This window comes from Momordica charantia, assembly GCF_013281855.1.
Source record: "Momordica charantia cultivar OHB3-1 chromosome 9 unlocalized genomic scaffold, Mcharantia_2.0 BLBB01000009.1, whole genome shotgun sequence".
Taxonomy (NCBI): domain Eukaryota; kingdom Viridiplantae; phylum Streptophyta; class Magnoliopsida; order Cucurbitales; family Cucurbitaceae; genus Momordica; species Momordica charantia.
This window is the reverse complement of record NW_028275167.1, coordinates 31,184,899-31,294,726: the sequence shown is the minus strand read 5'-3', so window position 1 is coordinate 31,294,726 and position 109,828 is coordinate 31,184,899. Positions and strand designations below refer to the sequence as shown.

The following is a 109,828-nucleotide window of genomic DNA, read 5'->3' as shown; positions in this document are numbered from 1 at the left end:
ATTTTGGATTTGTTTTTGTCTGTTTCCCAGAAAAATAGGATTTCTCCCAGCCTTTTCATAATTAGAATTGGAGAAAAATAAATAAATAAAAGGAAGTAGAAAAGGATATGTTCACTTAAAAAAATAAAGATATATAAGATAGGTATTTGTGGCGTCACAATTTTCTTGAAAATTTTACCTTAATTTTTGTTAAATTACTATTGGATCTAAAAAGTGATTTATATGTTATTCCTCAAAAAGAAAAACACCGATTTATTGTTTTGATTATTTATTTATTTATTTATTAAAATTCATTGTATAGATAAACAACTATGACCAAATAAATTTGGTAAAAAAAAAAAAAAAACCTATGACCAAAAGAAGAAACTATCTTTCTTTGAAAAATGAATGGAATGGGGAGATCAACCATTCAGTTGAAAGGAAATGCAAAAAGTATGGATTTTTTAGAAACACAATGAATTGTTAAAGAATAAATTATTTTTCATAATCAGTATTTTCTTTCCCATGAACAATGTTGAAATTTACAAAAAAAAAAAAAAAAAAAGAGAAAAAAAGGCAGACAATAGGAACAAGAATTATTGAGTTAAAAAAGAAAGAGAAGAGAAATGGGCAAAGGGTGGAAATTTGAGTACGGCCCGTAAAGTTGGTAAACCAAGACGAAGTTGCTACGACTCTTCTCGAGAAAGTGGAGGAGATGTTCATATGAGAGTTATTTAAGTTATTTTAGATGTTTTTTTAAAATACGAGTTTTTGAGATTTTCACACCGAAGCATCATTTCTTTTTTTTTTCATTCATTTTTTATTTTTATAATTTAAATAAATTAACGTACTCATTAATAATTAACTTGATGCAATTAAGTATGTTTATATATTACATTTGTATATAAAATAAATTTCAATTAAATTATATAATGTATGTATTTATATTTAATATTTAGAAGGAATTATTATCAATAATATTTATTATCTTAAATATATAATTTTAAACCAACCTTTGATATTTTTCTTCTTATTATAATTAAATAAATTTCACCTCAAATAACATTAATTATATATTGTATTTTTTTGAAGCAAATATTAAAGTTCAAAATAAATTTATATTTAATATTAATTATTTTTTTAAAAGAAATTTTATATTATTACGAATTCTACAAAATAACATATAAAAATTAATAATACACGGATATAATATAAAGAAAATAAAAATATTAAGTTAATTAAAACGAATAAATTATGTAAATGCAAATACGTATAAATCATATAAAATATTATCGGATATCTTTATAAATTTTTCTACAAAACCAATGTGGCTATCCAAAGATAACTAAATATCTAAAATTTCAAGCATAGAAAATTCTAAGTACTTGTCTGCATTAGAAAAAAAAAAACAGCCGGCCACTACAACTAAAGAGGAGGGAGAAGAAGAAAAAAAAAGAGATAAGTCTTTGTCATATAATAATTATTTTGTTTATAGAAATTATTATTCTATTTAATTTCTCATTTCTAAATGTTTTTACGTATAAAACTTATTTCGTATAATGAATAAAATGTGAATGATAAATACTCTTAGTTGTTTAGGATGCGTTTAGTTAGTAATCTGAAAACAAAAATTTAAGAAGAAAATTTATATTAATATGTGACGTTTGTTGAAAAATGCTTTGATAATATGTTAGGATTTCTTTTCAAGAGTGCTTACAAAATAGACGTTTGATTCAAAAAAAAAAAAAAAAAAACTTTTCCGTTCAAATAGAAAATACTTGGTCAGCTTTGAGAAGAGTGATCGTTTAAAAGTATTACTTCTTTTTTACCATATTTGTAAAAAAAGAAACGTATGTTACAAATTCCATCATCCGTAAGAGTCTGAAATAGAGGTCTTCTGACTTCTACTTTAGGCATGCACAACTCATATTATATTCAATTTTATCTTCTCTCGACGGAATATCAATAGCATTCAACATCGATATTTAGATATTGACTTTACTTCGATCATCATTGAAAAATTGACAACTCATTATTATTTTTAAATAATAAATTTTTATATTTCTATCTCTTATTTATGAATAATTTAATGGTGGTTAGCACCTAAATATTTTCTATATAATGTATCAACTTCTGACACATCAAGTACTTATTTCGAAATTATTTTAGAACGAGTCATTTTAGCCGAAGAGAATTGATTATGTGAGTGGTGATTTTTATATACTTATTTTAACGTTTTGTTACACACCTTTACAAGAGATTTTTATACAAACGATTTTGAATGATTAACATTTGAAGTTTAAAGGGAGAATTTGACAAAAGTTTTAAAGAGAAAAAAGTTAGAGAAAGAACTTTATAAGTAGAAATTTTAAAGGGCGAGGGATAAAAATTTTAGACAGAAAAATAAATTTATAATTAAATGGTTGGGAACTACAAATTTAGAGATAGATTAGTACAATTTTAGAGAAAAATTAGAGTGAATAAAGATAAATGGGGTGGGAGGAGGGACAAAAATTTTAGAAATGAAAAAACATGGACATTTTTAAATTTTATAGCGAAAATAAGGTAAAATAGAAATAGAAATTTGAATTTTAAAAACTAATTCCATATTAATTTTTTTTTACCAAAAATTATTTGAAAATTACCTTTGGAGTGATTGACCGATAATCATTTAAAGTGATTATAAAATCACTTGAAAATTATTGTCAAAATGTCAGTTAAAAAGAGCAATGATTTTAATATGAGTAAAAGATAATTCTAAACATACTAAAATCACTCCAAAACATGTACCCGGAGGAGTTCAGAATCACCCGTGACCAGTCCAGCAACTGACCTATATATATACCGCATAAAATTTTCCAACTTTATTCCACGGCCTACTGAAGGTCTATAATATCTGATCTCTTACAGCTGGAAACCCTCCATCAACAAAAATGGTTAGCCTTGAACAGATCATGTCAGCCTGATAAGAGCGGTAGATAAGATCAATTTAAATAAACGTGTCGATGTCTCAATTTTATAAAAACGTCGATTGAAATATCAACAAAATCTCGATGTCGATAAATATTTATAAAAAAGTTATAAAAATAAAAACTTCGTAAAGACTATTTTAATTAACAAATAATCATTTCATCATTTCTAAAAATAACTGACATTAATATTATGTCCATATTAGTGAGATTTTGTTGACATTTTTCATATTTTATCTTTTCGTAATATTTTGGAAATGTAGATTTACCTCTAATGTCGATGCGATATATAGAAATGTCGACATGTCGATAGATATTTAATACCCGTAGAGATTTTTGTTCTTTTTATTTGAAACTAAATAGTTTTTACCATATCTTTTTGGAGCGTACAGAGTATGTTGATCATCGCCGTTCAACAAACACAGAAGTCTTCTCTTCCCCTTTCTTTTGAGTTCCTCTAGACGGAGAAGTCATTATGATTATTGTCAAACTTTCTCTCCTCTACAACGCATTCAACATAGAAATTTCAACAAATATAGTATGGTAAAATCCGACACGTTGCTACCTGTTCTTCAAAATCATCTCTAAGCCACAATCTCCACAGGATACATTGAAGCTCTATAAATATATAATATCCTTACAGCAAACCCTCCATCAAAGAAAAGAAAAGAAAAGAAAAAATGGTTAGCCTTGATCAGATAATGCTGCTAATGCCCAGCATTTTAACGTGGGCAATTCCACTAATCTTCATCTTCTCTTTCACGCTCATTAAAACCGCAACACACAACAAAAAACAACACCCTCCAGGCCCTCCAAAGTTCCCTTTTCTGGGCCACTTGCACCTCCTCGGCCCCCTCCCCCACCGCTCCTTATGGAAGCTCTCAAACAAATACGGCCCCATCATGAGCCTCAAACTCGGCTCCGTCCCGACCATCGTAATCTCCTCCGCCGCGGCCGCAAGAGAGGTCCTGAAAGTGCACGACCTGGCCTGCTGCAGCCGCCCTCGCTTGACCGCGAGCAGAAGATTCTCCTACAACTTCCAAGACATTGGGCTGTCTCCATACAGCGACCACTGGAGGGAAGTGCGGAAAATCAGCGTGCTCGAGCTGTTCAGCGCCAAGCGGGTGCAGTCGTTTCACCAGACTAGAGAAGAAGAGATTGGCGTGTGGTTGAAGTCCATCTCTCAGTGCTTATATTCTGAAGTCGACGTGAGTGAGAAATCGTATTCTCTGACCGCGAGTATAATAACGCGGATTGCGTTTGGGAGGAGTTTTCGAGGGGGGGAGCTGGACGATGAGAATTTTCAAGGGGTTGTGCGTAGAGCAGTGGAGGCCATGGGGAGATTCCCGGCGAGTGACTTCTTTCCCGGCGTGGGGTGGATTGCCGATCGGGTGAGTGGCGTTCATGGGCGGCTGGAGAAAAGCTTTGCTGAGTTGGATGCGTTTTTCCAACGTGTAGTTGACGATCGTATCAACCGTAATTCCAACAATAATGAAGAAAATATCGTTGATGTTTTGTTGAAGATGGAGAGAGACCGCACTCAATCTGATGTTCTGCAACTTACTATAGATTGCATCAAGGCACTTATCATGGTAATAATTACCTCACATTCTCCAAAACTTACCGCTAATTTTAACCACTAAAAATTTAACAGTTATTTCATCAAAGTCTAGAAAATATAAAATCAAAATTTGCCTCTCTTATTGTTGAAAAATTGACAAATCATTAATTTTTATAAACTGTTTCTATCTTTACATTTTTTTATTTTAGTTGTTAAATATTTATGGTAAAAACAAAAGGAAAAAACTTACCTCCTGAACTTTCAAGACCACCGTCCTCTTGATTATGACATGACCCAATAAAAAATTGATATTGTTTGCTTTCATATTTTTCTATTATTTTATTAAAATTCAAATCTCATGCATATCTCCTCAATATCTCTTTTACTTTTTTCTTTCTTCAAAACGTATTTGAGGTTTCTCCTCCCTCTTCTCCCTCCCTAAAATCTCTCACCTTCCACTTTTTTCTCTCTTTGAATGCATCTCCTTCACTCTTCTTGAAGCACCATCTTGATTTGTTTTCTATTTTTCTTTTATGGTTTTTTCTCATCTTTAAAATGACATACTACATATGTTTTCAGCAATTTGATTACATTGGGAGGTCATAGCAACAATATGAGAAACGAATCAACAAGTTCTAATAATTGAGAATAAATAAAAATTTTAAACAAATGAGTTAGTTTTTATGGTCTCTTTATTTTTTTAATATATTTTTTTGTAAATATTTTCATTATTTATTTTTCTCCTCTTAAATATTTTCATTTATTCTTCATTTTTAGTTTCCTTAATCATAATTTATAAATTTATAAATTTTTTTTTAATCTAAGTAATAAAATTATTAATTTGTTATTGTAACATGTTTTGGTGTACATGAGATGTGATTTTCAATTTTACTGTTAAAAAGTTTGTAACCTTTTTTTTAAAGTGGGAGGTGGCAGATTTTAAGGAGGGAGTAGATGGGAGAAATGTCAAATACGTTTTGAAAAAAGAAAAAGTAAAAGAGATACTCAAGAGATATTGAAGAGACATGCATGAGATTTGCTGAAGAGATATTGAGGAGATATGCATGAAATTTGAATTTTAATAAAATAATAGAAAAAAATGAAAGCAACAAATGTCAATTTTTCCGAAACAAAATTGCTCCTTGTTGTTAAGGAGGCAACTATTTTTGCTTTTTCTTTTTCTTGTTTCTTATATCATTGCTTTTTGAAAAGAAAAATAAAATTGTGTTTATAACTATTTATTTATTGTATTATTAAAACTTAAAAGTAAAAATTGACTTATCTCATTGCTTTTTAAAAAGAAAAATAAAATTGTGTTGTTAACTATTTATTTATTTTATTATTAAAAACTTAAAAGTAAAAATTGACTTAAATATAAGGATACCACTAAAAGAGATAAGAGATCTAACAAATAATGTTTATAACAGAGATGACTACTTATATTATTATCAATCGGTTTTGAGATAAAACTTGATACGGTATCATAACTCAACAAGTTCAAACGAGCACCCGAGCTACAAATGTAATATTAAAAGGATTCCATCTTGAAAGAAAAAAGAACCAAACAGAGGTTTTACTCTCTGTTATGAATTGGTTTTAATGTATAACCTATGAATATTGATACTTAAGCTTTATTGTTTTGTTGGGATGTTCGTGGTTTTTCAGAATATATTTCTAGCTGGAGTGGAAACTGGAGCCGGAACAATTGTTTGGGCCATGACAGAGCTGATTAAGAATCCAAGAGTGATGAAGAAGCTACAAGACGAGATCAGAAGCTCCATAAAAGAAGATCAAGTAGTGAAGGAGAGCCACCTCGAAAAGCTTGAATATCTAAAAATGGTGGTCAAAGAAGTTCTGAGGCTTCATCCGCCGGCCCCACTTCTCCTTCCAAGAGAAACCATCTCCCATTTCAAGCTCAGCGGATACGACATCCACCCCAAAACTCATATCCACGTCAATGTTTGGGCCATCGGGCGAGACCCGGAATCGTGGACCGCTCCGGATGAGTTCTTGCCGGAGAGATTCGTGGGAAGTGGCGTCGACTACAAAGGCCAGAATTTCGAGTTTTTGCCGTTCGGAGCTGGCCGGAGAATCTGTCCGGGGATGAATATGGCCACCGTCACGGTGGAACTGGCGCTGGCTAATTTGCTGATGTGTTTTGATTGGAAATTGCCGGACGGATTGAAAGAAGAACACGTGGACGTGGAAGAGGAAGCTGGTCTAACAGTTGCCAAGAAGTCGCTTCTTAAACTTGTTCCTCTCCCTTACTTTCAGATTTGATGATATATATTTTTCTGGAACATAGGATTCGATGTAATATATAGTTTATCGTTATCTTTTTTATATCAACTTTTTTGTATATGTAAATTATATTTTATTTAATACGCATGTATGAGAGTATTGTGTTTTCTTAAATTTTAATGAGTCAATTTGAGCGTAAGGAAAGGAGAAATTAAGAATTTAACTATCTTTCAACTTATTTACAAACTATTAACTAATATTATAAAGTCAACATGAATTTTGTTCAACGATATTGTCTAGGAAAGAGATTGATCTATGGTATATAAGAGAGAGAAGAGTTAGCTCAAATTCTAGAAAGTGTATTTTTCCGACTAAATAATAATAAGTAATATGGATTTATTTGATAAATGAGTCGCTAAAATATTTTATCTTGAGTTTGAAATTTGAAAAGTTGATGTGGGTTAAATAGCCACAGCCATCCATGTGTTAAACACGTACATAAAACCAAAATGCGAAGATGAATGTATCAGACAAGAAAGGAAGGTTATTTCCAAAAAGAAAAAAAAGGCGACATTTGACCAAATATATTTATAGTTGTTAAACTCTGTTTTCAAATCCATATATATAATCAGAGACACAGAATATATTTATTGTTCCATATAACAATCTCTATTTGTTAGGGCTTTGTGTTGCACAGGGTGGAGGGAGTACGTTAAGAAACATGCATAAGATATTAAAGGTCGTTAAATTTTAATATATTATTCAACTTTAATACTTTTATGACATGCTAATTATATCATTATTATATTATTCTTGTATCTTGTGTGACTAATATACTTTAAGTATCGCAATTATGTCGGTGATATATATTTTTTTCTTTTCATATTTGTACAACCAAAAAATAGTTGCTATGTTTGCAGATATGACTGCTAAATTTTGGAGGAGAGAAAATAGGTAAAATAACCATACAATTTTATTAATTCAAATCCTCAAATTGGATGCGATCCTACCCACGCATACCTTAATATAAAATCTTGATAAATGATCAATAATATTTTCACAAAAATACTATTAGATATCCTATAAATGATTGATTTAATCATGTTTAACAAATACAAACTCTTATAAAGAACAATAAATATACTCCCACCAAATTTTGTACTAAAAAATAATATAATCACTCAATAATTTCTCTCTCACAATATCAGAACTAAACTTTTTGGAGAGGGATTTGTAAGTGGTAGCACTTTTTTTGCAGCAAAGCTAATAGTGAAAGAATTTGGGCGAGTAGGGTACAAAAATTGGGTTTCAAGATTATGGAGAAGTTTTATAGGTGTTTAAAGTTAAAGGCAAGGAGCTATTAGATTTAGGACGTTATTTAATTCAATGTTAAAGTTTAAATGTGGAGAAAATAGGACAATAAATTGGATTAACAAGGAGGATTAAAGTTTGGAAAATATGGAGCACAAAGGCCCACGTAGGTGCCTCACATATCTGACATCTGTCACATAGGATTTTGTCTTCTAATATAATTGAAGCTCGTGAAGCGAACAAAACCGATCAGGTGACGTTGTTTCTATGGGCTCCAGCGTGTTGGAGCCATTTGGATTGGACTGGCCTAAAAGATAGTTGGATCAACTCATTTACTTGGTCCGTTTGCTGTCGTACTTCTTTTGGAGTCTTGAGGAAGTGGAGAGATTGTTTTGCATTAGAAAATTGAAATCTATCATTTAAAAGATGATAGAAACGATTGCACACCATACACCACTTTCTGTGGGTGAAAATTGCTCAATCATCCCATCACTATGTCGTATCAATTTTCAACTCTTTTTTTGGGTAATAGCGCATGATAGAGCTGATTTGTTATAACCAAAATTGAAATTTGAAGAGACATAACTATTAAAAGTTATATAAAATTACTTTTAAAACATTTTTTGAATAATAAGCTACGGGGACATGCATGTCAATCCCCAATTTGAGAGTCCGATAGGTTAAAAATCACATCAGTTGTAGCGTTGTGGGGACAGTGCCTAAATGCTGCAGCCTTTGGCTCTTAGTCTTCTTTTATCTTTATTAAAAAATTTAAACAAATACTCCTTCATTGATTATTCTAAAATAAAGACCATAAAATTCAAGAACATGTATGGAAGAAAATCAAAATCTATAAAAATATTAGAATTTCTTGAAACCATTAAATTGACGACCATAATATATAAGTTGTAGTTCGTGGTCTTCCTCAGCTATGCAACCTGGACTTAACATGGACAATTATATTCTCTCCGTCTAATGAGGAATATGAAGCTAAAGAAATTTAGTGTAGTGAGGACCATAACTATTTATTTATAAGTTAATTCTCACGCTATACAACTCTTGTTTTCTCCATGTTTTGTTCCATTATTATTCCAACAACATATTGGATGAAAAGTTTATAACCCACGTGAAATAATTGTCAATTTTTAACCATTTCTATTGTCTTTTTGGAGGAAGTCTTTGTCAATAATTCTAAAACCGTGAAAGGGATAGAACGCACCCAACCAGTTTCTAGCTAGAGAGCTTAGCCCAAAGCTTACAATTAGTCGACCTACAAACTTCAACAAAACATAGGAAACTTGAATCCAACTTCCTTTTTAATAATTATTTAATTTCAAAACAATTGCATGAGAAGTACTTGTGTCTAAATTTTAAAAAACAACATCTAATAATACATCCAATTTTTAAGTTATTCAACTTTTAATTTTGTGTCCAATCCATCTTTAAACTTTAAAACAATAATCCGTTAACAATCTATTAGACATAGAATTTAATAGATTGTTAACAAAGTAAGCTTAATAGATATACAAACTATTAATTAGATATTTTTCTATAATTCACATAGGTATTAGAAAAGCAATCATACTTCCCTATATTAGAACTTTATATAAACTTTGGCAACTCCCTTATCTCTCTCCCCCACACAGTAAGTAGTAGAAAAATGGTGAGCCTTGATCAGAGAATGATGCAATATTTGCAAAGCTTAAGCCTTTCCATCTGGGATTTTGTTTCTCTGCTCTTGCTCTTGTCTTCTTCTCTAATCCTTTTTAACACTATAATAATGAAATTGGTTGCAACACACAAGAAGAAGAAGCAGCCTCCTCCGGGCCCTCCAAAGCTTCCATTATTGGGTCACTTGCACCTCCCCCACCGCTCTCTCAGGGATCTTTCGGCAAAATATGGCCCCGTCATGCTCCTCAAACTCGGCTCGGTCCCGACCATGGTCGTCTCCTCCGCCGCCGCCGCAAGAGACTTGTTTAAACTACACGACCTCGCTTCCTGCAGCCGCCCTCGCCTCGCCGCCAGCGGGAGGTTTTCGTACAACTTTCTAGACCTGAATCTATCCCCATATGGGGAGCGTTGGAGGGAGCTTCGGAAGATTTGCATGGTGGAGCTGTTCAGCGCCAGGAGGGTGCAGTCGTTTGAGAAGATAAGAGAAGAGGAGGTGGGGGTGCTGATAAACTCCATCTCTCAATCCGCAGCTTGGGGAAGTAGTCCAATTGATGTGAACGAGAAATCGTATTCTTTGACCGCGAGTATAACGACGCGGGTTGCGTTTGGGAAGACGTTCAGAGGGGGCGAGCTGGATGATGAGAATTTCCAACAGGTGATCCGCAGAGCGGTTGCTGCGTTGGGAAGCTTTTCGGCGAGTGACTTCTTTCCCGGCGTGGGGTGGATTGTTGATCGGGTGAGTGGCGTTCATGGGCGGCTGGAGAAAAGCTTTGCTGAGTTGGATGAATTTTTTCAACGTGTGGTGGATGATCGCGTCAACTTCAGGGAGACTCGTCGAAATCATGAAGAGAATATTGTTGATGTTTTGTTGAAAATGGAGAGGGATTGCTCCCAATCTGATACACTCAAATTCACCACAGATTGCATTAAGGCACTCATCATGGTAAGCCTAATCTTTCTAAGAAAAAATACTTAAAATCTCACTCACTCTTGACAAATAAGAGAGGAATTTAAAAGCAAATAATTTTTTTAAAAAAATAATGAGCCGTCAATTTTTCAATTTATGGTCCATGTGAAATAGCGATTCTCACCCATCAACACTTAAATATTAGGAAAATATTTTACTCATTACTCCTGTCCTTACCATAATTAAACATTTGACAAATAAGAGAAAAAAATGAAAAAATAGAGATTTTTTTTTTAAAAAAATAGGATAAAACTTAACTCAACACTGTTAAGGAGCCACATTGTCCTTACTACTATTAAATATTTGACAATTATAGAAAAATACAAAAATAATTTTTTTTTTACAAAATGATGAGTTGTCAAGTATTTAATAATAATAAAGACAAAATTGTCTTTACCAATGAGGAGTCCAGTTTTATCTAAAAAAAAATTTGTTAAATTTTCAAGGGTGTCGATGCAAAATTTGGTTGTAAATATGCTAAGTATTTTCCTAAATATTATTCATTTTTAAGTAGATGGTTGCAACCGAACAATACATAAAGTACTATGGTCAGTATCATTTATTAGACCGATAGCTACAAACAAACAACACTTAGTGTGTACTTTTAACTGTCCGTATCAATTTTTTTTAAAATCAAGGAGCTTTCAAGTTTTTATTGGTCGTAAGCCCATAAAACTAATTTGCTAGTTTTTTTATAACTATTTCATTTTTTACTTTTGAAAATTAAATTTATAATAAACATCATTTCCCGTTTCTGGATTTTTTTTTTAATTTCAGAAAACAAATATAATTTTTTAAAACAGAAAACTAAAAAGGAAAAATGAGATTTCAAATTTCCAATTTTGCATAAGCTGGTTGTTTAAGGTGTACTGTGGTTTAGGATATATTTCTAGCGGGAGTAGAAACGGGAGCAGGCATAATTGTTTGGGCTATGGCAGAGCTTGTGAGAAATCCAAGGGTGATGAAGAAGCTACAACATGAGATCAGAAGCTCCATAAAAGGAGATCAAGTGAAGGAGAGCGAGCTCGAAAAGCTCGAGTATCTAAAAATGGTGGTGAAAGAGGTTTTGAGGCTGCATCCACCGGCCACGCTTCTGCTTCCAAGAGAAACCATGTCCCATTTCGAGCTCAACGGATACGACATCGACCCCAAAGCCCATCTTCACGTGAACGTATGGGCCATTGGGCGAGACCCCGAGTGGTGGATTAACCCGGAGGAGTTCTCACCGGAGAGATTTATTGGAAGCAACGTTGATTACAGAGGGCAGAATTTCGAGTTATTGCCGTTCGGAGCTGGCCGGAGAATTTGTCCCGGGATGAATATGGGGACTCTTACGGTGGAGCTAGCGCTGGCTAATATGTTGCTGTGTTTTGATTGGAAACTGGCACAAGGAATGAAAGAAGAAGATGTAGACATGGAAGAGGATGCTGGTCTAACCACTGCAAAAAAATCACTTCTTAAACTTGTTCCACACCCACCTTAATTACATCAGCTCCTAGTTTAACATGTAAAACATTGGTGTTGGTGGGAAAAATTATTCAATAAGCTCGTCATTATAACAATTTTATATTTGTTCAAGTATAATTTTTAGATTATCTCGTACATCCAATGTTGCATGAGGTGTCATAAAATTTATTATGGCTAATAGTGGATACAATGCTAAAAGATTGTGTTGTGTGTGATTATACTATAATAAAATTGGTCTTTGATGTTAGTTTACAACCGACATCGAATTATATCATCGTAGTCTGTCATGCCAGTTTTTGAACGATATACCGACATCAAATTAATCGACATTGTAGGTCTTCAATATTGATTTTCAACCACATGTAATCTCGTGTTATGGTAACCTATGATGTGAGTTACTTTACGAGATGTTGGTTCCCAGCATAGTGGATACAGTGCTAAAAGATTATGCTGTGTGTAATTATAGTTTCTTTAGTTATTAGTTTATTTGCTATCTTGTGTGGTCATGGGTTAACTTCTTCTGTATTTGAATTTGAGGTAGTAAAGAGTGTGTTTATGGTGCATTTTTGTCCTTCAAACAGGCAAAAACGAGAAGCTGAGTATGGAGACCAGTTAGAATAACTCTCTACTCAAGTCGTGGATTGAACTTTTAGTATTTTATCAATTACCACCAACTTAGATATTTTTTTACTAAAAAAAAAGGGAAAAAATATATCTTTTCTCTCCGTATTTATAAAAAATTTAACAACGGTAGTAAAAGATGCTAACGAATGAGTAAAATTAGTATTTTTTATTAAAAAATAAAACAATACTTAAGTGTTAATTAATAAAAAAATACTTTTAAATGTCTCATCATCTATCTTTTTACCGATATAAATTTGTTAAAAATAAGAGAGAGAAATATAGATATTTCTATATTTTTGAGAAAAATATCTAGAAACAGTTCCTTTTAATTTGCATATGTAGCAAAGAGATAATTCTATGCTTTATAGAAAAAATATCTAAAGACAGTTCCCTTTTAATTCAAAGAGACGTCAATTGCCAAAACGAGCATATATCTCTAATCGAGGTCTCGATCTCGATCTCAACCTATCGTACTAAAAAACGAGAAGCAAAGTCATTTGTCACAATTCGCCCACGTGCCGTGTTGTCTGCCGACGCAAGTTTTGGGAAATTGAGATTTTTGACCCCTTTCAATAACCACTCTAGATTTTTGACCCCCTTTTGTTTTTAACTTATTCATGACCCCTTCACCTCAGATTTCTAACCCCTCCCCTTATTTTATCATGTAAATTGACGAAATTGCCCTCATTTCATAATAAATGCATTTATGATATAATAAATTTCCAACCAACCCACCAACCACCAACTTAACAATTCTCATTTTGTTTTTTCAACTCCAAATCACCACACACAGGCAAGTCACGTTTTTTTTTTCCAATACTCAAGATTTTCTCCACGTGATTGTTGGCCCACATTATCCAATCGATCGATCCCCACATAATCCGTTATCTCGAATCCATTGTTTTCACAATATAGGTATGTCCATTTCATCATTTTAGAATATTGTACTTCTTCAAACTTGTAATGATACGAAATTTTATCATTTTTCTAGAAAAAAACGTTATTTTACGGAAAACAGAAATGAAGTCTAGAATTTATCTTGGACCGGGATTGGTACCGGGATGAAATTTAGAATCGGGTTTGAGACCGAGATAGAAGGTAAACTCAAGCCCGGTCCTTCATGTCCAGATACGACCGGGACCGGGACCGAGATGGGGATAAACAGGGGTAGACCGGGATAGGGATTGTCTCGCTCTCGTTGTCTCAATCTCGCTGTATCGCTCTCCTTGACTTGTTCTCACTGACTCGATCTCGCTGTCTTGCTCTCGATGCTTCGCTCTCGATGTCTCGCTCTCGTTGTCTCGCTCTCGATGTCTCGCTCTCGATGTTATGCTCTCGATCTCATTCGCTATCCTTCTTTTTTTCGTTCTTCTCCATGTATGTATATGTTATGCCTCGTCCCGGTCCATTTCGAACCGGGATGAGTCCCAAGATGGATTCCAGAAGGATGGTCTTTCTGGATACCATCTCGGTCTTCATCCCGGTCTTTTTCGAACCGGGATGAGGCCCGAGATGGAATCCAGAAAGTCCATCCTTCTGGAATGGACTTTCAGGGTTTCATCCCGGTCCTAAATCCATCGGGCTTAAAGCCGAGATGGAACCCTGAAAGTCAAAAATTAAAACAAAACAATGGAAGCAACAATAAATCAAACTTCATAATAACCTTGGCTACTTCAGATAGAGCCGAATGTTGAAATCATTCACACCCACGCAAAGAACGAAGAAAAAAAAGGTAGAAAATCATTCACAATAAGATCGCGAGTTTGAAAGAAAAATTACCTCAATTAGGGAAGAGGGAAAGCTCTGATAGAGACGAAGTGAGGGAGACGAAGAAGAAACGACGGAGATGAACTTTCTGGTTGTGAGGGAGAGACCAGGATGAAAACTGGGATGGACAACGAGATAGTGAATGAGGGAGGGGAAGGACCGAGACAAGGAGGGAAAGGAGGGGAGGGCTGAGTTTGATTTCTTTTTTTAAATTGAGGGTAACTTGGTAATTTTACAAAGCAAAATAAGGGGAGGGGTCAGAAATCTGAGGTGGAGGGATCATAAATAGGTAAAAATCAAAAAGGGGTCAAAAGTCCAAAGTGGTTATTGAAAGGGGTCAAAAATCCCAATTTCCCCCAAGTTTTGTTCCAAGAGATAATTCATATACAAACCTCCACTTTCTGTCCATACATATATAGTATATATCAACTTCATCTCTAAAATTCAATAACAATTACAGTAAACCCAAAATGCATAGCCTTGATCAATTGATGCACACCATTTTGTTGACCTTGGCCATTCCCCTGTTCTTGCTCCTCCTCCTCAAAACAAAGACAAAATTTTCAACACAGAAAAATAAGAACCAACTTCCTCCAAGCCCTCCAAAGCTCCCTTTGTTGGGCCACTTGCATCTCATCGGCTCCCTCCCCCATCGCTCCTTATGGAAGCTTTCAACAAAATACGGCCCCGTCATGCGCCTCCACCTCGGCTCCGTCCCGACCATCATAATCTCCTCCGCCGCTGCCGCACGAGACATGTTTAAGCTCCACGACCTCGCTTCTTGCAGCCGCCCTCCCTTATCCGGCAGCGGAAGATTGTCGTACAATTTCCTCGACATAAGTTTCTCCCCATACGGCGACCACTGGAGGGAGGTTCGAAAAATCTGCGTGCTTGAGCTGTTCAGCGTCAGGCGGGTGCAGTCGTTTCGGGGGGTCAGAGAACAAGAGGTGGGTCTGCTTATAAACTCCATCGCTCAATCCTCAACTTCCGGAGCTCTGGTGGATGTGAGCGAAAAATCGTATTCTCTGACCGCGAGTATAATTACGCGGGTTGCTTTTGGGAAGAGCTTCAGAGGGGGTGAATTAGATAATGAGAAGTTTGAAGAGGTTATCCGTAGAGCTTTGGTGGTAATGGGAAGCTTCTCGGCGACTGACTTTTTCCCAAGTTTTGGTTGGATTATTGATTGGATGAGTGGCGTTCGTGGGAGGTTGGAGAAGAGTTTTTTGGAGTTGGATTCTTTTTTTCAACATGTAATTGACCACCGCCTCAAATTTGGGGCGACTTGTGATGATGACAACAATATTTTGGATGTGTTGTTGAAGATGGAGAGAGAGCGCTCTGAATTTGATGCTCTGCAACTCACTAGAGACTGCATCAAGGCACTTACCATGGTAAAAAGCTTCATTTTATAGCATATATGAGATTTATTAGATTGCTCTCTCTTCTTAGTGGTTAAATATATTTATTAGATTGCTCCTCCCTGTTCAAAATCTGTCGAAACCAATTCACTGCATCTATGTTTTTCCTACGTACATGTTTTAATTCATGTTTTAAATTTTTTTAATACGAGTGGAGATGGAACTCACAATCTAATTATGTCAATTACCATTTAGTATATATTCGTTTTGGCAAATATATGTTTTAATTAATCAAACAATTTGGATGTTTTTTATATACGTGCTTTAGTTTAAATTTTTTTTAATGTTTTTCAATTTATATCATTTTTATCGGTAGATATTTGATGTGATTGTTGGGTAATTAAGTTTATGCGGCATATAATAATACTTGATAGAAATTTAGAGGAAAATTAAAAATCTCAATTTCTGTCCACGTTTAGGGAAGGAATTAGAAATTTCCCTCCAATTAACTCACCTAATTCCCTCTATTGAAAAATCTTAAGACTAAAATGAATCTTTGAAAGAATAAAAACTAAAACATATATATAACTTTTTGTATTTTTTATATTTATTAGTTTTTGTGTGCGTCTTAATTAGGATATATTTATAGCCGGAGTGGACACGGGAGCCGGAACAATTGTTTGGGCCATGACAGAGCTGGCGAGGAATCCAAGGGTTATGAAAAAGCTACAAGACGAGATCCGAAGCTCCATAAAAGAAGAAGATCGAGTAGTGAAGGAGAGCCACCTCGAAAAGCTTGAATATCTAAAAATGGTGGTCAAAGAAGTTCTGAGGCTTCATCCGCCGGCCCCACTTCTCCTTCCACGAGAAACAATGTCCCATTTCAAGCTCGGCGGCTACGACATCGAACCCAAAGCCCATCTCCACGTCAATATTTGGGCCATCGGGCGGGACCCGGAATCGTGGACAGACCCGGATGAGTTCCTGCCGGAGAGATTCGTGGGAAGCAACATCGATTTCAGAGGGCAGAATTTTGAGCTGTTACCGTTCGGAGCTGGCCGGAGGAGCTGCCCGGGGATGCACATGGCCACCGTTGCGGTGGAGCTGGCGCTGGCTAATATGCTGCTGTGCTTTGATTGGAAATTGCCGCAAGGGATGAAAGAAGAAGATTTGGACATGGAAGAGGATGCTGGTCTGACGGTCACCAAGAAATCGCCTCTTCATCTTATTCCTGTCGAATACTTCAAATAAAAAAGTAGGTCAAATTTGTACAATTTGAGGGGGTAAAATGTTGATGCTCTAGTACGTTTTCGGTTAAATTTCCCCATTTGTTAACGTTCTGTTTCTTGTTATATTATGCTAATCATATTTGGTACCATGTTTCTTGGTTCCATTTTTAATTTTTTTTAGTACGGAGTCAAACTCGAATCCACGACCTTTTGTTTGAGAACCAGGTTACCAAAGGGGTCTAAATTTTCTATTTTAGTTCTAATGTCATGGTTGTGAAACGTTATACTAACTAACGGAAGAAGACCAAATAAAAATTCAATGAAGCGCATGATAAATACATTTTAAATTGAATAATTATATAATCCACTTACTCTTATTTTATGTAACTACTGACTAGTAAAGTGCCATATATGGTGCCAAATTACTTATAAATCCTTTGGCACCTAATCAATCCAATCAACATACTATATCTAACTCATGATCTTAATAATAAATACTTATTAACACTTCATATAATAAGTACAATCATTTCTAGGAAAAAAATAATCTGTGATATTAATGTATCAATGCATTTAAATCAAGGAGAGTTTGAGATTTAAATTAATCAAGGAGAGTTTGAGATATAAAAAGTGCGATTTCATCGTCCACTCCTCCACTTATACGTCAACAAAATCTTTTCTCAAATTAAGGGGTCGTGAGTTCGATCCCCATCTCATATGTTGTACTAGAAAAAAAAAACTTTTCATATTCTTACTTCCTCAAGCTCATATAAAATTAGTCCATGCAATAATAATACTTCAAAATTTGCGGTATTTTCTACAAATAGATACTCTTGTGTAGCTGTCTTTTTGTCTCCATCTTTTTGACAACGTTGCTATTTTGGTTTCCACAGGGTTGTAATTTCATCGGGTCGGATCAGTTTCGAGCAAAACCGAATCAACCCTAAAATTTTCGGTTTCCTTCGGGTCGGGTCCTGATCGAGTTGGGTGGGGCTTTGTTTTTTTGTTTTTTTATTTTTTTTGGAGAGAGAGGGAGTGGGCGAATTTATTTGTAATTTCTCATATATTTCCTTCAAAATTGGAGAAATTATTGGAGAGGAGAGGTTTGAAAGTGAAGAGAGATCCACGAAATTTTCTAATTTCCATACTAAAATTGAATAGAAAATTAAAAGATCTTTGATCTTGAAATTATAATTGAATCTAGAAATTTCTCATCGAAAATTGAGAATTTCTTATTCAGATTGGGGAGAGAATTGAAATTTGCTTTTTCAAATGGGGGAGAGAATTGAAATTTCCTTTGTGAGAGAGAGAAGATTTAGTCGTACGTTATCGTCGTGCCGTCGGTGCCGATTACTGCCATTTAAGGTTGCTGTCGCGCTGGTTGCTGTCGTTTGGGGTCGCCACCGCGTGCTGCCGTTGTGGCGGTGCCGCCTGCTGCTATTTGGGCCACCGCTTGGGGTTCTTCTGTTGTTTGCTTAATTTCTGCCGCCCGCTGCTTTTCTGCTATCCGAGTCACTGTCACCGACTGCCTTGGAGGTTGGCGTCGCCTGCGGCCGTGGAGGTCGTTGTCATCTGCTGTTTGGAGGTCGTCGCCGCATGCCGCCGTCTCATGTCGCCTGAATCGTCGTTCCTTTGTTCCTTCGTTTCTTCGTTCCTTCATTCCTTCGGGTAACGGCGGCTTATCAAGGGAGAGCAGAGAGCAACAAAGAATATAAGATTTAGAATTTAAGCTAGATTCAATTTCTAGACACATACATAAATTTCTAGATATAAAAAGCATTCTTGTAAAAGCATTTCAATCAAGAAAGAAAAGAGAACAATATTCTTTTCTAGTATGTTCTTCAGTTTACAAATTTCTTCTCTTCAAGGTTGGTGAGATTGAGAGTGAATTTTAACAAGTGCTTATCAAGGTTTCCAACAGAAATTTCTAATCAAAACGATCCGTAAGATTTGCAAGTGTGAGCTCAATCGAATTTTATGCTCATATTCATCCTACTACATTCTTCTTCCAGTCCTGCAAATCGCCCATAGCTTAAAGTTTTGGAAGCGCCATAGCATAAAGTTTTGGAAGTTGACAGAGCTGTAGAAAAACCTCCTCGGAAGAACTTTGCTTCTCCGTGAAAACCTCTTCCAAATTTGTCACTTAATTTGGACCTCGTTCAATTGCCCCAATGTTAATGTGTAGATGGTTTAGAGGTGATTTCATAGCCGTTGAGCTTCAAGTGATGACTGATGACATGGGATTCCTCTTGAAGGTAGAAATTGGTAGGGGACTGGTAAGCACAAACTGCGATGAAAGTAAAAGAACGCAAGAAAAATATATAATCACCCAAAAGACTCCTTATGGATTAAAAATGGTGGTGAAAGAGGTTCTGAGGCTGCATCCACCGGCCACGCTTCTGCTTCCAAGAGAAACCATGTCCCACTTCGAGCTCAACGGATACCACATCGATCCCAAAGCCCATCTTCACGTGAACGTATGGGCCATCGGGCGAGACCCCGAGTGGTGGACTAACCCGGAGGAGTTCTAGAGCGTTGATTACAGAGGGCAGAACTTCGAGTTCTTGCCGTTCGGAGCTGGCAGGAGAATTTGTCCTGGGATGAATATGGGGAGGACTCTTACGGTGGAGCTGGCGCTGGCTAATATGTTGCTGTGTTTTGATTGGAAACTGCCGCAAGGAATGAAAGAAGAAGATGTAGAGACATGGCGAAGAGGATGCTGGTCTAACCACTGAAAAAAAATCACTGCTTAAACTTGTTCCACACCCTCTTTAATTATTTCTTATTTTAACATGTAAGCATGGGTTGGTGGGAAAAATTATTCAATAAGCTCGTCATAACTGTTCTCTCTTGTAACAATTTTATCTGTTCAAAGTATTTTTTTAGATTATCTCATACATCCAATGTTATATGAGGTATCATAAAATTTATTATAGCCGTTGTGGGTATTAAAGCATTGTGTTGTGTGTCATTATACTATCACAAAATAGTATAATAAAATTGATGTTTGATGTTAGTTTAGAACCGACATCGAAATGTGTGTCATCGTAGTCTACCATGTTAGTTTTTGAATGATGTACCGACATCAAATTAACCGATATTGTAGGTCTTCAATCGATTTTCAACCACATGGAATCTCGTATCATCGTAGCTTACGATATCGGTTACTTTACGATGTTGGTTCCCAAATGACGATAGTGGATGCAATGCTAAAAAATTGTGCTCTGTGTAATTATAGTTTCTTTAGTTATTAGTTTTATTTGTTATCTTGTGTTAACTTCTTTTGTATTTGAATTTTAGGTACTAAAGAGTGTGTTATGGTGTGTTTTTGTCCTTCAAACAGGCAAAAAATGAGAAGCTCATTATAGAGACCAGTTAGAACCGTTTACACAAGTGTTCTTCCAAGATCTTATATATTCCTTCCATCATGAACTCTAAGCCCAATTATGATCTACCAAATAAGGACTGTCGAAGTCCAGGACCATAGCTACCAAAGATTTGAATTGATGACTAAAATCTTGTATTTAGAAGACCAAGAATTAACTGTATGATGAGTCTTTCATCTATATACATGAGAGTGGTTGATGGTTGTGAAGATCGTGAAACAACTCATGTATTTAATTGACATCTAAAAAATCTATTGAGTTGGGAGGTTACAGAGTGTTACATTATTTGAAACTATTAAAAAAGACCTATAGTTAAAAAGGTTGTTAAATGACTTTGAGATTATTTGTTGAAATATAACACTAACTATCTAGAAATTAAATAAATATATAAAAAGATGCTCTAGAAATATCTTAGACTTTTCCCTTAAGTTCCAAAGAATTCTAGAGAGATCTTTTGGATAAGAATAGGTAAAGAAAGATCTAGAATAGGTAAGAATGAGAGGTGCCTAAAAAGTTCTTTTTACTTGGATTACAGATCTCTTTTCTATAAATAGGAGAGATGAAGCATGAATCAAGTGAAGTGAGTGAAGAAAGGGAGGAAAGTTAAAAAGTGCGAGAAATCTTCCATCAAATAGTATCCAGTATTTGAAATAAGGTTTTTCTTGAAGTTTAAAAACATGAGAAGGAACCTTAAAAATATCGGGAGTAATTTTCTCCGACGAAATATATGGGTTGGAAAAAATATTAGGAAGAGTGGATCGGCAAAGGTCACTCCCGACGTATGAGCTTTAATACTAATTGATTTCTATTACTGCATGTGCTTTTGTCCTCCAACCTCAAACAAGAATTAGGCGTAAGTTGATTTCTATTGCTGCATCTTGTTTTGTCGTCCATCTAAAACAAGAATTAGGTGCAGGTACAATACGTTAACACGTGGATTGCACTTTTAGTATTTTATCAATTACCATTAACTTAGACAATTTTTTGCACTTTCAGTATTTTATCGATTACTATTAACTTGGACGATTTTTTACTTAAAAAGGAGGGAAAAAATTATATCTTTTCTCCTCTTATTTATAAAAAATTTAATAATAATTAGCCAAAGATGCTAACATATAAGTAAAACTAGTATTTTTTTTTATTAAAAAATCAAACAATACTTAAAGTGTTAATTAATAAAAAAAATACTTTTAAATGTCTCATCATTTATCTTTTTATCCATATAATTGACATATACTAGATTGTGAATTCGATCCCAAACTCCATGTATTATATAAAAAAAAAAAAAAAGGAGATGCAAAGTCATTTGTCACCATTCGGCCACGCGCCGTCTTGTCCACCGGCCGCGAAGTTTGCTCTTAAAAGATAATTCATATACAGAACCTACCCCTTCTGTCCATAGATAAATAGTATATATAGCAACTTCATCTCTAAAACTCAATACCAATTACAGTAAACCCAAAATGCATAGCCTTGATCAGTTGATCATGCACACCATTTTCTTGGTCTTTGCCATTCCCCTAATCTTTCTCCTCCTCCTCAAAACAAAGACAAAATTTTCAACACAGAAAAATAAGAACCAACTTCCACCAAGCCCTCCAAAGCTCCCTTTGTTGGGTCACTTGCACCTCATCGGCTCCCTCCCCCATCGCTCCTTATGGAAGCTTTCAACAAAATACGGCCCCGTCATGCGCCTCCACCTCGGCTCCGTCCCGACCATCGTAATCTCCTCCGCCGCTGCCGCCCGAGACCTGTTTAAGCTCCACGACCTCGCGTCTTGCAGCCGCCCTCCCTTATCCGGCAGCGGAAGATTGTCCTACAATTTCCTCGACATAAGTTTCTCCCCGTATGGCGACCACTGGAGGGAGGTTCGAAAAATCTGCGTGCTTGAGCTGTTCAGCGTCAGGCGGGTGCAGTCGTTTCGGGGGGTTAGAGAACATGAGGTGGGTCTGCTTATAAACTCCATCGCTCAATCCTCAACCGCCGGAGCTCCGGTGGACGTGAGTGAGAAATCGTATTGTCTGACGGCGAGTATAATTACGCGGGTTGCTTTTGGGAAGAGCTTCAGAGGGGGTGAATTAGATAATGAGAAATTTGAAGAGGTTATCCGTAGAGGTTTGGTGGTAGTGGGAAGCTTCTCGGCGACTGACTTCTTCCCAAGCTTTGGTTGGATTATTGATTGGATGAATGGAGTTCGTGGGAGGTTGGAGAAGAGTTTTTCGGAGTTGGATTCTTTTTTTCAACATGTAATTGACCACCGCCTCAAATTTGGGGCGACTTGTGATGATGACAACAATATTTTGGATGTGTTGTTGAAGATGGAGAGAGAGCGCTCTGAATTTGATGCTCTGCAACTCTCTAGAGATTGCATCAAGGCACTTACCATGGTAAAAAGCTTCACTTTATAGCATACATGAGTTTTAGAACAGCTTTTTGTGCTCGGTTTGAAAATCAGATCAAAAGTTGAGAAATCCTTATTTTTCTTTAAAAAAAAAATTTAATTTTTGCATTTGTTTGACAAGGACAAGATTCATCTTTACCACCGAGGAATTTATCCCAACACTATGAAAACAACTCAGAGAAGTAGGAGAGAAAAAATAGAATAAATAGATGATAGTTTTCAAAGGGTAGTTAGGAGGATGATACTTGCAGGCACCTAAATGTTATGTTTAAAAATTTATACTCATTTTATATAAATACCTCAAAATTCAATCGGTCAAGACCAACTCACTACATCTTCTGTTCTTTACTAAATATATGTTTTTTTTTTTTTTTACTATAATATGCCGAGGTGGAGGATGAAAATTATCCTCTCTTTGAGGTATCAATAAAAACTAAAACATATATATAATTTTTTTATATATATTTATTAGTTTCGATGTGCGTCTTAATTAGGATATATTTCTAGCTGGAGTGGACACGGGAGCCGGAACAATTGTTTGGGCGATGGCAGAGCTGATTAAGAATCCAAGGGTTATGAAAAAGCTACAAGACGAGATCAGAAGCTCCATAAAAGAAGAAGATGGAATAGTGAAGGAGAGCCACCTCGAAAAACTCGAATATCTAAAAATGGTGGTCAAAGAAGTTCTGAGGCTTCATCCCCCGGGCCCACTCCTCCTTCCAAGAGAAACAATGTCCCATTTCAAGCTCGGCGGCTACGACATCGAACCCAAAGCCCATCTCCACGTCAATGTTTGGGCCATCGGGCGGGACCCGGAATCGTGGACCGACCCGGATGAGTTCCTGCCGGAGAGATTCGTGGGAAGCAACATCGATTTCAGAGGGCAGAATTTTGAGCTGTTGCCGTTCGGAGCTGGCCGGAGGAGCTGCCCGGGGATGCACATGGCCACCGTTGCGGTGGAGCTGGCGCTGGCTAATATGCTGCTGTGCTTTGATTGGAAATTGCCGCAAGGGATGAAAGAAGAAGATTTGGACGTGGAAGAGGATGCTGGTCTGACGGTCACCAAGAAATCGCCTCTTCATCTTATTCCTGTCGAATACTTCAAATAAAAAAGTGGGTCAAATTTGTACAATTTGAGGGGGTAGAATGTTGATGCTCTAGTACGTTTTCGGTTAAATTTCTCCATTTGTTAACGTTCTGTTTCCCGGTATATGTATGCTAATCATATTTGGTACCAGCTATTTCGTGTTTCTATACCAAATTGATCCATGGACTTGATACAAGAGGATGGAATCAAAGATACACGGCCACCACTAGGTCATTGTTTATTTTTATCCAGATATTTTATTTAACTTCAAACATCGTCCAATCACAAAATTGGTTTCTCTTTTAAGAACGTTTCTCAAAAGTTTTAGAAACGAGAAACATGATTCGTTATCAAACACATCTATTTTTTCAAAAAATGAGAAACAAGAGATGAAAACATTAACAAAACTCTAAATTTTATATTTTAGTTCTAGTGTCATTGCTGTGAAAGGTTGATTTGGAGGACTAGCCAATGGTAAAAGACTAAATAAAAGTTCAATGAAAAGATGGATACATTTTAAATTGAATAATTATATAATCCACTTACTCTTAACTAGGACTAGTGTATTCACTTCTGCATATACGGTGCCAAATCAACTTATTAATCCTTTGGCACCTTATTAATCCAATCAATATACTATATCTAACTAATGATCTTAATAATAAGACTTATTAAAACTTCATATAATATAACTAATGATCTTAATAATAAGACTTATTAAAACTTCATATAATATAATAAGTACAATCATAGGAAAGGGAAATCATGCATTTAGTTTAAGGAGTTTGAGATATAAAAAGTGTGATTTGATCCTCCACTCCTCCACTATCAACAAAATTTTTCCTATTCTTACTTTTTTATCCATCAAACTCATATAATATTAGTTCAGACAATGATAATACTTCAAAATTTGTCATATTTTCTCAAATATACTTTGTTTTTTTTTTAATATGTCGGGATGGAGATTCAAACTTCCAAACAAAAGTTAAAGAAGTATATCTTAATCAATTCAACTATGTTTAAGTTGGTAAACACTTAGATTTCAATTTATATTATAATTATACCCTTTAAATTATCGCATTAAAAACAAGAAAAAAAACATTTGAATTGACTAGTAAGTCTCTCTATAGTTTTTCGTTTTTTTTGGTTAGTCTAGAAAGATTTGAATTTACTTTGTCAATGAAAAAAAAAAGAAATATTTGAATTTACTCGTTTATTGAAACTTTCCATAACTAGAAATAAAGAAAGAAACAAAACAAAAATAAAAAGGACTGGAAATAAAGATGGAATTTGGAAACTTGGTAGAGTGGTGGAGATGTCTTCTTTGTCTCCATCTTTGATAATGTTGCTATTTTGGTTTCCATCTCATATATTTTTTAGATGTCAAATATTCAGTGACGGTCAGAAGAACAAGACAAAATTCTCAATTCTCACACTCGGAACTTAAATTATTTTTAATTTGTATTTGTGAAGACGAACACAGGCTCGTCTCTCAGCTATCAGCGGCGGCCCAATTTGGGAGCCCTAAATAATTGCATTATTGGGCCTGTTCCTCATTTGTCATATCACCATCGTCCAAGAAAACGACGCTTGGTCCTGCGCACTGCAAAATTTCCTCACGTCTTCAAGGTTCGTAAAATCTCCTTCACATTCCATCTGTTATTGAGTTTCCGGTGAATCATAATAAAATTTCACAACAATTAGAAAGGTTGAACTCCATGTTTTCGGTTAATCATTCAACAAACTTTTCGTAATTTCGCTTTCTATATTATTAACTAGTTAGAATTTGCCAATGATGTTCTGTTGCTTCTCCTATTCTTCTAATATAAATGTTTGTTCATATGATTGGATCAGATGAATAATATTTCTACCTTCTGTGATATTTTCTGCAAGCAAATCCTTGAAATTTCAATTGTGATGACAGTGAACTCAATACAATGTTAGTTCCTTTCTATATATGAGATTCTCTTATTTCTGCAGATATCTAGAATTTCCAAATTAATCAGACTTAGGTTCATGTGGCTTTCTAAATTAGACAAAAACCTCAAGTTGCTTTGATCGCTGCTGGTATTTGACTGGAATAAGTTTTAGAGCTGCTTTCTTGGGAATCTTAGACCAACTTCCCATTTGACAACATTCTATTAGGAAATTTCTAATCCAAACGATCCGTAAGATTTGCAAATGTGAGCTCAATCGAATTTTATGCTCATATTCATCCCAAATCGCCATAGCTTAAAGTTTTGGAAGTTGACAGAGCTGTAGAAAAACCTCTCTCGGAAGAACTTTTCTTCTCCGTGAAAACCTCTTCCAGATTTGTCACTTAATTTGGACCTCGTTCAATTGCCCCAATGTTAATGTGTAGATGGTTTAGAGGTGATTTCATAGCCATTGAGCTTTAAGTGATGACATGGGATTCCTCTTGAAGGTAGAAATTGGAATGGGACTGGTAAGCAGAAACTGCGATGAAAGTAAAAGAACGCAAGAAAAATATATAATCACCCAAAAGACTCCTTATGGATTATAACTAAATCTCTCAACTACCACGGCCATACCAGAAAATTCACTTTAAAAGTCCCAAACTATATGTTGGTAATCCTAGAAGGCCTTTTTGACACATACCCCACTATCTGACAGAGACTATATTAAATTAGGATATGTTTAATTTGAGGAGTTTTCAAGTTATGGACAAAAATAACTTTTCAATTATACAAACCATGTTATACACAAACTATAGCAACCCAAATTAAAGCTTTTCTCAGTATTAGGATCAAATTGAAACTATTTCCAACCAGGAGATAGGAGCAAGCACCATGTTTGGGCTATGGCAGAGCTAGATAGAAAGATGAAGAAGCTTCTAGATGAGATCAAAAGTTGCGTAAAAGAAGATTGATCACATAGCCAAGAAATTTTGCCATTGAAATCCTCATTTTCGCATCTACAACCTACCAAAATTGGGATTAATCACATCACATGTTTAATGACCAAAAAGTCAATAAAGATATGTATAATCATCCATTATTAAGAGAGATTTCAATATTATTACAGTTAACTATAGTTTGTTAACTAAAGTTCAATTAATCTTGATATGGTAGTTAGATAGTTTGTTATGATACAAACTTAATTGTTTTTACACTGACTAACTGTACCATATTTTTTATGAGAGATGATTACTCACAATAATACATTTTCGTTTCTCTCCAACTCTGTTATCCAGTAATAAATACTGCAATAAATCAAATAAAAAAAAAGATCAATATATGAAACCTACAATAAGCTTCTCTCTGTCTCCGTGGACTTTGAAAGTTGCAGCCTTTATCAATCAAGTCGCTAAATTTCAATACCAACAAATCCAAAATGTTTAACTTAGATCAGATGATGCATAGCCTTTCCATCTGGGTCTCTCTGCTCTTGCTGTTGGCTTCCCTACTGTTGGGTCACTTGCACCTCATCGGCTCCATCCCCCATCGCTCTTTGTGGAAACTTTCAAGAAAATATGGCTCCGTAATGCTCCTCAAACTGGGCTCTATTCCAACCATCGTAATCTCCTCTGCTGCTGCTGCAAGAGAGGTGTTACAAGTGCATGATCTTGCTTGTTGCAGCCGGCCTCGCTTAGCCGCCAGTGCAAGATTTTCATACAACTTTTTAGACATAGGTTTATCGCCATATAGTGATCATTGGAGGGAAGTTCGAAAGATTAGTGTGCTTGAGCTTTTCAGTGCTAGGCGGGTACAGTCGTTTCAGCTTATTAGAGAAGAAGAAGTCGGTTTGCTGTTAAAGTCCCTCTTTGAATCGTCATCTTCTGCTGCTCCAGTTGATCTGAGCGAGAAATCTTATACTCTCACTGCAAACATAATGACCCGGATTGCATTTGGCAAGAGCTTTAGAGGGGGTGAGCTAGATAATGGAAATTTTCACGAGGTTATCCGTAGAGCAATAGCAGCATTGGCAAGCTTCTCAGTGACTGACTTCTTTCCCACAGTGGGTTGGATTATTGATCGGGTCAGTGGTGTTCATGGGAGGTTGGAGAAGAGCTTTGCTGAGCTGGATGCTTTTCTCCAACATGTAGTTGATGATCGCATCAACTTCATGGCGACTTCTGAAAATGAAAACATTATTGATGTTTTGTTGAGAATGGAGAGAGAGCGCTCTGAATCTGATGCTCTGCAACTCACTAGAGATTGCATCAAGGCAATTATCATGGTAAGCTCAAGATAATAAGGCAGACATAGCTTCAAACCGATTCTGATCATCATTATGGTTTTTTATTTTTCTATTTTCTGTTTTTGTTTTTTAGACCCTTGATCATCATTTTGGTTACCGAATCCCCTGTTCTTCAAAAAAGAAAGTCCAATAACTAAATATAAGAAAATTAAATGGTTATTAAAGAGCACCTCTTGTTTTAGTTTTCCAACTAATATTGAAGCTGAGGATGTGTGCGGTTTAATTAGGATATATTTATAGCTGGAGTGAACCCAGGAGCGGGCACCATAATTTGGGCAATGGCAGAGCTGATTAGGAATCCACGGGTAATGAAGAAGCTACAATATGAGATTAGAAGTTGCATAAAAGAAGATCAAGTGAAGGAGAGCGACCTGGAAAAGCTTCAATATCTAAGAATGGTAGTGAAGGAGGTTTTGAGGTTGCATGCGCCTGCCCCACTTCTCCTTCCAAGAGAAACCATGTCTCATTTCAAGCTCAATGGTTACGATATTGCTCCAATGGTTCATCTTCATGTCAACGTTTGGGCGATCGGACGAGACCCGGATTCTTGGAGTAACCCAGAAGAGTTCTTGCCAGAGAGATTTATGGAAAGCTGTGTGGATTTCAGAGGGCAGAATTTTGAGTTATTACCGTTTGGAGCTGGTCGGAGGAGCTGTCCTGGTGTGAACATGGGGGCCATTACGGTGGAGTTGATATTGGCTAATCTGTTACTTTGTTTTGATTGGAAATTGCCTGATGGAATGAAAGAAGATGTGGACATGGAAGAGGATGCTGGTCTAACAGTTGCAAAGAAATCACCTCTTAAACTTGTTCCAGTCTGCTACGGATTTGGCTCCACTCATGATCATGAATGCCAAGTACCATGAAGTTATACTATAAAAATAAAGGGTAGAATTTTTATAGTTGTGTAATTTAGTTTTTTAAGTTCAAAAGGTTTTAGATATGGCTGCTCAAAATGATGATTGCCTTCGTGCAGTCTTGGACTTGCTGAGCGTCAAAACTAAGCCATTTGTCCAGCTCATGGATGCAAGATTATGTTATACAAATGCTCAAAACTCCATGATCTTGCAAGCTCTCGTGCTTGAAATACCAATCAAAATATTTGTAAATTTGAGTTGTGTACTATGTTGACGTTTTCTTTTTCCTTGCTTGAAATACATTGTGAAGCGTGGAGGAGACATTGCCAGCGATCTGCCTACAAGAAAGAATCAAGCGTGTTCTTGGTATGCCAAGTCTTGCCCCCTGGAGACTGAATACAAAATATCATAGCTAGAATTCAGCTGCTATTTGTCCCAAGAAACTTATGTGAAATAAAATTAAAAAAAAAAAAAAAAAAATCACTCAACGACCAAATTTCACAAGATAAGATGATAATCAGACGCAGAGCGTTATAGTGCGTTTAGATGAGATAAGGGTCCTCATCAATGTTTTGTTCTACATTTAGTTCTGATTAGAACCCCAGTAGGAGGGCCACCAACAATCAAACTGCAATAACTGTGTAACCAATAGGAGTAGCGCAGCAGAGAACCAAAATTAGACCTGGCCCTGAAAGTCCCCTTCAAATCAAGCTTGATCCCATGCAGCTCAATCTGCTTCTGGAGCCTCTGCCTTTCTAATATAGGGAGCCTCACCTGACTGGACACCATATGAACATTTACCAACATTGATTCCTGTTTGGATGCCGAGAATGGTGGCATGAATTGGGTAGCAACAAGTGTGTTCCCATAGTAAAGATAGAGGACCATGGAGCTGAAATCCACGCTCACTTTCTTGTTTGGGTTCGTGAGATTTGCTAGTAAATTCAGATCCGCGTTTAGTAGATACCCCATGTCCAAATAGGCTGCATTTAGGGTGGCAGTGGACACATCGAACCGTGGGCTTTTTGGACGGAAAATGAGGTACACGATGAGGACAGCCAAGCCTCCAACAATTACAAGCACCCAAAAGATTGCACAGAACACTGCCCCGAACCACATTAGTGGGTTGGTTTGACGGGGCATTGGCATAAGCAGGTTATTGTTGTGGTGATTTCGTCTGTTATCATCATCATGATCCCGTCGCGAAACTGGGTCCAGAATTTGCACTCTAGGACGTGACGACGGCTGCACATTTTGATTTTGGTCCGGTGATTTTGCCGCTTCCGCAGATGGAACGTGACCGTACCTGTTCAAACGTGGTGGTGGTGGCCTCTCAGATTGTGATCCTTGGCCGTGGCGCTGCGGCTGTTCGGCGGGCGGCGGGGGATGTGGGTCACGACGGTTTTTCTTCAAACGTGGTGCCTTGGCAGGTTGGTCCTGCAGCGGTGGCGGCGGCGGCAGCCATTGAGTGGCTGGCTCGGGGTATGGGTCTGGATCGGGGTGAGCCCGGCGGTCGGGCTGCAATGGCCTGCCAAAGTGGGGGTTGGTTTCAGGACGATGCATATTGGGATTGGGGAGCAATGGAGGGGACAGGGTGGAGATGAGTGGGAATTTTCATGTTAAGCCCATAAGAAGCTTGCTTGGGGAAGAGAATCACTTGAATACAACTTCAAGAATGATTTGTTGAAAGGCAAAGTATCAAACATAAGCCAAGCCAAGCCAAAGCATATGCACATTGAGGCAAATAATATTATAGCTTATTCATATGCCTTTACGCTAACTACCCTGGCTCGTCCAGTACATTGCTAAATTAAAATCCCCCAACGAAAAATGGTGTCGTTTACCAAAGAAGATGAAGGTGGTGGCCATGGCGACAACTTCCTTCCAGCCCTTAGTTTTGATCAAAATAAAACTCTTTCCAATTTATCTTTTAAACCCCATTTTCTTCCATCAATCTATTTCGTTATATTACATGTAATTAATCATATAACTAGTTTGACTGTCAATGTGTTTTTGGTAATGTTGCAAGGTATTAGGTTAGGTTTGATGTATAGTGTGCTTTTTTTTTTAAATGATTTAAATATTATTTTGATTCATTTTAATCTATGTATTTTCAGACTTTTATTTTAAAAAATTTTATTGTGTATATAATTCGTATTAAAGTCTTTTAATTAGGGTCTAAAATAATCACTTGAACTAAAATAAACAAAATTTAAAATACACAAAATAAAATAAATAATACTAATAATTAAACATTCGAAAAAAAAACCCAATACTAGTTAGAATGAGGTTAAATTTCTTTTATTTATTGGATATCTTGTCATTTAAAATAATTACTAATTAACATAGTTCAATATTTTGAAAGGAATCTTTTGCACAGTTTTTCCTTTTGCAAATTGAAGCGAAGGCAAGGCATCTTTCACATTGAATCCAACTTTCTCAATTTAATTTCTATCTATTTTTTTATGTCTCGCCACTCTGTATACAAATACCAATAAATATATTTTCAAGAATTCATAAATATTCAGTGCAAGTAAATAATATCGAGATACATTTATGAACAACTCTTACATATACAACAAATATAGATATCAACTTAACCAGAATTACACCTCAACCCAAATTCCCTTGAACATCAACAGGGAGAAAGAGGTAACAATATGTAACTCAGATTTAACCTGTTTAGAGCAAGAAAGGACCTCAACACTGGATATCTCAATTCATAACTACATTGCCATTGTTCTCATCGATTGCCAATGTAACGAAAAACACAATACTTGATCCCGGATGCTTTTGATGCCAGGCAAGGCTTCCTAGTCCCAGCTTGGGAGGAAAAATTAGATAAGAGCAGACATATTATAAGTTTTTAACATAGGGAAGAAATGATGCAACAGCACCATATTTGACAGCAGACAGATACAAAAATGATCATGCAACTTCCTACAGACAGAATGCCCCTTCCATTGCCTATGCTATAAATAATGTATTCTATAATGCAGGGTAATAACATACATTTCATATTGACGAAGTGACAATGCTTTGTCAACAATTTTCAATCGAATGATTTCAGAATAATAATGAAAGTACCTGACTTTGAGTCCCGAGATAGGGTGGATGGTAGAAGGAACTTGGACACTGTCGTCATCTGGGACATTTCTGGGAAGGCAAGTGCAATGCAGGAAGTCTGAGCACCCACAATTCTTTGGTATAATTATAATCCGACCCCTCTAGAAAACTCCAGTGGACTAGATGGATGTATATGCATGCGAACGTAGCATAGAGCATTAGGAGTCAAAGAGCTGATCCAAGAATGGAAGATCAAATCTGTTATGATTACATATTAACTTCAGATTCCAATTAAGCATTCTTCAATGAATTTGAAATAAAAACCTCCATATCAGAACAACCAATGACTTCACAACTACAAAAACATAAAGTTAACTAGGCTCGAGTGCATATGATGACAAATAAAGTGGCTAACCTTGCAATTGCCAAAGGGTCTCCCAATGATACCACAGATGACCAGTTGCATCAGAATATGATTTATATCTTTAGGAGGCCCCATTTGGTCCCTGCATAAATAATTACTTCATCGAGTCAGATCTTGCATCATTCTTCTACCAGAAAGTTCCTTTTGGCAGCGTTCAAAGATATGAGAATTTATGGGTATAAATACTAGCAAATATGGGTTGTGACTTGTGTTGAGAAAACATGTAAGTTGGTTTTGACAAGTTCTTTTAACATCCCTCTTCATCCCAAATAGAACCACTAATTAGTTCAATGTAGCTACCCTATCTAGAGAAGCAAAAGTACTTTCTGTAATCAAATAACATTGAAATACGTAGAGGAAGATAAACAAAATTAAGGAGAAAAGGAAGACAAGATAACATAGAGCATACAGGAGTTCTAAAAACTGCTCATGACTTTCAGCAAATTGTTATGCCATTAAGTTCCATGAATAAGGACAAGGGGAAATCCTTCAGGTATTAATTTCTCAATCAATTACAACATTATAATTTCTATTCAACTATGCACCTTCCACGCCAATGTCTCATTAAGCCACTAGGCATCTATTATGCAATAAAAAGTTTTGATTTACAACATTCAGGCTGAGAAAGGTTGCCATAGCTCCATATATTGGATGATGTTGATCCAAACTTAAACCATACAAAATTTATCAACTCAAGTTTTCATAGTGTGAATAATATGCATATAGTATCAAGCAACGCAATATTTTATAATTGGGAGCTACTTCTAAGACATGATAACTGAGACAAGAAAATATGAAGGGATTTAGAGTACAAACTAGTTCCATAGTTAACCAGCATCCCTCGACTGAATGGCATTAATAAGAGTCTCAGATACAAATCTGTCAAGTGTATAGCCCTTCTCCATCATCTGATCCCAGACCTGACAAGCCAAAGAAAATTTCTTTTCTCGTAAAAGTCCTCGAATTATCAGTTTGAAAGTTACCTCGTCAGGATAGCATCCTCTAATTTGCATTTCCTCATATAGTAACATGGCCTCACTAACTTTAAATGATTTGCAAAGCCCATTTATAAGAGCGTTATATGAAACCACATCAGGGGAGATTCCAATCTCTATCATGTCATGAAAGACACCTTGGGCCATCTCAATTTTCCCTGTCTTACACAGGTAATCTACAACCGTTGTATAAAATATGTGATCAGGTAACAAAATTGTCTCTGTCATTCTATGAAGAAGTCTCTTTGCTATATGGGAGCTGCCTTCTCTAAGAAACGCTTTTATAAGAGTTGCAAATGTTCCCACATCCGGAGTGACACCTTTCAGGCCCATTTCCTCAAACAGTTTATATGCTTTTCTAGTATCCAATGCTTTGCATAATGAACCTATCACAGTATTGTACGAAACAGTATCACACAACCCTTTTTCCCTCATCTTATTCATCAATTTATATGCCTTATCCAGCCTGTTAGCCTTGCAAAGACCCTTAAGAAGTTGATTGTAACTGTACACATCAGGCTCCATTCCTATCCTCTCCATTTTCTTCATCGACTTCCCCACTGCCTCTAGCATAAGCCCGTCGCAAAAAAAATTTAGCAAAATATTGTAGGTAACCAAATCTGGCTCGCAACCATTCTTGCTCATAAATGACTTGATGGCCAGTGCCTTGGAGATCCGGCCAGCTCTACAAAACCCACTCATCAAGGAATTATAAATCAAGTTGTTGAACTTCGTCTGATCCTTCATTTCACCAACTGTAAGCTCATAGGCTAAATCAACCTTCCCACCATCGCAAAGCCCAACAACGAGGGCAGTACAGGCTTTCATGTCCGGACTAAGCCCCTTATTAACCATTCGACGCCAAAACTCCACAGCTTTGTCATATTGCTTGGCTTTGCACAATCTATCAACTATTATGGTGTATGATACAACATCAGGTTCCCTTCCTTTCGCAACCATTTCGTTAAAAAATTCTAGAGCCGATTCTAACAAGTTCTCACGGAATAAGAGATTCAAATATATATTAAAAGCCCAAATGTCAGGAAGATAGCCAAGTTTATCCATATCTTCTAAGAGTCTTCCTATGAGCCCGAAATTATTAATTTCACATAAAGCAGAAATGAACCTGGAGTAAGTAAATGGTGAAAGAGAAAAACCTTGGGGTATCATTCTCGAGTAATAGCTTTCGGCCAAATGGAAACGTGAGCGGCTAATCAAAACACCAATGAAGCGGTTGTAGTCTCTGCTAGATACAGGGCAATTCGATTGAGTCATTTCATCGAATATCCGGATGGCTTCATCAATTAGACCAACCTTGACGCACTTGGTGATACTAGCTCGAAAGACGAGGCGATGTGCGCCAAGTCTGTGATACATATCAAAGAAAATGCATGTCAAGAGGATCTACATCGAAACAATGCTGAAGCATTCCAAGAAACTATGGAGGGAAATTTGCAGACGCCGGAAACTGTTTGACTGTTCAGTGAAGCGATGGTGGAGGAACTTGGCGACGGTGAAGACGAAGGTTGATGGTTTGCTTAAGCAATTGATAAAAAATGGGCCTTTTATTTGGGGGGCTTGAGACATTCTATTTGGGCCCAACTTTCGATGCCCAACGGATTGTAGTGGACCAACGGGCTTCAACTTTTTGGGCCCAAGTTGTCATGGTGAATTGTGGTTGACCAATGGGCTTCAACTTTGGGGCCTAAGACATTTTGGTGAGTAATGGATTGCAGTCGACCAATGGGCTCCAACGCGCGGGGCCCAAACAATGAACATAGCGATTTTGTTTCTCATTTTCATCCTTCATTAAAATTAATACATTAAATAAAAACATCTTGTTAAAAATATTCCAAGAAATGGCTCGTTTTTCAGACTTTGAACCATTGAAAATAATAATTAAAAAAAATGGTGTTCCTATTGTTGGGTGTATGGATCATGTTGTCTTATTGACGTTACAGTGACCTAATATTTGAAAAATCAAATCATTCTAGCTATGGACCAAACCTTCAAATAAGGTAGACCGACCTCCCAACACATTAAAATTCAACTTTCTTTTTAGTAACTACATCAAAATTAAACCAACCAAAATCAAACAATAAAAAAGTTCTCAATTTAAAAAGTTTAGGATAAATTACCTTTTTTTTTTTCATTTTAGTCGTTATGTCTATGCTCAATTTTAATTTTTTTCTTACTTAGTAGGTTTTCTTTAAATCCTTTATCTCTATAGTCATAAAGAATCTTTTTAAAAATTAGTAGGCTTTTAATCACTTAAAGGATTAATAGAGGTTGAAGTAATATATAGAAAAGTAAGTTTTGAATTGTGAAATGAGTCAAGAACCAACAAAAGTAATGAGTCAAGATTTTTATAGGATGGCTAAGAAAAAAAAAATTATGACAAGAGAATAAATGTTGTGCAAATAAATATAATATTTAAACATTTAGAAAGTAAAGCGGAAAATAAATAAATTTTATGCAAATAAATATAATATTTAAAAATTTAGAAAAAAGAACAAGAATGAAAGTTTTGTGATAACAAATTCAAAATTCAAATAAATACATATTAAAAACATTGTCATAGTTTATGGAATTTACGAAAATGGTCTTAACTTACAACTATCAAACTAGGATAGTTAGGTCATTTCATTTCCTTTTTTTTTTTTTTAACATAGTCAATGCATTTAATCTATTAGGCCATCTATTCTTACAAGGGTTTTCCCAAAATGGCAAAATGATGGAATTGAGTAAATGAATTCTAATGATTTTTTAAGAGAGGAGATTTGGTCAAACAAAATTCCTTTTTTATATTTGAAATTTGGTATTTTCTCTCTGTCATTTTGGGAAGACCTACCACTACAAGTCACATTTTTCATCCAATATTTCATATCAAAAGAAGGGTAATAAGTTAGAAAATCAAAATTTTTTATACATTTTAAAACTGCATAAGATCTATTCTATTTTTATTTTACATCATCACAATCCATTCTTGTTTCTTTAAAGAATAATTATTCATAACCAAAAAATACAAAATCATGCAAATAATCGTATCTTTTTAGGTTTAACTTTTCTATAAAATTGTATTGAGTATCTAGTTTCACTACGAACACTTACTCTATTAATTAATTTTTCGTTATGTTTAAGTGCGGTTTAACATCAATGTTTTAATTAAAATAATTCGCCATAGAAAATAATTATAATTTGGTTACCATCAACCTATCCACTTGTGAAAAAAGAAATTGATCACAAAACACAAAAGGGACAAAAAGGAAATCCAATGGTATGGCCTACACTGTGTGAAAATTATTATTGTTTTTGGGGACTTCACTCCCAGAAATGATGCCATTCAAAGAAGTAGATTTCTTCCATGGAAAAGTATGCATGGAAAATTCTAAGTTTTTTTTTTTCTTTTTTTGGATGGTCAAAAAACAGCACTAGAAAATAAATGCTCCTAATATTGTATTATTAATCAAATTGTCCAACATCTATTTTTCTAGTTCATTATTATAAGGGGACCATGACTATGAGACTCATTATTCAAACTCATCACATTTTTTTATTTCTTCAATTTAACCTAATTTAGTATATCCATTTCTCAAAAGATATACATGGTGGTATTTAGATATGGGTTTTTTTTTTTTTTTTACCAAAGTTTTATCTGCAATATAATAAAGTAATGCATTTTTTAGTACGTCACAAATTTTTATATCTTTGACAAAAAATAGTATGGCGTGGTTTTCTTAAACGTGACACATTACTTGCTCGGACTCGCTTTGTATTTTACATTTTGTTATTTTTTGAATTTGAAAATTTGGTACTATAAATGTAAAATACAATTTTTATTATACTATTTTTGTAAATTTCTCTTTCCTTTAGTGTGAAAGCTATTACTCCATGGAAAATAGTCTGGACTTCCCACATACTCTGTATGGGAAAAAATGAGTAAAAATTGTCTCAAATGTGTCTCAATTGACAAAAATTAGTTAGTGTAAAGAAAGCATAGAGAAATTATTATCTATCAACCCCTAATTACGTTGGTAAAGAAAATAAAAAAATTAATATTTACTTTTCAGAAAAGATTAATATTTTAACTCGCATCAAATTCGTACAAAATTAACAAATTTACCCACCCTACCATATTTGTCCAAGTAACCGTCAAGCAGAGGTCGGTAAACATTCTTGACCACCAACCATAGGGCGCCACTTGTCATGCGGTCCAAAGAGAGAGCCATAAAGTTGGGTAAACATAGCATCGCTCTCAACCTGAATTTCTTAATTAATAATAAAAGTTTCATTATTCATTCTCTTCGATTTATTAAAATAAATAAATAAATAAAAAACAATAAATGGCATCACAAGACTTGACATGCATGCATTGTATGACCATCCCACGGCGACGTGGCTCTTTGACTCTCTATCTCTCTCTTGAGAAATTCCACGCCATTGGCTCGGTCCAATTTGTGCGCCTCACACTGAAATGCTTTCTCTCTCTGGTTTGGCCTCGTCTGTTCCAAGTTTCAAAACTCTGCTTCTTTGTATGCAAATTCCGGGTTTGGATTCTTCAAGTAAGGTTATCCAATTTCAAACAGTTTCCTCTGAGTATTGATTTAGTTGACAGCAACTTCTTCTTCGTCCTACTTTTTTAATTTTCTTTTCCTGTTCCATTCGACTGTTCGTCTCTCTGTTTTGAATATTGGGATTGAAACCCATGTCCAGCTATTGTTCAGCGTGGAATTTCATTTACTGGGTCACAATCGTGATTTTTCCTCTTCCCACTTGACTATCTGGATAGCTAATTTAACAGTTCTAGAGGAAGATAAGAGGGAATTCTGGTGGTGGTGGTGGTGTGGGAGGAAGAACATGGTCAAGGGTTTTAGGTGAGGAAAAAAAAAAATGGAAGAAGACTGAATTTCAATACCAGCTACATATGCCCTGTTCCTAATTTTCTGGCTTTTGGTGCTTTTTCCAGGGATAGTCCTCAAATGGGTACGAGTCAAAGAGCTGTTATAGAGTTCTGAGATGTTAGGAGACGAAGAAAAGGGAAGGGGAGGGGGAGGGCTCGCCGGTTGTACTCGGAAGGCGTATTTCCGATCGGCGTCGTGGAGCAACAGGTCTCCAACCAAGCCCAATCATAATCGGAGTTTAGTGCCCAATAGTAACAAAGCTCGATCATGTCTGCCGCCGCTTCAGCCGCTTTCAATCAGCCGCCGGAATATTGAGGAGTGGCCACGGGCGGGTTCTGATGATCTTGGCGTCTGGCCACACCCACAAACTCCGAGAGAAGTTGTTAACAAGGCGTCTCAGAATTCTGAATGTGAACAGCCTGCGAGGGAATTTCAGTTTAAGAAGGATAAGCTTGCCTTCTTTGATAAGGAATGCTCGAAGTTTATGGATCATGTATATCTAGGGAGTGATTCTGTGGCTAAGAATCAAGAAGTTTTGAGGCAGAATGGGATCACCCATGTGCTGAATTGTGTTGGGTTTGTCTGTCCAGAGTACTTCAAGAGTGAGTTTGTGTACAAAACTCTTTGGTTGCAGGATAGTCCCTCGGAGGATATTACTAGTATTCTCTATGATGTGTTTGATTACTTTGAAGATGTTCGTGAACAAGGCGGTCGGGTTTTTGTGCATTGTTGTCAGGGGGTGTCTCGATCGACCGCTCTTGTGATCGCATACCTCATGTGGAAGGAAGGACGGAGCTTTCACGATGCCTTTCAATATGTAAAGGCTGCACGAGGGGTGGCTAATCCGAACTTGGGTTTTGCTTGTCAGTTATTGCAGTGCCAGAAGAGAGTACATGCTGTCCCTGCTAGCCCGAGTTCAATTTTGAGGATGTATCGGATGGCACCACATTCTCCATATGATCCGCTTCATCTTGTACCCAAGATGTTGAACACTCCTGGTGTTCAAGGACTTGATTCACGAGGCGCATTTGTTGTGCACGTTCCTTCTGCTATCTATGTATGGAGCGGGGAAAAGTGCAACTCCATGATGTTGAAGATGGCGAAGGTGGCAGCATCACAGGTCATTCAATATGAAAGGGCAAAAGGCCCCATCCTTAGCATCAAAGAAGGTGCCGAACCATTAGGATTTTGGGATGCTCTTATGAGTAGCCAAAATTTGGCTGATAATTCTGAAGATGGGAAAGCTCAAAAGCTAGATATTTTGTCTACCGCAGAAGATCACATCTCTAAAGTGACAGGTCTAAAGGTAGGCAACCGCAAAGTTGAGGAGTATAATCCAGATTTTGAAATTTTTCATATGGCAATGTCAGGTGGGGTTGTTCCTCCTTTCATTCGATCAAATACGGAAACAGAAAATTACCTTCCTGCTAGAGAAAATGGATGGGACACAGTTAAGAGGACGGTCGGAGACGAAACTACAACCGATATTGTCACATCTTCGGAGCTGGATTGTGATACTACATCATTTGATGATATGGATAAGACTGCAAATATTCATGAAGAAGCACCAACTTCTTCAATTGATCTCGCATCTCCACCACTTTCACCCACAGCCTATTTATGTGGTTCGCCTGACTGTTTCCCAGATAGTAGCCTAGATCAGGAAATATGTAGTTCTGGCAAGGAGGAAAGCTCGATCCCGGATGATCCTTTATCGTTACCAATTCATCCTCCGGGATCACCAGATTCATTTTTCTGTTCCCAAGGAGGTACTAGTCCACAATTTAGCACCAAATCCCCTTTACTCTCACCTTCTACATCTGATAGCTCTAGTTCTTTTACCTTTTCACCATCATCGTCGAATTGGTCGTCTGACTTGTCATATGTGTCTTCTCGGCAACCTTCACCGTCTGACATGGATTCAGTGCATCCGGCTGTTAAAAACTCATCCATAATAGATAATTTTTGTTTACGCCACAAAGAAACTGATCCTTTCATTGTAGAGTCCTTTTCCTCTTACCCTACGTTAAGAACAGGAAACACCAATTTGACATCATCTAGAGGGACCTGCCCATCAATTGCAGAGCGTCGAGGGAGTTATCCTCCACCCAGGATGTTGCTGCCCTCCATTGAAGAAGCCTGCAAGGTTCAGAGGAAAATAGTTCGATCATTGTCATTTTCTTTACCCGACCTAGACGATGATGCATTGGACATATCTGGGTGCAGGCAATCCAAGAATAGAAGCAGTAGTATATACATGAGTTTGGATATTGATAGAATTGGGGCTTGCATTGAAACAGAATGCAAGCTAGCATTAGCAAAAACTCAAGTCTTTTACCAGTGGCCTTCCATGAGTAAAGTAGTTATCAATCAACTTGGAGATCTCAATTCTGGATCAGTGTATATGTTTTTCGCTTCAAATGTCAACCTGGATTCAGACAACTATAACATCTTATTTATCTGGCTGGGGCGTGAAGTTTTGCATGCAAACGATGAGAGTCAACTGATGAGTGACGAGCACCACTGGAAGATGATCGGACATATATTCATTAATCACATGGAAATTCCTAGAGATGCCCAAATACAGGTACGTAAACAGTTATTTCAGTTCTTACTTGATAGAGAATAATATGTTTAACATGGTAGACCAATGGAAGACACTCTTTTGTGTAATTTCTGCTAAGAGGGAAAATGTTATGCTAGAAGCAGAGGCTCTCAAAATTGGATATTTCCTAGGATAAGTAAATTTCCAAATGACACTTCTTCCCCGGTTATTTTTTACTAAAGCAAGTCCATCTGCTTGCATTTCTCAAAATATTGAGGCATCGTGGAGTGTGAAACCTAAAACCTTTCGTCAAGAAAATATGACCTAGTTGAAGTAGATTTCAGATCGAATGTACAAAGACGAGTTGCTAGATATTGGGATGAATTTGACTCAGGCAGCTAATAGGATTTAATCCTCCAACATAGCTTAATAGATAAATAGTTCATTCACCTTTCAAATTCCATGTTCTCAACAGTTTTGAAAGTATGCAATCATCTCATCTCATTTGTAGCATATGGTGTGTGCACAGATAATAAGAGAAGGGGAGGAGCCAGAGGAGTTCCTTGAGATTCTAAGCCGTTCATTACCTCAAAAAACAGAAGATGATGATCTGTTGTCTGTGAAGACCTGATGGACTGTGACGGTAAGTCTTCTAAAATGTAAAACTGGCATCCAGGGCAGAACTGATGCTATCTGCTTGTGTGATGTATATATATACAGAGAGAATCCAATCCTCCAAAGATCATGTATAGACAAAGACGCCATCAATAGTCTGAATTTTACCGAGTAATCATCAATGAGTTCACCTGCTTTTAAAGAAACATAGAAGTGAGAGAAAAAGTTCAAATATTGAATGAGAATCTTATATCAATTAGACTACCGATTTAGTCCTGTTATTGAAGTAAATCTTCAGATTCTTTATGCTTAAAAACACTGGATGCGATAAATTCATAGCCAAAAACCATTTAAATAGTTGCTCAAACTATAAAAATTCAAGCTACCCAAATTTCCGTGCATAGGAAATTTGAGAGCTGCTTTCCATTGTGATAAAACTACAGATAACATCCATTGAAGCTGTGTCGTCAACAGTTTATATAGACTTGCTGTGCAGGACGTACTGGTTGGTCTGGCATGCAATACTACAAAATTTATCTTGTCACCCAAATCCGAGACTTCAAAACATGTCTCTTCCAAAGATCGCAAATGACTGAACTTGACGAAGTCAGCACCACCACAGAAAACTAGTACCTACAGATTCCAACCTATACAACTTTGACAAGAGCATGTCTTCTTGGCAGCGATATACATGGACGTTGATTGGACCCAGGATATTTTCTTAAAGTTCATTCTGAGCTCTTAATAGAGCCATTACTGGACCAAGGGCGCTGCCTCTTAGTCCCCTATGGGACCATGACCTCCGTCCTGAACTCTCTTCTTGGTTCCAACCATCATTCTGAGAAAGCTCGGCTTTCTTTGCACTCAGAGCCTCACTGATTTCATCCCACGCACTTACTTTCCCATTACCTGAAGACCAACATAAAATTGCCCATTAAAACTTAACCAGCTCCCTGATACACTATTCCTAGTATGGATAGAAACTATAGTTAAACCTTGTTTGGCATTGTTGGCGTCCCCATTGTTATGGATGGGCATGGAACTTTCTGCAGTTTGATTAACAGAAGTGATTTCCTTGTTAACCGCAGCTTTTGAAGAATCCAAGTTTCCTTGCTTGATAAGCCGAAGATCAACAAGAGAGGCAAAATCTATCTGTTGAAGATCTCCATTTGTCAGTTCATTGCAATCAAGGATAAGCAGCAGATTAGCATGCTTAAACGAATATTTACTTGAAATAAAAATACCATTGCTTATACAGAACACGGGTGAACGGAAACTGTAGCTCAATTGTACATTTTAAAAAATACTTTGACTATGTGACAAATTGAAGGGAAAAAATGATTTGGATAATGGTGAAACCAAATATTATGCTTGGCACTAGTACCTTCAAAGAGCCATCTTCCCCATATGGGGTTGTATCTGATTGTGAGGCAGAATCCTCGTCTATCTCCTTTTTGAAAGATAATGGGTATTCCGGAACTGGTATTAGCATAATTCGATTGGATTCAATGTCATACCATGATACTTTTCCAACCTGGAATAAGAAAAAGAACTGGAATAACATCTTGACTGTGAAAACAAGAAACCAGACAGAAAATTACAATCAAGAAGAATTTTACTCGGAAGGAGGAAATCTCAGGTGTCCAGGTTGACGATAACTCAATCAAACGATATGCAACTAAATCACCTTCCTGCAATAAATAAAACATAAATTATAATAGAAAAGATTAATACTAAAATAACACCTGTTATATTGTTTTTTATAAATATAGTATTCAATTATTAATTGATTTGACACGCCATATGACAGTTAATCCTATTATAATGATCCTATTCAATAAAGAATCAAATTGTTCTTATTCAATAAACAATAAACAATAAATCATAATCATATAAAAAATAAAATGGCACTATATATCTTAGTTTGATTTTTGCCTATTTTAATCTTTGTACTTCTAAAACGTCCATTTGGTCCTATATTTTTAAAAAGTGACCGTTTTAGTCTTTTCATTATCTTTTTTATCTCATTTTTTTATCACAATTTCAGCACGACTCTAAACTAATTAATTCCTGAAAATGTATCCATAATTTAGTTATTAAAGGGTTTATGTGAAACATATCAAAACAGATGTTTGGAAGGTTAAAAAACTAAAGAGAATAAAAGTGGAAAGTACATGAACCAAAATGAATGAAATTTGAAAGTACATAGGCCAAAGTAGTATTTAAACCTTAATAATATGTCTCACCACTATTAAATTCAATTCAATAATCACCGAAACCATTATATTGCATAGAATCCAATAATTATTAACTAGCTTTGGCTATTTTTGTAACTATGAAAATTAGCTGACTACATAAAATTTTATATAAATTTTCAGACTTATGAAACTGGCCCCTGCCCTAAAGACAAAGTTTACTTTGGAAATGATAAACATAGGAAATTAAATTTAATGAGAACTGTCAACATGAACTGACCATTCCACTTTGCAAGCCAATAATGAGCGACTAAACACATAGTTAAGCAAGCAGATGAAGCTAATTGCGAAAGCCAAACCTGAGGTGAGCCAGTGCATGGTCTAAGTTCATCAAAATTTATGGGACCAACCACAGGTTCCGGAGCTTTAGGTTGCTCAGTTTCAGAAGTAGGCAATTGAAGAGGTTCGCCTGTAAAATTGTTAGAATTATTTCTCTTCCAAGATGGAGTTTTTTCTTTGCCCCATTTTTGACCCTTCTTCTTGTTGGTTATGCCATTCCAATGCAATGTTTCCTAAAGCATAACAAAACAATAATAATTGGCTACTGTGAACTTCAAAAGGTAGCATAAGACATAGGAACAGTGTGGATACCGTGGGGAAATGGTCTTGCTTTTGCTCCCCAGCCTGATCTGCAGCAACTGTAATTATAAAAGAGCAATCAGGGAATTAGTACTTGAGTGATCCATGTTGTAAATATATGAAATCAAACAAATATAACCAGCAAGCCCAGGTAAAACACTCCCCCATCCCCTTTTGAGCCACACAAAATACTGTTCCCACCATTGCACAAGCCATATTGAGTCCAGATTAGAAAGAATCATCAGACCTTTTCCAATTGGCTCAAAGCGAATGTGTCCTGGCTTAACTACCACAGGAACAGTTTCATCGTCCATATCAACATCATCATTTTGACTAGGTCCTTGATCAATACTTGTTTCAAGTAACTGCTGCTGTCGCTGCAAAATATAGGAATCGGGTGACCACACATCAAAACAATAAGGAAACTGTCTCTTCTTCAATAGTAATATGCTTCATAAATACTAATTTTATATGAGAATATTTGTCAGTTTAGGAACGTCATACACATGAAATATATGTATGGTGAGACTGAGTAAGACTCTACACATTAAAAATGATAAAAATAAAAAAATTGACACACGGTAGAATATTCAATAAAAGTGACATTTATACGCCCAGTGCAATATAAAAATATTTGTCATGAAGTACTGCCGTTAGTGGCATCAGTATACCTCTTCATTTTGAGCTTTTTCCCTTAACCAACGCCTTTTTGCCTTCTTACGACGACTACTTCGACTAGGACCCTGACAAGAGAAAAAAAGACACAAGGAAGAGAGATAGAGTAGATGAATAGCAATTCAACAACCAAAACAGAAAAAATGATAAAGACAATTGAATCCTAAATACAAATTTTCTGAAAGAAAGATTTAAACTCCTTGGCATCCTCCCATTACAAAGCATTTCATATCTATCTTTTTTTTTTTTTGATATCCGTGTGTCCGGGCAAGCTTGCATGCATCTCGACTAATCATGGGCCAACCGCCTAACCCTACCACATTTTGTTGACAAGGTAACTCATGCAATTCATATCTATCTATGTTCCCAAGTTCAAACAAGAGGGAATAACCAAGAGGAAATTCTCTTTCATTCTTCCCACTCATCCTACAGCCATACAGATAACCAAAAAAACAAAACAAAACAAAACAAAAAAAAAACAAAATAGAAAAGCCATCCAAACAAACAATATTCTAATATTCTAAATTCCCATAAAAAATAAATGAGTCAGATCTGATATACAGCAGTAAATTTACCGTAATTGGTGATGTAATAATGAAGTATAACTAATGCAAGTTACAGACAGTCGTTGCATACAGAACAGATTATGTTCTTTGATTGCAACCAACATCAGAATTTAAAAATAGGAAAAGCTGCTATTAAAAAATGACGATGATTGATTTCCATATAATGACGATGGTAGTAATAATAAACTTCCATAAATAGAAACCTTTTTACTTTCACTAGCTGTTTTGGACGACTCAACATGTCTCCTGCCAACTCCAAGCTGATCAATCCTGAACAACTATGATCCGTAAGACATTTTTTTAACTAAGCGAGCAGACAAAAAATAAGTCATTATGACATAAAAGGGGTCGAAAATCTATATATCATGTTGTATAATTTATGAGATAGTTATGTTGCAATAGATATAAAAGCAGAAGTAGAGCCTATATGGTGATTTCTCTAACATTAACTATCATATTCAAAAAGGCAATGGTCAAGGAATATAGAAAAGTTTGACAATTTGTCAACAATAATAGATTAATAGTCAAGTATAAAGTCCAGGTACTATTAACGGACCATTTTCAGATCATAGTATTAATGAGATGTTATGAAATAATCATAGGGAAGTCTGAAGTAGGAATTAGGATGGAACTGTCCAAGATGCTGAAAAATTCAATTTTTCAAATCTACTACCAAAGGAATCAGATAAGCAAATTTCCTGAAGGTTGGAATTCATTGCCATTATTATAATAAAGCACCTGTCTGCATTGGCAGTTGACTCAATAGTATTTTTGCTTCTTCCATCAATTTCAGTGGTGTTGGACGTATCTGATTCACATTCACTAGAACTGCTGGAGGAATCGTTTTTGTTGACTAGGACCTTTTGTGGGAGGTTAGACTTGTTAGACTTCAGATGCTTGATTTCTTCATGCTTTTCATTAGCATGCTGAACATCTGCTATGATAGTTGGAAATTCTTCAGTAGGGGAAGATTTATTTTTCTTCCTCCTGTAATTTTTAAATTTGAAATAAGGACCAGAATAAATAAACTGGATGCTATAACTATAAGCATGAAGGAAACTCGGATTTAACCAGATTAAATATGCCAGCTGTAGGAATTAACATTTAAAAGCATGTAGGATGAAACATAGTTAGACAACAAAATATACCACTTCAGCTATGTTAAAGGAGATGGAACATGAGAGTACCACTAAAAAGCAGCATTTTCAAACTGGTTTGACACGAGATAATATATAAAGAACCACAAAGCATGGAAGTATTACTAGAAATCATGATAGCTCCGCAGCCATTTTTATAGGTGCATCAAGCTGACCAAATACCATCTTCTATTCCAGAAAAAGGTATACTCTAGATAATCATATTTTCTCTCAGTGTTGTCAAAAAAAACAAAACAATTTATAAGTTTCCAACAGGCATAAAAACATCAGAGCTGATACAGGCATGATACATACTTTGAGTTACGAATTATCTTTGAAGCTTTTCTTTTCTTGGACACTTTTTTCATGACTGGCGAAGCTTCAACTGGCAAGGTCGCCTTAGGTTTTTCTTCCTCTGATTCACTCTCATAGCCATCAGATTCATTTTCAAACTCCTTGTCAGCCAGAAGCTTCACTCCATTGTCAACAGGCTTCCTCTCCCTGAATTCTTCGGTTACAATCAATCCGTTACCAACCTTGAGATTTATTGCCTTACTTTTTCTCTTCTTCACTCTGGCCAACAAAGAAAGTTTTAATTTCTAGCAAAAAAGTAAATAAAAACAGCGAAATACATACAAGCAAATGTCACCCGCAAACCAACCTGACAATGTCCTTATCCTTCAAGATACAAACCGACTCAAATGGAGGTAAAACAAAGCCATCCATCTACCAAAGACGATCAAAAAAGGTTAGGTAATGTGCCATAACGAAGTATGGAGACAGTGAAAACTAAAGCAAGAGAAGAAAGGGGAAACAATAATTTATTGTTTTCCCCGCGAAAATACTCGTTTCTATAAGCGACTGAAACTTATCGACAGAAAACTTGTAAATATAGCTTAATCAGGGAAGTGCTACTAGCATAACTAATCTCATTCACTTCCACGACCTTCATCCGCAGACAATCCTTCAGTAAGGTAACCTGATGAAAGAGAGATCTTACGGAAAGGATGAGACCGCAGGGGCAAGCATCTTGAAGACGAAAAACAGAAAGGATGTAGGAGGAGAGGTCTGAAATAGTTCGGAGATGAGATTTTAGGACAATCCAGCTCCGGCTCAACCCCTCCTTCGACAGCGACTCGGTCAGTAGGTCCTTGTCTCTGAACAATACTCGTAGTCTCACAGTCTCCATCATGCACCACAGAGAGAAATGGCGGTGAATAACACAGATTGGGAATTGGAACAATGGGGTGCTGCGTGTCGTGTCCACCTTCTTAAACCTCTCTCCGATGTAAGTCCCTCATCAGTCGTCAAGCGGCCACGGGAAGCAGCTCTGTGAAAGACCCCTCGCCCGCCGAGCTTTCAACAAGTAATCCATGGGTGTCAAAATTCCCGGACCTGGCCCATGTTGAATCGATGGTTTTTTTTTTTCTTTTTTTAAACAAAACCTTATTTTTATTTTAAGAATGTAGCACCACTTTTTTTTTTTTTTTTAATACAAAATGCAGCACTAGCACCACCTAAACCTTCGATTTTTTTGTTCTTTGACAATTACTTAAATCTTCGATTAATGGAAAGATTTTTGAAAGCTGAATTATGCTCGAGTTTTATCTCCGAAAAAAAGAAAAGAAAATTAATGCTCAAGTTGGCAATAAATTGGGTGGGTTGTTTGGAATGTAAGTCAATGTTGAAAATATAATTTTAAAGTAAATTTAAATTCAAGATAAATTCCATATTTAAGATATAATATTAATCAGACAAATCATTTTATTAAAATATGATTAAGGACCTTTATATGAATTACTTTATTTAAAAAAAAAAATCCAAACGACATTGGCCCTTTCGCTATCTTCATACAGAAGAGTTCAATACTTACCGTTAATGAATTTATTTTAGTGGAAATTTGTACTCATTACCTTTAGTTAGAAATAAATGACTTAGTTCAAGTTGGCACCATTTTTTTAAATTTTAAAAAGAACAATACAGCAGAAAAATTTAAAAGCGGTCAACACCAGTATCCAAACAATACATCCAATCTGGAAAGTCAGAATGCCACACCCTTGTTTCCTCTTCAAGCACGGTTTGCCTTGCGATTTCATGGGCAAGATTATTTACCTTTCTTCCAATGTTAGAAATTGAAGAAACTCTGGCAGTGAAAGAGTATTTTTTCCACAATCCAATGGGTTTCAATAATATCATTGTCTCCCCTTGTGAGCAGCCTCTAAACCTCCAAGGAGTTTCAAGCTGAATAGAGCAGCTCTTCCCAAATTTTTAAGTAACATTCATTTTTCCAAAGTCAAGTAAACAATAAATTTACCATATGAGCATAGCTAAACTAATTAAGAAACCTATATTTGATTAAAAAACCGTGAGTTGGAATCTCCATCCCACATGTTGGGATACAAACAGATCACAGTGAAAGTTATCCTTCCTTCGTGGGATATAAACAGATCATAGTTATCCTAAAGAACCTACCTGTTCACGTTACGTGATCCATGGATCACAATTTCTGGACAAGTTCTGTGCCTGCAGGGGGTTGCTATTTTTAATATATTCATAATCCGAAGTTCTACAAAAATCCAGCTAAAGTGCATGTAGTAGAAAATGATCAAAGAGGAAGACAATCAATTTGAGAGGGATCCATAATAGGGCGCAGAATTGCTAAAATAAGATAAAACAGAATATCTAATTAGAGCCTTCCTGCTGAATAAAGGCACTTCAATTGCACTTTTAAAAGGTAGCCAGAGTCGAGAGATCCGAAGAAAGAGCTTAGCAACATCTGAATTCAAGTCCAGGAGCAAGTTTCCTGTGAATCTACAATGCATCTTTTTTCCATCAATCTAAATGTCACATGCTTACAGACCCCTGCCACGATTCATACCATAAAGTTGAAGTTAGAGGAAAGTTACATAGAAATGAGGAAAAAACGAAAGGATAATTTCACACTTCCTCCAAAAAGATCACCTTATTACAATCATTTTCATGTTTAATTTGATCAAAGTATAAAATTTCCTCCCTTAAAATTGTAAATAAAGGATAATGCTCAGTTCAAGTTTAGTCCAAATCAGTTTCTCCTCTAGACTTGAGAAAATAATAGGCAAATCTCCATTTTACACCTTCCAAATTAATTTTTCTTCCCACTTACAATGAATAGAGAGATAGTTTGATTATTTTCTTCAGTTGTTTTTCAATATTTTCTTCCAAAAAATGAAAATAAAAATCAATTTAAAAGAAGGAAGTTGGTTGGGTGGAGGCTCGGGGGGGGGGGGGGGGGGGGGGGGGGGGGGGGGGGTGTTCTCCAAAAACCCCCAGGAGCGAAGTTAGGAGAACTTCTTTGAGCTAAAGATGCCAGGGAATTATTTGTTCAAAAAAGTCTTTAAAGATACTAATAATCCTTCTAAGAAATCCTGAACAAGTCTAGAAATCCCTTGTTCTATTCCCTTAAGGCCGAAGATGCCAAAATAAAACCTTTGAAGCTTTGATGTAATGTATTTTGCTTTCTTCCTGAATGGATGACCATCAAGGATTTGCTGAATAAAGTCTTTCATATTGTCAAAGGAAAGACAGTTGTCATTAATATTCAAAACAACTCCAAAGAATTAAAATGATAAGTACAGAAAAATTGTTATCTTTAACGATCACCAACATTATCGAATATCGACTTAACAATTCCCAAAAGAACTTCAGTGGGATTCATGCTCGACGGTATCTTTCCTTCAGCATTTTGACTTTACTATGAAGCATAATCTTGTGCTAGCCATGAAGATGGCGATGCTTTCGGCAGGAAGACTGATTTTTTAACTGTTCTATAGGCAGAAACTTGTTGCGTTTGATTGTACAGAGTAATGTTCCAAGATTGATGTTCTTTACACACTTCAAGTGCTGAGAAATCACTAATCGCTAAAAATAAGCAAGCAACTTATAAACAAAGCCAGAAGAACGGTATGATCAGGCCGCTATGCAGAAATCTATTCAAACACTTGCATCACTACTCAATAACGCATTGTTGAAAGAAAAGTTTCCTTTAGAAGACACTCCCGAAGATTGTAAAATACCTGACTTTCTTTATAAGGATGGCTTTGAGCTTGCGAGCTAGGTCCTGCGATCGAATTTTACGCTCCAAATTCTTCCGTGCCAAAACTCGTTTCTCGGAATTCTTAATGTGGTGGGTCTGCTCACGTTTAATCAGCCGCTCGATTCCGCTCGATTGCATCTTCCTTTGCAAAAATTTCAGTGCCCGCTCTAGATTTCCGTTCAGTACCTTCACTCGGATCCCCCTCCATTGCTGCTGCTGACAATGAAGGTTCTGCAGGAAATGTATCGAGTCAGTGGTGTGAATCGAAGGTCTGATGAAGCACGATACGTTCCGCGCCAACGAGTTCATCTCTAGGGTTTGGGCCTCGATTTCTCCGTTCTTACAACCGGTGGAGTTTTACGGTAAATGGCCACCGTTAAGAACTGAGAAACTATCCTGTAGTTCTCAGTCAAGGATAATAAATCCCAAGAAACGATCAGGGCCGTCTGATTACTAGGCGGGCCCGGGCCCACGATGGCCTTACAATAAGCTGTACTAAAAGTTATACTAAATGACGAACATATCCCGAAGTCAAAAACGTAATTTCACATTTATCCTTCAAGGATCGAGGTTGTGGATCCGACTGAAATCCACGATCTTACATGGACCTTGGAAATCTTCCTGCAAAAAACAGAGACAAGAAACGATACAGAAGTGAAGCTCCACGAGATAAAAGTAAGTAACTGAAAAATTCTGGCTTACACTCCGAACCGAGCCATGGTTGAGCTCAGGCACTCGAGCTCGCTCGGGAACAGAGCCACTTCCTCGCCAATGAAGCGGGACGAAGACTCGTCCCCTTTAGTACCCGACCGCCAGTCAGACGACGATGACGATCGTGATCGTGATCGCCATTCGATCCGTGATCGCCCCTACTCCAGGCTCAGTTTTCAATCATTGTGCCCTTACTTTGGTGATGATGCAAGGGTTTCTCCATACAACTCCAGGATCTCACTCCTTTCTATCTTTCTACTAGTCACCGCTGGTTTGATCGCTATTTTCTCGATTGTTAAGCGTTTGGTGAGTTCTTCATTAGCTCTGTGCTTCGCATTATTTACTCGAATTTGATTTATTTATTTTTCGTTCGTTTCGTAGTACGCATTCCATGATGATTTATTTATTTGCTATCTGTTTGGTAGCAAGCATTCCGTGATTGATAATGAGGAAAGAATGTCAACGAGCTTCCATTTTATTTTTCTTTTTCCTTAAAATTTGAGGGGGAAATCCACTGCATTTCTACTCATCACAATGCTAAGAATGAGCTACGGTCCAACAAATTTCCTGGTGCTAGATTTAAGAAGCTCAATAGGAATGTGTAACTCGCTGCAGATTTCATGGTGCTAGATTTAAAAAGTCCGATAGGAAAGTGCAAATAGTTGAAAAGCTTTATTTTTTCTAAAATGTTTAAGTACTTTCTGATGTCGATTTCTTTATTGTAGAATTCCCCCTACTTGTGTGAAAAAGAGGGCATTACTCTTCATTGTCCACCGGTAAGTTCCTGGGAGATATCTTCTTTTTCGCATTCTTCGTTTTCTTAAAAAATTGATTTTCTGCTTCAGGTCAAGGAACGTCCTTCACTCTGGGAGAATCCTTATTCAGCAACCACTTCTTGGAAGCCTTGTGCCGAACTTCGTGATTCTGAAATTTCTGGTAACCTTGGTGAATTATCGGAATGTATACTTTATTCTTACTATTGTGGCTTTCCCTTTCTTCTTACACACTGCAAATGTTTGAATGTTCATGGCTTTTGTCAGATCTTCCTCCTGAAAATGAAACAAATGGCTACATATTCATCCATGCTGAGGGTGGTCTCAATCAGCAGAGAATTGCTGTGTGATATCTTTCTGCCAAATTTCAATGTGATTTATACAGAAACTTTTCCTTTCTCCATATTCAATTTAACATCATCCTTTTCTTGCTTGCAGATTTGCAATGCAGTTGCTGTGGCTAAAATACTGAATGCAACGCTTATTTTGCCAGTTTTAAAGCAGGACCAGATCTGGAAGGACCAAACGTAAGATATGTAGGCCAGTAGAGCTGCCTGAGTGACCTTTTGCTATTTTTTTTAATAGTTATTAGATTATTGTTTAATTCTTAAACTGTTTGACTTTAATGCTTAAAATATAAGTGTAGAATTGCTGAAAATTGTTATGATTGTTTAGAAATAAATAATAATGAACCCCATACCAAATGAAACTTTCTGCTCGATATGGTAAACATTCTGCCATTCCATTCACTCATCACATACAACCGCCCTAGACCGATGTATCATTGGTTTTGTTGCTTGAGAATTTTTAAGCTTTATCCTGTTGCCTCCTTTCATCAATCTTTATTTGAAGTCCTGACTCCTAAAAAAATCAAAATTATAGTGGAATTTCTGCATATTCAATCCAACTTTAGTTGATGTATCTCTCTGTTTCTTACAAAAGTATGTTTCTAATTCCTCCAATCCTCGCTGCCAGATTCTTCCTTTTTCTTCTGAATTTGGGGTGTCTGCACCAACTACTCCTCAATTAATTCTGTAAAGCAATAACATTTGTGAGAAACTTTTCGGATATTAAAATCTTGCAGAAGTCAAAGTATATCATGATTACTGCCACTATCTTACGTTTTTAACACAATATGGGCTCTCTTGAAGAGCTATTATCTTTGATTTTGATTGTTGGAATTTAGTCGTTATACCTATTATAATCCTGTCCAAGCCATTTTGGCACTTAAAATAATTTGCATGGAGGAACTCACATTGTCATTTTCAATTGCCTACAAGGGCAAAACCACCTTACTTTAGTTTTGTAAAAATCTAAAATTTGATCTTTCCCTTTTTCTTAAGGAATATTTTCCTAATTTGCTCACTCTTTATTTATAATATTTGTTCACTGTTGAAAGAAACTCTGGCTTTGCCCTTGATTGTCTAAACTAGTCTCAGTTGGTTATCCACTTGTGCGTTTTTCACTGTCCAGACCCTCAACTCCAAAAAGATAAAACCAAATAAAACTCTTGTTCATGTGTTTGCAGAATTCATTTTTGATGTTTCTTCACAACATTATGAAAACAATGCAGGAAATTTGAGGACATTTTTGATGTAGATCATTTCATTAATTACCTGAAGAATGATGTGCAAATTGTTCGTGATATTCCTGATTGGTTTACAGACAAATCAGAGCTATTTACCAGTATAAGGTTTGTTTATTTGTTCAAATGTGCATTTAGTGTTTTTATAGTTTGTTGATTTTCTTATATTTGTTGTTAGCTGTAGTTGTGGTCAAAATTTCAAAGTTCTGTTAGTTACTCAATTGATCTAATTGAAGTACTGTGCTGGATCTTCCATTTTTCATTGGGACATGTTTGTTGCTTAATAATACCATAGGAAAATGGAAAATGCTATCTTTTTATTCTTTATTTAATTTATTTTTATTTTATTGTGAAAATTAATTATTACTGATTGGGTATATGTCACACTATATCAGGGAGGATTATAGAAATAATTTCAACTTCTCTCCTCCCAAGAATTCATTAAAACCAGTCCCTTTTTTTTTTTCGGAAAACTAAACCACGGGCAGTAGGATATGAAATTACTTAGCAATGGATTCCAATATGATATGGAGATGTTTCCTAGAGCCTCAGCTTCCCTATTCTATTCCCTTCAACTCCGTCTCTCAAATTTCCCTCCTTAGAGGGCTTGAACCTTTTTCTTCTCAAGAACCTGGCTAAATCTACAGCCGTGGTGGATGAAATTGCTCATATATTTTATTTTGATTTTTTCTTTGAAGAAGTAACGTGTAATTATCATTGATTCTTGGATAAAGTTTATTGCAGACGTACAGTCAAGAACATTCCGAAGTATGCACCAGCACAGTTTTACATTGACAATGTGCTTCCTCGAATCAAAGAGAAGAAGATAATGGCATTAAAACCTTTTGTTGATCGGCTTGGGTAATTTGTTTACTACTTTAGCTTTTTGTATCAGAGTATTTGTTTTTCATGCATGAAATTACAATCATTAATATTCTTGGCCTTCTGATCTCAGGTATGACAATGTTCCTTCAGAAATCAACAGGCTAAGGTGCAGAGTGAACTATCACGCTCTTAAATTTCTTCCTGACATCGAGCACATGGCTGATGTATTAGCTTCAAGGATGAGAAGTCGCACAAACAGTTCAAACCCATATATGTAAGTATTGTTATATCTGGAATGTTTCCACAACTATAATTATGCATTGGAATCTTGGGTCTCATGCAATCTGTCTACAGGGCTCTTCATCTGAGGTTTGAGAAAGGAATGGTTGGACTATCATTTTGTGATTTTGTTGGGACAAGAGAGGAGAAAGTCAAAATGGCAGAATACAGGAAAAAAGAATGGCCACGTAGATATAAGGTGACCTAAAGTAATTGGTTTTTCCCTATATGTGTTCAATTGTGACTAGATATGATAAAACAAGCCATTCGTTCAATGTCCGTCTTTTATTTGCAATTTCTGTTTTGCAGAATGGTTCCCACTTGTGGCAACTGGCCCTGCAGAAAAGAAAGGAAGGACGTTGCCCTCTTGAGCCTGGAGAAGTAGCCGTAATTCTTAGAGCAATGGGCTATCCGAAGGAAACTCAAATCTATGTTGCATCTGGTCAGGTGTATGGCGGACAGAATAGGATGGCGCCACTGAGGAACATGTTCCCAAATCTGGTAAATTATCTAAGGCCTCTTTGAAACTTTCAAAACTATTTTATGATTCTACACTTTAAAATATTTAATGTTAGTAGATGATTGGCCGGAGTATCAAGTACCAAGAATATGATGAATGATATAAAAATAGTGAACTTGAACAGATCCAATGGAGAAAAACCTTCATATATATTGGTAGCTTCATAAACTAAAAAGATTTGACATTGATATAAGAGCACACTATATTTACAAACAAACTTCTGCAACTCTCGTGATTTCCTAAAATATCTGTAGACATCAAAATTTTACATATTTGAGGCCTCAAGATTTTGACAAAATTGAGATCTTTTCGTTGACATCAGCATATAACTTGTCGGGTACCCTAACTTCTTCCACGTTCTTTATCTGTAAAATCGAACTATATGATACCGTTTTCTTGCCATGTTTTGATATTTTTATTTCAAGTACTGACAGGTTACGAAGGAAGAGTTAGCTACCAAAGAGGAGTTAGATAGCTTCAGGAAACATGTCACCAGTTTAGCAGCATTAGATTTCTTAGTCTGCTTGAAGTCTGATGTGTTTGTGATGACCCATGGAGGTAACTTCGCAAAATTGATTATTGGGGCGCGCAGATATTTGGGTCACCGTCTAAAATCCATAAAACCGGACAAAGGGCTAATGTCAAAGTCTTTTGGAGACCCATACATGGGCTGGGCCCCCTTCGTAGAGGATGTCGTTGTCACCCACCAAACCCGGACTGGATTACCAGAAGAGACTTTTCCCAACTATGACCTCTGGGAGAATCCCCTCACCCCATGCATGTGCAGAGCTTAAATATGAAGACATATATGGCATTTGAATCCGATTGTTTTTGGAGAATCTCCTTCATCAATACCATTTATTTGCTTTGCAAGTGGAAAGTTTCTTCCCCAGATGGAACTGAGAACTGAACGTGGATTGGCTATTGTGAAATGGAGGTTGGCCGGAGCAAGTTGATACCAATCTCTGTGGCTCTATTTTGTATCCTTAACGAGAGAACCAGTTTCAGCAGTTTTGTCCCCTAAGAAGTAGGAGTAGAGATATGATTTTGCATGTGTTCCGGAATGTCGAAGGGTATCTGGTACGTATAAGCAGCTCAGCTCCTGGGATGAATTATATATGAACTGCCCCGAGCCTATGTACCATTTTAACTTTCTTTTTTTTTTTTTTGTAGTTTTATTTGACTTTGTTTTTAGTAAATATGTTGATTAACGTCATTTCTCACATCTTATAGAATAGAAATTTCGAATTTTTCATCCAGTACGTAGGATGTTTTTCATTTAAAGATTTTCTTACAAATGGTGCATATGCCTTTGAGTTGTGATATCGAAGTTGGGACCTTTACAAACGTGAAAATGCATGCTTTCTTTTTGTCCTTTCAAGATAGGATATCTGAGTTGGCCATCTGAATTCTGAACGACTGCGTTGGGTTTTAGTTCAACCACTACAAAACAGTACAATCATGGTTAAGTTACATATTCTATTCTATCCTCATACTTTTAGGTTTTCGTAAGTTTTCAAAATTTGTGATTACGACGTATAATTTTATTAGTTTGACAGTTTATTGAACAAACTAGAAATAAATGGGTAGATGTATTGAGTGATGCAGTTTTGTCTAATTAATTAGTGTTAGTGGCAAAAACCAAAGTTAACATCATTTAAAATGGTCTGCTATTATAAATGACATCGACACTTTTCGGTGTGACGTATGGTGCTTGTTTGGGCCTTCTTTAACAAAAAAAAATATTTATAATATTTATGATTTTAAGTTCATGCTGTATTCTTCATTACTGTTTCACGTCTACTAAGGTGTCCTAATGGTATTGATAAGTGAATTTTCAGGAACAAATTAAAAGAACGACTTCTTCCAAAGGATGATCTTATCAAAAAAAAAAAAAAAAAGATTATCCAATAATTTATTTTCTAATGCGATAAATTTTTTAAATATATTTCTTAATAGAATCAATTATTATGGTAAAGGTTTATCTTAATTTTTTAAAAGAAAAACAAGTAACCACTACTTAAAAAATTGACAGTTCCTAATTTTTTAATAGGTTAGAAAAAATATCTTTGTTTATAAATTTCTATCTCAAAATTTTAATGGCGGCCAGTAAAGAGAAATTTCACTCCATTCCATAGCACAAATTTAAGTCGTATTTTTAAAAAATGTCAACTTTTTGTTTTTTTTTTTTTTTCAAATATGGTATAAATTTGACTTTTCTAGATGCGTTTTCGTTTACCTTATATTTGAGTTTGACTTTAATTTAAATTTTACTATTTTTGTAAAATTTTAAACCTCCTACTATATTTACAAATATTTATTTATTTTGTTATTTATATAATTACCTCTAATCTAATGTCCTGAACAAGTCCTAAACCATAATTGGAGATTTTTTTTATTGTCGCAATGTTTCCCAAATTTGAATGGGATTGGATTGGACAACTAGATTTTTCTAGACCTAACCTAATAAGCACAATAGAGTCCACCTTTTTCTATACAATCCAAAGTTACACGTGGTCCCAAAATCTGAATTTAGACCATCAAACATCTAAATTTTTTTAAGTTCAAGAACATATAGATATAAGTATTCAAATCTCCAACTTCACGATACTTAGATGGATAAATATTTACATTTACTCAAATTTGAATTGATTCAAATTGGTAGACCATGGGTTGGATAATAGGGACCAACATAGCATGCTCAACTTGGCAATCCAAACTCACCAACATAAGTCACTTTGCGTGGGAGGGTCCAACGAAAGTCTACATCATGACATAACATTTTTATTAATTCAAAGGGGTAAAGTAAGTATATAAAAGACTTAAAGGTAGAACACGAGTTAATTGCCACATTTATCTTCGATGCCCTCACAATTACAATTACCTCTTCTGCTAATTGAGAAATAAACACTACAGATTGGTTCCCTTCCCTGGCTCCTGAATAACGTTATGCAGTCTGATATTTATGTACATTTTACCCTTTTTTCCGTTTCTGTAGTAACCCATATCTTGGACCAAATCACTCAACCTTATCCAGGAAAATCAGCGCGCCCCAAATTCTCAAAGTTTAATCAGCCATTCATACCTAAAATTCTACAGGCCGGATCTTAACGGCTTGCTTCTGATCCCAAATCTAAACAGATCCACTACCTCCACGCCCCATCTACATGTATGGAGCAGCTTTCACTTACATTTTGAAATCTCTCTCTCTCTCTCTCTCTCTCTCTCTCTCTCTCTCTCTCTCTCTCTCTCTCTCATGGAGTGCCATTCCTTAATTATTGGTGTCACCACTTTTTTGGCACTTTCAGTGATTCCCTGCTCAGTGCTGGCCAGAGAGCCCTGTAATTTTCCGGCTGTGTTCAACTTTGGCGACTCCAATTCCGACACTGGTGGCCTTTCTGCGGTGTTTGGCCAGGCTCCGCCGCCCAATGGGAGGTCCTATTTCCGCGGCCCTGCTGGCCGCTACTCCGATGGCCGCCTCATCGTCGATTTCATAGGTACTTCCCTTTTTACTTACTTCAATTTCATTTCAACTAGAAAAAAAGATCTTCTTTTTTGGTCTGTCTCTGGGGATTTGGTCGTGATGTTACTGTTCTTTCACATGACCGACAGATCATGCGTTTTGATTTTCTTTTGATGTTGAACTTTTAGCCAAAAGCCTTGGATTGCCATATCTAAGCGCGTATCTTGATGCGCTGGGAGCCAACTTCACCCATGGAGCCAATTTCGCCACGGCTGGCTCAACAATTCGACCCCAAAACACAACTATCCAGCAGAGTGGGTTCAGTCCCATCTCACTCAACGTTCAATACAACGAGTTCTATGACTTCCGTCGCAGATCCCAGACCGTGCGAAATCGAAGTGAGTCATTTTTGCAAATTGGGTCGGATGAATTGCAGCCAAAATTCTTCCTCTATTTATGTTGACTGTGGTTCTTCTCAGTCGGCGGCATTTTTGAGCAATTATTGCCGGAGGAAGGCGCATTCAGTCGGGCCTTGTACACTTTTGACATTGGCCAGAACGATTTAACGAGTGGCTACTTCGCCAACATGACAGTCGACCAAGTTAGGGCCTACATCCCTGAAGTACTCGACCAGTTCTCCAATATTGTCAGGGTTAGCGATTCACATTCACATTCACATTGACACCCATTTTTACTCCTTTTTTTATCTTTTAAAATGTTGAGATATTTATATTAATTAGATTTAGTTTAAATTTTGGGTTGAGTGATCCTTCGATGGTTGATTCATTCTTACCTTAGTATCAGAGTAGAAGTAGAAGGTTTGTGTTCTTAGTTCCTCTCTATTTATTATGATTTCCACTTTGTTGGGTTTTATTGTAATTTTACATACCCACAAGAGAAGGAAATGTTGAAATATTCGTATGCATGTCAAATTGAAATTATTTGACTTTTAAAAGAAATTTGGCAAATGATGAAGATATGGAAATAGTCTCAATAAGACATATCAGTCGAGGCAAGCAAGGTGGTGGTCTATGGGTTGATCAGACGACAACTCCCTCATGACTGATTTAGTTTTTTCGGAATTTGTTTTATGTTAAGTTGTTTTCTATGGTTGATTCATCCTTCACTAAGAGCGGAAAAACTAGGATTGTTAGCTCCTCCCAATTTATTAGGATTTTCATTTGAATTTTGTTGTCATTTTATCAAACTATTGTTTTTTATTTATCCAAAAACACAAAATATGCATCGTATTTGTGTGCGTGTAATGTAGTGGGTGCACAGTCAAGGGGGGAGATTCTTCTGGATCCATAACACGGGCCCAGTGGGCTGCCTTCCATATGTATTGGACCGAAAGCCCGTTTCAGCCTCAGAATACGACAAATATGGATGCGCCACGCCTTTCAATGAGTTGGCCCAAACTTTCAACCGCGGCCTCAAGGAAGCAGTGGTTGAACTTCGCGAGGATTTGCCCGACGCTGCCATCACCTACGTTGATATTTACTCGCTCAAATACGCTCTGATCAGCGAACACAAGAAGCACGGTATCCGTTTTTCTTCCTCTGGTTTGAATTTTGATATTATACTGTATGGTTGGTTTTGAGGTGGAATTGAAATGTAGGGTTCGAATTTCCACTGAGGACGTGCTGTGGGCATGGTGGGAAGTACAACTTCAACGTGAACCTTGGATGTGGAGGAACGAAGAGGATCCATGGGAAGGATGTTTTGATCGGAAAATCTTGTGAAAACCCAGCGGTGTATGTTAATTGGGATGGTGTACATTTTACTCAGGCGGCCAACAAATGGATCTTCGATCAGATTAAAGATGGTTCTTATTCAGAACCACCGATCCCTCTCAAGATGGCTTGCCACAGGGCCTGATCTAATCTCATATCGTAGCACGAAAAAGAGTTCCCTTCCATCTGCTTCTTTCTCTAGTGGTGTGAACATAACATGTGATTTAAGGCAGATTAATTAGTAGGAACTCTCACAATCACAGCGCCCCTTCTCTTCTTTCTGTAGTAGCACTTTTTTTTTTTTGTCTCCATCGCGCTACGATAATAATATTAGAGATTCTCTGTGGTTAATATTTCCATTTGAGTTATGTTATCATTTGTGTCCTATTTTGAAATTGGTTATGGTGGATATAATCTCCACCCTACCGATAAGACAAGCTGTAAATCATGCATGGGGTATCGAAAGGATCCGGATGATAAACGCAAAATCGTCTGAATTTAAGAATTGGAAACTAAAAAATTTGAAAATTATTGAGAATGCGACCGTCCAAACAACTTCATCAATCATAGCTGCAAAGCCAAGACTCAGATGAAGGCAATTTCATGAAATTATCTTTTCATCAAGAATTTTTTAATTAACTAGAAAAATTATTTTTTACAATACTCACGAATGGTAAGACAAAGTTGCTCCTCACTGAGCAGGAGCCAAACTTTATCCATACTTTCTTAAACACCAAAGAAAAAGATTTAACACCTGTCCGCGCTACGCTCCATCTGATCTACCCGGGAAAATCCGTTTGTTTTCATCCACTCCCCAACGAAGTTCCGTGTCTTGCTTGCTTACACGCTGCTCTCTGAGAGTGAGAGACACATCGCCATCGCCTGCAATTGCAATGCTACTCTCTGCGCCTGCTCTCCAAAACCCTCTCTACTACGCCAATTCTTCCTCCTCCTTTCTCCCCTTCCTCTCCAACAATGCCCTAAAACTCCACAGCTTCATTAGGCTCAGGCCACTCACCTTCGCTTCCGCTTCTTCCTCCCTCACTGACTCATCCTCCATCCGGAACCCTAGCCTTAATCCCAACCTGCTTCGGCACGTTGCTCATACCGTACGCGATGATGAGGAAGATGGGCCTATGGTGTCATCAGCCTGCGCGGTGGCGTCTGCCATTCTCAGAGCTTCCACCTCCCCTGTGGAGTTTGTACACAGGATCGAGAAGAGCCACAATAAAGGGTTGGTACTGCCGAGCCCTGATTTCCGGAGACTCTGTGTCGAACAGTTGGACCTGTTTCGCCGGATTGTTGATCCTGAGGCCTTGCTCTCGGTTTGTGTTTCCTTAAAACTTATATTTAGCTAAATTTGTTGGGGTGAACTATTATGCTCGTTATTTTCCCGTTTGAAATTTTAGTTGTTGGCTCTGCCGAACAGTTCTATGCGTTTGTTTAGGTTCGAGAGTTTAGAGCTGTAATGTGTCGGTGAGATTAGAGGAAAGGGATTTAGATGCTTTTTCTTACAGGTCTATGTTAGACCTGCTGGGAGCTATGTGATGGACCGTCTAGAGCTGCGTTGTGTTGCATCCTACCCAGGTGTTAATGTGACTGACGTTGTGCTGTTGGTTGGGAATTTTAGCGTTCCAACTGGTTTACGTGCTGCAGAAGCCGCTTTTTCCAGTCAACGAGTATGGTTAAACGTCTTCAGTTTTTCAATTTAATAGCCGTTTAGGATAAATGACTGATACGCTATTGGTTAATAGTTGAAGTTTAAAAAGTCAGTCTCAATTGTAGGTGGAAGTTATCCCAGAGCATAATGCCATAGTCTTTCCAATGGTGAAACACCCTTTTGTTGTGGGGTTCTTGGTCGCCGAGCTTCCAAACCTGGAAATGGAAAGATGCATGGGTATGCAGAGTTCTGATCATGATCTGTGGCCGTACTCATCTCCATACGAAGCCTGTGCTCTGTTAACTGGCTCAGAGACAAGTACACAAGGAATCCAAAGTACTACAAATGGGCCATTGAGAACGTACAAGCTTAATCAAGATCGGCAATCAAATGCCTTCCACATCTCCCGTTCTCTTGCAATGGCATACGTCATGGATCAGGTTTGTTGGATCGTTTTCATTCAGTACATTGCCACTGATGGTTATTTTTTATTACTCTTGCAATCTGACAATTTTACAGGTTGTGCTTCTTAGCTTCCATTTGTATTTTGTCACTTAGTTTAAGACAGCATTTTTTCTTCTGCAGAAAGCAATGTTGCTCCAGCAATCATCATGGCAAAATAATTTGAGGATGAGCAATCTGGTTGACCAAGTAAGGCGTTCTACATCTTACTTCATTTTGTGTTTTCACTTATTAAGTAGCATGTTAGTGCTCATAAAAGGAAAAAAAGAAGTTGCAGATTAATGTTTTCCCTCACATTTTATCCTCTCACAGATTCGTGGTTCTCTTTCTAGCATCCAAAGTTTAAGTAAGATGTTATCTGTCCACATGAAGAAGAGCGAGGTTAGAGTTTTTATTTCTTTAAGGTGCTAGGTCACTTCTTTCTCTGTTTATACATGTTTGTGTTTGGATTACTTGGTTTTGCAGATTGCATATGAGATTTTAGAAGACATACTGTTGCAAGGGGATCATATGAGAGATACCCTTCGACAACTGCAGGATGCTGTTTCCTTGACTAAGGCACTTGATCTCTCTTTTTCTCTTGCTATTACTGTGATTCTCTTGTTCTTTTTACATGATCCTTGTCATTTTGAAGTGCTTATTTATTCCATTTGGTCGATTTGTTCATTGCATTACAATTCTAATTATGTGCTCAGAAAAACAAATTACTAACTAGAAATTTCAGCCCAAAGTTACATGAGACTACCTCGGTGAAAAGACTTGTCTATGTTTTCTTATGAAGTGTTACTACGTGACAAAAATTTACTTGTGTTGTTTCTAGGCAAATATAGTGCACTACAATGAAGAAACACTGAAGAAAATGTACAAGTCCTCAAACCCTTTGTCTGAGTCAGTGAAAAATCAGTTGGATAACTTTCCGAAAGATGTTTCTAGCCTTCGAATGCAAGGTGGGTTAGTTTCTTCTAACACTACAGTTAAGGACTTAGAGATGCCCATGCCACCTGCGGTGCTTGCTCCTGTTCAACGATATGGAATTAGGTACATTCTTGCCTCCAATGTTTATGATTTCCTTAGTTTGAGGAAGAATGAAAATGTGGCACATCTGAACATTTCACAGTTCAACCCGTTACCTCTTCTTTTCAGAAACTAATGAATGCATCAGAATTGGGCACTTGTTGGGCCTTTTACTTTAAATGTTGTCCAGCACAGTGTTCTAGGGCAGAGTAGGATATCAGAAAAAAATTTCTATGTTTGGGATCCAACCATGCGAAACCTTGCCCCAATGAATTTGGTTTGCTGTTAATTTTTGTCATCTATGACTTTTGATGTTAAATGGTATTGGGGAACTTATGATTACCAATGCTGGAAATGATCAGCAACGTACAGGGGATGTTTCAGAAATCCCAGCTTTATTGCAGGTGGTTTCTTGCCTTGGGCAGTGCATGGAGGAGCATTTTAATTCCCCACTAGAGATATCCAACGAGCTTGAATGATATTAAACAAGCTCTTGCTCAACCAAGAAGGAAACCCTTTCTTAGAAACCATGAATTATCATGGGCATTAAGGGGTGCCAATGGACGAAGGAAGGGGCCACTTAACAAAATAAATGTACCACGGGTAGTCTGTGAATAAAAAGCAGCATAAGAAGAGGGTGGTCATCATCTGATGAAAATAGTGACAGTTCTGAAACAGACTAAAAAATGTAGCAACTTCATGAAACACAAACAGATCCACATCAAATGTTAGTGTCAAGGAAATTTCACGGGTTATTTAATATTGGTGTTTTGGGTTTTAGGCCTATCCTGGATGGTTTATTTTCCTCTTTTGGTTTTTTTTTCCCGTTTAAATTTGCCCTATATGTGCAAGAAAAGGTTTTGCTTGAGCATTTGGGTACTGCTTACCGGTGGATTGATTCTTCTGCTTAGAATTCTAGACGTGTGCATGTTTGATCACCATTTATCCATAATCCATTTGCCTATTGGTTTCATCCCTATCATAAAATGTTGCAGTAGTCAATCTGGTGCACAAACATTGGAGTATTTGACGTTCTGATGCTGATAATTAAATTCTCTCATACTTGCTCATCATCAATAGGATGAATATCTTTGCATTTCCTAAATGAAGTCAGTTTGTTTTTCAAAGTTATAATCTCAAGTTTACTAATCTGACGATTTTTGAATGTAATGTCAGGAAGGTCATGCAACGTTTCTGATGTACTGATAGATTTGGTTGAGGCAGTGAAACCTCTGGCGTGTAAACAGCAACGTATAGTAGAACTAAGTGAACAGGCTTGTTCTATGCAAATTGCCGTGGAAGAATCTTCACTGCGTCAGGCTTTGAGCAATTTAATTGAGGGTGCACTATTACGTACGCGTGTTGGAGGAAGGGTAGAAATTGTATCTACCACAGCGCCAGCAGGTGGTGCACTTATAGTTATAGATGATGATGGCCCCGATATGCACTACATGGTTAGTGGTTGGGCATTTGTTTAAATCGTGCCCGTATTATGATCTCTACCAATATTTGATATTTGTTTTGTTGGTGCAACTTCCTTCAGACGCAGATGCATTCACTCACACCATTTGGAGCAGATCTCTTGTCCAAGGAAAGGGTGGAAGACAATATGACATGGAACTTTGTAGCCGGGCTGACTGTTGCTTGCGAGATACTTGAGAGTTACGGGTGTGTAGTGCGTGTCATATCACCCAGGTGCTCGGATGCAGCGCTCGGGTCTGGTGGAACTCGCTTGGAACTATGGCTTCCTTCCATCCCAGGTACAACACTGCACAATTTCGACATTCCCACTCAGGAGGCATAGTGAGTAGATAAACTGCCCGATGTGTATATATCTCTGCAACTGATTAAGGATATATACGGTGAGAATGAGAGAGAATTTGAGTTAGCTTACTCAAAGTTGCTGCCAGTCTATGAGAATACGTGATAGTTTATGTGAGTTTTTGTATAGTTTACTGCAGGACATTCTATCAAAATAGTGTATACGTAGTATAACTAGCATCCAGCAAAACCTCCTTGATATAGCTTGCTTGCTCGCTCTTCCCCTTGTTGGTAGACATGCGTGTGTGCATAAAAAGTGTTTTGCATGTGTCAGCCATGAATTAGCTTCAAAGTTCGAACTGAAATATTGAACTCTGGAATAGTGATTTTCATTGGATCTTGTTGTTGAGTTCACTTTCTAAATGAATGTCAGTTATCCAAAAGAATATGTAAATGGTCAATATTTATGGAATTGAGAAGTATTCAATTCTGACAACAACAACAAAAGAAAAATCAAAACTCTAATAGAATAGTGAATGTTAGGTAAATCGTAGATTGGGTGTGCGTGAGTGGGGGGCTAACTAGAGCATTTATTAGGAAACCTAAAACCTGATTTCGGTAGTCAACCTTACCTAACAAATAGACTCTTTCATATCCTCTCTTGATTGATATGATAACCATGGCAGAAGTCCAGGACTTAATTGATGCCTTTAGTCTTTCTACTGTTCACGGAAAGTAACATATATATATATATATATATATATATATATATATATATATTATAATTTTGGTTAAATTACAACTGCAGTCTCCAAACTTTTAGAACAATATCTAATAGGACTTTTAATATATACAATTTAAGGATAAACACAAATGTGAAAGACTAAGAACTTATTAGATACAAAATTCGATTTTATTTAATAAACTAGAAATTTGTGACCAAATGTAGGTGAATGCAATGTTTGGATTTAAGCACTCTTGTGTCAAGTTTGATTTTATTTTTTTTTTCCTTTTTAATATTCAGTTTGAGAGTTTTTCTGTCTATTGATCTTGAGAGAATTAGTATTTAATTGCTATATTGGGATAAAATTCACTTATTCATTACCCTAAAAAATCCCACTGCGCCAAATCCATAGATATAAAATAAATTCTCTCTGATTTTTTTTTACGAGTACAAGATATAAAATAAAATTGATTCATTGAATGATTTAATAGTTTATCGTAAGCACGCTGTCTTCCGTATGTTTGATGTCTTCTGTATGTTATTAAAAATTGAGATTGGGATGTGTCTGGAATTATTTCCATCATAGGTCAACTTCATTTTAAGAATTCTTTTTCTTTTTTGGCGCTAACTCGAACCTAGTTTTATTGGTTAAGATGTATATCTTTTAAATACCTCCACGTATTGAACTAAAAAACATACATTAATTTCTTTTTCTATTTTTTCATGATGTAAAATTCAAATTTGAGGTGTCCACTTCTACTGCAATCAATGAGACCCATTGACCACTTTTAAATCAAAGGTGTCATGTCATAATATGTAAGTGGAAACCCACCCTTAAATTGCATTTCTTTTTTCTTTCTATATTAATTAATGTCTCATAGGCACTTCCCCACAACGACGAATCGGCCTCATCATCCGCAATGCCCAACTTCGTGCTCCGTTCTGGCATGTGGTATGTGACAGCGAGCCATTGGATTTCAAATAAATTAATTGTCATTAACAGTTTCTTCATTTTGCTCCATTTCATTTATTGCTTAAAATAATTCAATTAGAATCTCCATCCGTTGTTGTGATCAAAACTATGGACTTTTTAATATTTTCTTTAACTGGGTTTTGTTCTGTCCAATTTAAAGTGTGCATACCCACCACATGTTGCATAGATTTTTACTCATCCCAACTAGATTGACAATCAAGTTCCATTCCAGAGAAACTTGATCATAAATGGATTCACAATGGTTTGCCAAAATCACTTCAAACATCAAATTAGTAATTAATAACAATTAATAATGGGCTTTGAATTTAGGGACCGTAACAAGACTAATGTTGAAGTTCGGGTTTAGAGGTACCTAAAATAAAGGTTCTATTCATCTTGGCAGAATTAAATATATGATAGGGTTACCCGATATTGTAATAATCGTTGATCAGCAAGAAGAATATCAAACCCTTCAAGAATGTATCACGTTGGGAATTCCAACTATTTGTTATACTGACTTGGTATACTCTGAAAACATCCTCGGTGCAATATTGACGATCTTACAAATATAAAATTTCAATTTACTGATCTCCATCTTTTGCTAAATTTTTTTAAATAAAGGTTCAAGAAAAAGTGATCTCTTTTCTCCCAACGAGAGGGAGACATATTCCTCTCCTTCCACCAACTAATTTCATTCTTGAATCTCGTTACTGACATGGATAAAAATCAATATTCTTATATATTCTTCCAATTTAGGAATGAACTAGGTTTATGAACTTATAATCTATAATCTGATGATCGAGTCGATTCTATAATTATAAGTTCATTCCATACCGGACCAGGAATAGGACTAGGTTATATACATTCTAATTATGAGAATGGGTCATTATTTAAATAGATACGTTTACATATAGATCCCTACGTCCTTACATTCCATTTAGGATTAGGAATAGGCATAATCGGACCTGTTTTTCACATATCTCTCGGGATCCTATTCATCTCTTTGGGCTTCTATTGAATCGATGAGGCAGCTTACAGGGACGGTTGCACGATACGTCTTTTCATACTCGCCTTTTCTTAACCCAGCTATCAACCTAGCCATTCTTACTTGTTGCTTTGAGGGGTCTCTCCACTTTATGTGGGTATATATATAGGCTTCGTCCAGAATACCAAGTCAATCGGCAACTAAGGTTTCGCTCGTCCTGTCAGGGAGGAAGGGTTCCGGGATACCTCGAGGCCTTGTTTTGATGAACAACCAATTAACTAAGCAACTAACATATGATAAAATTAAAAACAAAACACTCCCTCTTTCCTTTCTCTTTTACAATGGAAAATTATTATTGTTTATAATTAATCACGAACACTAAGATGAAAGATAAAAAATTCAACAGGAAGATAATTCAAATTGCCAAACATCACTACCTTTCATTGTAGGTGGTAGGTTTGAATTATATTTATAATATAATATTATCTTTAGGTAATTATTTAAGTATCCTCAATTCACATTCTTATTAAATTATTATATTTTGAATTCTACATGTTCCCTTGTTTATACACTTGTTCTCCAATCATTTTAGTATTTTAATTATGAGAAAAAATTAGTCAATTAATTATCAATAAATATATTTTTAAAATTCTTTTAATTTTCAAAGATAGTCAATTCACAAGCCGGCCAGGGGGAAATGAATATCGTGTCCATGCCTTTTTATCGACAAAGTCGGCGCTACTTTTCATATTTCAGTATATGCTTCAATAAACAACAAGACTGTTAAATTTTTTTCCCCTCTAGGTTTTGGGGCCTTTTTCATTAGCCAAATGTCAGTAATACCCCCCTCGAACCGTGCAAGATTTATTCGGAAAAATGGACCTAAATTGTTAATTTTATGATTAATAAATGAACTAAAAAACCGGAAATATTGGAGGAGAAAAGAAAGTCAAATTCCCCAAAACCCGTCTCCCTCCCGCTGCTGAAACTGCAGAATTTTAATTGGAAACGCCCCCAAGGCCAAGGTTTAACGTGAAGATAAATATGAGCACATCCAATCCAATTTGAGAGTGAGTCGTCTTCTCTTCTGCTGAATTTCTTGGTTGTTTTTTGGCCGTTTCAGTCACGCTCGTTTCGTTCATCTCCAGCTTTTTGCACCGCAACGCGATCTCGGAAGAAGGATTTTAATTCACTTTTGGAATTGGTTTTCCTCGTGATTCCGAGGTTGCGGAACAGATCTTGTCTATCTTTAATTCTTTATATGGTAAGCTCTTGCTGTATTCATCTCGTTTCAATCCTGTATTTCTATTTGTTTTTCTGGCTATTGACTTTCCTTTTTTTAATTGGTTTACATAAAGGAAAACGTAGACTGGGGGTGAAAGTTTTTTAGTAATCAGTGTACTACGAGCTGAAAGTGATTACTGTTCAAGTTGATTCTTCATTTTAAAATCCTCGAGGTTACTTAAACTTAAAGGTATGAAATTCAGCAAGTTTTGTTTTGATTTTCGTTTTGAATTCGTTGACTCGCTTAATTATATCTAGCAGTTAGCTGGAGTTTATTATTGCTAGATTAGCTTCTACACCATGCGTATTTTGTGGTGATATTTCAGTGGAGTTTATTTATTCTTAATCGCGGAGACTTTTGGATATTCATGAATGTCAAAGTATTTGTTCCGAAGTTTTAAGCTAACTTTATGCTCGGGTTTTTTTGTTTTAAATCGCTTTAACTCTGTATCTTTAATCGAAAGCAAGGTCAATTTCTTTCTTTTGTTGTCTTTTTAATTCTTCTTTTTACCAAATTATTTGGGAAATGTGCTGCAATATCATTTTTTTTCTGGTCAAGTTGTGAAAACTGAACTTAATCGTGTAAATCAAAAAAGCCGGATTTTGGGTGCTTGCTTATTCTCTCTTTCAGTCTCCTCAAAGGGGAGCACATGTCTACTTTGCTTCATAGAGTCTGTAGTATAAGTTAGACAAGGAAAGGGCACATGGTTGCGCACCTTTCCTTTGTTCAAGGTCTACTTGCATGCGTTGAACATCAGAGAGTAGGAAAAAGAGAATGAAATAGTTAAGTAGAGGGGATGATTATCGTGTTATATAGCTTGTGAAATTTTATAACAGAACCTGATTTACAGAGCAGTTTCAGATTTTGATGTGTGAGTTTTAGAACAGCACCCAGGAGTTTCTTCTGATCTTTAACGTAGTCTGTTTACTTTCCATATGACTTACGACTATGCATCATTTAGTGAAAGTTTATGTCTTTCGTTTCTGTCTGATGTTAAATTTTGAATTCTTATTGCAGCATATTAGACACATCTTCATTCATGTGGTTTGAATTTCCCATTCACTTTCATTGAATGTCTTCTTTTATCTTGTATCCAACTGGACATGTATTTTTCTTTATCATGCAGACCCATCCTCACTTTGTAAATCAGCGACTAAGATTGTATCAGTAGAACTTGGAGGATTGTAGATATCATGGGAATCCTTTATCGCAGGTGCAGTATTATGAATGTCAAAATTTAATTGGAAAAAACCAATTATTTATAATTTATTTTCTTAGTAATTCATGATTCTTGTGTACTCACTTGTTTTCCGCAAATTTGCATTTTTGCTGTTGCAGTTCTGTGAATAGAAAACCGAATGACAGCATGAGGCTTATTATAATAACTTTTGTGGGAGTAGCTATGGGCTTTTTGATAGGAATATCTTTCCCAACATTATCACTAACAAAGGTTGATATTGAAGAATTTTCTAGTGCTCATTAAATTTCTATTCCGTTTGCATTAACATGATAACTGTTTGATATGATTATTTGGGTAGAAGCTTAATGTTCTTTGTTTTTATGATATTGGCAGCTAGGTATCCCCTCTGGCCTTATCCCAAATATTGACCACGTGTATAATACTGACCTAAAATCAGGCCCATCTACTACCCAAACACCTCAAAAGTTGCCATCTTATACCAGGAGTGGTAATGGAGACTTAAATAATTCTCGAAATCTGAATGGCACATCAAAGGTATTCTATTTTCATCAATATGTACTTGCATGGTGAATGGCAATTTTTTTGGCTATTGATGGCCTTCTAAATGTTATGGTTTCTTAATTATATGTTTGGTGTTAGACCCATTAATATCATGCAAAGCAATATTATTATTGGTTTGAACAATCAGAATATGTAGTGTTGTTACGTTTTAAGTTGCAATGTTTGTCCACTGGTGCTTTGAAGAATTATGTATAGATTTAACAGTCCGGCTACACAACATGAAGACGTTAAATGCTTTAGAGGATGAATTAGCTAGTGCCTACTGGTTAGGATGAAAACTAAAAATACCCTTTAAAGGAGGTAGGATAAAAATACTCCCTCTTCCTTGGGACCTACCATCAAAGTAGTAATGGCATTTTTCATTGTCTGCCTTTCGCTATCTCATCACTTTCGAAATTGTACTTCTACACGTCCTTTTTCTTCCTCTTGTTACAAATTTATTGGCATAATTTTTCAAGGTCCTGGTTAAACATGTTAGGAGAATGATGAATTAACTTATGCAGAGACGTTTCTGAACTAAATAGATATGACAACTTTGGACTTCTGTATTGAAAATTCTTTTGCATTGTGGGAGCATGGGAATACTAATTTTTCCTGTATTGGTTCTTTAATTTCTTGATTTGTACATGCTTTTATCATTTTTGCATCACTATATGGCTATTACTTGTATTTGATCTTCTTTAACGTGAAAGACTGGGATGATCTTGCGAAGCAGGTGCTGATTGTTTTGCTTTTAGTTTATTCACCTCAGACTCAGACATCCTTCTTTCCTCTAATTATGACATGATGCAGATTTGGGTTCCATCAAATCCTAGAGGAGCAGAAATGCTAGCCCCAGGGATTGTTGCAGCTGAATCAGACTTCTATTTACACAGATTGTGGGGCAATCCCAATGAGGTGTGTTTTGATTTGCACACACAATTTTGATTTTTGTAAAATACATGAATTTACATGGAGTATTATAGAAACACTGTCATTACAGGACATCCTGAAATATCATATCCATGTTCGATATACATCAGGTTTATTTTAATTACCTTATGGTACTTAATCAGATAAATGTTCGCAGGACTTAACTAGGAAACCAAATTACCTTGTAACCTTCACTGTTGGTTATAACCAGAGAGACAACATTGATAAAGCAGTAAAAAAGGTCCCTCTTTCCCGCAAACTATAACTTTATATATACTATCACCCTTCTCTTTGTGCGCATACGAGACTGACTATGGTTCCTCACAGTTTTCAGAAAACTTCACAATTCTTCTGTTTCATTACGATGGCCGAACAACTGAATGGGATGACTTTGAATGGTCGAAACGAGCAATTCACGTGAGTGCTCGAAAGCAAAGTAAATGGTAACTATCATGCTGTTATAGTGAACGTTGAGAAAATTTTGTTGTATATTATATGAAATTTTAATCTTAAAACTTCCTCTGAAGGTGGTATGCGAAGCGATTTTTACACCCCGACATTGTGGCACCTTATGACTACATTTTTATGTGGGATGAAGACCTCGGGGTTGAGCATTTTGATGCGGAAGAGTGAGTTGCTTACTGATTAGCTTAAATGACACCTTGCTTCTATTTGAATGTTGTAACCTTCTAAGTTATCCTCTTTCAATCCAGATATATAAAATTGGTGAGGAAGCATGGCTTGGAAATTTCACAGCCCGGTTTGGAACCTAACAGAGGGTTAACATGGCAGATGACAAAGAAAAGGGATGATCTTGAAGTTCACAAGTAAGACTCACATGGAACAACTATGTTCACTTCCTTAAAAATTCTGCATTGTTAAATTGATCAATTAAACCTGAAAGTTTAACAATTATTTGTTTTGGCAAATTTCCTCCAGAGATACAGTGGAAAGGCCAGGATGGTGCACTGAGCCGAATTTGCCTCCCTGTGCCGCGTAAGCTTAACCCCAAAGAAAAATGTGAAAGTTTCCCATCTGTTTTCTTTTTCAGCTGATAGAGGATTAATGTCTGTACTTGTTTCCTTTTACAGTTTTGTCGAGATCATGGCTCCCGTGTTCTCACGAGATGCTTGGCGCTGTGTGTGGTATATGATTCAAGTAAGAACTGACTTCATTCCTCTTGAATTTTATCTACATCATTCCAAACGGTCTTTCTAATTCCTGTTACTGTTACATGGGTTTGCAGAATGATTTAATCCATGGCTGGGGTCTTGATTTTGCCGTCAGAAAATGTGTGGAGGTCAGTGGTAGCTTCCATCCCTCTTTTATATTTTGACAGCATCATTACCAATTCTTTGGGAGGCGGTGTTGTTGGTAATATCTATGAACTCTTTCTAACTTAAAAAATCTTCGAAAGCAGCCTGCACATGAGAAGATTGGAGTTGTAGATGCTCAGTGGATTGTTCATCAAGGTCTTCCCTCGCTCGGGAGCCAGGTAAACTGAGATCTGTTTCTTCAGCTCTCTTCCTCACTCCCCACCAAACAGAATTTTAAATGCTAATACAGATCTTTCTTTTCATTTTTCTCTGTAGGGAGAAACTCAAAATGGGAAAGCGCCATGGCAAGGGGTACACACTCTCTCTCTCTCTGAAATTATTTAGTAGGAGATAATAGATTAGAAATAGAACTCGTACATCAGATTTGATTTACACATATAGCTTGACGATTTAGACCCCCAAGGGACAACCTTTGAAAAGGGCTTGGAAGGGGCTTGGGATCTCTTAGTTATGCTAGCTTAGAGGTCTTAAGTTCGAACCTTCTGGTGAGCTTATTACAAAAAAACCCTTGATGTCTCTTAGGTTTGAACCTCGGGCATTGATGTCTTTGGGTATAGGGGAGCAAAACTCCAACTCTCAGTTAGAAAAAAAAAATTGACGATTTATTTCCTTAATCTGCATGTGATAAGTGATGTGGTTGTTGTATTGGTTGCCAGGTGAGAGAAAGATGTCGGAAAGAGTGGACAATGTTTCAAAGTCGGATGGCAAATGCGGAGAATGCGTATTTCAAGTCATTGGGGATTGATCCATCAAATTCAGCCAAACATTAGGACCCAATCAGATTATATACACAATCCATTATTAGCCACTTCTCCACTGATTTGTATAAATTCGTTAAGCATTATAATAATAATAATAATTTAAGAAGAATTTCATTTTGGTTGTCACTTTTCTATTGGGATTTTCAGATACCTGGTTTGGAATCACTTTTAGGCTGGAAAAATGAGCCAGCGAGAGGAATCCTAAAACATGATAAATTGGTATATATGCAATTGGAACAATCATAGCTGTCGTCGTACAAGAGGATCCACAACCAGATAACAGCTTCCAATGCTTATGGTATATATTCATATTTGAGAGTATGCAGCAAGATATCGCACAGCTGTTGAACTTTCCTCATAGCCAAAGGCTCGAGACGAGATGGTTTTCTTAAATGGAAAAGTATGATTTTCTCGCATACTTTGTGAGACGTTTTTATAGGTTCCCATGCTTATTAATGTAATGAATATCTATCATCCTTTGATGTAATGTTAGAAAAGATTGATAGATGAATCATGTTTGAATATTTAGAATGTATTTTGGATGATAAAGATAGAACTATTAAGAATACGTCTAATTCTTATATACATTCTAACTAATGCTCGTCAACTAAATTTGCACCAACACGTGGAGGGCTGCCTTATTCATCTTGAAACGGACTCTTTGGAAGTTCAAAAGCTGCTCAATCGGGAAGATATAGATCTTACTGAAACTGAAATTTGATGGATATATGTGGAGGAAATCCAAGCTTTCAATTATAGAGTTTCTTCAATTTCTCACGTGGGAAGAAAGGCAAAAAATATTACGTACAAAATTGCAGGGCTGAGAGGAAGAGGAAACCAAGGTGTGACCGTTTGCTTTCCCAAATTGATAATGTTTTTTTGTTGGAGATATATATTAATTAACGTTGAGTTATACTCGTTTTGACATATATATAAAAAGCATGTCTTATCTGCAATTTTTTAATCTATTTTTGCTTTTTTAAAAGAAAAAAAAAGTAGTATCTTGTTATTGGGACGATGAAATTTTAAAAATTCGATCAAAATATTTTCTAACAAAAAAATTTAGACTTAAAACATATCAATTTTGTTCCTAAACATAATTAAATTAATTAAAATATATATGAGTCAGAAGGTTCAAAATTTCATCCATGAACTCGAGGAAGGAATCACATTTTGGACTAAAAAGACATCATGAATTCCATTTCCTTATTAGTCATCTCTAGACAATAACAAAAAGAAAAAAAAAATCAATATTTAACATGAACAAAAATTGAGATAATTACTTTTAGATGACAAAAATATTATATGTATTTTGAGAAATATCAGTACTTTTGTTTTTTGTAAGAAATATCCGACTCTTTTTCAATAGTTTATTTTTATTTGAATTCAAGTTAAATAAATTATTTATATAAAATTTTAAAACTACTACTATATTTAAAAATACATAGATTAAAATACTATTTTGGTCCACGTACTTCTAAAACATTCATTTTCATATCTATATTCTAATTTTAGTTCTCATATATTTTTAAAATGTTTGTTTTAATTCGTATACTTTTTCAAAATGATTGTTTTAGTCTTTATCTTCAAAATTTTAATGCAAATTCTACCTCTAAGGAATTTTCTTTTAACATAAAATTAACGTTTTAAGAAAAATATTAAATATAAAATCGTATCTAAATTATAAAAAAATTATAATTAAAATAATCGCTTTTTTAAAATACAGATTAAAATAAATATTTTAACTAAAATAAATTAAAGTTAAAAGGAAAGAAAACGGAATATAACCGCTGACTTCTGAAAGGTGCGAAGAGACCAACCCTAGATTTATGCAGCTACACAAATCAGGAGAGTTCCACGGAAAGTGAAACTGAAGCGTCATCATCTTCTCCACCACATGTCATCTCCAAATTGGTCATTGCATTCTCCCTCCGACACGTGGCCGTACAGATGTTCCCTTCATTTTCCCGATGAAAAGGTGGTCTTTTTTTTTACCATCACAGTCAATCAAAACACCACACGTATCCCAACCCCATGGTCAGCCCCTAACCAGGGTTAAACATTGGTGGTTAAGAGAACCTCAGTCAAATGTATAAATGGTATATTCTCCAGCCCAGCCCTCTAGAGTTCACTTCTGGGCTTAATTTGGAGTTTGCCTCTAATTTTTCTACTCCCCCACCTCCAGACTTCGTTTTAGCTGAAAAAAAAGTGCACAAATTGAGGGTTTCTGAAGATGGGGCTCTCCAATTTTCCGCCTCCGGCTGAAGGAGTGTTGCTATTACCAGTGCTATTGATGAACACAGTAATGTCAATGGCTTTCTTGAAGAGCTTGGTGAGATCTGTGATACAAATGATGAGTGCGAGTGGCAGTGCGAGCCCTTCGAGTTCTGAGGAAGAATACGATTCAGAAAATGCAAGAGAAAGAAGAATCTCAATAACCCAGTTCAAATCCTTGCGCCAAAGCTTCAATGGCGGAACAGAGGATGGCTCTGCTTCGAGGTGTATTGCGGCAGAGTGTTGTGTTTGTCTTTGTGGGTTCGAAGCCGACGAGGAAGTTAGTGAGTTGTCTTGCAAGCACTTTTTCCATAAGGCTTGTCTTTCAAAATGGTTTGATAATAAGCACATTACTTGCCCTCTCTGTCGCTCCATTCAATAGAATTTAATTTTCAGCGTAGCTTCTGAAAGGAAACTTTTGCTTTCATTCCACCATTTTGAGCGTTTTCTTTTCTTCTTTTTTTTTTCTCCCAATTCCTACTCTATCTCTCTCTCATGTCGCTCTCCATATTTTAATCCGAGCGAAAGGGATGAAGTTTTGTAATATCATCACTTTCCTTTATATATATGTAGTGTACAATGAAAGATGAGGGCTCGTGACAGTGTTTTCTGATAAATCTTTCCTACTTCCTCTTCACTGTTCTATTAACCTCCTGGCCAAAATAGAAGCACCCAAAAGCAAATTTAGAATTCATCAGGCTTTTCAGGGTCATACTCATATTTCCTCAGTGGGAGGAAGAAGAAGAAGAAGAAGAAGACAACTGAGAATCAGTCAAAGCAAGCAGCTTTAAATGGCTTGGAGCAGTTGGGGAGTCACATAACTGGAAATTTCGATGTGGGACGGTCCCTTCTGTGAAAAATCTAGTTCCAAAGTCATTCAACACAACAACTGCTCTCTCTGCTGGGCAAATGGATGGCTTGAATTCAGCTATTGGCCTTGACACAATGAGCGTTTGTGTCAAATGTTTGTTGCTTTCTCTTTCTGTCACAAAGATTTGTAACTTGTCTGTACTCGTTATATTGAAGATTGAAGAAGGATCTCCCATGAACCAGACATGTCTTTCTTGTATTTATTTGATATTAATATCCACTGGGTATGCTTCAATCCTTCACCTCATGGCAAAGATCCAATCTTTTTGGGGCCCCAAAATCCTTGGCCACTCATTTCTGGCAGTAAATTAAACGAAGATCTCAAGTTTTGTATAACATTTTGATATGAATGACTGTGGATCTACGACCCAAAAAAACCTGTCATCTTCATGACCCAAGGAGGGAGAGATTCAGACAGATTTGAAACCATAAGCAAGTTGGAAAGAAATAACAACAGAGAGTTAAATGAAATCCACAGAAATTGAGAATTCTTTGTACATTTCTCGAAGTTTTTAGTGCCACAAGAAGAATTCAGTATTCATATGTGAGTATGTATAGAAGGGGCTGCAAAGAAATTGATAAAATACAACTTAAACAGTCTGTATTATTACTGGAACCTTGAAATGTTTACGTAGGCACTTCAAGAGTTTTAACAATTGTATTGCAAGGAGCTCTGAAGTATCAGAAAATTATTTAGCTGTATAATTCAGTAAAAACTTTACCACATGATAATGTAACAATGATAACAAACACAGCCAGGAGATGCAGTTTCTTTCAGTCAGAGTCTACAGACATCTGTTTGTTTGTTTCCAATTTCTTGTGTTTCAGCCTGATGAACTCCTCGGCCTCCTCATCAATGTCCTCGGTGTAGGAGTGAGCATGGTGGTATCTAGGAGCCTCGCGAACATCAGATTTGTCGTTGCAATCGTCGCTGAAGGTTACATGAGGTCTATGGTTTTTGTGGTGCCTTCGAGTCACGAGCGCAGAGTCAGAAATGTAACCTCCATAGTCGTTTGAATGAAAACCATGATGAGCATGGGACTTGAACTGGAAATTTTCAGAAGACATTTCCAAGCTGGTAGAGAAACAAGTATGATGGTTTCTTTTCTTGTTTGTGAATGTGTATTTGAAACGTCTCGCAGTGCATATATAGAACAATTTTATTCCCCAAGGATGAGAATTGAATCCAATACCTTCTTTTGAGAGTAGGGCCAGTGAAGTTTTTGACTTTAATTAGGACACGAAAGAGACATCACTTTGAAACCTCGTGTAAAAGTTAAAAGCCTTTTTATAGGAGAATCAACTTGAATAACAAGACACTTCTCTCATATCTACAGCCTATGTACCATTGAAACAAACCTTAAGAGGTTTCCAAACGTACCAAAATATCTAACCACATTTGTGTCAAGTTCATGTCCCAGCTGAGTGAACGAGTAAATTCGGTCACTCTGTAACTACAACGTAAGTATTGACATCGACGAAAATAAAAAACCTTTCTGCATTGATGGTAACCTACCCAACAGGCTGCCTAATAAATAACACTCTGATTTCAATAAATTGATTCTATAAAAGGGAACTTTACAAATGTGGATGCTACTCAAGTTAAAACTGAAGAAAAGTTCACACAAGTAATGTATCAGAGAGAGAATTAGAAATCAGGTCAATTGCAGATATGAATACATGATATAAATAATAGTCGTGTATACAAAATTTCCCAGAAACGGGGAAAAAGCACAACAGCCTCAAAATACAATGCCAATGCACCAGGGGTTGTCTAATTTGCTGCTCCTGAGACAGCAAGATTCACCCACCCATTGAATAGATAAACTCCTCCAACCAAACCAACTCAAAGAAAACAGATATCTATCTACACATAACTTCCATCCATGGAATTAGTTCAACCGTCAAGCAGTTACAACTTCCAGAAGAATTAACATTAGCTTTATCAGGGCAATCGTCTTGGCCACGCACCGGCCAATGACTGTCGGGATGGAAGGTCCACGAGGTGTCAGACAGGCTCCAGAGCAAGTAACTTTCAAAAGCTAGATATCAAAGTTAAGAGAGATATTAGCCACTCTCTCTTACACAATGCCCAGGCAAAAGGAATTTGTAATCCTCAGCATTTTCCAGAAGATATGATGGCAAGTGAACTGCTGAGTACGAATGAGGAACCGGTCCCATTTTTCCAATAATTTCTTTGAAAGTGTATTCCTCAGGGAGCATGTCGAATAAATCAGCGCCCTTGCAGATTATGTTCTGAATTCTTTCGGGTTTCAGATAACTCGAGAACCTTACTCTGTCATTGTGGCTGTATGCTTTCATCTTAAAAACGAAGTCGTTGATACGACGGAAGCAGAAGCTACAGTGCCACCCTGAATCTGCCAACAGGTCATCTGATTGGCGATAATGAACATACCTTGTCTTGCCAGATTGGTATCTATGGACCGAAGCCCTCCAGCTGTTGTCATCTACATGAAACTCGAAAGAATACAGATAATTCCTAAGCTGAAGATGAAGGACATCTGGTATGTCATCACACCATCTTAAGAGATCAATGGTGTGCCTGCTCGGAATCTCATCGACATCGGACATTATCAACAAGTCATCGTCAGAAATTCCAGCAATTTTGAGAAGCTGATCAAGTGCTACTCGTTGAAATGCCTCCTCAACAAAAGGATTTTCACCTTTCTTAAATCTGCCTCCGACAGTGCCATAAGTCAATCTGGGCTCCACAAATTTAAACTGGTCTCTACTGCGAGCAAAGTATAATGGCTTTGGCTTCCCAGTAAATGTTGAATTTGCCTCAAGGAGAACGAACTGTGTAATGTAGGGGTAGAGTTCTTTCCATCTCAAGGTGAGCATCTCAACCTCATTACTGAACAACACAGCATCATAAACACGTCGTGGAAACTCCCGGACCTTCCAACCATGGAGTTTGCAGAGGTTCTCCATAGGTACATTCTCATCATAGTAGTGAGTAATCATATTGAATTTTTTTGGTGGCGATTCCCATAGTGGCCGTAGGAAGTATGAGATCTTCTGTCCATGCAGGTAGATGATTAAGATGCACGTTGGAACTAAAGCAAAAAGGATGAGGAATGTTTTCACATCATATCCACGAAAAATGCAGCGGAGTCTTGACATGCCCAATACTCGATTTGATTCCTGAATACAGAAAAAAAGAAAGCCTGGTCAAAATCTGAAACGAGTAACAAAAAGAAAAACTAATACACAAATGTCTACAAAACTTGGACTACTTCAAAATCTCCATTATTTTCAGAAATCAAACAATTAAGCCAAGAATGAAGATTATGTATTTTAAAACACATAAATTCCAATTATACTCCCTGAAGACATAGAAAATTAAGTCATATTCTCTATGCAGAAAGGAAACAATTTCTGAAAATCAGAAGTACACAATAGGTTCGTGGATGAGGGACAATCTCAAATGTCGATTCACCTAAAGGAGCGGACTCCACGTATGATGCCCAAATTTATGGTAACCTCCTAAGGTCGAGAGAGTTTAAAAAAATTACAGAAAAAAATTCATTTTCGCTAGGGCAGATTTTATTCTCCAGAAGTTTCTGGTAAATGTGGCGTGGGAAAGCCCCGTTATATAGGACAGTCCAAGTTTCCGCAATCAGATCTCCAGGTACGCCCAAACAAAAAAAAAAAGGACTCAGAATAAACTACCCAACATCATAGCAAAGAAAAAAAAATTGCAGAGCCATAAGGCGTTTGATTTGATGATATAATTGCCCCAAACAAAACTAGAAAAGAAACAGAGAAGAGAAAGCCCTAATATGCAAGAGTCAATTAAGCATCCAACCGGTGAGAGCAGACGATTCCTTAATCCAAATTTGAGTTCCAGAGAAAGGGGTTTATATTGATCCATGATCAGGAAAAACAAACTCGGACAACGAACGAGACGTAAATCACCGATTACTGGACGAGGAAAGCCGAAACCGACCGAAAACAGAAGAGATAGGAAACAGATCAAAGGGCAAAAATAGTAAGTACCTGATCACAAACTTCGCCGCAGATATCATCGGATTTCTTGGAGCAGTAATGGCCTCCACCTTCACCCATCATCCACCACATTCTCGTGTGTCAAAAAAAAGAAATCCCAAAAAACTCAAATATCAATCAAGTTCCCCCCTCCACTCGAAGCGGCGGTTGAAGGAGTCAAATCAAGGCAACAGATCGATTGACCAGAAATGGCGAACCGCCGGCAGTGGTTCAGTTTGTGAGAATCAGAGAAAGGCGCGGAAAATAAGCAGATTCAGTCCCAAGCGGAGAAACGGAAAGTATTTAGCCGTTTCCTCTTTCTATCTCTCTAAATAAGCAGAGACTGAGAGAGATCCCTAAGAATTTCCGAAATTAATCGGAAAAAAATTGGAATAATAATTGGGAGAGAGAGGGAGAGAGAGAGAGAAGATCAAAAGAATTCAAAAGAAGAAACGGGCCAAAATCGAGGGCTAAGAATTCGAGGGCCGAGAAGCGAGAGGCTGTGTGCTTGTGCCCTATCTATCTATCTGTCTTCGACAATGATTGGTGCCAGTCGTGGCTATTACAAATTACATGAACCGAAGGAGGAAAAAAAAAAAAAAACCAGAACAAAAGGCAAAGAGAGCCGTTTCTCTTTGTCGCCTTTTTTCCAAAGAAAAGAAAAGAAAAGAAAAAAATCCGATTCCAAAGTTTCTAATTCTCCCTTCTGTGTGTATCGTTCGCAAATCGCAACTTGGAGTTGTAGTTTAGAGGTTCCTTAGACAGTGCGATAACGTGGGTGGGTATTAATAGTGCTTAGAAGTGGGCCCACGCGCTCCATTGACTCGCTCAAGCCGACCCCAACCCAACTGAGTCGTGTCCGTGTCGTCGTTTCTCTCTTTTAGTTTGATTCATTCTGATTTGTGATTACGGATGTCCAGTGGGGTGGCGCCTGGCGGATTACCAATTCTTGACGCCGGATTTTGCCGCTGCCCTACCCCCACCCTCCTCCGCCCCTTTGTTTTCTTCTTTTTGTCTTCGCTTGGGCTACATTTTGGGCCTCTCTTCACACCCAACCAGGCCCAAATCCCTCTCTACGTTCTTTCTGGACCCACATAATTACTAATTTCTTTTCTTTATCAATAAAAAATTTATTTACAAGTTTATCACATGCTACTAAAATATTACACAAATAGTAATCATTTGGAAGCTAGTGTCATATCATGCATATACAGTACAAATAATGTAAAAATTGCTAAAAAGATGGAGAGTATATAAATAGGCAGAAAACGAGGTAATATAAAGACTTAATTAAAAAAAAAGAATTATATAGACAGAGCAAAAATGCATAACCTAACCTAAACATATATTTTTAGATATAACATCAGGTAAAAGAGATGATAAAAATTAAAAAAAAAATTAACGTAATATGTATTGTTGATGCATAATTTGGATGAGGGAAGTCGACAAACATTTGAACACACAAAGATCTGCACAGTTGAGAGTAGCAAAAATTGAACTTGTGAAAAACGTACATCGATTGGGTCAGCTAATCCAACTACGTCGATTTGATTTTGACAATTTGATTCCCATCCCTTCAAATGAATCTAGTATTAGAATTTCACCCATATCATTGGCAATAAACACATAATTGTTAAAATAACAAATATAATATACATGAATTTTTAATATAAAATAAAGGAACACATACAAATGACAAAAGATGATGATGAAGATAATATCCGTACATAGAAACAGTAAAGATTTTGATTCAGGTTAGGAGAGAATCTTTTCATGTTTTAAAGTCAAGAATTTCATATTAAAGGCAACAAAGAAAACAAGATATAAGACAATGTAAGAAGATAGGTTTCAAAATATTTTACTATGACAAATAAATATGCAGATATTTAGGAAAAATGATATTATATGCCACAATTTATTTTTCAGTCTCATACAACAACTGGCACATATTTAAATTAAATAAAAGATTTGGCCCACATAATTTTAACTTTATTTTTCAAAATTTTTTTACAAGATGGACTATAAATTATAACTTTAATTTGGTCACTATAGCTTTAAAAGTTTCAATTTAACATTTTAAAGCTTAAAAATTATGAGCTCGTCTTTTACTCACTCATTTTCTCTTATTTCCTATTTCATCTCAAATTAGAGTACCAAATGGCGAATTGATCCAATATTTTTGTCGAGGGTTTCCATTAAAATTTAGTGGGAAGAATTTACCAATTATAGAGATTTGTGGCACCAGCTCTAGCGATCAAGTCAATTGAGAAATTTATTAATTTAAATAAATTAATTAATTAATAATTAAAAAAAGTTTGAAAGTTTTTTCGGCTTAAATAAATCTGCCCGTGAATGAAACATCGACTCACTGGTAAATAGTAAAAAAAAAATTAAAAAAAAATATCACGAATTGTTACATTTGATTAAATCATTGGAATTAAATTGACATTTTAAAAATTATAGATACTAACATTAAATTTCTTTAATTTATAAGGACCCAATTGAAAGAATCAAATTCACAATTTAACTAAATATTTATTAACTCGTTTAATCTTCTCTTTTTTTTCAAGCACATGCATAATTCAAATTTAATTTGTAAGGTACAACTGGGCTTGACTCTAAACAACACCAGTTGATTCTGTACGAGTACGATCCGTCGAAGTTGGTTCTTAAACTGCATTTTGAATTTTGACCAATTTATTTCATTAATTTTTAAACTTTATTTATTGTCTGCCATTTGAGTAAAATGATATTTTTTTAGTTTCTATGCTTTGTTTCTGTCCCTTTCTTTCTTTCTTTTACAAGGACTTAGTCTTTGTTTATTCTTTTTGGTAAATTTAACAATCAAATGGGTAATGCCGATTTATTTTATTTACTTTTATCTATTCTGATGGTCAATATGATAATATTCTTAAAAATCAATCAATTAAAAAATATATATCCAAATAGTATAAATCCATTAATAAGAAGAGTATTGAAATCATATAATTTCTTTAGGAATGACTAGAATTTGGTCTTGACAAGTCAAGTGGAGATAAGATGAGCAATCTCAAATTGAAATCGAATTACTAGAAAAATTAGAAAATAATTACACTCTAATCCATCAATGTACACAGTACACAATTCCTTTTATAAATACAAGATTTCTAATAGAAACACACCACTTGCTAATTATTTGAAATTGAAATTATTCCAACTATAAAAATCTTTGTTATTATTATCTTTTAAAGTATTACGCCATTTTTCATACAATAATCCTACAACTTTTCGTCTTTCCCCACGACTAGCCATATCAAAGCAGCAGCCTCTTGCAATTGGTTCAAAAGTTTAATTTATTTTTTATACTTATCTCACACAAAATGAATAAACAGATTTACTCAAAAAAGGATCAACAACCCAACCAAAATATAGTGAACACCTAAGATCAAAATATCAAAAAATTATAAAACATAGGGATAGGAAAAGAAACAGACAAACAAATGCACCTCCACTTTCTTCAGGTCATCTACTAATTTTGAAGAACAAGGTTACAACATTATCAAAAGGAACAAAGAACTCGTCCCACAAAAATGAGTGCTACAATACCCACTTTTATCTCTTACAGTGACATACAGTTGTAAACAGAGAAATCACTCAATACCAAGATCTTACATGTTTTCAAAGAAGAAAAAAACTCGAGACGAAGCAGGTGGGTTCTTCGCTCTATTACAATAGCACACCCTCATTCATTGCCACCCACCGACGACCACATAATCTTCTCTTTTTATCTAACAGACATGTGTCGGAAAAAAAAATGTAATATATCATTAATTCAAGTGGATTGACCTGAGTGGTGCTTCGAACACACGACTTTTCTGTCGGTAATATATGTGTTAACTATGTTAACAATTTAATTTGAGGCCAATCTGAAGGCATTAAAAATATAATATAAATCTGGAAAAAATCTGCAGAATAATTTAGGGATGTTAAAAAGCGATGGGGACGGAGATGGGATGAAAATGAAAGGGCATGTTGTGTTGTGTACGACAATTCAAAGGAAGGGGTCTAGTTGCTCCCAAGTCCACGTAAAGACCTACCCAAGTCAATATTTAAACCCACCAAAAAGGAAATTAAATTTAACATCCAAATCCATGTGTATATATTTTTTTTAATTTTAAACTTTATAAATTCGAAAATTCAAAATTTCACCCCAAAATGCAAAGTCAATGCGTAAGGACTTCCACGAAACGGGAGGCAGCTTTGATCGACGACGGCCCGTTCTCCCCAGACGGCAGCCACTCGACGACTTTGAGCAGACGTCGGCAAATCTAACGGCTGCAAATCGTTGCACTTCCACGTGGCTTATGTCATTCAACATTTATGTGATGGCTCTTTTGAAAGAGATAAATACGATTTTTAGTCATTCATGAAAAAATCAAATAGTTCAAATTCATTATTTTTCTAGGGTAAAATTCATGACATTTATTATTTATGTATTGTGCTTATTAATTTTAAAAGTTCAATATAACTTTGCAAATCGTTTGAAAACTATTTAAACTTTTTTTTTCAACTCTAAACCATGATATATATATAATGATAATTTGTACGGAAATTTCTTTAAGTAATAATGTTTTTCTTTTAATGTGGGTGTAGGATTGTTTTAAAACTAATTTCAAAGGTACGATAGGTAAATTGCATGTGCTTGACGTGATTTAGGCTAAATCGTTTATCTCTAGTGCGATTTGAATATAAATTGCAGACATCCTACGTAGTTTAAATTTGGAGCTAGTGGAGTGGGTTGATGTGCAGTTTACCATATTTGCACGTGACGAACTCAGGTGCAATACACACATCACTCTAATTAGTAATAGTTATAATACTATTGTAAAATTTTCAAATTACATTATTTATGAAATTTCTCTTAATTTGTAATGACTTTCTTCTTAAAAAAAATAATATTTTAGCAATAGATCCTATGGTAAAATTTGACTAAATTAATAGACCAAAGTAAGCCCATAAAAACTAAATTAGCAATTTAACTTTTTTTAGAACGAAAGAAAAAAATCATACTATTCTGTTTGAAAAAAAAAATGATAGTATTATGTTTGAAATAGTGAATCTCTTTTTTTTTCCAGAAGAAAAATAGTGAATCCTTTTAAAACTTGATTTATCAGTTGATAAATTCACTTATACTGTTTTCAATGCTCTAATGTATATGTTTTCAATACTCTCAAATAAATCGATATATATATATATATATTTATTGTGTGTGTGTTTTATTCGGTCAACGTCAACTTGCTACATATTCTCATAACCTAGCTGTTTTTTTTTTTTTTTGGTTCCTAATTTTCGAAGTAATGATAATATCCTTTAAAAAAAATGATAATGTGATATTGAAATCATTATCTTAATCTTTGGAAATGCATTAATTAAGTCCCTCATGCATGTGAGTTGAGTTGGATTTAAATTATATAACTGTTGTTCTTAATTAATAATGAATTTTAATTCAATCATTATTTCTTTAATACGGTTCATGAAGGTCAAGTGTGATACCAACTTATTACACAATAGTTAATTAATTACCGATTATTGATGGAGATGCTTATGTATGTGATTAAATTATCCTTCAATGTTACAGATTTCTTTTTCCCTTAAAGTAATGCAACGAATTATAAATATTTCAACATGGTGTTGGGTTCATTAATACATGTCCAATTTCATTAAATTTTACTGTTTTAAGTTAAAAAATCTGAAAAAAGAAAAACATGTATCAGCATCTACTTTGAATGTCAAATGGTCAATATTCTAAAAACAATAAAAAATAAAAAAACTGAATGTCAAAAGTTCTGATTTATTGTGTAAGAATTGCCTGAAGAAATAATTAAAAAAAAAAAGTATAACTTTTGAAATGTTGTTTTACTTAAAATTATTTTTTTATAATCCAAATAGAGAATATTTAATATTATTTTATTTTATTTAAAATCTACAAAGATGGGTAGAACTTATGAAATGATTAAATACTTGAATTTTATATATTTGCACTTACCATAATTCTTTCATGATATTCAATACGTTTATCCTATAAGTCAACATGTATAATCTTTGATATTGGGTTTAGTGTTTCAAAAAAAAAGAAGAAGAAGATATTGGGTTTAGAATTGAAAATTTTACTAAATCAAAAAATGAAATTCTAGTATGTAAATAATAAAATAAAAAATGGAAAAATTCATCAATGTAAAATTTAAACATTTTAGAGAGACGGTTAGTATTAAAGTATTTATTTATTTATTTATATATATAGTACAAAAATATGTAGAAATTTTCTTTAAGAAAATCAATCTTTATCTTAAAATGGTATTTGATTATTTTCTTAAATAATGTATTTAATCATTCATTTACTTTTAAAACAATCAAAATCTATCTATCGCAGTATAAAGAGATGGAAAATAATCAAGTACGAAACAATCTATATTATTGCTCCCATATGATCGAGATCGAGTTGCTTTCAAAATAATAAAAAGATGAAGAGTCAAGGTCAACCTTTAAAGTCGATAGGTAAATGATGAATGAATTGTGGAAAGTCCACTGTAATACTACTGCAATGTAAATGTATATGACCCTGCTCTTTAAATTATAGCTTTAATTTCAAATAACTTATTTATTTAAGAGAAAATAGCGTCTTTTTTAACATTGTAGAAATGTCTTAATTTTTTTTCGAAGAATTTAAAATATCGTTGTTATAATAATTATTATAAATCTACTAATTAATTAATATAAACGTTATAATTATTAAGTCCTAACATGGATATTTAAATTTGTCTTTATAAAGTCTTGTCCACGTTGACATTTCCACAAAACTCTTACATTGATTTTCTTTTATCTTTTCTTTTATTTTTTTTTCTTTTCTTTTCTTTTTTAAGTACAACTAAATTGATTTTTCATTCAACCTGGATATTTTTTCTAGGAACCTACGAGTTAGAACAACCATACCAAAAATTACATCTAAATTGAAAGTTTTTTTCACTAAAAAATAAAAGAAAAGAGTTTTTGTTCCTTGCTATTAGTTAGAATATAAGAATAAAGCAACAATTTTTATTAAATAGAGTTTTCATAGTGGTAAGTAAATTAAGATCAAAATATTATTTCGATTTCTGTACTTTACTTTGATCTATATATACTCTCATATTTTCAATTTTAATTTATTTTTGTTACTGTGCTTTCAAAATTTTTGTTTTATTACTGTATTTTTTAAAAGTGATCATTTTATTTTCTTAATTTTACTTTTAATTAATCTCATTTTTTTATATCACAATTCTAACATAAATTATTGCTAAATAACACAATGTCCATATATCGCCAACGCTGCTGCCAAAACCAATGTCAATGTCAAAAACCAATACCAAAATCGATGTCAATGTCAAAACAAATGCCAATGTCAAAACTAAAATAAATTCAAATACCAAAAACAACCAATGTTGATGTCTATATGCAAGTTCAAATTCCAAATATACCAAAATATGATTTATCAACAAATGAACTGTGATTTTCACCGCGCAAACTTGAATTATCATTCTCCATCGCCAACAAATCTATCGAGATCCGTAACTTTCTTGTTGGCAAAAAGATGCATGCAAACAATTTTTATCCCTCTTCCTCATCCTCCTTCAATATTTATCTTATTTCTCATCTTCGTCCGTATTATCCTCCATGACCTGATTAATGATTATTATACAGAGACAAAAATAGTAATTAAATAAATAATTAGACCTAGCATAATTTTATAAAAATTCAAATAACATTATCTAATAATATACTATAATCATTCATTTTCTTTTAAAGTTAGGTCTTTGTAAATCTTCCAATTAAGCTCTTATGAAAAATTGTCAACTTTTCATTTATTAGCTTTGTCCTTTTTTTTTTCTTTGTAGAAATTAAAAAGTCTCCGGTTCAAACGCACAATATACAAAAATAAGTAAAATAATATATAGCAAAAAAAGAGAGGTTCATACATTATAATGGTAAATCATAAATTTAGTTATATACTAGAATTCCTGCAAGTAATTCTTCTAAATTAATTTCTGTATAAGACCTATTAAAATTAATATTATGAGACATAATGAGTCCGTTGTTATTTTTCTTTTATAATATTTATCTATATTTATTTCGATTCAAATAGAAAAAATATTCAAGATCTAAAATATAAATTAAACAGACATAAGAATTAAAATTCGTCATTTGAGTTTAACTCTAAAATTGAAAAAAAAAAAGTGAATAAACAAAATTACTTTTGTTAACCTATCCCAATTATTGTTCTCACAAATTATAAATTAAAATTTTATTAAAAAAAATAAGAAATAAAACATTGATACTTATTATGCTATATATATATTATTTTAATATTTTAATAGGCATTAAGAAGGATAAAACAAATATATTTATTAACAAAAAAATAAGAAAGCAATTAAAAACAATCAAAGGAAAGTAGGAAACCATTACATATAAATTTGAAAAATTAAAAAAAGAACAAATACTAATGAAGTCATTCTTAATTAATTTTTTCTCAATGCTTTATTTTCCAAAAGAAAGCGAAAATTCTCCGGTCTCCGTCCCGCCCATCCACGATGAAAACGATCTACGGCTGCGAGAAATCCCGAGACTTGGTCACTCAAAACTTATAAATGGAGCTTTGGAAAAGTCTAAAATAGTGTTCAGAAATTTCACCCCCGGAATCAATTGCGATTGGATTGCAAAAAAAGAAGAAGCTTACCAAATATGAAATGCCAAGTCAATGGCATCTCTCATTTTTCCAAATGCCAATTGCCACATCGGCAGCGAATACGGACAGACCAACGGATAGAGGAATAAAATAATATTTTGTTTGTTATTATCTTAACAATATAGATGAAACGTCCACGAAAACGATGGGACGGTTTCGGAAGACCAACACTTCACGACTTGTCGTTCGGTTTGGTCTAATTGGACTTTTTGCCCCCATCAAAATCTACGGTAAATAAATCCCAAAACTTCATTTCCAGGAAACATCTCCTGAAACGACTCCTTTTTCTATCTCCATTCTCCGGAGAAACTCATTCAAACAGACCTTTCCCAATGTGTTTTACAACTGGACCTGCATTTTCCTTTTGCTTATTATAATTATTGCCTTAAATTTATACAATTTTAATCCTAACAGATTCGTAAACTTCAGAAATATCTAATAAATATAATGTTACGTACCAATAAAGACGTGAATCTCTTGTTTATATACTTATGATCTTCCCCTTCTTTGACCAATGTAGCACTTTGGTCGCGTGACTTTTAGAACGGTGTCTAATATATATATCAATTTAAAAAAAAATTATCTAGCACATTCATACATTGTAATTTTGTGCTTAATATGCTCTTCAATTTTAAAATCTATATATTACGTTACGGATTTATAATACATAAAATTGAAAGTTTAAGTTTATTATATTTTTCTCATGTGTCACTCGACCCACTTTGAATGAATTTTTTTAAAAAATGGTAATTTAACCAGCTATACGTAAGAATTGAACCTACCGTTTTTAGAATATAAAGGATTCAACCACTAAACTACATCGGTTAGATTTATAGTTAAATTTTGATTTGAGTTTCTATTTAATATTGTTTATACTATTAATGCTGAAAAAACAAACACTTGATAAATTAATGTTGACAATTTGGTATAAGATCAAATAAGTGTGTAGATAAATTTTCTTGCATCCAGTAAAAATCTTAGATAATTTGTCTTTTCAAGTTTGATATCAAATTGAGCACATGCGCCTTGAAATGTAAGTTCAGGTGATGTCAAATCATTAACAGATAAGTAATTTTTAAAAATAAAAAATAAAGATCATGATCAACGTTTTCTCGAGAAAAATTTAGAATTGTAATTTGAATTTACTTTTATTTGTCTTTGGACTGATCAGGAGTCGTTATGTTTTTCTCTGGGGTCATGATTTCACACATGTTAATGGGTTTCTCGGCGTTAGAAATTTCTGGATTAGTGGGTTGTTCACTTAATATATATTGTATTTAAAGGATAAAATTAATAAATAAATAATTGAGTGGAAAACTAATATGGAGATTTAGACACTGAAAACGACTCTTCAATAATATTTTATGATAATAATTACAAACCATATTTCTGGTTTTAAAAAACAAACAATTAGTCCGATATAAATAGTAAAAAAGGTTTACATTCAATTACATGGTATATTTTACATACTTGTCTTCACTGTGCTAAAACTAAATATACAAAATTTATCCAAGAAAAAAAAAAAGAAACACGATATCCTTAGGAGGAAAAGTAGGATAAAATGAAAATAAAATAAGAACTTCTATGGCTAAAAATACAAATAGAATCAAATAATTGAGCCATTACTAATGAGCCGAGCAATTACTTAATATAAATATTGCAACAATTATATAATTAGTATAACTTGCAATGATAGGTAGGAACACCATTCTTAATTAGTGACAATTTAGTTGGCAAAGTCTATTGATAAAAAAAAAAAAAAAAAAAACAATAGATAAATAAGTGGGCAGCACCATCAATATTCATATCACTTGTTGCTTGTTAAGATTCTCTCTTGGTTTGGAGCCACAGCAGCCAAGAAACCCACAAGGTCGGGACTTGCTGAAACTAATTGGGCTTCGGCCCAATTGCATCATTTTCATGTCGCCTTTTGCATACTAAGCCCAATTCAATAACACAGACCAAAAGCCCAATTTTTGTATCATTACGATTTTTTTTAGTAGGCGGTAGAAAAATTATTTAACATGGTCGTCACAATATATCTAAACGAAGCTGTCTTCTCCTGACCATTAAACATATGGATAAACTACATTTTAAATTTCTTTATGATATACCGAATCGTATAAAATTATCAGCGAACATTGTTTAAGCTACTCAAAGTTATATGTTGGGTTTGTAAACGGGAATGATCCATGATAGATAGATAATGACAATTATTTCATTGATATGAGATATTTTGGGTTAAACCAAAAACAAAGCTGTAATGTAAAGTTATGTTTGAGTGGACAATATCATACTATTGTGGAGATGATTGGAGTACCGTTATCCTTAACATGTTATCGAGGGAACGGATGTAGTGTGGGGCGTCGGGAGCGGGAGATAGACAAAAGCAACATATGAAGTTGCACGTGCGGGGTGGGGGAAGAGGGGTTAATGGTGAGGTGGATCTGTCAATGTTCCCTTACCAACTGGCCAATTGGCTGTTAGGGGAGGGATTCAGCTGATTGAAAGGAAAGCCAATATTGACAATTTCAAGAGACAATTTTCACATGTTGGGACGCCATGTGTCCGCAGGCACAATATGGAGAGCAAATGGGGAATGCGAGAGAGAGAGAGAAAGCCAAAATAAAATGGCTGTATAAATTGTTGTGTCGATTCAGTCGTTGGGGCTTGTCTTAAACTTAATTTTGTCATTTCACAGCCACTCGAAATTAAACTCTCTCACAATATTACATATGCAATTGCAAATTGCAAGAGATGGGGTTGCCTTTGTCTCGCAGTTTTCTGAGCATAAAACCAAGCCCCATTTTATTGTCACATGGATCCCAAGCTTTTTGCCCACAAACATTTCCCTTCCTTTCCTTCTCTGTTTATCCCTTTACTTTTGGGACCCTTTGTTGTGTAATGGTCTCACAACAAACAATAAAACACACCCACAACGTTATCTGCATTAAAAACAAAAATTTGAAGGGATGACGTTTTGCTTTACGGTTTCAAATAAATTAGGTTTCTGAAAATAATGGCTTCACAAGTTCGAATTTTTATGACATGGGTTTATGAAACTCGTAGGATTAACAAACTTTTAACCATGACTTATACAAACTAAACTCATCAGCCAAAAACAACGTTCCTAATAAGCAAAAACTTAATTAGCCCTAAAATCTAATGCTAATTATGGAATGGTTTTCTTGATCTCTTATTTTGTTTTCCAATGTAAAAAAAGTTGACTTGTACAGTAAATGAGGAGGATAGAATGAACAAACCACCACTCAACCCATAAGCTTAAAGCTTATGGATTGGGTAAATTTAATTCATTTATCTGGATTCCTCATTCTTAAGACCCAATTGTCCTTTACCAAAAAAGCCTACGGAATTGGACATCCAAAACTAGGACCAAATTGCCTTTTTATTAAACTAATATCTTTATTCTCCCTACCATGTAGAATTGCCATACATATCCATCATGTTAATTCTGTTCATCTTGTTACTTTTACACACATTAACCATGAATAATGTTCATTTCACCACAATTACTTCATAATTTATTGTTAAAAAATTGTGGATAAAAAAGTCCTTTATTTTTATTATTTGATTTAACATAAATCCCACATGCCAGTAACAAGGGACGACCCACTATATAATCTTAGTGCTTACTATTGGTAAATGGCTTTATTTTTCAAAACAGTACAAAAAAATAGAAAAAAAAAAAGCATAATTGATTGTTATGTGATTGAAATATTTTGAGTGTAAAATTCAAAAGAAAACCAACCAAAAGATAGAGTTGAAAGACAAGTAGCATTTGATCTGATCTGATCTGATCATGGATGTGGCAAGATTTTCTTAGATAGACGAGCCACTGAACAGAGAAAGAGGACTGCTTTTTGTTGGGATTATGTTCATCTTCGCCTCCTTAACTTTCTTCTGTAAAAAAAAAAAAAAAAAAAAAAAAAAAAGTTGATTATTTTGAACCAAACAAAGCAAAGGCCAATAATCTATGGGTCGGTTTCGCTTTTTGTTTCTTCCCCCTCGAGAATTGATTTGTTGATATCAAGGTTGCACTAACTTTCTCTTGTTTCAACCTATGTAAAATCAGTGAGGAATTTTCATGTTCACACCCAAAGAGAAGCAAACAATGCACAAATGGGAATTCTTTGTGACATTCGAAGCCATTAAAAAAATAGTTGATAGACTGGAGTAGACTTAAAATCATTAATTCCCTCTTAAAAATGTATGGTATTATATAAAACAAAAAAGAAATAACATATTTGTGATATTTGTCAGATTCCTTATTTTTTTTAAATGTGGGATTAACATATATATGATTAGATTTATCATAATCCATTGACTTTAACTTTTAGTTTATTGGTGATTTAATTAAAATAGTATAAGAACATAAAATTATGTATTCAAACTTCTTTATTATTATGTTTTCCTTCTTTAATATCAATTCCTACTTATTTGATCTTATATAAATTTTCAAACTTAGGAGCAAAGAAGAGTAAGAATTTACCCTAACCTATTAATAGCTTTTGAGTTCATGAAGTGATCTAATATATTTAAATCATTTGAAGCTTATTTGACTTGACAAGAGTAAAATTTAAGCCAATAAACTGTAAAAAGTTAAAGGAGAGAGATAGGGTTGTGCATATCTTCTACTACCAAACAATCGCCTCGACAAAAAGTTTAGAACTGTAATGATTGGATCAAACCTAATGATTATTAATATTCCAAAAGAAAATTTTTACCAATTTCTTTTTTTTTTCCCTTTTTTTTTTTCACAAAGCTACCTCTCAGTAACTTTACAGTGAAAAAAAGAAGATGGAATTTCCAAATGGCGTCAGGAAACGAGTCTCTTCAATTAAATCAGCCTCAACTAACCGCAATCATCACTCATTACTCAAAATTTAATTACCAACTTCCCGTCATTTAATTAATTTTAATTCCCCATTTTTTCCGAACCACACTCGCCATTTTTGTCTTCTCATCATTATCAGTTAAATGCGTCCATTGACAGTTGTAGTATAAATCTTTATTAGGTCTTTTATTTTTTCAATGTAAGATCTTTAACAATGTCTAATAAATTGTTTAAATACGATGATGATAAAAATTGTTACTATTATTAAGGTCACCATAGATTTAGACTATATCTCTAATATACCATTAGTTAAATATAATCGGCCACTTCATATTTTCACGGCTTAATGATATTGTTTTTCTTTGAAGTATGTAGTACCTCCTAACTCTTTATTTTTTGTTTCATTTAAAAAATTCCATACCAATAATTGTTGTCAATTATTATGACGGATCTTCCTTTTCACTGGTAGGATATTAGTTGCTCTCCTAACATTTATTTGATTTAGAGTTGAATTTAGAAAAGATACTAATTTGCTAAAATAACTTAAGAGATGTTATACTAAAACAAAATAAAATAAAAAAATAACTTAAGAGACTGACGAATTTTTGTGACATGATGGGAACGGCTACAATTTTCTCCCCCACGCAAGATTTTTTTTTTCTTTTTAATTTCTCCCCCACACAAAAATGTTGAGAATCGGTTCTCTAACATTTAATAATAACCTATTCTATTTTTAAAAAATTTATTGATAGTAATTAATAATAACAAAGCAAAATTTATTAATTAAAAAATAAAATAGGAAATTGTAAAATTTTATAATAAAATTACCTCCACCAATAAAAATTAGTCTCATTAATAGATGAGAGAGATAGTGTAAAAGTTGTAAAATAATAATTATAAATGTATAGGACTAATTGACGAAATAAGAAATTGGAATGAGATTTATGAGGTTGTAGGAGATAATGAGATTACAGCATTTAGTAATAGCAAATTTTGAAGTGAGTCCCACCAATTTAATTATATTCCTATCCTTTTAGTAAACATATATAAAAAAAAAAGGAAAAAAAAAGATTATTATTCATTGATTTTCCTTGAAGTAAACAATACTTGATTTAGAGTTAAATTTAGATAGATAAATTTTCTCCCCCAACACAAAGAAATTAAAGTTGTCTTCAACATGTGTTAAATCTTTTAACGAGATTTCCTTTGTATTAAAAATAACATGCTAATGATCAGTTTCCACTAATCCAAAATGCGGTCTAACAGATTATTGGCTTTGCTCTTAATAAACAAAGATTAATTATATATATATATATATATATATTACATACACATGATCTTCCAATACTATTATTAGCTATAATTACTCGAACTATTTTTATATACAATAATTATATTTATAACACTAGAGATTTTGATGAAGGATAGAGTTGTATGGAAAGTAAACTACTTATTGGACTCATGATTTTGTGATATGATTATTAAAGAAAATAAAGAAAGAAAGGCTGCCAGAACGCTCTCTTCATTTCAATGCAGCCGAAAAGAAAGCCTCCTTGGAAAAGTTGATACCCATCGATATCATCCTCATATCAAAATTGCACATTATATTATTATTTTGACTACTTCAATCATTATATATTAATCCTAATCATATGATATATTTGCAACACATTTTTTTATTTACGACTTTCTTTATTAAATTGGCTACAGATCCAACAAGATTTTTGGTTCATAGAATTTGAAGTTGGAGCTTATAAGTTGAGTGGAAATAATATTACATCAAACTGAGTGTTGTCGGATAGCTAGAGAAGAAATTATGATAAATTTTAAAATATTAAAAAAAGAAAGAACCCTAATGAGAAAAGAAAAGGGTATGATTAAAATTTGGACTTGAAGAGAGTATAATAATGAGCTATGATTTATTGACCTACTAGCAATCATTCGACAGAAAGTATTAATAGAGGGAAGCAAGGCCATGAGATGAGCTCTCTTCAGCTCCAACTTAATTTTTGTTATGTAAGTTCACTGTGCAATATGGCTAAAATGGAGTACTGTAATTATTATAAGGGTCCCCCTTTGGGAAGGATAAAGCCAGTGAACCCAAAGATGAAGAAATGACGATAAGAAATTAAATGGCAAAAAACTGTTCTCCTTTTTAATACTTTATCATAAAAGAAAGGGAGAAAATTGGTACATAATTAACTGTTTTCTATTCAAATTCTAATTCAAACTTTTTAGGGGGTGTTTGACTCATGGAGTTAATACGTGTAAACTTATCAAATCCTACCTTTCACATCATAAATGGTTAGAAGCTATATCTCCAAACCTCGTATCAATCAAGATATTGTCTCTCACTTATTTATTCGTAAAATACTTTATTTAGGTCAACTCCTCTTTTTGGTGTAGAATTACACAAAGTCGATGCATGGCTTTGAAACAACCTTGTTAGAGACAATGAAGCCTCTCTATATTACTACTACAACGATATGACATTATCTACTTTGAGTTGGAAAAATAAAAGAAATTCTAATTCATGATTACATAAGGCCCATACAATTCAAGAATAACAATCAATACAATTGATCTAAGCATAGAAAATATCAAAATATTATAAAGATATTAGAATTACCTTGGACACATTAGATAGATTATTGATGATGACATGCAAAAAATTGTGGTTTGTGGTATTTCTCATACTCGGACATAGTGTATTAGGGACCATATATAAAATCTCTTAAGATTAACAGCTTGGTTTCTACAAGCTGCACCACTCAAAGCAAGCCATGAGTCCATAACCAAAATCATTTAATATTCCCATTAAATATAATTGCTCTTCAATTTTTTGTCCACATATAAATTATTAAATTAAGTCCCACACTTTGAACATAACCTCTTATGAATTCACCGAGGATGTGTATCAATAGTAATGTTGTCCCTCAGTTGTATGCTTAATATTTTTTTCCCTTATCTTGCCTATGAAACTTTTGATTGAATTTCCATCCTTCAACATTTATGGTGTGTTTGGGAGTAATGGTAAAATGAGTAATTTAAAAAAAAAAGTTTTAAATATAATTAATTTTTCAAAATAACCCTTAGAATGATTTTTAAACGAAGTGATTTGGTCCTGTCCAAACACAAGACACAAACTCAAATTTCTAAATCTTATTACTACTTTAGAACAACCTCTCGGTACAGATCAAATGAAGTCAAATTTCCTAGCTTCAAAATTCACAAAAAAGAAAAAAAAAAGACTAATTAGACTTACGAATCGAATGTCTCTTTAGGTCTGGCGTAAGATGTGAAGATATTTCCCACTTAAAAATATTGAAGTCCTAACGAATTTTGGATCAAGTAATGGCTGGACAAGCATTATCCACACAATTTACAGCTATGGATTCTATTCTTAGTTTGGGCATAGGCTGCCCTTTAAGAAACACAAGGACCCCACGTATATCTAATAGGCAAAAGGGAGAAGGAAAAAAAAAATAAAGTTCATAGAGAAAGAAAAGGGAAAAAAAAAAAAAAGCCGAAAATGACTGAGTGTGATAATATTCAGTCCAGCCAAGGCCAATCTCTCCAACTTCATTAGTCTTGAGTTGAGGTCCCTCCGCAACTCTTCAATCAGCCATCTCGAGATTCATTAGTTTCAGTTAGATATCTAATTATGAATAAAATTTACTTTTATGCGGTATCAAAACAGTAAGTCATGTATTCTAATTCTTGCGTTATTGTTGAACTTTACTCTCTTTTCTTTAATTGTCTCTGCCGTTGGTAATGCTACAGTAATATTTACAAAACTGAAAGCTTTCTTAATTTTTTTTTTTCACTTGGGGACTTGACTAGTGGTTTGGTTTTGTCTAGGCCAGCGACAGACAGCGATAAAACAAGGCTGTGACATATGATAAATGGGTTCATATATGGAAGATGGGTATATTTATTTAGTTTATATTTTATATGCTGTGCTGCTCAAAAGGACATGTATAAAACTACAATATATATTTATTGGTATTTAAGTGTCTTTTTTCCTTTTTTATCCTTTCTTAGACGTAGAGAGGGATTTTGGAAAGGTCGTTATTTTGGGGCAACAAACTCAGTGGTTGATGTTGCTGTGTGTTGGTGGTAACTGTGGCCGGACGGGGCCAGCCTTAATTTGGACTGCCTGTTTCCCATCAATTTTCAATTATTTCGCTTAATTATCAACCATTTCTTTACCATATAGTATCATTATTTTCTTTTTTTGCATTCAACTAGGTCGTTCTCACTTTTCATATACATGTAATGCATTGATTTTTCTTCTCAATACAATATTATTTCCTTTGTAACTAAATTTATATAGTTGTTGTTTTGGGTAAAATATCATGGGGTTGCATTACAAAAGTGTGCACACGTTGAATTCTTCTAGAAGTGTAAGACCTATTTAGAGAAAGAAAAGAGTTCCGCTCAAATCAGTAGATTCGAATAAATCATATTCGCGTACCTGCTTAAAGAATCCATCTCATGTTGATAGGTAGGTCTCACTCACCGGTCACACTTAGCACGACCATGAGATTATCAATGAGAACCTGTGGTGGTGGGTGAGCAGAATACCTCGGTTCAGTCTCTATTAAAGTCAAAGTCTAGTTGAGGTTCTGAGGTGTACTTATACCTTGAACTTTCAATAATCTCTCTTTTTCTGAAATGTAGAAGGTAATTTTATGCCACCCAACTATTGTTGTTTTGAATTTTATAAACAAATACTCATATTGCCAATAAAATGGACATTCTCTTTCGCCAATGTGTCTAGAACCATTCTATGTTTGGATGACGGATATTAGTTTATAGGAATAATATTACACTCTTAAAATCTAACCAGAAGAAAAAATATGTCATGCCAACATAAGTAAAGAGTGTAAGATAAAATTACTTGATTAAGGCGGGCGTACGTTTCTTTTGAGGAGCGTGGTTGGAGCAATATGAGTAAAAACTAAGGATATGTTGATCTACAATACACGGGCTGGCAGATAGAAACAGTGTTCACTTTAAACGGTGCACAAATCCCGAATTTCAAATGATTCCGTGGTCGAGGAGAAGCTAATTAAGTTTTTGATGACTGTGAATGTGAGATTGGTAGGGGGAGAGTGAAATGGTTGGGATTCAGAGAAAAGGGGAGAGGGGCCGGGCGAAGTGGGAAATGGTAGAGTATTGCCAAAACGCCTTTCCAATTGGAGTGTGACTCAACGCTCGTGCAGTCTCAAGAGAGGGGAAAAAAGCGCTGTGGAGGCCGACGGGGCCCCACGCTGTCGGGTGGCGCCCCCGTTGGGCGACACAGCCAAGGACAATTAACGCTAAAATTTGTGGCTAATGGGAAATCCTTTCCCTCTTTTCTTCACTTGCGACAACACACTATGTCCACACACCTCTCTATCTTCTTTACCTGTATCCCAACACAGTCCCGTTTTCCCCTCCTTACCCTCCGTTTGGCGCTGCTATTTCCAATTTGCCACTGCTTTGCCTTGCCTTTTGATTGAGCCAACACAGGGCTAAGTTTTGGTATCTGGAGGACACTGATCGCGCCAACACACACAACTTGAAGCCTACCTGTTTGTGATAATGCCTCAATGAGGTGCAACATATTCGGGTACACACTTCTTGGACGCTACTCTTCTTTTTTCTTTTTTCTTTTTTTTCTCTCTTTATCTCATATATCGCCTTCTTTGCCTTGCCTTTTTTTTTTTTTTTTTTGCTTTGCCTCTCTTTTCTCGAGAATTTTGTTTGCTTTCCACACGTACCCATCAGCTACTTATTAACCTTCATGACCCAAATTGATGATTGAAAATTGGTTATATGTTTAGTTATGTTGGTGGGTTTGAGTTTGACTTCCTTGTTTAGCATAATTAGCATTCGTTTCTAGGATACCCAGAAATGGAAATGGAAATCTAATCTCCCCTTCTTCCACACTTCAATATTCAATAATTCAAAGAAACTTAAGATTATGAATATGCAGGCAAATCAAGAATCTGCTAACTGAGTCAGCCGACCGATTCTTGGCCTAAGTTCAACATCTGTCAGAATTTATGCGCCTAGATTTCATGAGGTGATTATACTCTGACTCACCAGCCTTTCTTTTTTTGGCCTTTTTAAAATTACCTTATCCAGTGCAATATATTTTGGTTTAGTATAAACATTTTCAACCACACAAGTAAAGGATCATTGATGGATTCTCTTATCATGCGGCTACAAAATGACTTGATCAAAGGCTAGGAATCGGTTATGTAGGGCCCATTTTCGCCTCTCAATCTCATCAGTTGTAGTTGACAAAGGGCATCAAGGTCATAAATTTAAAAAACATATCAGCAACCCATGAGAATCCGATGCAGAAACAATTGTTGAAGATGACTTCCAACCGCCTAATAAATGCAATTTTTAAGCATTCATTAATCAAACTTTACGACCAAAACAAGCTTTCACTTACCTCATCCTCACATCATTTCTTCCATTTTCAATCAATTTATTAAAAAAAAAGGCTCTTCTTTCCCCTCTTTCAAAGTCACACCAACATTATTCTCAGTGCTCTGTCGTGCATTTTATGTAAAAGAGGAAAAAAGTTTTTGCCTCCTTTACCCTACGGTTTTACAATATTCACAAATAACCGTGCACTTATTATTACTGTTTATGATTTTTTTCTGTTAAGAATGTTTGAAGGTTATTTTCAAGCAAAAACAACTTAAAAAGCTTTCCATCCAAATATGTTTTTTACAGAGAGAAACTTGAGGAAAGCTTTCCCAAACAGTAGCCTGCATCTGCATCTTCTAGATTATTAATGCGGACGGTCATTTTTGGCCATGTTCAAATGTTAACTCATCATCCATTTTTGGCCATGTTCAAATGTTAACTCATCATCCAACACCATTAAATTTTTTACAATAAGAAAGAAAAATGCATAGAGGGAGAAATTTTTTTTCTTCTCTGTCAAATTTTTAATAGTGATCAGATGAATGTTGACTAGTTAAATTATAGTGATAAGTAGGAAGATGAATGTTAATAGTGATAAAGTAGGAAATGAATGTTAGTTAGATTTAAGTAGTTCATAGTGATTACTGATTACTGATTAGGGCCATCGGCATAGTGAAATGGAGGGTTTTGTTGATGATTTGATGGGATAAACATATCTTAATTTCTGCTTTTTGGAGACCCTTTACTTTCTTTTTTCTTCTTTTAATAATATTTCTAGAAACTTAAAACTAAAGTTGAGGCATAGATTGGAAAATTTAATTAAAAAGACGAAAACTTTTTCCTTTTTAATTTTCCTCTAATATTCGCCTTTTGAAAATTAATAATGGAGTGGACTGAGGGAGGGAGGAGGGGTACGATGTTGCGTATAAATTAGTGTTTGACTAAAATAATCCCTCCGAGAGAGCCCACCGTAAAAAATTGCTGTGGCAATGATGAGAGGGAGGGCCCGCCGGTGGGCGCAGGATAAGCACGTGGGCTTCTCCTTGTGAAGTGCACGCTGGCATAGCGATGCCTGCGGGGCCCTTAAAAAGTAAAACCATATTCTTCTTCAAGTAACTGAAAAAATAAAAACAAAAATTCTCATGTTTTCGTATTTTTTCCCCCAAGACTTTCCCCTGATGATTGGTTGGCCGATTGAATACCTGGAGAGCGTAAAAGAGCTTCAAAATCTTAAGCCTCAGGTTGTTTTTTTTTGGTCCTAAAAACCCCATTTCTTTAGCATTTTATCTAGTTTTAGTAGTGCCAGTAGTGTGGTGTTTTGTTTGTGTATTAACAAGTGAGTAGTAGCTGTAGGTAAGTTTTTTTCTGTGCCCATTTTGCCTTTGATTGATAAGGGGTGGGTGTGCTGTATTTGTATTTTGTTGGGATTGCAGTGACTTCGATTCGTTGTTTTCCTGTCCAAATCACATGGGGTAGAGAATTGGACTGAAAGGACAAGGCCCTTGTAATGTTCGATCTTCTGGGTTTCTGTCACTTTGACTATTGCTGCTGCCATAAATTCTGTATATAAAAACACATAATATATCACACCCACATCAACAAAGCCTCTTTGTTTTCCTTTCTTCTTGGAGCCCATCTCCTGTTCAAGGAGAACCGTCTGTTTTTGTTTTGGTACTCTGAAGTTGAAAATTTCTTAGATTTGGGGAGTTGAAGATAAGTCTCCATTTGTTTGGGTGAGTTGGGAAAGTGAAGTACGAGATATTGGTGGTCTTTATGGTTCCTGTCTGGAGAAATCTGTCTGCTGAGGACCCCTTATGCGGCTGTTGGTGAACTTAAAGGGTGGCCTTTCATTGTCCAGAAGCAGAATAATTTCTTTGATGCATACGCATCAAAAGTATCTGATGAATACCGAATCTTAGAAGAAAAAAATTAGAACAAGTATTCAACATGAAGTTTATGAAACTTGGATCTCGACCTGACACTTTCTATACAGCAGAGGCTGTAAGGTAAGATCCTCTGTTGATCTCTTCGTAATTGAATCAGTCCTCCAATGCGGGATGGTGATCTAAAAGGAATTTCTTGTTCTGAATTCAGGTCAGTCTCCTCTGAAGTCTCCAGCGATCTCGTAATTCAGGTGAAAGGAAGTAGATATCTGCTCCACAAGGTAAATTAGAGCGCTTTTTCCATAAGAATTATGCTGTGTGAATGTGTGTTAGTGGCATCATTTGATTTTGAGCTGATTTCTTATGTTCATGGCGCACAGTTTCCTCTTCTGTCCAAGTGTTTGCGCCTGCAAAGACTATGTTCCGAGTCCCCTGAATCCTCGCAGCATCAAATAGTCCAGCTTCCTGATTTTCCGGGCGGGCTCGAGGCATTTGAACTGTGTGCAAAGTTCTGTTATGGCATAACAATTACTCTCAGCGCCAACAACATTGTATCGGCTCGATGCGCTGCTGAGTACCTTCAGATGACAGAGGATGTTGAGAAGGGGAACTTAATTTACAAGCTTGAAGTTTTCTTCAATTCCTGCATTCTTCATGGGTGGAGAGATACCATTGTAACATTACAAAGTACCAAAGCATTTCCCTCATGGTCAGAGGAACTTGGAATCACAAGCAAATGCATAGAAGTGATTGCTTCAAAAGTCCTTATTCATCCATCAAAAGTGAACCTTTCCCATAGTCATTCCCGAAGGCTTAAGGACGATATCTCGTGCAACGGTGCGGAGAGCCAGAGACACAAACAGACAACCAGGGGCTGGTGGGCTGAAGATGTAGCAGAACTGAACATAGACCTCTACTGGAGAACCATGATAGCCATTAAATCAGGTGTAAAAATGCCCTCCAATCTAATTGGAGATGCACTGAAGATTTATGCTTCGAGATGGCTCCCGAATATATCAAGGAACGGATTTGTTGATAAGCAGTCAGCATCTGACTCTGATTCAGACAAGGCAAATGAGTTATCTGCAAAGCATAGACTGCTCTTAGAATCATTAATAAGCTTACTCCCGGCTGAGAAAGGTGCTGTTTCCTGCAGTTTCCTTCTCAAACTTTTAAAAGCAGCCAACATTCTTAATGCCTCGCTCTCTTCGAAAATGGAACTAGCCAGAAGAGTGGGAGTTCAATTAGAGGAAGCGACGGTCGCGGATTTATTAATTCCCTCTCTATCATACACGAATCAGATGGTATATGATGTAGATATAGTAATGACCATAATTGAGCATTTCATGTTACAGTGGCAGAGTCCCCCAACAAGCCCTCCAAGATCAAGGATAGGTGGTTTTGAAAGGAGAAGGTCTCGCTCGGCCGAAAATATTGATTTCGAATTACAGGAAAGTAGAAGGTCTTCTTCAGCTTCACATGGCTCAAAGTTGAAGGTTGCAAAGCTCGTGGACAGTTATCTTCAAGAAGTTGCTCGAGATGTGAATTTACCCTTATCCAAGTTTACGGTGATCGCTGAGTCTGTGCCAGAGTTTGCAAGGCTGGATCATGATGATCTGTACAGAGCTATTGACATTTACCTTAAGGTAACTTTTAACTTTGGTATCCACTTGCTTTCCATAAACTTCTACCATTGACATTATTTCCAAACAAATACTTCTAAAAGGTTTCAACATCACTCTTTAGGATGTGGGGGCACCAGTGCAAGTAGATAACCAACTCTATTGACCTTAAAATCATGTCATTCTCACCATTTATTAGCAGTTAAGATAAGGCTGACCCACAAGAAAAATTAGTGGAGACTAATTATTCTAAATTTAGCTGTAATATCTTTGGGTCCTTACCAGAAAATTGTTGGTTGAAGATTTAAGAATGTCGTTTTAGATGCCCATCTATCCTATACTTTATTGTAGTGTCTCGAACATCCACATTTTGAAGCCATTATGCTTAAGGAATAAGGATTTCCTTCTCATGCTTACACCATATGCTATGAATCATTGGGCTTGATAACTGAAAGGATTCCTTTTGAATATTAGAAATGATTTATTACATTTCACCCAAGAGCTCACTATCAGGAGTTACATCTTCGTTGAATAACCGGAGCTCGGTTTTCTAAAATTCTCCAATCTAAATCTATGCTAGATTTCAGAATGATTTGTTTTGCAACAGTTCACAAAGAGGTCAAATCTCAGTTGAGTTATTGTAACTGAAATTCAGGCACATCCAGAAATGGGAAAGAGCGAAAGGAAGCGACTATGTCGAATTCTCGACTGCAAGAAACTCTCTGTGGAGGCTTGTATGCACGCTGCACAAAATGAGTTACTCCCTTTGAGAGTGGTGGTGCAAGTTCTCTTCTTCGAGCAAGCGAGAGCAACGATGGCCGGTAGCAAAGTTTCCGAGCTGCCTAGCAACATTAAGGCACTTCTGGCTGCACATAACATCGACCCGTCGAAGCCACCGCCGCCATTAAGTACTACCACAAGTATTCAAGCAGACGACCAACTGAGCATCTCAGGGTTAAAATCTCCAAAGTCCAAGATTTCTACCCTCCAGATGAAGCTGGCCGAAGACGACGATTTGAACGAGAACGGTATAAACACTGATGGAATTTCAAGATCCTCTAAGTTCAAAGCTCTCTGTTCTCTCCCCGCTCGACCAAAAAGGATCTTCAGTAAGTTATGGTCTGCTAACAGAAGTATGATGGAAAAGAATTGAGTGAATTTTGTTCATTTTGGGGTTGAACATGTTGATTAAAGGAGTAGCATATTCTCTGTTCTCTTGGCTTTAATATTAGACAACAACTTTGTAAGTTGTAACCTTTTAGAAGAAAGATTTAAGAATCTCAATGTGCATTGCTGGTGTAATCTATATAATAAGAATTAAAATTCTCAGGAATGTGGATCTAATGGTGGATACTTGACCACGTGAAGCCGATGTTCTTGTTCTTGAATATGAACAAGAATCAGTTGTCCTTTCAGGCTTCCAGGGCAGCACTCGCTTCTTGTTTTGACATTTTGTAGAGCCTTCTTATGGGGAATTGTTCTCCTGTTTCCCCATTTTCCTTTTAATAGTAAAATACGTTTGATAATTTAAAGAAAAAAAAAAAATTACTTGGTCTAGTTGATGTCCTTCCACCATCTCATTGAGCAAGTAAGATAAATTTTTTAACCAATACCGGATTGGAGAATCGAGTAGAACAACCAAGTCAATCCTTAAGATAGTAATAAGTGTTTTATCTACTAAACTATGTTCAGATTGATTTATTAGTTATTATTAGAGCTAGAAAGTTTAATACAATTATATATGTAAAGAAGATAATATTAATTTATTAAAAAGCTCTAACATTAATTTATTACTGGGAACATCTTTCCAAATGGACATTTAGAATTCAATCAAATTTCATATCATTTAAGTTTTATTCTAAACAGGAATTCAAAATATATATACACAAACACATCAACAGAAGAAGAGATTTATAATTCATTCGGTCCAATTTCATAATATTATTTTATTACAAGTGGTTGCAAAAAGGGAAATATGTAAACTTGCCTGATGCTCCTTTATTCTCGTCATTACTCCGCTGTTTTAACGTGCATGTGAGCAAAGTATAAATGCAAATAATTATTTTAAAAATTACCTCCAAAATTTATTATTATTATTTTTTTCGGTACAACAAGGGGAGGGAGGATTGAATCTCCAACTTTAAAAAATGAGCAAGGTGTCTTAATTGCATAGCTAAACTCACGTTGGTCCCTCCAAAATTTATTAAAAAGTATAGTATGATATGCCTACTTTTCCTCTTATTTGAGCATAGCTTCAATTTGTTAAAACACCTATCTCTACTAAAAATTTGAGTTCGGTCTTTACTTTCACATATTAGGCTAAAAAGAATATCGCTATTTTAGCACCAAAACTTTATGAGATTAAAAATTTAAAATAATATTACATTATAAATGACGAAGGTAACGAAATGACAAAAGGAGATATAAATCAAAATTTTATGATAGGGGTAATCATGTAAAGAAACAAAATGTGTACAAGGAAAAAAAATCACATGGGAACATTATGAGCGAGCTTAACTTCTTGTCGTAAAAATGAAAGATCCTAATAGTAAGAGTATACAACATGTCACTTCTTTCTTGGAGGTCGGAGGTTGAATCTTAAACTTTTACCTTTTTTTACCGCCCTAAAAAACCATGTCACTTTTATTTTCGAGAGAGAGAGAGAGAGAGAGAGAGAGAGAGAGAGAGAGAGAGAGAGAGAGAGAGAGAGAGAGAGAGAGAGAGAGAGAGAGAGAGAGAGAGAGAGAGGTGGAGCTCAAACTTGAATCATTAATAAACTAAGAATTGATGTAACTTCTTAACATGATGCCTATTTCAAATTTTGTTTCTAAAGAGAAATTCCCAATAACATCGCCATTAACTTTCGTATCATTCTCTTTCATTCCCATATTCCAGAAAGTGTAATTTGGGAGACAAATAAATCTCCTAAAAAAATGTAAAAAAAATAAGGAAAAAATGAACTCCTAAAAAGACCTTTCACTACGATCGCTTCCCAAAATATTCATTAAAAAATCTCTGCCCTATTCTTGACCGGTGAATATAGAGCCTTAAATCCACAACCAACATGTGAAGGATCTATCAAGAACAGAAGGGACTTATATTTATAAATTGTGGACCAAAATTATGAACAAAAACAAGAGAATGTATAGATCTTAAATTTTGGACGGATACTTTTTCGGATCAAATGTCCTGAATTTGTGTTTAATTTCATAGTTCATGTATTTATAAATATTATTAAGTCAATTGATTTTTCGACGTGGAAAACTTAACCGTATAGACATTATTGGAACAAAAAAAACTAAGTGGGATTCGGCCAAACTGATAATATGAAGATGAACAGCCATTTTCTGGTGAATGTCACACTTGGAAAGAGACATATATCTCAGTGGAGAATTTAAGTAAAAGAGAGAGAGAGTTTAGAGTTGGAGGGTAGGCTGCCGCAGCAGCAGCACCTTTTAGGGCCAACCCTTCGTATATAGCATCACCAAGAATAATATAATAGGGCATTATTGTTTTGGTGCCCTTAGTCGTTGTCAGTATCATTGCAAGCATGCATTTTGCTTTTTAACTTCCTAGAAAAATTATTGACTAAGATTATATAGGAATAATGGACTTTTTTTATATTTCCACAATAGGACGATATTGTCTATTTTAGAACATAAATTTTCAGACAATTAATTGTTGAGTTTTGGCAAAATATTAGAATGGAAGTTGTCCCTCGTCGAAAAAGTACAACGATGAAGTGTGTTCCAACTACTATATAAAAGGAATTCATGGATTTGGGTTTTAACCATCTCAATTCGTGTGTGTGATTGTAATAATTTTTCACGTGATGGATTTTCCTTTATGAAACTTTAGTCATCACAAGTTGTATCATGGATTTATAATCGGCGGTCATTAAGAAGCCAACCATATTCAATAATTTTTCCTTTCACTATTTCTTCATTTTCTCTCAAACTTTGCATGATTTCTTCTCTCTACAATTCGATGCCACGTTGTCCCTCGTGATCAGATGCCTTCAAACTTTATTCACCGATGTCATTCATTTCCGTATCTACTTTTGTCATCATTAATTCCATTTTCTTCATCCCACAATATTCTTAAAAGGAGCCTTCAGATTCATCCATTTATCTGTTCATGGAATAGTTGGACTTTTGTCCTTTTTTTATGTCAAGTATTTTCTGATAAGATTTGCCTTACGACATCTTTGATTCGGTTTTGTTTAGCATATAAACACCCATATCCTGATTTCTAGCTTTCCGTCTCATCTGTGTTTTCTTAATGGTTCAATTTTGTTTGTCACTTCTCTGGGTTGCACCGCTGCCATAGTTTAGTTAATTAGCATACCGTCGTTTTTCGCCATCCTAATAAAACTAGCTAGTATGATAGACTTTCACTTTAAGGGTTCGAGATTCAAATCTTCAACAAACCATTTTTAGTTCAACGACGTTACGTGGGGTATGAATTCAAACATTTTACTTTTTGAGCGTTATCTAATTGAAGTATGCTTCTCTTAATAAATTATGTTTAATGTGCTAAGGAGAAATTTAATAATTCCAGATAAAAAAAAGTCTAAAAAATAAGTTGAAACAAAATATAAATAGGCCAAAACGTTATGGTGCAAGCTACTTTATTGTAGCGACCAAGCCAAATTTCTGGGAGTAAAATGGCAGCATTTT

General features: G+C 35.5%; 17 protein-coding genes across 22 annotated transcripts; 12 read left to right on the top strand and 5 right to left on the bottom strand.

Moving 5' to 3' along the window:
- Positions 1 to 3,585: 3,585 nt before the first annotated feature.
- LOC111019733 (cytochrome P450 71B37) lies at positions 3,586 to 6,897 on the top strand. Its single transcript, XM_022296162.2, has 2 exons — positions 3,586 to 4,540; positions 6,175 to 6,897. Exons 1-2 carry the CDS (start codon positions 3,629 to 3,631, stop codon positions 6,787 to 6,789), a joined length of 1,527 nt encoding a protein of 508 aa, XP_022151854.2. The 5' UTR covers positions 3,586 to 3,628; the 3' UTR covers positions 6,790 to 6,897.
- A 2,734-nt stretch (positions 6,898 to 9,631) lies between these two features.
- LOC111019731 (cytochrome P450 71B34) lies at positions 9,632 to 12,294 on the top strand. Its single transcript, XM_022296159.2, has 2 exons — positions 9,632 to 10,675; positions 11,580 to 12,294. The coding sequence occupies exons 1-2, from the start codon at positions 9,722 to 9,724 to the stop codon at positions 12,180 to 12,182; spliced, it is 1,557 nt and encodes a 518-aa protein (XP_022151851.1). The 5' UTR covers positions 9,632 to 9,721; the 3' UTR covers positions 12,183 to 12,294.
- A 2,601-nt stretch (positions 12,295 to 14,895) lies between these two features.
- Positions 14,896 to 17,315, top strand: LOC148209334 (cytochrome P450 71B34-like). The gene is made up of 2 exons (XM_088116899.1): positions 14,896 to 15,948; positions 16,552 to 17,315. The coding sequence occupies exons 1-2, from the start codon at positions 15,028 to 15,030 to the stop codon at positions 17,164 to 17,166; spliced, it is 1,536 nt and encodes a 511-aa protein (XP_087973025.1). The 5' UTR covers positions 14,896 to 15,027; the 3' UTR covers positions 17,167 to 17,315.
- A 4,638-nt stretch (positions 17,316 to 21,953) lies between these two features.
- Positions 21,954 to 24,265, top strand: LOC111019732 (cytochrome P450 71B34-like). Its single transcript, XM_088116910.1, has 2 exons — positions 21,954 to 22,917; positions 23,426 to 24,265. The coding sequence occupies exons 1-2, from the start codon at positions 21,994 to 21,996 to the stop codon at positions 24,038 to 24,040; spliced, it is 1,539 nt and encodes a 512-aa protein (XP_087973036.1). The 5' UTR covers positions 21,954 to 21,993; the 3' UTR covers positions 24,041 to 24,265.
- A 1,261-nt stretch (positions 24,266 to 25,526) lies between these two features.
- On the top strand, positions 25,527 to 29,348 carry LOC111019806 (cytochrome P450 71B34). 2 transcript variants are annotated; one of them, XM_022296282.2, is made up of 3 exons: positions 25,527 to 25,647; positions 27,391 to 28,218; positions 28,467 to 29,348. In XM_022296282.2, the coding sequence occupies exons 2-3, from the start codon at positions 27,391 to 27,393 to the stop codon at positions 29,103 to 29,105; spliced, it is 1,467 nt and encodes a 488-aa protein (XP_022151974.1). In that variant the 5' UTR covers positions 25,527 to 25,647; the 3' UTR covers positions 29,106 to 29,348. The 2 variants fall into 2 exon arrangements, with proteins under 2 accessions (XP_022151974.1, XP_022151972.1); XM_022296280.2 differs by having other exon boundaries at positions 25,630 to 25,647; positions 27,328 to 28,218.
- Positions 29,349 to 29,565: 217 nt separating this feature from the next.
- Positions 29,566 to 31,133, bottom strand: LOC148209333 (uncharacterized). The gene has a single exon (XM_088117511.1). It carries the CDS (start codon positions 30,657 to 30,659, stop codon positions 29,661 to 29,663), a length of 999 nt encoding a protein of 332 aa, XP_087973637.1. The 5' UTR covers positions 30,660 to 31,133; the 3' UTR covers positions 29,566 to 29,660.
- A 444-nt stretch (positions 31,134 to 31,577) lies between these two features.
- On the bottom strand, positions 31,578 to 35,134 carry LOC111019790 (Pentatricopeptide repeat (PPR-like) superfamily protein). Of its 3 annotated transcripts, none has more exons than XM_022296245.2 (4): positions 33,403 to 35,134; positions 32,578 to 32,668; positions 32,184 to 32,420; positions 31,578 to 31,919 (listed from the first exon to the last, which is right to left on the bottom strand). In XM_022296245.2, exon 1 carries the CDS (start codon positions 34,956 to 34,958, stop codon positions 33,414 to 33,416), a length of 1,545 nt encoding a protein of 514 aa, XP_022151937.1. In that variant the 5' UTR covers positions 34,959 to 35,134; the 3' UTR covers positions 31,578 to 31,919; positions 32,184 to 32,420; positions 32,578 to 32,668; positions 33,403 to 33,413. The 3 variants fall into 3 exon arrangements, with proteins under 3 accessions (XP_022151937.1, XP_022151939.1, XP_022151938.1); XM_022296247.2 differs by having other exon boundaries at positions 31,578 to 31,909; XM_022296246.2 differs by having other exon boundaries at positions 32,184 to 32,395.
- A 2,717-nt stretch (positions 35,135 to 37,851) lies between these two features.
- Positions 37,852 to 42,992, top strand: LOC111019677 (protein-tyrosine-phosphatase MKP1). 3 transcript variants are annotated; one of them, XM_022296083.2, is made up of 3 exons: positions 37,852 to 41,069; positions 41,557 to 41,670; positions 42,731 to 42,992. In XM_022296083.2, exons 1-2 carry the CDS (start codon positions 38,598 to 38,600, stop codon positions 41,656 to 41,658), a joined length of 2,574 nt encoding a protein of 857 aa, XP_022151775.1. In that variant the 5' UTR covers positions 37,852 to 38,597; the 3' UTR covers positions 41,659 to 41,670; positions 42,731 to 42,992. The 3 variants fall into 3 exon arrangements, with proteins under 3 accessions (XP_022151775.1, XP_022151774.1, XP_022151773.1); XM_022296082.2 differs by lacking the exon at positions 42,731 to 42,992 and having other exon boundaries at positions 37,853 to 38,455; positions 38,548 to 41,069; positions 41,557 to 41,906; XM_022296081.2 differs by lacking the exon at positions 42,731 to 42,992 and having other exon boundaries at positions 37,853 to 41,069; positions 41,557 to 41,906.
- LOC111019678 (sphere organelles protein-like protein) lies at positions 41,975 to 48,254 on the bottom strand. Its single transcript, XM_022296085.2, has 13 exons — positions 47,854 to 48,254; positions 47,515 to 47,579; positions 47,169 to 47,426; positions 46,456 to 46,704; positions 45,921 to 45,987; positions 45,148 to 45,219; positions 44,724 to 44,853; positions 44,489 to 44,535; positions 44,197 to 44,409; positions 43,262 to 43,333; positions 43,027 to 43,176; positions 42,638 to 42,794; positions 41,975 to 42,551 (listed from the first exon to the last, which is right to left on the bottom strand). The coding sequence occupies exons 1-13, from the start codon at positions 48,043 to 48,045 to the stop codon at positions 42,364 to 42,366; spliced, it is 1,860 nt and encodes a 619-aa protein (XP_022151777.1). The 5' UTR covers positions 48,046 to 48,254; the 3' UTR covers positions 41,975 to 42,363.
- A 1,114-nt stretch (positions 48,255 to 49,368) lies between these two features.
- On the bottom strand, positions 49,369 to 51,316 carry LOC111019699 (Ribosomal protein S21 family protein). The gene is made up of 2 exons (XM_022296110.2): positions 50,906 to 51,316; positions 49,369 to 49,715 (listed from the first exon to the last, which is right to left on the bottom strand). The coding sequence occupies exons 1-2, from the start codon at positions 51,232 to 51,234 to the stop codon at positions 49,706 to 49,708; spliced, it is 339 nt and encodes a 112-aa protein (XP_022151802.1). The 5' UTR covers positions 51,235 to 51,316; the 3' UTR covers positions 49,369 to 49,705.
- Positions 51,317 to 51,485: 169 nt separating this feature from the next.
- On the top strand, positions 51,486 to 56,834 carry LOC111019698 (O-fucosyltransferase family protein). The gene is made up of 11 exons (XM_022296109.2): positions 51,486 to 51,942; positions 52,362 to 52,412; positions 52,482 to 52,572; positions 52,677 to 52,753; positions 52,848 to 52,936; positions 53,983 to 54,102; positions 54,739 to 54,855; positions 54,950 to 55,093; positions 55,174 to 55,297; positions 55,408 to 55,599; positions 56,053 to 56,834. Exons 1-11 carry the CDS (start codon positions 51,643 to 51,645, stop codon positions 56,410 to 56,412), a joined length of 1,665 nt encoding a protein of 554 aa, XP_022151801.1. The 5' UTR covers positions 51,486 to 51,642; the 3' UTR covers positions 56,413 to 56,834.
- A 1,980-nt stretch (positions 56,835 to 58,814) lies between these two features.
- Positions 58,815 to 61,187, top strand: LOC111019671 (GDSL esterase/lipase At3g26430). Its single transcript, XM_022296074.2, has 5 exons — positions 58,815 to 59,115; positions 59,270 to 59,479; positions 59,561 to 59,733; positions 60,352 to 60,622; positions 60,700 to 61,187. Exons 1-5 carry the CDS (start codon positions 58,875 to 58,877, stop codon positions 60,957 to 60,959), a joined length of 1,155 nt encoding a protein of 384 aa, XP_022151766.2. The 5' UTR covers positions 58,815 to 58,874; the 3' UTR covers positions 60,960 to 61,187.
- Positions 61,188 to 61,592: 405 nt separating this feature from the next.
- Positions 61,593 to 66,108, top strand: CSK (chloroplast sensor kinase). Its single transcript, XM_022296118.2, has 9 exons — positions 61,593 to 62,139; positions 62,332 to 62,493; positions 62,600 to 62,914; positions 63,060 to 63,125; positions 63,249 to 63,317; positions 63,402 to 63,494; positions 63,757 to 63,974; positions 65,131 to 65,404; positions 65,494 to 66,108. The coding sequence occupies exons 1-9, from the start codon at positions 61,708 to 61,710 to the stop codon at positions 65,752 to 65,754; spliced, it is 1,890 nt and encodes a 629-aa protein (XP_022151810.1). The 5' UTR covers positions 61,593 to 61,707; the 3' UTR covers positions 65,755 to 66,108.
- Positions 66,109 to 69,305: 3,197 nt separating this feature from the next.
- On the top strand, positions 69,306 to 74,576 carry LOC111019745 (uncharacterized). Its single transcript, XM_022296187.2, has 17 exons — positions 69,306 to 69,463; positions 69,542 to 69,657; positions 69,752 to 69,867; positions 70,805 to 70,891; positions 71,017 to 71,128; positions 71,252 to 71,413; positions 72,233 to 72,337; positions 72,510 to 72,593; positions 72,680 to 72,795; positions 72,880 to 72,981; positions 73,066 to 73,179; positions 73,292 to 73,348; positions 73,444 to 73,510; positions 73,599 to 73,652; positions 73,773 to 73,847; positions 73,945 to 73,980; positions 74,346 to 74,576. Exons 4-17 carry the CDS (start codon positions 70,872 to 70,874, stop codon positions 74,457 to 74,459), a joined length of 1,218 nt encoding a protein of 405 aa, XP_022151879.1. The 5' UTR covers positions 69,306 to 69,463; positions 69,542 to 69,657; positions 69,752 to 69,867; positions 70,805 to 70,871; the 3' UTR covers positions 74,460 to 74,576.
- Positions 74,577 to 76,587: 2,011 nt separating this feature from the next.
- LOC111019714 (putative E3 ubiquitin-protein ligase XERICO) lies at positions 76,588 to 77,841 on the top strand. The gene has a single exon (XM_022296134.2). The coding sequence runs from the start codon at positions 76,684 to 76,686 to the stop codon at positions 77,104 to 77,106; it is 423 nt and encodes a 140-aa protein (XP_022151826.1). The 5' UTR covers positions 76,588 to 76,683; the 3' UTR covers positions 77,107 to 77,841.
- Positions 77,842 to 79,249: 1,408 nt separating this feature from the next.
- LOC111019712 (uncharacterized) lies at positions 79,250 to 82,380 on the bottom strand. The gene is made up of 2 exons (XM_022296133.2): positions 81,615 to 82,380; positions 79,250 to 80,759 (listed from the first exon to the last, which is right to left on the bottom strand). Exons 1-2 carry the CDS (start codon positions 81,693 to 81,695, stop codon positions 79,662 to 79,664), a joined length of 1,179 nt encoding a protein of 392 aa, XP_022151825.1. The 5' UTR covers positions 81,696 to 82,380; the 3' UTR covers positions 79,250 to 79,661.
- Positions 82,381 to 102,789: 20,409 nt separating this feature from the next.
- LOC111019799 (BTB/POZ domain-containing protein At1g67900) lies at positions 102,790 to 106,482 on the top strand. The gene is made up of 4 exons (XM_022296268.2): positions 102,790 to 103,650; positions 103,739 to 103,808; positions 103,908 to 105,173; positions 105,805 to 106,482. The coding sequence occupies exons 1-4, from the start codon at positions 103,592 to 103,594 to the stop codon at positions 106,300 to 106,302; spliced, it is 1,893 nt and encodes a 630-aa protein (XP_022151960.1). The 5' UTR covers positions 102,790 to 103,591; the 3' UTR covers positions 106,303 to 106,482.
- Positions 106,483 to 109,828: the final 3,346 nt, after the last annotated feature.

Coding starts and splice junctions, on each gene's coding strand:
- CSK (XM_022296118.2), top strand. CDS start 61,708: ATGCTACTCTCTGCGCCTGCTCTCCAAAACCCTCTCTACTACGCCAAT. Junction 63,318..63,401: donor TCCACATGAAGAAGAGCGAG/GTTAGAGTTTTT, acceptor TTGGTTTTGCAG/ATTGCATATGAGATTTTAGA. Junction 65,405..65,493: donor GCCCCGATATGCACTACATG/GTTAGTGGTTGG, acceptor AACTTCCTTCAG/ACGCAGATGCATTCACTCAC.
- LOC111019745 (XM_022296187.2), top strand. CDS start 70,872: ATGGGAATCCTTTATCGCAG. Junction 71,414..72,232: donor ATCTGAATGGCACATCAAAG/GTATTCTATTTT, acceptor GACATGATGCAG/ATTTGGGTTCCATCAAATCC. Junction 72,796..72,879: donor GCTCGAAAGCAAAGTAAATG/GTAACTATCATG, acceptor CTTCCTCTGAAG/GTGGTATGCGAAGCGATTTT.
- LOC111019671 (XM_022296074.2), top strand. CDS start 58,875: ATGGAGTGCCATTCCTTAATTATTGGTGTCACCACTTTTTTGGCACTT. Junction 59,116..59,269: donor CCTCATCGTCGATTTCATAG/GTACTTCCCTTT, acceptor TTGAACTTTTAG/CCAAAAGCCTTGGATTGCCA. Junction 60,623..60,699: donor CAGCGAACACAAGAAGCACG/GTATCCGTTTTT, acceptor ATTGAAATGTAG/GGTTCGAATTTCCACTGAGG.
- LOC111019714 (XM_022296134.2), top strand. CDS start 76,684: ATGGGGCTCTCCAATTTTCCGCCTCCGGCTGAAGGAGTGTTGCTATTA.
- LOC148209334 (XM_088116899.1), top strand. CDS start 15,028: ATGCATAGCCTTGATCAATTGATGCACACCATTTTGTTGACCTTGGCC. Junction 15,949..16,551: donor GCATCAAGGCACTTACCATG/GTAAAAAGCTTC, acceptor CGTCTTAATTAG/GATATATTTATAGCCGGAGT.
- LOC111019733 (XM_022296162.2), top strand. CDS start 3,629: ATGGTTAGCCTTGATCAGATAATGCTGCTAATGCCCAGCATTTTAACG. Junction 4,541..6,174: donor GCATCAAGGCACTTATCATG/GTAATAATTACC, acceptor GTGGTTTTTCAG/AATATATTTCTAGCTGGAGT.
- LOC111019698 (XM_022296109.2), top strand. CDS start 51,643: ATGGTTGAGCTCAGGCACTCGAGCTCGCTCGGGAACAGAGCCACTTCC. Junction 54,103..54,738: donor GAGCTATTTACCAGTATAAG/GTTTGTTTATTT, acceptor AGTTTATTGCAG/ACGTACAGTCAAGAACATTC. Junction 55,298..55,407: donor AATGGCCACGTAGATATAAG/GTGACCTAAAGT, acceptor TCTGTTTTGCAG/AATGGTTCCCACTTGTGGCA.
- LOC111019790 (XM_022296245.2), bottom strand. CDS start 34,958: ATGTATCACAGACTTGGCGCACATCGCCTCGTCTTTCGAGCTAGTATC.
- LOC111019732 (XM_088116910.1), top strand. CDS start 21,994: ATGCATAGCCTTGATCAGTTGATCATGCACACCATTTTCTTGGTCTTT. Junction 22,918..23,425: donor GCATCAAGGCACTTACCATG/GTAAAAAGCTTC, acceptor CGTCTTAATTAG/GATATATTTCTAGCTGGAGT.
- LOC111019731 (XM_022296159.2), top strand. CDS start 9,722: ATGGTGAGCCTTGATCAGAGAATGATGCAATATTTGCAAAGCTTAAGC. Junction 10,676..11,579: donor GCATTAAGGCACTCATCATG/GTAAGCCTAATC, acceptor ACTGTGGTTTAG/GATATATTTCTAGCGGGAGT.
- LOC111019699 (XM_022296110.2), bottom strand. CDS start 51,234: ATGAACTCGTTGGCGCGGAACGTATCGTGCTTCATCAGACCTTCGATT.
- LOC111019799 (XM_022296268.2), top strand. CDS start 103,592: ATGAAGTTTATGAAACTTGGATCTCGACCTGACACTTTCTATACAGCA. Junction 103,809..103,907: donor GTAGATATCTGCTCCACAAG/GTAAATTAGAGC, acceptor CATGGCGCACAG/TTTCCTCTTCTGTCCAAGTG. Junction 105,174..105,804: donor CTATTGACATTTACCTTAAG/GTAACTTTTAAC, acceptor ACTGAAATTCAG/GCACATCCAGAAATGGGAAA.
- LOC111019806 (XM_022296280.2), top strand. CDS start 27,373: ATGTTTAACTTAGATCAGATGATGCATAGCCTTTCCATCTGGGTCTCT. Junction 28,219..28,466: donor GCATCAAGGCAATTATCATG/GTAAGCTCAAGA, acceptor CGGTTTAATTAG/GATATATTTATAGCTGGAGT.
- LOC111019677 (XM_022296083.2), top strand. CDS start 38,598: ATGTTAGGAGACGAAGAAAAGGGAAGGGGAGGGGGAGGGCTCGCCGGT. Junction 41,070..41,556: donor CTAGAGATGCCCAAATACAG/GTACGTAAACAG, acceptor GTGTGTGCACAG/ATAATAAGAGAAGGGGAGGA.
- LOC148209333 (XM_088117511.1), bottom strand. CDS start 30,659: ATGCATCGTCCTGAAACCAACCCCCACTTTGGCAGGCCATTGCAGCCC.
- LOC111019678 (XM_022296085.2), bottom strand. CDS start 48,045: ATGATGGAGACTGTGAGACTACGAGTATTGTTCAGAGACAAGGACCTA. Junction 47,580..47,853: donor CCTGCGGTCTCATCCTTTCC/GTAAGATCTCTC, acceptor CGTCTTTGGTAG/ATGGATGGCTTTGTTTTACC. Junction 44,410..44,488: donor AGCAAGACCATTTCCCCACG/GTATCCACACTG, acceptor GTTATGCTTTAG/GAAACATTGCATTGGAATGG.
- LOC111019712 (XM_022296133.2), bottom strand. CDS start 81,695: ATGTGGTGGATGATGGGTGAAGGTGGAGGCCATTACTGCTCCAAGAAA. Junction 80,760..81,614: donor GCGGCGAAGTTTGTGATCAG/GTACTTACTATT, acceptor TTCTGTATTCAG/GAATCAAATCGAGTATTGGG.